Raw genomic sequence first — 121,896 nt, 5'->3', positions numbered from 1 at the left:
GAGACAAATCCTCTCATCCCTGAAGGAGTCTCTGGATGCTAAAGCCTCGTCAAATGGACACATAAAGCGGACCATCAAGTGGTCTTTGGATGTTTGTTCGCATTTTAAGAGTGGAGGCCAGAAAAGCTCATTGCAGAGCAAACCTGATGGCTCTGCGTTAAAGGGAGAAAGACGAGGAACAGACCTCTCCGGCGAGAGTCGCGGTACCAGCACTGTAGGGCATGGGTTTGGGAGAGAGCAACTATGGAACCTTCCCCATAGAGTCTTTCTTTGGGAGGGAGGGGGAAAATGAGGACCTGATGCCAGGGGCTTGGGTGGAGAGCAAATGTTTTGAGAGTGATGAGGGCAACGAATGTACAAATGTGCTTGACACAATTGATGTATGTATGGATTGTGATAAGAGTTGTATGAGTCCCTAATAAAATGATTTTTTAAAAAAAGTGGGGGAAAGTGGGAAGATGCCATATTTTAATTCATTTTTTTCTACACTTTAAAAAAATCCCCTCATATTACACTTAACCTTAAATAATACATTGTTTAATGGTATTTTTTAAATATTATATGCCATGTATATAAAAAAGAATGTTTTGAAACCGACTGTGATAGCAATTGTACAATACTGTTCTAGGTGATTGATGGAATGTTATGATAGATGTAAAAGCTCCCAATAAAATATTTTAAAAAGAGTCTTTCTTTTAGTTCCACAAACCTTCATGTACTTTATTACAAGGTAGCCATGTGCATTTAAAAACACAAGACATTAATTCAATATGAACCACAGAACCAGAGTTAACCATTACAATGCTATTTCAATGGTTAGAGTACCAATCTTCAGACTTCAGGCTTTTTACCTTTAAAAAAATTATAGTCTTGGCATATACTTCATATGGCATGCAAAATAACCATACAATCATATTAAGGAGGTTTGTAGAATTGTTACCATAATCAATTTCAGAATATCTTCTTCTCATACTCATTGTTGCTAGCTCCCCGTTCCCCCTATCCTCCCCTTCCGAGCCCTTATCCAGCTACTGGCTCTAGAGGTCGACCTACCCTGGATTTCATATACAGAAATCCATACAAAACACAAACAGGAAGCAAGCAAGCAAATAAACAATATTAGACAAAACAGAAAAGCTTCAATCAAAAATAAAGCAGAAGATATTAAAATGTGAAACAACTTTAAAATGAGTCACAATGGGGATCACGTGACATTTAGCTGAAATGTCCCCAGTAGACAGATCTATAGCAGCATAAAGTAGGTGTGTGGCTGCCAGGGGCTTGGGTCATACAGAATCTGAAAAGTGATGGTGAAGGGGAACAGCTTTCTTTTGAGGATGATTACGGTGCTCTACAAGAGTTTATTTTAATGTTGGCCCAACTTTATGAACATACCCAAACCCCATTGCGTGGCTATCGTACGTGTTACGTCTCACTAAAGCTTTTATTTTGGTTATTTTTAATAACATGGTATTTCGGACTACTAACCCAAAATAATCCCATGGGCATTGAATGGATTCCGACTCATGACCACACTGTAAGACTTCCTAGGGTTTCTGAGACTAAACGTTTACAAGAGTAAGCAGCTTCAGCTTTTCCCTTTGAGGGACTGGTGACTTTAAACTGCCAACCTCGTGTTTAGCCGCCCCAGGCCTGACCTACAATATCACCAGGACTCCCTAAGATTATAGCAGAGGCCAGCAATCTCAACCATAGAATGTGATGGAGTGAATGTAACAGAGATGCTTTGAGAGGAAGCAGAACCAGATGATATGGTTTTCATATAATATCCAAATCACATAGTACTATTACACAGTATGTATCACAGATATTAGGTGACACATGGCTGTAATATATTTTCTATAGTAAGTCCCCTATTTGTATTTTTATTGCTCATTGTTACCAACATATGTATGTAGATTTATATGAAAGACAGAGCTAATATGTGTAAGTATGAACCTTAACTGGAAGTCTGCTACCTATACCCTCCTGATATCATTCTAATGATCAGTTTGGTGAAGCTGGTTTTCTTAGCTCAAGCCATTTATTTTTGGTCATCTCTTCAAATGCCAGTCTTGAGTTCCAGATCACCTTGGTAAATGTCTAATTGGGTCATGCAGAAACTCGACAATAATTAATAACAGGCATTTGACTGTGTGGCTCATAAGAAACCGTGGATCACATTGAGAAGAATGGGTATCACAGAACAGTCACTGTGCTCCTGTGCATCTGTTGCACCTGGCTCCAGAAGCAGGCATGAGAACAGAACAAGGGGACGATGCATGGTTGGGAGTCAAGAAAGATGTGTGACAGAGTTGTGTCCCCTCACCATACTTACTCCATCTGTATGCTGGGCAAGTTATCAGAGGAACTGGACTAGAGAAAGAAGAAGGTGGCATCAGGACTGGAGGAAGGCTCATTCACAACCTGCAGGATGCGGAAATCACAGGGTTGCTTGCTGGAAGTAAGACGGACTTGGCAAACTTGCTGATAAAGGCCAAAAGCTTTACATACGAGTGGCAACTCCGTGTAAAAAAAAAGTCTTCTCCACCAGACCAGTAGACGGATGACACCATGATCAATAGGAAAAAAGATTGAAGTTGTCAATGATTTCATTTTACTTTGATCTACAATTACTGATCCTGGAAGCAGCAGTCAAAAGATCAAAGGGTGTATCGCAGTGAGGGATCTGTTGTGCAAGAACCCTTGTAAGTGTTGCAAAGCAAGGGTGCTACTCTGAAGCCAAAGGTGCGTCTGACCCAGGCCATGGTCTTTCCAATCCCCCATAGACCTGTGAACGTTGGACACTCAATAGGGAAGACTGAAGAAGAACTGACGCCTTTGAATTGTGGTGCCTTTGAGGAATATTGAAAGTAGCACGAACTGCTAGACAAACAAACATACCAAAAAGCCTGTCTTGGGAGAAGTGCAGCCAGAGTGCTCCTTGGCAGCAAAGATGGCAAGACTTTGTCTCACGTGCTTGGGACAAATGGTCAGGAGAGAAGAGTTCTTGGAGAAGGGCATCGTGCTTGGCAATTTAGAAGGTCAGTGGAAAAGACTAGGATCCGTAAGGGTGGCAGTGGCTGCAGCAATGGGCTCAAACATAAGCTTTGTGAAGATGGCACAGCAACAGGGTTGGACATAGGGCTGCTATGAATTGGAACCGAATTGATGGCACCTACAAACAAAATCCATGCCACGGTTCAGGCCTATGCTACCGTGGGGAATGTGGAAAGAGGCAGACCTAGAGAAATATGAAAAGAAGAATTGAGAAGTCACGATGCCAAATTTCTACTCCTGTTTCTGATTTTGCCCCAAGCTGTTACTGTTGACATTGCTAATGTGCTCTCATTGTCTAACCAAACATCAAAGCATTTCGTAAAAGGACAGTAGTGTTTCTTTGTACTACTATAAATATGATTGTATTAGAAATATTCATCAAGCATTGAAACCGCAGACCAAAGTTTGACAAAGACCAAACTTTTTAACAAAAAAACAAACAGAAAATAAACTCTTTGCCTCTGAGTTAACATTTTCCTTCAGCAAGCAAAAGTTTTGATCATGGAAAAGGCAATGAGTGGATATTTTGACAAATGAACCTAAGATTTCGTTCTTTGAGGAAGACGCAGTTGTTGTTTTACTGTGCTCTGTTCCCCTGCTCCAATTCCTGACTCACTGCTGTTGGCACTTGTCGAGGAACAAGTCGGTCAGGAAGCTCCCCACCGCCATGGCATTGAAGGCCACTGGAAAGACACCCGCGGAACCAGAGGTGGCCATTCACCGGATTAGAATGACTCTAACCAGCCACAACGGGACATCCTTGGAGGAAGTGTGTGCTGACTTGATCCGGAAAGTAAAGGGACCAGTTAGGCTGCCTCCCAAGACTCTGAGAATCACAACCAGGAAAACTCCCCGTGGGGAAGGTTCCAAGACCTGGGATCGTTTCCAGATGAGAATCCACAAGCGTCTCAATGACTTGCCCAGTCCATCTGAGATCCTTAAGCAGGTCACTTCCATCAGTATTACGCCTGGAGTAGAGGTGGAAGTCACCATTGCAGATGCTTAAATCAACTATTTTAATACATCTGTTGGTTAAAAAAAAAAGAAAAAGAAAATAAGATTTCTAAGGAATTTTCGGACAAAGAATAAACATTAAGATCGGTTACAGTGACTTTCTTTACTCAATGGGTTTTCTGGGTTTGCACATATGTATAGAAGTTTCGGTGATACCAATGTAGAACTAAATGAGTGTTTATGTTATATTAGCTATAAAGTACTGAAGTTAGCATTCTTTGGGTTGCAAATGATAGAAACTCAAGTGCAGACTGATTGAAGCACAACAAGGAATTGTCAGCCTGTATATAAATACAGGTATTTTAGGGGGAAAATATTTAAATAAATGGCCAAATATGCCTTCTTCAGGAGTTAGAATATTCATTTTTCCTAAGATGTCAATTCTTCCCAAATTCATTGACAGATTCTACACAATCCAATCAAATTCCCAGAAACGTTTCTCTTATAGAAATGGCAAGAATCAGTTCTGCATGTTACTACCTGGTCTTCTATAATCCTGAAAGCAGGAATTCTGCATTCAGAGCTTTTATCATTGTCTCTTCTTTCCCTCCATTTCACTGCCTGATGCCCTCATTGAGTTTCTTGACGTTGAGGAACATCTAAACGCTGGTCTCTCCCAAGTATATATCTTTTGCCTAAACTTCAGAGTTGTATTTACAGCAGTTTTGGTTGGATATGCAAATCATCTCAAATTTAGCATATCAAAATACAATTCCTTACTTGCACCCCCAAACCTGGCCCTTCCCATTTTGTCTCCCCCTCAGTTACTAGTGTGGGGTCCTGGTTTACAACTGCCAGCACCAGCACCATGACAGGCCATAGAAAACCAAAGTCTGGGGCAGGCTTAAGCTCTAATTTCAGATTCCTGGACACTGAAGTAATTCTGTCAGAGAAGGCATCACCTGTCCCAGACTGACCAGTAGGGAGCAGCAACCACCACCCCCAATTGACCAGTCAAGAAAATACGCGTGGAACTACTCGCCAACCACCACTGGACAACGCTGATGCCAGGAGGTTTCTCCAATAAGTTTAAAGAACAGCAACACTGGACTGCCTCCCGTCCCTGGCCCCATAAAAGCTCAGGGAACAAAGAACTCGGGGCTGATTTCCTTCTGGACGCAAGGTCCTGCTGCGCTGGGCAGTGGAGGGAAGGAGGCCCTAGCTCGAGCTAGTCCAAAATTAAAACTCCTTTTGCTGCATTTGCATCTCAACTGGTCGTAATTCTTCCGTGCACCCAAGGCAAGCTCACGTTCCCTTCCCCAATCTAACACTAGAAATGTCATCTGTCTAGTAACACAGATGAGAAACCTTGAAAGTTATTATGTTGTCCTAGTTCTCTCTCCCGCACCCCATTTCCCTGGTCACACTTTCCGTTGCTGCCGCCCCAGTGAAAATCACCACCATCTCTCATCAGGAGAACAGCAGAGCCTCCTAGTTCATCTCCCTGACTGCACTTCTGATCCCTGTCGTCTTTCAGCACGGTAGCCAGAAGGTAGAGGAAGTCCAGACTGCCCCGCACGTTTCCCTTCCCTGACAGCAAGGCCTAAGTTATAGATGGCTTCTGGGGTGTCCTCACTTCTTCCCATCTCTTGGTTTTCCTCTTTCGCTCTTCGTTAGGCACACTCACCTTCCTTCCTGTTTCTTGAACATGTGAGACACGATCAGACTCCAGGTCTCAGCATTTTCTTTTCTCTCGGACTGGAATGCTCTGCCTCCACTTCTAGGCAAAGCTCTCCACCTCGCTCCTCAGAGGCTTTGCTCAAATCTGATGTGCGCCCTGATCCCGACTGAAGATTGTGAGTCACTTCTCATGGCATCCTTGTTCTATTCCCCCACCCCAAGCATTCGCTACCCTCTGATACCCTATTGCTCTTAACGAGTATTTGCCCTTTTATTTAAATGAAGACACTGTGCAGGTGGCCGTGCTTGTGTGCTTCCTCCATTTCTGCATCCTCCACAACGAGAATGGAATCGGGTACACAGCATATGCTCAGGGAATACAGGAACACGTGTGCAAGGTGCTACTTAGCACAATGTTTCTAATACGGAAACACTAAAGACTAGTTGAATGTCCATTATTTTGGCATTAGTTTACTAAGTTCTGTCTATATAACAGAATCCTTAGGAGCAGCAGTTCTTAACCTGTGGGTTGTGACCCCTTTGGGGGTCAAAGAACCCTTTCACAGGGTCGCCTGATTCATAGCAGTAGCAAAATGACAGTGATGAAGTAACAACAAAAACAATTTTGGGGTTGGGGGTCACCACAACCCGAGGAACTGTATGAAAGGGTCTTACGGCATTCAGAAGGTTGAGAACCACTGCTTGAGAGCAAAGTTACCACTTAGATGACTGACATGTGCCTGAACCAAGCCACCATCTTTAAATTTCCTCATATGCATGCAAAAATTGGGAGGAAAAAAACCAGGGCCTAAGAAAACAGGTATATGTGGGCGATGGCGACGATGAAAAGACTGACTCTACTGCGCATCGCTCGGAATACAGCTGTCCAAACTGGATGCTCCTTAGAAGCAAAAATGGTGAGATGTTGGCATGCTCACTTCGGACATGTCATGAGGAAAGACTGGGTTTTGAACTTGAGTCAAAGATGAAATCACAATGAAAATTAAAAAGGATTTCTACGGAATGAAAGCAAAACATAGCATATTACATTTATGGATTGCTGCGAAAACAGTGTTTGGTGGAACAACTATAGCTTTAAACATGTATATTAGTTTTAAAAAGTTCTAAATCATTCATCTAAATTTTGACCTTAAAAAAGAACAAGTTAGGGGGCAGGGCCAGGTGGGTGGGGGGAGCCGTGGCTATGCTGTGTACTTCCCATCCCAGTCTTGGCACCCCTGTCCTTCCAGAAAGGTGCAAGGCGCTGGGAGCCCACAGAGGAGGCTTAATGAGTCCCCTCTCCCCGGTCCTGCCCTGCGACCAGGGAACCCCCAAGCACATGAAGTGAATGCCCCCCGGAGGACGTGGGTTCTGAGCCAGGCAGGAAGGTCTTGAGTTGGAGTCCCAGCCTTGGGTACCCTGCACCTCTGTCGTGGAGACTTGCGAGAGAGTGAACAGAACTCCAACTACACTAATGGGAGTTCCAGCTCGGGGTATGTGTATGGGGGGGGGGCGTAGCTCTGGACCCCAGATAACTCTAGTGCAATGGCAGCCCAAGGCGCCTCAGTATTTCCACCAGTTCTCGCTCCAGCAGCAGCTCAACCATGCTCAGCTACAGTCTGGCTGCTGGCCAACAGGCTCCACTGGCTGCTAGCAGGTCAGCTCCCACCACACCAGCACTGCACTGCAGCAGGCTCCCACCAAGCAGGCCTCCATCATGTGCTCTCCTAGTGCCACCACCCTCACCCAATCCCTTCACCTGGGGAACACCATCTCCCTACCCCCCAACCAGTCCCAGATTCTGATGTATCTGTGGGTGTAGAACGTGCCAGTGATGAACCAACAGGCCTCAGCTCAAGGAACCCAAACGCAAGGCTCAATTCAAAAGGCCATTCCTCCTGTAAGCTCTTCTACCTCTAGCCTTTCCCAGGCCTCTAGCTAGGCCCTTGCTGTGGCTCAGGCTTCCGCTGGGGCCACAGGCCAGTCCCTCAACCTTAGCCCAAGCTGGTGGAGGCAGTGGGAATAGCATCCCAGGATCCATGCGTTCAGGTAGAGGTGGCCAGGTCCCAGGGGGCTTGGGTCAGTTGTCTTCTTTAGGAATGGGTGGTGGGATGTGTCCCGGAAAAGGCACCAGTGTGGTGCAGCCATTGTCTGCAGCCCAAATGATGACTGTGAGTCAGGGCAGCCAGACCAAGGCCGAAGTGCAGCGGCCAAAGAAGGCAGAAACAGAAAGGAGTGGTTGGCAGAATGTGGGCATGAACCTGACATGGACAGCAATGCCTGATCCCAGACAGACCCTCCCTCATTAGCTCAGCCACCTACACCCAGATTCAGCACCATTCACAGATTGAGCCACAGCAGCAGATCCACCTCCAGCAGAAACGGATGGTGATCCAGCAGCAGGTCCAGCACGGGCAGTCCCAGCTACTCCACCTAGCCACTCACCTCCGGTTGGCCCAGCAGCAGCAGCAGCAGCAGCAACACCCGCAAGCCACAACCCTCACTGCTCCTTCAGCCACCACAGGTCCCACCCACTCAGCATGTCCCTCCTCCCCAGTCCCAGCAGTAAGTTCAAACCCTGGGTGGTCAACCCGTACTGCAGTCTTCACCTCTGCCCTTCCCACCTGACCCAACCCCAAGCCACCCATCCCCATTCAACCCCCCGCCCTTAGCACCAATCCAGCCTCCTCAATTAGGGGACTGTTAAAATGTCTGCTACCCATCAAGCATTGCCTCACATCCAAGTGCAAGTTCTAGGCACCCAATTGCCAGGGACAGCCCAGGCACAGGCTTTGGGGTTGGCAGAGCTGGCAGCTGCTGTGCCAACTTCCCGGAAATTGCCAGTTGTCATACCGTCAGCTGGTCAAGGCCATCGGGCTGCCTCACAACTTTCATCCCAGGCTCCTGGTGCACAGCAGGAGTGCTGTCCCACACTGCTCCCTGGGGTGACTCTTGCCTCTGTGGAGGGGACAGCACAGGTTGTAAAGGGCAGTGCAACCCCCTCCTCACCTCCTCACCTGTTGTAGACCAGCTTCCTGCTGCCTTCTACATTCGGTCTGTGCCCCTACCGGGCCAACCCCAGACATTGGCTGTCCAACACAAGGCTGAGTCGAAAGAAGAGAGAGATGTCTCTACATTGGTTTCAATGCTTCCTGCCAAGGCATCTCCAGTAGCAGAGTCCAAAGACCCTACAGAAAGCTGAACTGTTGGCTGGTGTACATGCTAACCTCAACCACAATGGGGTGAAACTAAGGGCGTGCAACAGAGTTGTAAGGGGAGCAAAGCTACAAAGTCCCCGAGGAATACCAAAAGTAGACTTTGGCGCCAGGGTGTAACATTCCACCAGACTCAACTGGAAAACACTCATAAAGTTAAAAAAAGCCAAAAAACAGACCTGGAACTATTTATAGGCTTTTCTTTTCTTTTGTTGTTTTGTTTTGCTTGGTCTTGCTTTTGTGCTCATTACTGTCTCTACATGTCTATCTAGATTAAACAATACAGAGGAGAAAACAAGGTGACCAACGGTTCTGGGGACATGGGAGGGTGGGGAGGGGGTAAAAGGAAAGGGGGTGCCAATAAACCCAGGGACTAGGGAACAGCAAGTGATCTAAATTCAATGCCTAGGAGGGAATGGGATGCCTGCTGGGCCTTGATCAAGGGCAATGTAGCCGAGAGGAATTACTGAATCCCGAATGAAGGCCAAACAAGACAGTAGTACAAGAGGAAAGTAAAAGGAAACAGGAAAGAACTAGGAGGCAAAGGACACTGTGGTCTAAATACAGGCATGTACATATATAAATACATTTATATATAATCATAGGGAAATAAATCTATGTACATATATTTGTTAAGTATAAAGGCAGCAGATGGACATTGAGCTTCCATTCAAGTACTCCTTCTATGCAAGAACAGTTTGTTTTAATAATCCAGCATTCGGTGTTACTCACCTTTCCTGACAAAACTGAAGACAAAATGGGTGCATAAGCAAATATGGTAAAGAAAGTTGATGGTGCCCAATACAAAAGATATAGCGTCTGGGGTCTTGAAGGTAAACAAGCAGCCTTCTAGCTGAGAAGAAACAAATCCCACATGGAAGAAGCACACAAGTCTGTGTGATCATGAGGAATCAATGGTATCATGTATCCGGCATCAAAGACCCAAACCAAAAACGCATATTGATGTGAATGAGGTGCAAAGCAGAGTGGAGACCCAAAGCCCATCTGTAGACAATTGGACATCCCTTATAGAAGGGTCACAAGGAAGAGAGGAGCCAGTCAGGGTGCAGTACAACACCTATGAAACATACAACTTTCCTCTTGTTCTTTAATGCTCCCCCCCCCCCACTATCATGACCCCAATTCTGCCTTACACATCCATCCAGACCATACCATGTACACACATACAGATAAGGGCTGGAAACACAGGGAATCCAGGAGAGATAAACCCCTCAGGACCAATAATAAGAGTAGCCATACCAGGAGGAGACGAGGATGGTGGGGGGAGAAAGGGGGAACCAATCACAATGATCGACATATAGCCCTCTCCCAAGAGGATGGACAACAGAAAAGTGGTTGAAGGGAGACAGTGGTCAGTGTAAGACATGAAAAAAAAAAGATAAATTATCAAGGTTTCATGAGGGAGGTAGCTTGGGGGAGGGGCTCAAGTAGAAAGAAAATGTTTTGAACATGATGGCAACATATGTACAAATGTGCTTGACACATGTGTTTGGGTTGTGATAAGAGCTCCCAATAAAATGATTTAAAAAAAACAATGACTGATGGAGATAACATCTATACTGGCATTTTAAAATCTCCTCAGTATATTGGTATTTTGTAATAGTAAATAAAAAAAAGAAGAACTGATGATAGCAAAGTTTTTCTCCAAAAGATTGTGGATGGAGAGAAGGTAGATATATCATTGTAGTTCAAAATTTCATTTCTCTAATTATCACCTGAGGTTGGGTATCTTATTTGGTCATGTATATTTCTTTTTCAGTGTTGTCTGTTATTTTTTCTGGGCAAATTTTAAAATCTCTTTTTCATAATTTTTTATTTCCTTTAATATACACACGTGTTGCAGACTTCCTCCTGTGCTTGTCTTTGAACTTCATTTATAAGTTCTTTTGCCGTAGAAACCCTTAATATTTTATTTGTTCATATGATCAGACTCTTCTGGATTTTCAAGTTGGGCAAAGATTTTTGCCATCTCTTACCAAATGATTCTGCCACCATTAATTTAAACCGCATGCCCTCTAAGCAACCCCCACCCCCCATTCCCTCCTACCTCTCAAACCAAAACCAAACTCACAGCCAGGTAGTGGATACTGACTCACAGTGACCCAATATGGCAGGTTAGAATTGCCCCTTTGAATGGCTTGCAAATCTTTATCATACAGAAGCCTCCTTTTTCTCCCTGGGAGGGACTGGTGGGTTTAAACTGAGGCCCAACTGGAACCCCACTTTACCACCAGGGCACCTTCGCCTACACTTAGTAACCACGCATAATTTTTGGTTTCTATATATTTGCTTATTTCATATACGTGAGATCATAGCATGTTTGTCCTTTTTACAACCGATTTATTCTGCTTAGCCTAACGGAAAGTTCATTCAGATAATGAATCAGTTCGCTTCATGACGAAAGAATATCCCGTTTGATTTTTCTCCCGATCTTTGGGCTACTGTAAAAAGTGCTGCAGTGTTAGGTCTCTTCGTTTCGTTCTTGCGACGACTTCTGGCTATAAGCCTAGAATTGGGATTTCGGGGTCATAAGGCAGTTCTAGGTTCCACATTTTAAGGAACTGCCCAACTCTGTTCACAGCTATATGGCGTTCCATTTCCCTCCGTTTCAGGTGCTCTGTACCTTCAACATCTGCGGTTTTCTGTGGTCTTGCTCTTTTGATAGTTGCCATTCTAAAGCAGTCATCCCCTCCAGCCACAGGGGAGATGGGAGCGAGGAGTGGGGGAGGGAATGTCAAGTGTTTGAATCAAATGGGATCAGCAAATATTCTGCCTATGGGCTTTACATAATCAGCGGAGGGAGGGAGGCTGAGGGGGAGGGAGAGAGAGAGAAAGAGAGGGATTGATTGATTGATTGATTTCACTTGGGGTCCACTCAGCGTTTTGGTCTTTCTTTGCACCCCTTCTCATTCGGTATAAATCGGTGATTCTCTACAAGTGCAAAGAAGATCTGCTTGAAACGACTATTTATTATTTGTACACTCTTCTGCCAGACTTTTTAGAAAAGGATAACATTTAAAGGAAGAAGTAGCGCTTGCCATGCCCAGGAACACTTCTGGCAGAATCCTAAGATTGGGCCGAGGGCCTAGGACGCAGACGGGATTCCAGGCAGGCACGGATTTTCTGCTCCCACCGCCTGCTCTTTCTGGACCATGGCAGACCCTGCCGGCTCGTTTCCTCCTAGCAGCCGGGGAGCCCCGTCTTTCTCAGGCCCCCTTCCCAGAGGGTAGAATGCAGTTGGGAGCAAAGAGCACTGGCTCATCCCACTTGGCATTTGGTATCATTTTCAGGGACCACACTTTCTTGGCTTTTGGCTTGCTGGTGCCCCCTCAAAACGGGCCCGGGCTTCCCATAGCAGAGGAGGGAACACAGCCCTCTTGTTTTACCAGCGAGCTTCCTAGGACTTTGCTGCTGGGAAGCAGAGAGGCGCCAGGTGTGGGGAATTGACCGCCCACAACCTGAGGTAAGGTTGAAGTGGGCGGCGTGCGCGCGCGCGCCCCTTTCACACTCTTCTCGGTTCTCTCTCCCTGGTTGCCTGCTAGGGCTGCGGCTCTGGCAGGACCTCCTGCACGTGCCAGCGCGGTACAGCTCCCTCGCTCAGCTAATCTCCGGGACCGGATGGCAAGTGAAATGACCTCAGGGACTGAGCCAAGTTGCCCTGGGAGATGTCTGCGGCGCCACCCAGCATCACGTGCTGGCGGACCTCAGTCCTTCAAAGGGAGCTGGGGGCCACCGCTCCGCCCCAGCTTTCTAAGTGCCCCAGGGGGTGGTGGGGGTGGTACCAAGTTGGTGGGGAGGCCCATGGTGCTCTCTGAAGGAGGCGCATTTCGGTTACACTTGCCAGAGCGCACAGACAGACTCTCCAAGTTCCAGGGAACACCTAGGCTACTCTCCCTCCTCCCCGCAGCCGCCACTAGTGAGTGGGCGGCGGTGAGCTGGGCGACCCCTAGGTTCCAGCTGAACGCGCAGAGAGGCACGACCAGGATGGCAGAGGCAGGGGCTCAGGCGGCACCAGAGGCTCAAGTGGAGCCAGGGGCTCAGGCGGCACCAGGGGCTCAAGCGGAGCCAGGGGCGCTGGCGGAACCAGAGGCGCAGGCGGAAAGAGCGGTTCAGGTGGAGCCAAGGATGCAGGGAGAACGAGTGGCGCAGATGGAACGAGGGGCTCAGGCGGAGCCAGCGACTGGGGCTTACCGGAGTCTGCCCACCCCGCCGGCTCGGTCCCCCTCGCGGGTCCCTCTTCTGACGGACCGCCGCCGCCTCCTGCAGCTGGCCCAGGTGGCCCCTCTGCAGGTGAACATGGTGATGGCCCGGCAGCGTATGCGGGTCTCTGAGAAGTACGGGAAGAGCTACCTGTGCCTTCTGCAAAACACCATCTTCGCAGGTAGGTCGCGGCGTGCACAGCTCGGGAAGGACAGGCGGGCTGGAAACCTCAAGCCGGCCGCCGGGCCGCACTGGAAGCGGGAGCGGGAAGGAGAGGGCCCTGCCATTTGGCTGGTTCTCCCCAGGTAAACTTCTACCTGGGCCCGCTGTTCGAGGCTGGAGTGGGAGCAGTGGACCTCGGTCCCTTGCACCTTAGTCGGGGCATTCAAAAAGTGGATGGGAAAATCCTGTGATTTTTTTTTTCCCCACCAACTTTGGAAACCACCTCGTTTGGGTACCTGGGCGGGGGTTGAGCATGCGGAGTTGGGGGCAGGAGGGTGTGCGCATAGAAGGTCTTGGGAGAGAAGTGCTTAGGAGGCCCTGGGAACTCAGGGGAGGAAGTATTCTGAGAACCGGGAGCATCTTGGGGACCTTCAGCTCAGCCTGCACTTTCCAGGCAAGCTGGAGAGGTCCTGCAGTTGGTGGTATTGCCTATTTGTGCCCCATTGCAGTTTGGACTTGTTAGGCGCCACTGGCCTTGGGCTCCTGGTGACCTTGTGTGGTAGGAGAATTGCTCCATAGACTGTCATCTGTATGGGAGCTGCTTCCCTTTCAGAGTGGAATCCCCAACCATAACCCATGTAGGTGTTTTTTTAACCCCTGTAGGGGTTTTTTTTTAACCCATGTAGAGTTTTTTTTTTAACCCATGTAGGTTTGTTTTTTCAACCCATGTAGGTTGTTTTTTGGGTTTTTTTTTGTTTGTTTAACCCATGTCGTCCTGGCATTCCAACTTATACTCCAGTTAAGGTTCACTCAAATGACTCTGTACTTGCGTCTTCCGAAACTTTTTCTACTTGCCTTAGAAATTTGGGAGTGGGGAGCGGGGAGGGAGGGGGAAAAAAGAGGACTTGATGCAAAGGCCTTAAGTGGAGAGCAAATGCTTTGAAAATGATTAGGACAAAGCATGAACGGATGTGCCTTATACAATTGATGTATGTATGTATTGTGATAAGAGTTGTATGAGTCCCTAATAAAATGCTTTTAAAAAAGGACAAAAACAAAACCCCCAAAACAAAAAAAACAAAAGAGATTTGCCCCAAATTGTAGGTGCTACCCCTCGGGTCAGTGACCCATTTGCTGTTGAATAGGTTTTTTTTTTCTTTCTTGGAGTATTCAGAAGCATTGTATTGTTAACAAAATTTTCCCTGTGACTCACTGCCGGTTTAAGAAGCCCCATCCCAGGTTTTCTTTTTTTAATTATTCTATTTGGGGCTCTTACACCTTTTATCACAATCCATCCATCCATTGTGTCAAGTACATTTGTACATTGTTGCCATCATCATTTTCAAAACATTTTCTTTCCACTTGAGCCTTTGGTATCAACTCATTTTTTTCCTTTCTCTCTCCCCCCCCACCTCCCACCACTGCCGCCTTCCTCCTTCATGAACCCTTGATAATTTATAAATTACTATTGTTATATTTTCATGTCTTACACTGTGTGTCACCTCTGCTCTTCCCCGGGTTTTCAACTCAAAACCTTCAAAGCTTTGCAGAAACAAACTGCCCCATTTAGTTCTGGCTTGGCAGTTGCTACGCCATGTCAATCAAAGTTTTGACGAAATACAGACTTGTTGGAAGTTCACGGCAGATGAGGTAGCCACAAGTCCCAAATATGGCTCTTAACCCTGTCAGGGCTGTCCACGCTGGACAATGGAAAGTCCTCTGGTTCTTCTCAGTAACTTCCAGCTCTTCCTGAGAGGTAACCAACATCACCAGAAAACAAGCATGTGTTTTCACAAAAGGTGAATTAGCCAGGCTGAGGAATCTGTGTCCACTGCGGAGCTGTTCCTGGGATTTCTAGAGCTGGGTGAGGATTCCTCTTGGGGTGTTTTCAGGATCTACTGGATGGCAATGAATTTCGTTTGGGGCTGATCTTTGAAGGCTTCTTCCTGTAGGCAGCCCCCCATTGCTTGCTGTGGCGTTACAATCAATGCCTTTCAGCAATGAAAATGACCCCAGCCTGTGGTTTTTATTTTATTTTATTTTTACACTCATCTGTTCCTCAAGAATTTCTGCTCTACTGTCAAGCAGAGTGGTGCTCCCTGAAAATCCTTTCTCCGTGCTGTTCGAACACACACTCCAACGATCACAGCAGGATTGTAAATGTGAAAAAGATTTCACATATTTTAAAACATAGCCAGTGTACAAATGGTTTACATAGTTTTCATCAGGGCAGAGAACTTTCTGGAAAAAAACAACAAACCTCTTTAATCCTGAATATTTATAGATTGTTCACAAGAGGGAATAAGCTGCCATGTATCCAAGTTAATGATTTGGTGTGTGCGTGGGTCCTTGCGGCAGTGGTGACTCAATGGTTAAATTCTGGTTATGCATCAGGCTGCTAACCCCAAGGTCAGCAGTTTGAAACCGCCAGCCACTCCACAGGAGAAAGCTGGGGCTTTCTACTCCCGTAAAGAGTTACAGCCTTGGAACCTCACGGGGGCCCTTCTACTCTGCCCTGGAGAGTAGCAATGAATCAGCATCAACTACCTGGGAGACTTGTACCTGTGAGACTTGTGTTCGATTCCACCACGGCTCCCTGGAACTTAGTGTGTTGTTCTAATGCTAAACAGGTTTCAGCCAAGCTTCCACAGAAAGATGGAGTAGGAAGAAAGGTCAGGTGACCAACAAAGAGGCTGCAAAAGGTACATGGAGAAATTGAAAGAAAAGATTACAGGCTTTTACCACAAACTTTTTGAAGGTCCCTTCGTATTTCTAAAAGCTCAAAGAGAGAATGATGGATGGATCAGTCTGCCAGCAGAGGGCACGGGCGACTCTGCTTCTAGAGTGGGTGGAGGAGGGCATGAATTTTGAGGAATGCGGATCAACTTTCAGAGGAAGAAGGAGTGGGGGTGGATGGGGAGGAGGGCATTTGCACAAAGAGGAAGGGCGTAGCAAGTTTGTGTCTTTTTGTGACTGAAGTATCAAGTAGTATGTGGTGGAGGTGGGTAGAGGAACAAACACTGCCCCTGCAGGTTTCGGGGATGCAGTTCTTCACAGGAGTGGAAAGCCGCCTCTCTCTCCCGAGGAGTGGCTGTGGATCCTGTGGCCAGCAGCTCAATGCATCCGCCTCTACTCCACCAGGGCAAGCAGGGGCCAAACAGCATGACGCTAGCAGGGCTGTTAAAGGTTTTCACTGTCTTTCGGGGAGGGGGACACGGAGGAGCCACAGGAGGAAGCAGAGCTCCTCCTAAGAGGTGCCATTCCCAGGAAATGACCCCTTCCCTCAGGCTCCAAATGGAGTATGAACAAGACCTGTAATGAGAGTGGTGATCGGAGAGGGGAAGGGGAAGGGGGCGGAGAGAGCGGGAACCGATCACAAGGATCTACATCGAATCCCCTCCCAGAGGGACGGACAGCAGAAAAGACATCGGACAGTGTAGGACATGAAAAATGATAATTTATAAACTACCAAGGGAGGGGGAAAATGAGGAGCCGATACCAAGGGCTCAAGTAGAAAGCAAATGCTTGGAGAATGATATCAACAAATGTACAACTGTGCTTGACACAATGGATGGATTGTGATAAGAGTTGTACAAACCTCCAATACAATGATTACAAAAAAAGACAGTGTGGTAGTTAGATGCCACCTAAAGCCAACTGGGCAAAAATGGATGAAAGCCTGGGGACTAAGTCCATTCTGGGGCGGGGGGTGGGGGATCTGGATGGAATAGGAAAGCACTGCAGCCACCAAGAGGGTCCAGAGAGGGTCCACGTGACATGGCTGAGCGACTGACTGTGGGGCCTGAGGGATTGGGGGAAGTGGGGTTGATCCTCGTTTTTTTCGTTGGGAGACTGGATGGAAAAAGCTACCATTAAGGCAGGGAACAGAGCTAAGAGGAGGTTTGAGATTTGATTCAGAGAATTTGATTCCTGAGGAACATTCGGATCAGGAGCTAGGCTACCATATTCTCATCCCTGGTGTGCACTGGACGACTCCTGGCTTGGGAATCATCTTTCCTCCAATCTGCTCATGGATGTGCTAGCTCAGTAATTCAAAAAGCCTTGGGCTGGATTAGTCACACATTTGTTATATACTTACCTTATGAATTTGCCATTAAGTAGATGGCTAAGCCTCCCCCAGCGCCCCCCCCCCACCCGCCACCCTTCACTCTTCCATATCTGGTAATGAAATAAAGAAAGTAAGAAATGCTTTGAATTCCCAGTAGAATAATGCAAACTATACTGGTGCCTGGTCACCTCACAGGGCTCCGCTAAGCCACTGGGAAAACGTTACACAGGAGCCCTGGTGGCATAGTGGTTAAACATTGGGCTGTGATCTGCAAGGTCAGCAGTTTGAAACCACTAGGCACCAAATGGGAGAAAACACGTTACTGTAGACTCTGACTGATTTGATTTTAGCTCCAGAAGATGGGGCAATCACAACAGAAATTCATTCTTCACTGGAGGTGACGGAGCGGATAATCGGGCTACTAACCCGATGGCAGCAGTTCGAAGCCACCAGGCACTCCTCAGGAGAACGAGGAGTCTTTCTGCACCTGTAATCGCAGTTCTGCTCTTTCATGTAGTGCCACTGGGGGTTGGGATCAACTTGATGGCAGTGAGGTTTTGAGGCTGAGCTACCATACTCAGAATGGTTCCATGGAATTGGTTTTTTCTGACTGCAAGTTTAGCATGTTTAGGGATGCATTTCTAAAAATTGAGCAACCCATTTTTTTCTCTGCAAATCTCTAAGCTTTTCAAAAAGAAAATTTTCCATCCTTGCTTGATATCTCAATGTCCTTAGAATGCTCAGTGCCATCGAGAAGCTTCTGACTCATAGGGGCTCGACTGGACTGAGTTGAAGTGCCCTCATAAGCTATCCGAGGCTGTCATCTTTAAGGAAGCAGGCTGCCTCTATCTGCTGTGGAGCAGTTGGTGCGTGTCTCCATTAACCCTTCAGTTAGCCTCCCAAAGCTTATCCCACTGCCACCAGGGCACTGTGTTTGTAACTCACTCACTGTCATCAATCAAGTCCATTCTGACTGATAGCCAGCTTATGGGACAGGGCTGAATTGCCCCTGTGGCATTTGGAGACTGCAGACATTTACCGAGTAGAAAGTCTCATCTTTCTCCTGCAGAGTTGCTGACAGTTTCAAACTGCTGACGTTGGGGTTGGTTAGCAGCCCAACGTCGAAACTACACCACCAGGACTCTTACCTGTGCTTACAGTAATTTGAATGGTTTTAAGGTGCTGTTATCCATCGTTGCCTCAAGGGGGAGCCTAAGCTGTGGAGGGCTCTGGATCCTACAGGATAGGGGCACACGTGGTTCTCACTTGTTAGGTGCAATCCCTGTACTTGCTGATCTTTCCATAGACTCCCTCCATATTAACTGTCTTTTCTTTGTAACTGGTAATGTATCTGTTTCTCCGGGCACAACTTATTTTATCATGCTGCACTTTATCATACTCCCCAGATAGTATGTTTTATACACATTGAAGGGTTGTGGCCAGATGCGTTGAGCACGTTTCTTGGACCCATTTTCCCAACAGCCTTGTGTTCACTTTGTGTCTCCTGGTTCACGTTTTGACCATTCTCACACTATCTCAAATCTGTTCAGAATGCCATCACATACACCATATAAGGGGATACCCACCAAAACACCAGAATTATTTTTTCCAAAGCTATGCATTTATTTATTTTTTTTTTACAAAGCAACCGTAACACCTTCAAAGAACTCTCTATTACACTTAATACATTTGTCAAATCTGCAATTCCAATCTTGGAAACAACTTTCAAACTCATCTGTTTGGATGGCTGACAGCACCTCCCTCGTTGTCTTTTTCTTCACTTCTTCTATGTGAGCAGTTCTCAACCTGTGGGTGGAAACCCCTTTGGGGGTTGAATGACCCTTTGACAGGAGTTGCCAGATTCATAATAGTAGCAAAATTACAATTATGAAATAGCAATGAAAATAATTTTATGGTTGGGGGGGTCACCACAACACGAGGAACTGTATGAAAGGATCTTGGCATTAGGAAGGTTGAGAACTACCCTTCTATGTCATCAATCAAATCACTGTCCTTTCATGTCCCTCTTCATTCACAAAAACAAAAAGAAGTGTCACAGGGTGAGGTCAGGTAAGTCAGATGCGTGGGGCAAGAGAGGCATGCTGGCTTTTTTGGCCAAAACTAGTACACTGAGATGACTGCATGAGCAGGTGCATTGTCGTGGTGGCAAAACCAGTCCCCCAACTGGCAAAATCAGGTTTCTTTTGTCACACACTGTTACAGAATCTTTTCAGAACCTCTAAATCAGTGGTTTTCAACCTTCCAAATGCCATGACCCTTCCTTTAATACAGTTCCTTATGTTTTGGTGACCCCCCCAACCATAAAATTATTTTCATGGCTGTTTCATAACTGTAATTTTGTGACTGTTATGAATCAGGCGACCCCTGTGAAAGGGCCCTTTGACCCTTGGGGGTGACGACACAAAGGTTGAGAAAGGCTTCTCTATATAGAAAGCTTGACCTGGTGGAACAGTTTGACCTGGTGGAATGAACGCCAAATGCACTACAAGTCAACGTTTTCATCTGTTTGGGAATTTGATGGACGTCCAGAATGAGGTTTGTCATCAAGTGACATTTCACCTTTGTTGAAATGAGAAAATCACTTGTACACTTGAGTTTCCCCCATAGCACTGTCCTTGTAAGCTTTGTTCAACAATACAACAGTTTTTGCAGCATTTTCCCTAAGAAGGAAACAAAATTTCACAGCCTCATGCTGTTCCTCGAAATTGGTTATAAAAAAAATGAGGTTTGTGTGAAACTACTTTTATGAAAAACAACAGCGACCAGAGGGAAAGTTCCCAGGTAACGCTACTGGGAGCACTACCTCAGAGCGAGTTGCTCAATGCTCACCTAGTGGGGAAAATGCGTAAAACAAAAGCTCTACACTGCCCAGCACAATTCTGGTTTTTCTTTTTTTTTGGGGGGGGGGGTTGTTGGGTGGGGTGTGTACCCCTTCATGGGCTGCAATCGCATGCCAACCTTACTTATATATGTCTTAGAGGTGTGGGAGTGGGGGAGCGCAAAAATGTGAGTGACTTGCTTTATTCTGGTGGTCTCTCCTGGAAAAAGTAGCTATCGTGTTTCTGCAGAAAACAACTTTATTTGAGTGAGTAATATTGCTGTTTAATGCTCCTTTCTATTAAGGAATAGATGATTTTGTCACTGGGTCAAGAGAATCCCAGATCCATCCAGCCCCATAGAAATCATCCTATTATGTGTTTAGATAAAATTGTGGAGCATCAGATTCATAAGAAGGGGGTTGTGATTAATTCAATGTGGTAATGGGTCTGAAACATTCACTCACTCATGCTACATTTATCTGTCAGATGTAGCTGGAGGTCACAGACAAGAGTCAACAGTATGGACCACAGACTAGAATCTATGGCACGGACCTCCTAGTGGAAGCCTGACAGGAAGCGAATGTGCCATAAGTATGGGAGGCAGTGAGCAATCTTGTGTGAAGAATGAGCCTGGAAAGGAAAGTACAGAATGTTGGAGTGTCGAAGGGGGTACATGATTCTAGTGAGGTGACCATGGAAGGCATCTCCAGGAAGATGACATTGAACAAATGCTTGGAAGAGGCAAGAAAGTGAACCATCAGGGCCATCTGGGGGAAGAGTTCCAGGCAAACAGTAGGTACAAAGCTCCTGAGATGAGTCTGAAGACGTGTTCAAGGGAAAGGAAAGAGACCAGCAGGACCGGGGCAGAGTGAGTGGGTGTGAGAGAGAGGTAACAGGGTTTGAGGCGGACTTTGGCTTTTACTCCTGCATTAGCTGAGAAGCCATTGAAAGCAAAAGAGTGACTTGATTAAAAAAAAGAGTGACTTATGATTGAATAAGATCTGCATGCTGTATGGAGAATAGACTATATCAGGGTCAAGGATGGAAGCCTGAAGACCTATCCAGAGACAATTAGGATGGACGATGGTAGGGAGCAGGGTCAGATTCTTGGTCTGTTTTGAAGGATGTGGAAATGGATCAGATGTGTGGGGCATGAGCGAAAGAGAAGAGTCAAGGATGATTTGACTTTTGTTTTTGGCCTGAGTAGCTGAATGGCAAAGGAGACTTGGCAGCACCAGGATGAAATAGCTTCACTGTTAACTAAAAGGTTGATGGGTTGAACCCATCCAGTGGTTCCCCAGGAGAAAGACCTGGAGATCTGCTCTGCTCTATCCCAAGGGGCTCTTGCGAATTGGTCCATTTGATGCTACCTAACAACAATGAATCAGAAGTGACTCAGGGTCAGTGAGTCATCTGAATGGCACAAAATTGTCATCCAGAGAGACGGGTGCAGGCTTATTACGAGGGCAAATGCTCAGGGTCAGAAATTGTATTTGGAACTCGTTAAATATGATATGTCTATTATATATCCAAGATCTCTAATGGCTCAGTGGTTAAGCACTCATCTGTTAACTGCTAGATCGCCAGTTAGGAAAAAGATGTGTCAGTCTGCTTGCTTAGTATCTGCAGTCATAGGAACCCCTATTGGGCAGTTCTGCTCTGTCCCAGAACGTTCCCAATGAGTCAGAGTTGATGTGATGGCATTTTTAAAAGTGTGATATCTCAGAATTCCTGGGTAGTGCAAATGGTTAATGCACTCAGCTGCTAACCCAAAATTTGGTGATTCAAGTCCATTCAGAGGCACCTTGGAAGAAAGGCCTGGCCATCTACTTCTGAAAAGTCAGCCATCGAAAATGCTAGAGCACAGTGCTACTCTGACACTCATGAGTTGAAATGCCTTGATTATCGGTTTATTAGATGTCCTACTGTAGTTATTGAGTCGACAGTTGCATTTAAGAGTATGGCAATCAAAGAAGATGTTGGAAATAGGGACATACAATTTTCTGAGTAATAATATTTAAAACCCAGAGGAGTGAGAGCAGGTGTAAAAGAGGTCAGTCAGAAAAAACAGTTGTGTCTCAACAGTGAAGACTCCTGATTGATCTGTGGCTCTTCCCCCAAGCAACAATTATTTTTGTACAATCTCAGCAAACTTTTCTTTGCATGTGATTAATAATATTACTCAATAATTTCTGCATCCTGGTGTATCACCTTTCTTTGGAATGAACACTAAAACAGATGCTTCTAGTAGGTTGGTCAGGTGACCACCTATCTTCCAAATTTCTTGGCAAAGATCAGTGAGCATGTCCCGCATCTGAGTGTTGAGGCATTTCAATTGGTGTTCGGTCCATTTCTGCAGTTTGGTCTTTTACCCGTACCTTCAGTTGTATTTCTTCCTGCAGTATCACTGGTCCTGGGTCAGATGCTATCTCCTGAAATGGCTGAACACCAACCAAGGAGCAAAAATCATTCTTGCCACCTTCTTTTGGTGCTTCCTGCTTTCAGTAACCTGTTCATAGAGTCCCCAATATTGCAACGCGAGGCGAGCTGTCTCTCCGTGAGCAGTGCTGAGCATGATTTTCCTCTGTTGATTTTGGCATTCCAGGTCTTTGCATATTCTCATTACAATACTTTACTTTGTCTTTCACGTTGCTTGTTCAGTTCTTCAGTATTGTTCCCATTTGCTTCAGCTACTCTAAAATCACAACTCATGTTCAGAATCACTTCTGAACCCATTTTGGTCTGTCCTTTCTTTCTTGTCTCTCGAAGGACCTTTGCTCTCTTCTCGTGTGATGTGTTTAATGCCACAACTCATCTGGTCTTCAGTCATTAGTGTTCCATGTGTACAATCTATTTTTGAGATGATCTCTAAATCAGGTGGGATATACTCAAGGCCACACTTTGATTTCTGTGAACTTGTTTTGAATTTTTTCATGAATAAATTTGGGGGATTGTAAAACAGTTTAATTTTAGCCTACCAAGGTATTTTAGCAAGTAAATATAGCACCATTTTAACAAATTCAGATTTCTTCTTAAAAGTACATGATTGTGTTAGTCTGGGCAGACTAGAGAAATAAATCCACAGAAACATATGTGTAAGAGAGTTTCATATAAAGGGTAAGTGCACATTAAGAAAGCATTCCAACCCAGTGCTGTCAACGACCCTAAGTCCAACATTATTAGCCCATATGTCCAACACTGTTCTTCCTGAACGAAGGCCACGTTTTCCATCCTTTGTTTCCAACTTTTGCATTTCAATCAACACTAGTAATTTGCAATCCTTTTAATTGGGTGTCTGAAGGTTTCAGACTGAAGAAGTTGGTAGAATGTTCCAGCTTCCTCATCACTTGCTTTAGCAGTTGCTGAGGAAACTGGAACAATGGTTGTCCTGAAGCCCTGTATATTATCATATCACAGACAGCATTGTACTCCAACTAGATATTTTACTTTTTGGGGCAAGGGGATTAAAGAGATCCTTTATGCACAGCATCAGTAGGGTAGCCATAGCATTTGGCTTCTGAAACATTACTATTAATACTCCCTCCTTTATAGAGAACTACATCGTTGCCAGTCATACATTCTGTAATCACCAATAATTATAACTATGTTCTTTATTTTTTTGTTTTAAAACAAAAATTATTTTAGAGAATATATTTATAGTATTCAAATTAAATCAAGCATTTCTTTTTCCCTCGAACCTTCTTCGTACTCTATATTGTCTTCCTCATTCCCAACTTAACAACTCTTTATTTCTGGCCAATGATGTCCCCTCTCTCCGTTTCCTTCTCTTGGTGGTCATCCAAGAATGTCTCTTTCCATGTAGAAACCTTTTCATAACTTTTGATAATAGAGGTCCTTTTGTCCTTGATGATAGTTATCCTTTTGTCCTTGACGAGTTTCTTCATGTCCTCCAGGTTTATGTTGTTATGAGGGGCTTCACACAGTCATCGTTTTCCCCCTGTTTTTCTCCCCTCCTCCCAGTTTCTGGAGAGGCTTTATTATTATGGGGAGGGCACTCAGTCCTTCTTGGCAGCTGCGTTACTCATGGCGGCCCACAGCTTGCTCAGCTATCCCTCTTTTCATCTCAGTGCGGATGTGTGTCCCCACCTGCTTCTGGCTGAACACCTTGAACTCCCGCTTGCCTCTGGAGACCGTGAGCAGGTTCATGGCATGGTGCTCGCAGGGCGCAAAGCTGCCCACCCCCTAGACCACAGTGCACACAAACTGAGGGCGGTGCCCATGACTGTGCCTGGGCTTGCGCACGTTCTTGGCCACCTCTTGGCCCTTGCTGAGGCCCATGGTCATACAGTAGTGCGCAGCCGTCGCTGCCACTCTTCATAGGCTGCTGTCGTGGCCCATCGTTTTTCTTTAGGGATGTGTAGTATTCCATTGCGAGCATAAGCTACATTTTATTTGTCCATTCTGATATGGGCACATAAGTTGATCCTATCTTTTAGTTATCGTGAATCATGTGATGTCTGGAGCCCACTGCCATTAAGTTCATACTGACTCCTGGGTGTGCAGAGGGCCCTTGATCATGAACTTTCACTGTCCCCTAAAATCTCTGGGCATTGTCCAGTGCAGTAGGTGGCACATAGTAGCTGCTCAGCAAATCTGTAGTTTCAGAGAGGGTACATGTAGCATTGAACATATTAGAGAGCACCTATGTCAAGGCGCCTTGTGCTCAGAATCTCTGCAAGTGACACAATCAAAAGGGGGCGACTGATTGGATGGGGATCCTTTTCTCCTCTCTGCAAACCACCAGAAGCTATTTCTAAGCATCTGAGGACTTTAAAGAATTATTCCTATGTGAATTCTGAGCTGCAAGTGAGCTTGTGTATTTTAGAAGTATTAAAGGCAACATTTCAATTTCTGCTAAGGACAGTAAGATGATAGCCTGTTGCTTGGGTGTGCGGAGCCTATGTGTGGAAGGAATTGGCAAACTTCACCCTTTCTCTTAGTTTTCAGTTTATGCCCAGCGGTGTTTGTACAAGGACTCAGTTCTTCGCCAGTGAAGAGCAACTTGAGTTAGGGTGGGTGCTCATCATCTTAAGGTGCCCTGCTGGCCCGCTGGGTTAACCCTTCGGCGTATGCCCACCAGGCGCTCTGAGAAGAGGAGGCTGCCTCCTTCCTTAAACTTGAAGCATGTACAGCCTCTGAAACCATAGATTGGTTCGACGCTGGCTAGTAGGGTCGCTATGAACTGGAAGCAGCTTGGTGGCAGTGGCTTTTGGTTAGATTACTAATTGAGTTGTGGTGGTGAGTCCATTAAGGCATCCGAGGCTGTGACCTTTTTTTTTAAAAAAAAATCATCTTATTGGGGGCTCGTACACCTCTCATCACCATCCATCCATCTATCCATCCATCTGTTTCAAGCACATTTGTACATTTGTTACCATCATCATTTTCAAAATTTTTTCTTTCTACTTGAGCCCTTGGCATCAATAAGCTCATTTCCCCCACTCCTCCACCCTCCCTTCCTCATAAACCCTTGATGATTTATAAATTATTATTTTTTCATGTCTTACACTGATGGATGTCTCCCTTCACCCACCTTTCTTTTGTCTGTCCCCCTGGGATGGGGGTTATATGTAGCTTACTGTGATTGGTTCGCCCTTTCTCTTCCCACCTTCTGTTTTCCCTCCTGGGATCGCTACTCTCATGATTGGTCCTGAGAGGTTTATCTGTCCTGGATTCCCTGTGCTTCCAGCTCTTGTCTGTACCAGTGTACATGCTCTGGCCTAGCCTGATTTGTAAGGTAGAATTGGGGTCACGATGGTGCCGGGGTGGGGGTGCATTGAAGAAGTAGAGGAAAGTTGTATGTTTCATCGGTGCTGTACTGCACCCTGACTGGCTCATCTCTTCCTTGTGAGCCTTCTGTGAGACGATGTCCCAATTGCTACAGATGGGCTTTGGGTCTCCACTCTGCCTTCCCCCTCATTCGTATCATTGTGATTTTTTGTTTTGGGTCTTTGATACCTGGCTGTAATCTTAATGGGAGCACATCAACAGTTATTTTCTCCAATGGAATGGCTGGTGGGTTTGAACTGTTGACCAAACTCACTGCCATGAAGTTGATTCTGACTCATGATGATGCTGTAGGACAGAAGAGAACCATCCCTGTGGGTTTCTGAGACTGGTTCTCTTTCCTGGAATAGAAAGCTTCATCTTTCTCCCTTGGAGCAGCTAGTGGATTGGAACTACTGACCTTGCAGCCTAATTAATAAGTCACTCTACCCAGTCTAGTGCCAAACAATGGTTCCAACAAACTTCGTAGTCAATCGGAATCTGTCTCGCCAACTAGGCGCCCACTGCAGTGTGGCCTTCATTCCACATTGCTGGCCCCAGATTCCTTTTCTCATGCTTTGGAGTCAAAGAATGGGTAGGATTCTCAAGAGGATCACCATACATCAGAATTCAGGCTGAGATCTGTTTGGAAACTCAGAGTCAACTACAAGCCAGAGTGTGTAGCTCAATGTCACAACATTCTCCAAAAGCAGTATTTCTGGTTCTTTTGTTCTCACCACTTCTTTTGCAGCTGCTCCGTGATAACTCTATGCCTTCTGCTTCCGTGCTGGGCTACCTCCTACCAATATGTATCCAACTCATAACTTGATCAGCTCTGAAAGTAGCAACAGTGTCTCTTTCTTAGTCTTTCTTTCTCTCTTGTTTGCGTGGGACGTCCACTTCATGGGCCCACTCTAAGAGATTTTAGGAGAGAAAACATCTACATATTTGGTATACATATATGGTTCTTGATGGGTGTAGGATCTCATCAAATATTAGAAACCAAAAAGAGGATTAGCCACACTGCGTTTACCTCTAAAGTGAGGACGGTGAGACAACTCGTTCATGATCACAAACTCGGGTCTTCGCCCCTCTGAACCCAGAGCCTTCTATTTAACACCCCGAGGCCTCTCTGATTATGTAAATGGGTGACAGCTTCATGGTTTGGGCATCTCCATCCAGACCTTGAATGGTAAGGGATGAATCAAGTTGCACATATTAAAATGTCCAGATCTGCCAGTGGATCCAACTTAAACACATGAGTTTATCTTAATAGAAATACTCCTACTGATCTAAGTCAGGATCAATTTTGCTTTCTGAATTATGGCTTAGAATATTTTTATTTTGAATTCTCTCATTTAAAAGGTGGCACAGATGAACTTCGCCCCGTTTGCAGACTCCTAAGGACAGAGAGCATTGTAGTCCTTTTTGTATGGTCCCTGTTCTTACCCGCCTCTGTTCCTCCATGACTAAAAATACATGAGGCCTCTTTGTGGCTGTAAAGGTGCAGTCTTGTATCCACGGAAACGTGGCATTGAAAGAAGAATTGTTCTTGGCAGTCTGGAGGTGAAGACAGACATAAAATGTCAAGATGCAAGCCTTGAACTGGGACATATCAGGAATCCAATTATGTATGTATGTGATATATAGAAATATATAATATTCCAATTATTCTTAGAAATTGCTTTTTGTGGCCTGCTGAAGTATGTACTTATAATGGCATGAGTGTTAGGAAAATAAATTGGCCAATTTATTGCTTTACATTTGAATGTGTATGCTTGTGTGTGTGTGTGTGTGTGTGTGTGTGTGTGTGTGTGTGATGGCACTCAGTAACAGGTACCCAATTCCCTTTTTCATGTGGGTCCATCAGGACTGACTTTCTTCATTGACCTGGAACACAGTTGGCCTTGATAAATCAGTTCCGTATCGCATGGTTGGAGGAGCCACTAAGAATGGTGGCATCACCAGCAGAGACTAGGTCTTTGAAGGCCTTATGTATGAGAGAGTAGCTTGTAAATAGGGCTTCTGTAAGAGATGGTATCTTAAGCATTAAAACCTACAGTCCAAAATAACCTAGTTTGATGTCCTCCTTTCTCTTAAAAAGTTATCCCTGCTCATAGATCAGAGGAAGAAGTGAACTTTGAATTTTGGCCCTTGTGGAGTTCACTGGTGTTCATCAGAATTGAACATTTTAAGCTAGTACCTAAGATCTGGGACAAATGAAACTGTTGTGTAATGAATACAAGGATGCACTATCATCTCTAATGGTGAAATGAGTTAATGCACCCTGTTTCTTATGCCAGACAGTTTACCTTTAGCCCCTTGTGAGGCAGGTATTATCATGTCCAGTTCAGAGAGAAGGAAATTGAGGCTTGGAAATTGGCCCAGGTTTGAACAGCTAGAAAATACACCCAGGTGGGATTTGAATCCAGGCCAGTCTGATTTAAAAGCCCACGCCCTTTTAAATCAGTCGGACTCTTTTTCCTGATTCAAAGACTACCTAATTTGAGGTTATTTTAAATATCCTTTAGACAAAGCTGGTGGCATAGTGGCCACGAGTTGGGCTGGTAACCACATAGTCAGCACTTTGAAACCACCAGCTGCTCCTTGGGACAAAATTGGCTTTCTACTCCTGTAAAGCGTTACAGTTCAGAAACCCAGAGGGGCTGTTCCACCCAGTCCTATAGGTTGCCTATGAATCAGATCAATAGCAGTGCGGTTTTTTTATACAGGAAAAGATCCTCTTAAACACTGTAATAGAGTAGCAATGCTTTGCAGAATGCAAGGCATTGTTCTTGGCAGTGGAAGATGATCTGCAACAGTGTCTCAACATGAAATCTCAATGTCCCTGAGCCACACATTTCGCTCTTAGCTTTCTGGCTGGTATCTGGTGGTAGATTTTGGAAAGTAGGGCATTGATCCTCCTTAGTCCAGGGCTGTTTTCCCGAATGTGACTTCTGGGCTGTGGCATGGAAAGGAGCCGCGAAGAGAAGGGGACACAGGTCTGTCAGCATCTCAGAGCTCTTCTTGCAAGCAGTGCGTTTCTAGCTATGCTGTAACACGACTGAACTTTCCCCCTTATTGTTATTCGTAGAATTGGAGCTGCCCCTACGAGTGAAGGACATCCCTAATTTCACGATGCAAAATATAGCCTTCTTGTCTGGTAAGCATCCTTCCTCCTATCTTTATTTCCGAGAAATGCATGATGAAATTAAAGTCAGCTTCATCTTTTCTATCTTAACAGCATTTTATATATACTTAAAAATTTGTAACAGTTGGGCAATAAATATCGATGATATAAATGAACTTGTGAGAATGAATGCCTTGTATTTCTAAATGACATATCCTAGGATTCCTCTTTGCTTTCTCATTGTCATTTAAAAGGATTCCTATTTGCTTCCCTGTTGTCATTTAAGAGAGGGTGCATTCAAAGGTTGGTGGAAAAATGGAATGAAAGATAATGGGATTTCCCCACAAAATTTTGGAACATCCTTTGTATAGGAATATAAATAGGTTACACCCTTTCTCCTTTTTCCAGTTATGCCATGAAACATATTATTCTTAAGTTTGATGGAGTAGAAAAATGTGCTAGTAGATTCATTTCTTATATGAAATATGCTAGTCTATTCATTGTTGATATGGAAACGAGTGCTTCTTCCGTGTTGAGAGTAAATGAACTTATCTTAGCCTCTTCAAGCAGTTTAATGATTTCTCCTCAAATAATACCTACATGCTCAGTTTACTTAACAATCAGAAATGATCCTAATTGGACACATCAATCTGGCCACTTCTTTAATGATTATAATTAGTGGTAATTTTGAGCTAGTGGTGACTTAATGAAGGCGGCTTATGTTTTCTAAGGCGTATAAATGGGTGGCATATTGTCCTCAGAAACTTAGCTGTACATGATGTTTACTTGCAGGATTCGGAAACTTTTTACTTCAGCTTATCAGTGTTTTCCAAACGGTGTCCCAGGAGAGACACCTCCAGTGCCCGGCTCCCTCTGTGCAGATGGTTTTTAGTCTGTGGTTTGCTTTGCTGATTCTGAAGTGCTTCTTTGTCTTTTGAAGAATGACTTCATTAATGGCAACCTCCCATTTTGGAATAGAAGTGTATCTTTTGTTTGGTCCTCTCACAAATTTGCTACTTTAGCTGCTCAGTGGTAATAACAGTTTATAGATTAAACCCACCCCAATGCCAATAAGTTTGTTCTAACTCATCTCGACCCACCATAGGGTTTCTGAGCCCTGGTGGCATAATGGATACCCTTTGGGCTATTAAACTCACGATTAGTTGTTCAAAACCACCAGCTGCTCCATGGGAGAAAGATGAAGACTTCTACTCTTTTTAAAAATATATAATTTTATTGGGGGCTCGTACGACTCTTACCACAATCCATACATCTATCCATTGTGTCAAGGCCATTTGTACATTTGTTGCCCTCATTCTCAAAACATTTGCTTTCTACTTGAGCCCTTGGTATCAGCTCCTCATTTTTCCCCTCCCTCCCCACTCCCTATGAACCCTTGACAATTCATAAATTATTAGTATTTTGTCATATCTTACCCTTTCTGACGTCTCCCTTCACCCACTTTTCTACAGAAGACTTGTACCCTTGTAAAGATGGATAGAATCTGAAACTCACAGGGATGATTCTACCCTGTCCTACTGGGTTGCTGTGAGTCAGGATCATTTCGATGGCAGAGGTTTTTTGTTTGTTTTTTAAAACTGTAAATCTTTACAGTACCAAACAGCATCATTTTTCTCCTGCAGAGCAGCTGGTGGGATTGGACCATCGAACTTGAGGTTAACCAGCTGACGCTTAATCCACAGTGCCACCAGGATGATGAATTGACACCATCACCATTTATTAAAAGAGCTTTCTTAATCTTGGATAATATTTTAGTCTCTGAAATCTACTCTGTCTAATATTCACATAGCTACCACCATTTTCTTCAACTGTGTTAGTATGGTCTATCTTACTCTATCCTTTTATTTCTGCAATATTTGTCTCATTGTACTTAAGGCACATTTCCCCCCCTAGGAAGTACTCCTTTATCCAATTTGATATTTTCTTCTTTTTATTTTTGTGGTTAGACCATTAACATTTAATCTACTCATCTTGTTGGGTTTATCTATACCATCTTACTATTTGTTTTCTTTTTTAAAATTACTATTTTCTGTTTGTCCTATTTGTTCTTTATTTCTTTCCCCTCCTTTTATGTCTTTTTTGGATTAAATATTTTAATTATCCTTTTTTATAATTCTCTCTCTCTCTCTCTCTCTCTCTCTCTCTCTCTCTCTCTCTCTCATATGAATATGAGTCCTGGTGGCATCGTGAGTTACACATTGGGCTGCTAGCCACAAAGCCAGTAGTTTGAATCCACCAGCCACTCCTTGGGAGAAGGATGAGGCTCTCTACTCCCATGAAGATTCACAGCCTTGGAAACCCATAGAGACAGTTCTATTGTGCCCTATAGGGTCACTATAAGTCAGCTAATTCAATGGCAGTGAATTTGAAGTATGTATATAATTTCCAAAATGTTTACATGTTTTATTGTTGTTTTTTCCATGACTCGATTAGAGCAGTATCTTTTCCTGCAGGTTTTAGCCTTCATCTTTACATGTTCATCATGGCTCTAAAAGACTGATTGTATCAAGATGGTCCCCTAGCTGTCAAGCCGTCACGCAATTTGACTTTAAGATGGTACTACGAGTCTAGAAACAGTTATTTCTCAGACCTCTTGGTAGTCAAGTTGGGGAGATCAACCATATTCGACCGCATTATAGCCACTCTGACATTGTCATATGACCATATGCATTCCTTTGACTTTTTCTTTCCATTTAGAAGCCACTCTGCCACTCAAAGGCGTTTGTTGCCTTTCAGGTTTCTGTGTACATTATTTTTCTCATGAAATCTCCACTGGCCCCATTCTTCTCGATTAACACCCTCCACAGGTCTAAAGTCCTGTTTCTTGCTTCATTGCCATGTCAGTGACTAATGTGGCCATTTTGTTAAACAACTTCAGGTGGCCGGGGCAAGGACAACGCTTGGATAATTACATTTCCAGAGAACTACAATTTCAGATGTATACCAGAAGATGTAATAGCAAAGGTGCTGATTTACTTGACATCTCTTGCAAGGTAAGCATTTCGTTACATTTCCCCCAACCTTTTGTAGAGCAGAAACTGACTTGAATGAGAAACTAACTTGGTCGTATGGCTGTTATTATTAGAATCAATTAGCAGACCTGCATCAAAATATGGTAAGTAGAATGTAGAAACGGGAGGCTGACAGCTACTTTTGTTTTCTGACAATTCGACTGAGGATTTGAAGGAAAGGCTGGGGATCCAGGAGTGTTTGTCCCTGCGAAGAAAACCATAGGATGAGAGTGGTGGTCACACAGGAAGCCTCACACTTGCTCACACGGAAACCTTATAAGCTACAAGTGGGGGTGGCCAATGTTCCAGTGAGGAGAAAGCACGACAATTGGTCAGTGGAATCAAAGGTTGTTTTAGGATATAACCAAATTAAAAATCATTTCAAACTGGAATACTTGAAATGCGAAAAATCTTAAAGCTACCTTAGAGAGTTCTTTAGGTTGACGAGGAACTTTTAATTTTACTGACCCTTTTAAATATGAAGCACATGAAATTTTACAGAATAACTCATCAGTCTTATATTCAAGAATATATACACCCATGTTTTTCCAACTGGAGATGAATTTTTAAAGGTTTTTTTTTTAAGTTTCTGACCCTAAACTCTAAGCGAGCCTGAATCTGGTGTGATAGAATCGTAGTCTCATGAACAGAAATCAAACCTGAGAACACTCAGGAGAGCACATACATTGAAGCTTGCCTTTTGAAAGCATTTTGACAGTTTTGTTGACATATAATTCACCTGTCATACAATTCTATACTTATTAACATATTACAAACATATTAAAAGAGGTTGTGCAATCATCACTGCAATCAATATTGAACATTTTCTTCTTTCTTGTCCTTGTCATTTGTAGCTCCCCAACTCCCCCTGCCACAACCCCAAGAAACTATTAATCCAGTTCCTGTTTCCATAGATTTTCCTATCATATAAAGAAAACCAAAAAAGAAAGAACAACAGCACCCAACAATAGTAACAAAACAAAACAGAGGAAAACCTCATTTGAAAAGATAACAAACAAAAGACCATAAAAGCTAGAACCAATTAAAAATGAGTCCGGGAAAACAAATGTTAACATGTTACTTTTTACCCTAACTACATCTGTATTAGTCCACTTTCCACTGCACTGTGCCTGGTACCAAGGCTATTTACACCTCTGGTCAATGGTCAGAGGGTATTCAACAGAGGCTTAGTTCAAGTGGGGACCCTGTAATTGGATTTGGGGTTCTCACTGCCATCCAAAGCCTTTTGAAAACTAGGTGCTCACAACTTCAGGTCTAAAACAATTCCCTTCTCTTGTCTTGGATTTTATGATTTTATGTCTTTTTAGGGAAAATAAAAGTCCTGGTGTCCAGTGGACCGAATTCCTTCAAGATGCAGACTAGAGGCAGGAACATATATTCAGCAGTGTTGTCCTGAATTGATGGATCATTGGCTCAGGATGGATTGCCATGTGAACTTAAGTCTGGTATCAAGAAGGACAGGTTTTGTCAATCAGGTTTTCCACATCCAAGGTTGCAATATTTCAGATCCATTTCAGTTGCACATCTGCATTGCATGATCACTTTGCTGGATAAAAACCTGACATTCATGCTGACAAGTACATTGCAACAGTATGGAGAGGACTATGGAAACCAGTAGGTTTTCCATGGTAGCACTTTGTGATAGTTTTCCAAATTCCATTTCAGTTTTTCATCATAGCATCAAATATAAATGAAATAATCATACATACTGGCATACATTAAGAAGTACAGGTAATTATTAAGAAAAAACTTCACACCTCCCCTTATTTTACAGGCAAAATGGATCTGACTCCCGTTTTACCCTCATTCTGGATCGAAGATCAGATACATGGTCTTCTCTCAAATTATCTCTACAGAAAATCGCAGTAAGTACTTGCATTCCATAGGAGTTTCTTCTTTTCATTTTATTTCATATGTGCTGTCTGTGTGGGTACCAAGAAAGATTGCTTGATACTGACAGAGGCAATAAAAGAGATGGGATGAGGAAATGGGAAAGTGGGAGGAAGATGAGGTAGAGGAGATGGAGCTAAGCAACTCTACTCAAAGTAAAACCCTTGGGGAAACAATGGCTAGGTGGTAGTGGAAGTTGTAAGAAGAGTCTCATGGTTTCCTGTGTCTGTTAGAGTTAGGCACGTTTTTATGGGCGCTTTTATTTGTTCAAAATGGAAACCACTTATGGCAACAAATGTACAAATGTGCTTGACACAATGGATGGATGGATGGGTTGTGATAAGAGTTGTACAAGCCCCTAATAAAATGATTTAAAAATGAAAGCAAAGGATTACAGACAACTTTTAAAAATAAGAACATATCCATTGTATATGGAGATGTATAAAGAAGAAGAAGAAATCATCAGCAATCCAACCACTCAGAAATAAACACCTTTAACATATTGAGGTGACTCTTCCTACATTTCCCCCACTGGAGAGAGCACAGGGAAGTGAGTCATCTGAAAAATGAAATATCCACAACTAGAATAGAATCCCAGGCTTCTCAAGACTGAGAGAGAGAACAGTTTTTCTAAAGAAAGCAATACCAGAGATGCAATCTTGCTCATAGCCCAGATGATATTTCATGTTTTAGCATATATGGGATTATATTAGTACATATATTATTATAGAAGTATATAAATATATATTATAAATGTATTGCCTTTGAATTAGTTCTGACTTACAGTAACCCTCTCTTTAGGTTTTATGAGGCTGTATATATTTACAGGAGTAGAAAGCCTCATCTTTCTCCCATGGAGTGGCTAGTGGATTTGAACTGCTGATCTTGCAACTAGCAGCCTAACAGTTAACCTGACAGCACCACTGGATCTCCTCATTACAAATGTAGATATTTAGTAGATCTTTGGTGGTGGTGTGACTACACACTGATCTGTGATCCGCGTGGTTGGCAGTTTGAAACCAATAGCAGCACCTCAGGAGAAAGACTGGGCTTTCCGCTCCTATAAACAGTCTTGGAAACTCACAGGGGGATTGTTGAGAGTCAGCATTGACTCGATGGCATCGAGTTCGGTTCGGATGATATATGGAATATTCAGAACGGGAAAAAAAGCAAGGCCCTCGACAAGATGGATTGAGGCAGTGGCTGCAACGATATGCTTCGATCTAAGTGCCGTTGTGGGGGCGGTGTTTCATTCTGTTGTACAGAGGGTCGTTCTGAGTGGGCACCTGACAAGTATAGAGTGAGAAAGACGAAGCGACCCTTCTACAAAGATTCATGCCCTCTGAAACTCTACATAGCATCACTCGGAGTCAAAATTGACTCTTGGAACAGTGGGTTTGGGGGTGAATATCTAGAACAGGAGCCCAGGTGACACAGTGCTTAAGGGTTCAGCTGGGGAACTGGAAGGCTGCTCATTGGAACTCACCATCTTTCTTCTTTCTTTGATGTTTGAGATGAACTCAGCACTCCAAGTCCATTTCAGTTTTACCCCCCCCCCACCCCCCACCGCCCCACACCACTGCTTATGTCTGAGGGATAAGAAATCTGGAGGGATTTTTTTAAACAACACACTATTTATTTGTATACAGCCCATCTCAAGATGTGAAATCAACATCAGTAGCCTGTTAAGCCGTGCATGTATGTGGTTTTCTTTTTACAAACCCCCCATTCTACTTCCCTCCCGCTGGAGGGTGAACAATGTGGCCAACGGCTTCTGCAAAGATTTCTAGCGTCCTAAACCTGATCGAGCCGTTCTCCCCACCCGATGGATCACGGTGAGCTCGACTTGACTCGCTGTCAGTGGGTTTGGCTTTTGGTGTGTAGTCATGTTATCTGAATTGGAAAGATGAAGGATTATGTGGAATGACCATGTAGCCATTTCCCTCTGTCAGACCAGAGGGTCTGGAAACCAATTCTTTTCTCTCTCTCTTTCTCTTTTTCTTTTGAGAGTTCAGCATTAGCAACCATCTGCAACTTTTTACTTAACCTAAACAGTTTATTGTGAATTAGGCGAAGCTTTACCGAGCAGATCCCCAGTTTTACAATCACCATTTCATACACAGTTTGTTTCAACTCTTCCATTGCAATCCTTTCAATGTAACATCATTTTTCTCAATTTCCCCATTTCCATCCCTCCTTTTCTAACTCTCTGAAAGTTATCCTTGGGCAAATGTTGCCCTTTTCATTTATATACATGTTACATATAAATATATGATTAATAAAATAAAATAAATATGACATATAAATATAATTAATAAAATAAATAAATTATATCTATACACACACTAACACGGGGGTGAGTGCACTTCCAGACCTGAGGGTGAATCAGGGCCACAGTCTCAGGGTTCCCGCCAGTCCATACATGACCAGTAAGCCCGACCTCTTCTGCTTTTGAGTTCTGGTCCACAATTTTCTCCCATGTTATCCAGAACCGGCTGATGCAGTCCTTACCAGAGCAGTTGGCAGGAGTAGCTGGATGCCATGTAGTATCTGAAACTCTTACTTTGTCTCTTGATGAACCGTGGGAGGCCATTTGTCCTCAGAGGAAGTTGGTTGGCACATACCATGTCACACTTGATCTCGTTACAAAGACAGGACAAAACTCTAGGTTGTTTAAACTTCTAAGTCAAGTGTTCTTTTGGGTACACTATCTTGTCCATGAGATTAAAAATATGACCTAGCAGAGGCATGGAAATGAGAGGATCATTCATTTCATACCTAGCATGGGTTTGTCTTCATCTTGGACAAGATTTTTTTTTTCTTTTAAAGCACAGTGGAGCAGAGTTCTATTAGAATCATACAGGTTACCAGGTTACTGAAATCAAAGAGCACAACATAGCTTTGTATATGTGGTGCTTCCAGAATTTTGAGGAACCCTGACGGTATAGGGATTACATCTTACTGCAAGATCAGCAGTTCAAAACCACCAGCCGCTCCATGGGGGGAAGATGGGGCTTTCTACTTCTATAAAGGGTTACAGTCTGAGGAAGTCACAAGGGCAGTTCCTCCCTGTCCAAGAGGGTCACAATGCATCGGCATTGACTCCATGGTGGTGATTTTTTTTTAGTTTTCCAACGGTTTGGGGGAAAATAGAATGAAAAGAGAACAGAAGTTTCCCATGTATTTTTGAAGCCTCTTTTACTTATCCAAAAACATTCGCCTTTCTTAAATAATATTGATTCTCTTCATTTGCTAGCTAAAGTAGGCAGATATTGTGATAATCGTCTTATAGGTGGAAATTAGTCAGCTGTACCTACTTTGTCACGGTTATTTGACATAGCCAAGGAAGGCCCCACAGCTAAGTAATTTTTAAAGCCAAAGCAAGAAAGGAAATTTCATGAATTTCAGATAGTGCTTTTTTCCATTTGCTGTCTTCCATTATTTTCAAATGATTTGTGCATAGAGAAAGAAATTCAATCTTTTAAGAAAAAGGTAACGTCCCTTTGGACTGAATACATCTGCTCTCCATATTCTACTGAACTCCCATCAATGCAGCTACATGAGGGGAAAGCTATTCATCGCATACTGGCCTTGTAGGATCAGTCCTTGGGCTTGGTAAGCAAACCTCCGCCTATGCCAATAATTGATTCTTTTGTACTAAACATAGCACTTGTTACAATAAAACATTTTTATTGCCCAGCTTTCTTCTTTGGGCCAAACACTTGTACTGGTCTGATTTAATTAATTTTCATTGAGTGCTCATTTGGCATATGCCCTCAATTTCTTGTTAGAGTTTTGTTTTTGTTAACCAAGTAGTTGCTTGAAATGGAGGCCATCTTTTCATAAAAGGCAAATAAATGATTAGTTTCATAATCCTATGGATTTGGGGCCAGCAGGGGAGTGAGGACTTGTTTTTCCCTCTCCCCATCCCACCAATGCTCTCCCAGCAGGTAACCGTGAATAAATAACTCAAAGTGCAGGTTTTCTTTATTCTCATAATTCCCTAGGTGTGATGGTGATGGAGAAAATGGGAATCAAGTGCTGAGGATCTTTAACTAGCTATAGGTTGTTTGGGGGTGTGCCTTTTCTTTTTAAAAAGGTTTGCTTCCAAAAAAAAAAAAAGATATGTTTCTGCTTGTGGTATAGTTTCTAACCACACCCAAGAGCACATTGGTGATCTCAACCACATCTAGCTGCTAGGCATCGTTGACAGTATAGCAGTATATGTTGAGTACAAATGAAGATTAAGAGGAGCAGTTGGCACTCAGAGAAGGTTCTTGGTGAAAATTGCCATTGTGGTGTATCCTTTAAAATGTGTGTCTGTGTAATCCTTGTGTAATTCATTTCAAAGACCCGGTAGATTCCCAAATGAAATGTTGTGGTTGGGTGATATTTTGCCACTAAATGTTGTGGTTGGGAGACGGGGTTTGTTGTAACTCATGCCTTTGGGGAGGGATTTTCAGTTGGCATAGAATTCTATCGGCCTTAGAAGGTTGCCATGCTACACTACACTCTTGAGTTTTCCATCAGGAGAGAATTTTACCAATTATCATCTTTGGCAAGGCTCAAAAAGAAAATAATTTAATCATGAAACTCAGACAAGGCAAGTGTAAGACTCCGAAGCTAGAAACCACCCCGATGACCACTAGTCACAGGATTGTGGCACTCCAAGAGCAGCAAACTAGCCAATAGTGGAAAGAAGCTGTGTGCACTCTCGCGCAGATAACGTTGGGCAACGGTCATGTCATGGGTGCTGGGGACAAAGATGTATTCCTTTGTGAAGATTCAGCTAGCTGTACAGTTGTGTATACTTTTCTGTTTAGTCATTTGAAATAAAAAATGGTTAAAATTTTTTAAAAATTATTTTAAAAATGGAGAGGAAAAAAAAAAACCAAATCCAATCCTAAATGGAAATTTAAGTCAGAGACCAGGATGGGGGAGGGGGTAGAGGGGAGGAAAAGAATTTTAAAAACTACCAGGACCACCTTCACAAAGATTCTTTGCATTCCACCTTAAAATTCAAACTGCGCCTCCAAAGAGCTAGCCAGTCCCATCAAGACAGCACAAAGCTCCTGGAGGGGAGTCGATCTTTTCTTAGGACTTGCCGGATCTTCGGGAGCTGTCCAGCACACGCCATCCCTGGCGCTTCCATCAGGCCAAGTAACCAGGGACCGTGTCAACTCTGAATTACCATGAACGCAGGGAAGGATCTGTCAGCTGACTGATCAGGGAGAATAGTGGTGGTATTTTTTTTTTTTTTGCAGTGCTTCCACTGTGATGATGGAAGCAGTTAATGGTAGCTTTTTTGGATAGAGGTTTTTGGCTGCTGTTTTAAGCATCCTACCCAAGAAGCAGCTCATATTTTATCAGTGTTGCCTTGACAGTCGTCAAAGAAGAGTGTAATTGTGTCTAGGCGAGATGGCAGAAGCAAGTCCCCGGAGCGGCAAGATGAGGTTCGGAAGGAAAGCGGTAAGGGCTCTGCCCGGCCCAAATTCCAGTGCACGGATGCTGCGGCTCTGGGGCCATAGCACACAGCCGGCTCCACGGGGCTTCTCGGGACCGGCCGGAGAGGTGGGCTTTGCATGGATTGATGCGTTGATGCGATGACAGGGACCTTGACAAAAGGGAATTTGAAGGAGTCCGGGGGTTGAAATATAATTTCAAAATTGATAGCACCAATAGTCATGCGACTTAATTCAGATGATGGACATTTTGAATCCTTGGGCAAACTAGCTTTAAATCTTGAGTTCAAATAATACCCCACCCAGGAATCAATCCTCTCGTTCACCAGACTCAAGTAGAGTAAGATAACGTGGGCAGGTCTGGAGACATTTTTTTTTATCAGCATAGGAAAAGGCCACATTTCTTGGGAGTTACTGGGCAAGTGAAATTCCAAAACAAACAAAAAACGGCAAGGTTTTGAAATCTTTGTGCTGCAATGCTTCTCCAAACTCAAACTGGAAACATTCAAAATGTTAGCTTATTGGTCACCTTAGTGAGGTGGGGCGGGGTGTGTGAAAGAGGAAAATACAAGTGATAACTTCACAATAGAGGCCAGAATTAAGATTTTCTCCTCTGGTGTGCATTGGGAGCATTCTTCTGATGCAATTTTCCCCTTCACATCCAAATTTCACAATCAATGTGTTAAGGGTATGTGTCTGTAGAGGTATTTTGGAGATAGGGTGACATGGTACTACCTCATGTCGTTTTAAATGCTACCCCCCCCAACCAAAGAAACTTGAAATAGCTTTTTGACATTTGAGATATAATACTTGCTTACTAAAAAATCTAGACAACACAGAAAAGAGTAAAAAAAAAAATCAAGAAGAATTAGTGACATTTTGCATCCAAAGTAAGAGAAGGCAAAAAGCCCAGTAGAAATTTTATTCTAGGAGAATAGTTGTGAACTTTAATGGGTGAGTAAGTAATTTATATGCTAACAAAAACTCTTAGCTCAGAATATTTTTAAAAATTACAGCTGGAACGTGATCTTTTGATGGTTGAGAGAATTATGCCTTCAGCTGGACACGTATTATAAAAGAAAGAACTTCAGACGTTGAACAATTTGGGTGCAGAAGAAACAATTTCCTGTGCAACAGACATTAGCACCTTTGGTATCAAAGGTTGTTTATTTACGCTTTCACAAATGTCTTGATGCTTTATATGTGTAGATGTTTTTTTAGATCTGAGACTACTTTCATGTCTGCTGTTTACACATTAATACATACAGAAATAACTATAGCACATAGGAACCTGTTGAACAGACTGTTGTAGCATACGGCTAGACACAGTTCAGGTGTTAAAGCTAAAGAAGGGGAATGGCCAATGGGCAGAAGGAGCTCTCAGTCTCCCAGAGGAGCGAGGGCAGTTTCAGAAATAACTTTTATGGAAGGACTTCCTGCTGGTGGGGAATGCTTCATGATGGATTACTTAAGTAAGGCCATTGCTCCGGTTATCTTTCCTTGTTGTTGTTGTTATCTTTCTTTGTTGTCATTTTTTCTTAAGAAAAACGAATTGAGGTTTAGGAGAGGAGATGGGTTAATTAGGGTGTGAGGTAGTATCGATGAAGAACACAGCTTTCCCCCAGATCCTGGATGCTTCCTCCCCCCAACTACCATGATCCGAATTCTACCTTGCAGGGCTGGATAGGACAGAGGCTGTACACTGGTACATATGAGGGTTGGAGGTACAGGGAATCCAGGGTGGATGATACCTTCAGGACCAAGGGGGTGAGGGACGATGCTGGGAGAGTGGAGGGTGAGTGGGTTGGAAAGGGGGAACTGATTACAAGGATCCACATGTGACCTCTGCCCTGGGAGAGGGACAGCAGAGAAGGGGGGAAGGGAGACTCCGGATAGGGCAAGATATGACAAAATAACGATGTATAAATTACCAAGGGCATATGAGGGAGGGGGAAATGGGAAGGGAGGGGGGAAAAAAAGAGGACCTGATGCAAGGGGCTTACGTGGAGAGCAAATGCCTTGAGAATGATTGGGGCAGGGAATGTATGAATGTGCTTTATACAATTGATGTATGTATATGCATGGATTGTGGTAAGAGTTGTATGAGTCCCTAATAAAATGTAAAAGAAGAAAAGAGAAAAAAATGATTAGGGCAAAGACTGTACAGATGTGCTTTATACAATTGATGTATGTATATGTATGAACTGTGAAAAGAATTGTATCAGCCCCCAAAAATTGTTAAAATAAATAAATAAATAAATTTTTAAAAAGCAAAAAAAAAAGAAAGAAAGAAAAACGAATTGCCCTGAGTTGACCCCTAGGAGCAGGTACTTAGAGACAAGAGGGACTGAATGAAGCCTGAACACTAGGACAATGGTGGGAAACCAATTTGTTTTTCCTTCTACCTGGACAAGGAATCCCCAGAGTGAAAAATGTGAATTTTGGTTAGCGGTCAATGCCATAGTTTGATCTTGGACAGTCTGAAATCGAGTTGATTCTAGAAGTTATGATAGGCAGCACCTAAAAGAAGGAGGGTGCCGTGGGTGGAAAGTCCAAAGACAGGATGGAGCTGTTTAGGTGGTGGGCTTGTGAGGAAGGTGGCCAAATGGGCAGAGAAGTTGGTGAATGTCGAGACAAACCCCAAGGAAGGAGTGGCTAGTGAGACTGCTGCCCGGAAACATGAGGACTTGGGGCTGGGGAGCGAGGGAGAACTCCGAAGTGACTCATGCCATTGGAAGCTATCCTTTCTAGTTTAGGGTCATGAGCTTATTGTGGAGAGGTGAGTCAGAACTCACCAAGGTCAATCCTAGGCCATCTCAAATTTATGTTCAGTAGATTCTAGGATGTGAAATTGTTTTGACTGGTAGTGTTTGTTCCATTTGGCAGAAGTCAAGGGCATGTCGTGGCTAAATGGCATGTCTGAGTGGGTGGTCAGCTCATGCCGGGTGAAGTACTAGAGGGACTAGGAAAGAATTTGCCCTTCAGAGCCAGATAGACCTGGGTGCAGTCGAACGTTGGGCACCTGCCCCTCACTGTCCTTCAGTGTGTGCATCTGGAAAATGACAATTGTGCCTACTTCGATGCAGTCTTGTGAAGCCTGGCACAGGTGCAGTGGGCTCTGTTAAAGTCCCCCCCCCATTCCAGGAAGACTAGTATGTCATTATTTATTGTATGCAATAAAACGGATGCTGTCTAAAGCAACTGCCATCGAGTAGAACTGTGTGCCATCGGGGTTTCCATGGTTCAGTTCTCAGAAGTAGATTGCCAGACCTTTCTTCTGAGGTGCCTCAGCGGACAGGAGCCTCCATCCTTTCAGTGAGCCACACCCATTAACGGTTTGCCCTACCCAGGGGCTCCTCTGTGTTGTAGCAAACCTTCAAATACCATTTGCAGCCTGAGTGAAAGACTCCGAGCTTATCAATACCCATTTTCAATGCGTTGGCCTGCTGTGGACATTAGGGCTTCACAATTTGTTCCTTTCATTGCACATGTTCTGATCTGTGCGCAATAGATTGCGTGTTTGGAGCAGTGATTTCCCATCTTCCTTTTCTACAGGTTTCCTTCCCTGGGAACTTGCACTTGATCTTGGTTCTACGGCCCAACGGTTTTCTTCAACGAACGGTCACTGGCATTGGCTTTCGATTCCACCAGGATGATTTCATGATGAAATTGCCAGTAAGAGTTCATTATTGAAATGCTTGGTCCCTTTGGTTCCCACGAAAACCCTGTACTGTGCTGTTGATATTTTTGCATGTGCTCACGTAAGCATGTAAATGGGAAAAAAATGTGTCCCCCAAGGAATATAAATTTGAAATGCCTGGAGGACATCTGCTTCTACTGTAGCAATAGGTTTCACCTTGTGGGGAACAATCCTAGAGGAATCCATTCATTTCTAAAAGCATACACATGCGTATCATTGCACGTTTTATATTCATGTGTGCATATATGTCTGTGTATATATGGATGTGTGTATGTACTCATATATCTCCCAAGAGATATTTTTTTTAGTAAACTCGAACGTGTTTGATGTATTTGAACTTAGGTCCTGAACTAGTTCAGAGGAACATGTTTGTTTGTTTTAACAGACATCTTTATGCATTTTGAGAGTTAGGAATACAGTGCTTCAACAGTGGGGCACTCTGAGCAAAACCCAGCCCTGTCTGATCAGTTCTAACACTGCAGAATGTCCTTTTACATTAGTGTGGGCATCGCATTCTTGCAGGAGCCTATCCACTAATGATGCAAACTTTGAGAAGGACAATTAGGCGTTTGGGTTTCTATGGAGATAAATTTTGCTTCATAGAGCCATGGTTTGGTAAGTGAAATAGAAATGGTTATTATCTGAAGACAGAAATGCGTACTGGGATGTGGGAGATGCACAGGAGGCAAGCGTTCCAACCATTTCTGAAAGATCTTTTTTTCTCTTTTTTTTTCTGCTGAATATATTCTAAAGTACAATGTACGGGTGGATGGAGGGATGCTGCGAGGGACAGTTAACAGTATCTTTCTTGCTTATTTATATAGGTTGTTGTGCTGAGCTCAGTTAGTGGTTTGCTGAAATACATTGATCGCAAGCAATTAACCCCTGAGTTAGGGGGCACCATGCAGTACAACCACAGAGAGTGGATCATCTTCAGAAATGTATGTTGCTTTTGCCCTTCCTGGAGAGCCTTTTCCTTCCTATTAGCCTTGCAATTGAGTTGGAGAATTTTTTTTCCTCTATGCAAAATGAAACCAAACCAGGCTTCTGGGGCTGTGACTTTTCAAATGCGCAGATCATGCACACCTTGGTTTTGTTCCACAGGAAATCCCTTGAAAGGAAGAGTCAGTGACGATTGAAGTGGAAGTTGAGGGCTAGGGTGCCCAGATGTCTCAAACCCTCTTGGGGCCCCTTAGTAACCCAAGTTCTGAGGAAGTTGGGCTCCAATTCTGACACTGTTGGTTTTTACCTGAATGGCCTTGGACAAGATAGATAGCTTCTCAAGTCTTAGTTTTCTCAAATCTAAAATAGGACTAAGAAGGCCTTACCTCTTAGGATGCCTGGGAAAAGGAAACGTGACCACAAATGGACAATGTTTGGCAAAGGCCTGCCCTTAGGAGCGCAGTGAGGAGGAAGAACATGAGCTGTGGAGACATCTCTTTCGGTTTTGTCCTCTCCCGGTGTCAAGACATTGATGCTGCTGGCTGCATTAACAGAAATGCGCCCCTCCCCCATCCAGCTGCCTCCATCAGATGCTTTTCATGTTTGTGCCACATCAGAATGTCAGTCTGCATCTTGTCTGTCGTCCCCTTAGATTTGTGCCCTGCAGCAAATGCCCCTCTCTAAATGCCCACCCCTACCTCCTCTCCCATGAACCTCAGGATATCCACCATGTTTGAGGAAGCAAAAAGGAAACTAGGGTTAATAGAAATTCCTCCGTGTCTCCCCCTGCATGTGCACCCTGCATGTGCACCCCGGCACGTGCCATACCTTAGTTGTGCTTTTAGATGGCGTTTAGGAAGCCCTTAGTGTCATCATTCCCATGGTGCTTTGAGGCCATCACATTTGGAGCAAAGAGTTCTTCTAGTCTAGACATTTACAGAGAGGGGAAGGCCAGGTACCTCATAGGCATGAAGATGTGGAATAGAATCTTGACTTTGAATGCCACCCGAGAGATGAAGCCCCGTTGCAGGCATTCATGATGTTTGTTTAAATCAGGGTTCTTTCTGATCCCTAAGCCCCTCGTTCAACATTACTATTTATTCCCAGGAATGGTTACTGTACACACTTAGTAGCGTCTGGTCTTAATAAAAGAGCTGTGCTCGTGTAAGGGTGAAGTTCTCAGCTGCTCATTAAAAGCTTGCTGGTTCAAACCCACCCAGTAGCTTCATGGAAGCAAGACCTAGCAATCTGTTTTCAGAAAGCTTACTTTAGGAACCCCCCCCCCCCCCCCAATGGACCAGTTCTATGTCACTTGGGGTCGCCATGGGTCAGAACTGACTCCACAGCACCCGACAGCAACAGCCGCCACTAGTCTCTAATCACCTATACAGCTGCATGGTATACAGAAAGCAGCTATGGTATTTGAACTTGGCTCTTCTTCCTGAAAGCCATCGATTTGGGAACACAAGAAACAAAACTTTGCCTGCCATTACAGGGCAATAGAGCCTTGGCGACCAGGATTCCCACTCTACAGTACTGCAAACCAATTGTTCGGGACTCGCTATTCCCTGTACCTTTAGGACAGCACCTTGTTTGGAAGGCCCAGGCTTGTTGATAAATGAGAACACACCGATATACAGTGGTGTTGATGTTCTCACCTCTCTTCAGAATAAAGTTGTTATAAGGCACCAATTGCACAGCTTCATAGAAGAAGGAAAGCACTGTGTTTCTTAAGAGCATATAATGGAGGACTCATGTTCATCCGCGTCCACAAACTCAGTCCAGAGTTTTAGCTAAAAGGCACTCGGGAAAGACTCTAACCCTCACTGTAGTTTCTCCGAGACTTAGATGCAAAGTGAATGTTGACTGCCAAGGGCAATGCCCAAGTTCCTTAGCACAGGAGGGTTGATAGTATGTGTGTTTGTTGTCGTACCTAACTAAAGGAAATGCACTGACTAACCCAGGATTTGATCTGTTGGCATAGTTACCATATAATTCAAATGGTCACCGACTCTTTGCAGGCTATCGAAAATTTTGCCCTCACAGTGAAGGAAATGGCTCAGATGTTACAGTCCTTTGGGACCGAATTGGCGGAAACAGAACTGCCAGATGATATTTCTGGAGTAGAAGAACTTCTTGGCACCCGCGCCGAAAGGTACCACGTCCTGAAGGTAAGTCTGCTGATAGCGGACCTGCAAGTGTGTTCCATGACCTTTTGATACGGAAGCTATTCGAGCATCCATTCCACATTGAGTCCCTTACAGGGAGGAAATACACATTTCTATATTGCAAAGCAAATGATAAAAAAAAAGAAATTGGAATACTTTACAAGAGGAAATTATCCTGGAAAGATTGGGTCCAAATGCCCTCTTTGGCCCTGGTGCATTCTCTTGTGGAGTTGTTTATCTGTGAATAGGGCTTATGGACCCTCTTTTCAAAGCAAGAGTGCAAACCAGGAATCCGACAGGTGTCCTGTTTGGGCCACCATCACAGGTAATGTGGGAAGGGGGGCGGATTTTCGTGGGAAAACCACGAGGCCTCAGCTCTGCCAGAACCTGGCTTTGTGCTCCATTGATTTCCAGTTCTCTTTCCCACAGGATATCCATTCTCATTGTCTGTCTGTCTGTTTGTTTTACAATAGATCAGGGATTGTTCTCTGGTCAGGTCCTGTGGAGAGTGTGGGATTGTGAAGGATTCCGAAGGACGATTGAGCCAAGCAGCGAGCAACTTTTTTTTCCACCTCCTTCAAATGTTAGTGATATGAACAAGCACATCTATAGAGCATTCTTCTCCCTCGTATGACGATAGGCATCCCGAGTGCACTAGGAGGAAATTCAAGTTCTGCGTAGTCGTACCACTTTCACATTAAGAAGCGAGGAAGTGACACTTTAAAACACCATCTGAAAGCAAACTCTGCCTCCCACCAGCTGTGTGATGCTGAGAACTGTGCTTGTGCTCTCTAAGTTTCATTTCCTGACCTTTACAGTGAACTTGGGTCCTGCTCCTTGTTAGGTGCCACTGAGTTGGTTCTGATTCATAGCGGTCCATTGTACAACAGAAGGCAACAGTGCCTGCGTCATCCTAACAACTGTTCTTAAATTTGAGTCCCTTGTTGAAGCCACTGTGTCAGTCCATCTCATTGAGGGCCTTACTCTTGTTGCTGCCCTTCCACTCTCCCAAGCATGAGGTCCTTCTCCAGGGACTGGTCTCTCCTGAGTACATGTCTGAAGTATGTGAGACAAGGTGTTTCCCAGAACACCCTATGGAGCAGACCTACATGAGGTTGCCATGAGTCAGAACCAATACCAAGGCAACAACTAGTTTGGTTTGTTTGTATCCAGAGAGAAGTTGATGGTGCTGATGCTGCAGGCACACCTTGTAGGGCTGTAAAGATGAAATGAAGTACACGCTGTAGGTACAACAATGCTTCGTACGTCATTGGTGCTTCACAAATATGAACTCTTCATGTCCTTACTCATGTGTTATCTATCCTAGAACCTTTTTCCTGAAAAGCATTTTTGTTGGGGTGGTCAGGTGCCAATCACGTTGGCCCAACTCATGGTGACTCCATGCACAACAGAAGGACACACTTGCCGGCCCCATGCCCTCCTCACAATGGTTGGTCTTCGAGTCCATCGTCACAGCCGTTGCACTACCCCATCTCACTGAGGGCCTCCCTCTTTTTCACTGACCTACTTTACACCGAGTATGACGTCGGTCTCCAGGGACTGGTCCCTCATGGTGAAGTGCAAGGTCGGTACTTCAAGCCCAATAGCCGCTCTGTGGGAGAAAGATGCCTGCGCCAGTGACGAGCTGTTCTGGGAGAAACCACGGAGGCCGCTTTTCTCTGGCCTGCAGAGGTGCCAGGAATGGGAATGGCCTTGATGGTGGCTGGTTCCGTTTGGATTTCATTTCTACAGTGTGCCAGTCTTTATTGTGCCCCCGCTGCTTGAATTTCAAACGTTATCTGAGGAAAAGCGAAGAGACGACAAGTTTCACTTGGCGTGAGAAGACACGCTATGCATGAAACAGTGACGGTGCAACACCCGTCTCAGCATGGGGGTCTCCTTGGCGAACCTCACAAGCTTTGGACTCTGTGGTGCCTGGGGTCTTACCTCATTTTTTCAGACAGTTCGAAGACCAAAGGCCATTCTAGAATGTGTGCTCCTTTTCCGTATGCCATAGGTGTGGGCTTCCTTCTCTTTAATGCAGTGAGGTTCGATTTCTAATGTCCGGTGCTTCCTCTCGTGTATTTGTACAGAATGAAATCACAGCCGTGACCAATGAAGGGACAATTTTGCTGACCAATCTCGAAGAACCTGGCCCACAAGAAGTTGTCAGAAGACTTGAACATCGCCATCAAACAGGTGGCGAATGGCAAACCATTAAAAAGTGAGTGCTCTCAGTTTGATTCCGGGAGCTATCTTTAATGATTCCAAAGGGGAATGATCCATTCTTGCTGCAGTGTGTGTGTGATGTGTGAACATTATTTGGACATCTGGGATTCGAAGACTCCTTTGCTGAGTTGTGTTCTGCGGAGAAAGTTTTGTTTGGAAAGAGAAGGGGCGGAAGGGAGACTCCGGATAGGGCAAGATATGACAAAATAACAATGTATAAATTATCAAGGGCTCATGAGGCAGGGGGGGAGCGGGGAGGGAGGGGGTAAAAAAAGAGGACCTGATGCAAAGGGCTTAAGTGGAGAGCAAATGCTTTGAAAATGATTAGGGCAAAGATTGTACGGACGTGCTTTATACAATTGATGTATGTATATGTATGGATTGTGATAAGAGTTGTATGAGCCCCTAATAAAATGTTTAATTAAAAAAAAAGAAAGTTTTGTTTGGGGAAGAGGGTTTCTGGGAATGATGCAGTGGGGGGGGGGTGTCCACCTGAACAAGTATTACAGGCTTTGACTTGAGCTATAATTCTGCATAGATAGAGGTGTGTTTACCCACCTATGACACAAATAATTTTTACAAGATGTCCTTTGACTCATGTCGTATTTGTTGTTAAGGTTGCTGACTCAGGTGCATGACATGGAAACTGCCTTTGATGGCTTTTGGGAAAAACACAAACAAAAAATGGAGCAGTACCTTCAACTTTGGAAGTTTGAACAGGATTTCCAAAAGGTAAGGTGAAACGAAACATCTATCAGGAAGTCATGTATCCAGATTGTATTGTTTTCTGATCCATTGAGAATGAACTGTACACGATGGCCCCTAAATACATCAGAATCTCTAAGAATAGGGACTTTTTAAAACATAACCACAGTGCATTTCTCATATTTAAACCTTGTAACATTGATGCACAAAAATAATTATCCACCATCAGTATTCCAATTTAGTGAATTGATTAAGTTAATGGGCTTTAGAACATTTCCCCCCAACAGTTTTATTGGCATGTAGTGTACATATCATACAATTTAATAGTTCAATTGTTCAGTCATATCAAAGAGAACTGTACAATCATTGCCACAAACATTTTAGAATACCCCCCAACCATGGTTAGATTGAATTTAAAATGAGTTATGCAATCACAATCTATTCTAGTGCTTTTGTTATTTATTCCTGAAAAAACACTTCTTTTTCCTCTAGTACAGAAACCAGTCTGGTGGCTCTGTCACACTGCTAATCCCAAGGTCAGCAGTTCAGACTCCCAAAGCTGCTCTGTGGGAGAAAGATGCGGTTGTCCGCTCCTGTGAAGGCTTGCAGTAGTGGTCCTCAGCCTTCCTCATGCTGCCACCTTTTCACACAGGTCCTCATGTGGTGACCCCAACCATAACATTATTTCCATTGCGACATCATCACTGTCATTTTGCGACTATCATGAATCGTCATCTAAATATCTGATGGGATGTGTTTTAATTGCTGCAAACTGAACATAAGTAAACATAATTAAAGCATAGTGATAAACCACAAGACAATATGTGATTATATATTGTGAAATATTTATGTGTTTTCCGATGGTCTTAGGCGACCCTTGTGAAAGGATGGTTCAACCACCAAAGGGGTCGCAACCCACAAGTTGAGAGCCGCTGGCTTTTAGCCTTGGAAAGCCAGGTAGGCTCCCTGGGAGTCAGAATTGATTGGATGGCAGGGGGGTCAGATGTTTTGTTTTCTGTTTGGGGACAGGACCCAGTCTAGGTTTTTGGCCTGGAACATTTCTACAGTCTCTCTCTGTCTCTGTCTCTGTCTCTCTCTCTACTATTGACAGCATTGAAGAATAGAGTCCTTTTTCAGACCCAGTTGTTTTCATGTTGGGCTTGTCTGACATCTTCTCGTGGGCAGGCTTAGTGTGTGTGTGAACAGCTAGAATCAATGTGCACATCTCAGCTTGTGTTCATTTGGTTCTACATGGTCGGTGTTGAATTGGATGACCCAGGCAAGCATAATTGAATAATAGAGCTTCTCCTTTTTTTTCCCCCTTGGGACTAATAGGTCATACAAATATCTTGTTCCACATAAAATGTCTCCCCCCCCCATAAATCCTTTCCTATAATAATGGTAAGCTGCTAATGTTCCAAGTCAGGAATGCCTTCATCACTTGACACCAGTCATTGTACAGTAAACAGGAGTCTTCTTTGCTCCTAATGTATTTATTAATCTGCTTGTTGGATTCATGGATTTGGAGTTGTTTATAACTCCTTCCTGTTTGCCACCATTTTGGTGTTTCAAACTGGCTATTGCGCCCTAATGATATGTCCCAGCATTCTTTTTGTTTCTATCCTTTTATCACTCTTTAACTTAGTGGCATAAAGAGATGTTCCAAATTCATCTTGAACCTGCTGTGCTTCAGCATTGGACTCAGCCACTGCAAGAAACAGCATGGCAGGCCGTACCTGACCTCCCCTGGCTGCCCTATTGCTCCCAGACAGGGGTCCAACAGGTCTCCCCATCTTTATCCTTCATTGTCTATTTTCTGACACCAGTTGTTCCTCCCACAACATTCTATTTCCATGCTGGGTGTGATAATTCTTGTGAGGGCCGCAGAGACTTCAAAGACAATGGTCACAATTCGCGAGGGTTTTCTGGGGGGAGTTAAGAGGTCACCAAAAGTTAGGATCAGGAAACAGTCCAGATAAAGCCCTTGCTTCCCAGAAACTTCTCTCCTCATTCAGCTCCAGTTTTCAACCTCTTAGCCACGTGATGCTGTGGCCTTTGACTCTGTGGATCAGGAATCTTGCTTGTTGTTCTGTCTCACAGTAGTTCCATAGTCTGGGGTCAGGTGAGAAGAAGGTACCCCGTAGTTTCAGTGCAGTGCCTCTGAATCTCTGTGCCACAGTCTCGGTTTTGTGCCTTCAGTCTTGGTGGCCTGTAGCTTGTCAGAGATTTCTGTGTTCTTCGAATGGGGACAATCTCTGTGTCTGAGATGACCCTACTTTTCCTGGGCTGCCCTTCTGCGTTGCCTCACCGAGGGTTGCGTTTGACATTTCAAGAGTACCCCCAACATTTCCTTCTTTGTGGTCAACAAGCATTAGCATTTTTCATATTCATGAAAATATGGGAACGCTTGACTGGCTTTAATGGAGGTGTGGGAAACAAAGGATATGACTTGGTTCAAATGCTCTACTGGATTAATCCTGTCCCCATTAGCATAGCAGTAAACTTCCTCTAATATGAGATTCTAGCCACAGACATAGAGCCCTGAATGATAAGTATGTCACAGAAAGAATTAGGGCTAGAAGAGCCTTATTAATCAATTACATCTCTGCCATCTTTTGGAGGACTGATGTCTCTTCCTGGGCAGTGATATTAAAGATCTGGGTACCAGGTGTGCTCATTGTTCTTGGAGGGGCTTCTGAGCCTGTTCCCTACAGAGCTGGGGAGTATAGGTGCGTGTACACACACACATAGTTTCATGCATTAGGGAGCTTCAAAAAAGTTAATAGAACATAGAATGAAGAGATCAGGAAAAATTTTCATGAACTTTTTGAGGCATGTCAACATATACATGCATGTCCACATTGATATTTCAGAAATTATGAGTTCACAGGTTAAATTTGAACATGTGGTATCTGTTAATGTGAATAAAATACCTGGTTGTTTTTTCACCAATTTCTTCATGACAGCTTTCTTTTTTAAAATAGCATTTTGTATAAAACATAAGTATAAAAGGAAAACCCTTAACACTTTCATTAATTGTTTTTAAAACTATCTATTTCCTACTTAGCTCATAAACGAAATCGAACTGCTCTTAAACCAACAAGCAGAGCTCGGTGATGTATCGGGGAACATAGCTCAAATAAGACAAAAAATGAGAATGTTGGACAGTTTGGAAGAAAAATCTCAGGTGAGATTACTTCAGAGATGTTTACCATATTGATGCAAAGTGACAGCCATGTTGGGATGGGATGAAGTAGTATAAAGCTTGACGATTGATTGGTCACAGGAACATGCTATACAATCGGCACAAGAATACCAGTCTGCATTCTAAGTTCTGTTCAATGCAGGCCAGGGCTGATATGGCAGCTGTATCCTGTAATTATAGCAAAAGGCCTCTGAGACGTTCAAGTTCACCTATGTGAACATGGACACAATTGATTTTGAGGAAGATTGGAAAATGTTCATGAAGAACTCTATTTGGTCCTCGGTAATGCTCATCATGAACACATTAGAAAACCAACGAACAGCCCCTTCCTTAGATATCCTGCATATGGTTAATGCAGTTGAACTGAACACAGACTCTAGCAGATTAGACTTACTAGCTATGTGACTTGACTCGCTGTGTAACCTAGGCAGAAGCAATGGGCTAAGCCTCACTTTCCTCTTCTCGGCATTGGCGATCGAATCTTAGAGAACAATTGCGATAGTTCATCTAGAGGATGTTTCTAATGCACTTAGCGCTGTACATGGGACATAGTAAGTACTCCAAAGAGGCGGCTGCCTCAAGATTTTTTTTATTGTTTCTCTTTTATTTCATAATCATAAACGTAACCCTGCTTTCCAGCTGGACTCGGGGAATAAGGAAAGTAGGAAACCCGAAGAACTGGAGTGAGAGCACAGGATTACACGACACTGCAAGCACATGGGGAATGGAAGGGTGATTTCCCAAGCTACACAAGGAAGGGTCTGGTGCTTAAGATAAAACAGAAAATCCAGATCAAATGTAATTAGAGTTGTCCACAGTCAACAATGGTGATCTTCTTGCTGGTCTTGCCATTCTTGGAACCACAACGCTCCTTGGCTTCCACAAATGTTCATGCCTTCTTTCACCCGACCGAAGACCACGTGCTTGCCATCCAACCATTCAGTCTTAGTGGTGCAGACAAAATACTGGGAACCGTTCGTAGTGGGCCCAGCATTTGACATAGACAGGATGCCAGGACCTGTGTGCTTCAGGATGAAGTTCTCATCCGCACATTTCTCTCTATAGATGGACTTGCCACCAGTGCCGTTTTGGCGTGTGAAGTCACCACCCTGGCACACAAACCCTGGAGTGCTTCTGTGAAAGCAGGAACCTTTATAACCCAAACATTTCTTCTCAGTGCTCAGAGTGCGGAAGTTTTCTGCTGTCTCTGGGACTTTGTCTGCAAACAGCTCAAAAAAGACACAGCTGAGGGGCTCGCCGTCGACGGCTATGTCAAAAAACACAAGAGGGTTGGCCATGGCTGGACACAACAGGACCAGACAAGACTACAGATTCAGGCGGCAGTGTCTGCAAAGCGGCCTTTTAGAAAAAAGAAGAAGAATCCATTAATAGCTTTTAAGGCTGCAAATGCATTTTTAACTCAATTATTTATCTTCCTCCCTCCCGATCATCATGACCCCAATCCTACCTTGCCTTGTGGACCTGGTTATACCAGAGGATGCACAGCGGTGTAGTGGGGATCTGGAGGCACAGGGAATCTAGGACAGACGAACCCCTCAACACCAGTGGTGGGAGTGGCGACACCAGGAGGGAAGGGGGTGTAGAAAGGGAGAACCGATCTCGGAGATCTATGTGTGACCTCCTCTCTGGGAGATTGGCAAGGGGGAGGCGGGTGAGGGGAGATGCCGGGGAGTGTAAGATAAGATATAATAATTATTTATAAACTATCAAGGGACCAGGGTGGGATCGGGGAGTGAGGGGGACGGGGGGAAAAAAAGGGAAACCGAGCTGATTCCAGGAACCCAAGTGGTAGGTGAATTATGAGAATGACGAGTACAGCGAATGTATAAGGGTGCTTTGCTCAATTGATGTATGTACAGACTGTGATAAGAGCCTTATGAGCCCCAATAAAAAGATTAAAATAAATAAATAAAAATAAAATATACTTGAACCAAAAAAAAACACGAAAAAAAAGAAATTTATTCCTCAGATATTACACTTACATGCATATATTATTATGTACATATATGTGTGTGAATATATTTATGGGCATATATATTTGTATATATGTGCACATATATTGTATACATGTATATATACATACACACATATGTAAAAGGTGGCTGTCACTATTCCTGCTTGTCTGTAAGGTTAGATTCAGGACTTTAATACGTAAATACTCTAGCTTCTAGCTTTGCTTCCCTGGCTTGTATGGGAGAACAATGTCTGGCTTTGGTATTTTCAGCAAACAAATCACTTTCTGAATCACCAGAATCTAAGAGCATAAGTTGAGAGGCAGCAGCGGCAGTGACCAGTTCTGGAATTATCCTTGTAGATCTCTGTGATTGTGGGACAATGTACATAGCCTCAGGGGATGGCAAAAAGGGAAAGCCAACTACCCTGTAGACATGGGGGCTTTCATGTCAAGTTGGTTTTCCCACCAGCTAGCTAGACTGCGCACGTTTTCCTTCTGGGCTTCCACTTCCATGACGATGTTCCTTTGACAAGCATCTCCTCAGTTCTTACCGGGTTTCAAGGAGCCCGGCGGCGCAGTGGGTTAAGCATTGGGCTACTGGGCAATTGGGTTAAGTGGGCACTTGCAGGCCACCAGCCACTGTGGGGGAGAAAGGTGAGGCTGTTGAGTCCCATGAAGACTTACAGTCTCAGAAACTCAAGGGAGAAGCTCTACTTGGTCTGTTGAGGATCATTTCGCTTCAGAATGGCCTGGATAGCCTTGGGTTTGTTTTTAATTTGGACCATATTTCAGACCCGGTGCAGGAGAAGCAGTAGTTCACAGGGTAGAGGCAAAGCGGCTCAGAGTCCATTTGACTTGGAAGCCCTGCGATGTTCACCGCCAGCATGTACAAGTAGGCAGATGACCACGGCACCGAGGAGGTTTCTGAGACCAGGGTGATGGGGCTACGCTAGCCTTTGGTTCGAGGCAGTAAAACCTCTGAGAGCTCGAACTTGGGTAAGGTGGAAATTTGGCCGAGAAAGAGAGCACCCTTAATTTCCCTGTCTGGAGAGCGATGGCCAGGAGGAAGACTGTAGCGCAGCGTCAAAAGGCTTTTCCATTGAGTTCCAGCTTTCCCAGGATCCATGGAATGTGCAGTTGTCTTCTCGGTCCACACAAACCCAGAGAAAGAAAGCTCACCTCCTTCCTGGGTGGGATGGTTCACTGACTTAAGCCGAGACGCTTGAGGTGGCGTTCCCGCTGGAGCTCATTGTTACTGCTTAGAACAATGTGACATCAACTCGGCACGTGACCCTCTATCACTCTCCCTTCTCTCTCTGCCCCCTCCCCTCCACGTGATCACGTGGTCATCATTTTTCTTCTCTTTTACAACTCAGAATCTGCTCTCGAAGACCCGGTTTGTGATATTACATGGACACAGGCTGGCCTCCAACCACCACTACGCCCTGGACTTGATCTGCCAGCGGTGCAATGAACTGCGCTACCTCACGGATATATTGGGGAATGAGATCAAAGCAAAGCAACTGCGGCTCAGCAAGGTCTTCAAGATGCACAAGCTCCTGCAGCAGGTAGTCTCGCGGACAGTGAAGGGCCCGCCTGGAGACATGTGTGTCTCGGCGTCTCCTGGCCTGGCACTCAAGACCCACTCGTGGTATCCCGGTCAGCTCCCCAGAGGTTGGGGCGGGGGTGGGGTGGGGGTGGGGTGGGGGAGAGGGTCAGGGTCTGGTGGAGTTTGGGAATGGAGCTGGTCAAGAGGCCTGAAGAACTGAGCTTGATGAGGATCCTGGTAGCTGCCTGCCCAGGTCGCCCGCAGCACTACTGGCTTCAGGACTGGGTGAATCCGGGTCTCTGTTCTGAGTATTGGAATGACATGAGCGCTTCCTGTCTACTATTTCAAAGTCACGGGGGGATATTTGGCTGAGCCAGGAAACACTGAGTACATGTAATGGGATAGCTACGAGCATGTCAACAGTGACTGTCAGAGATAGTGCTCCCTGACCCAGCCTTTCACGAGTCGGTAATGAATTGAACGGTCTCCCCCGCCGGGATGGTGTCTGCAGTGTGATGGGGGAGTGTCACTTAACACAGGCCAGAGCGGATCATACCGCTTGTCATGTAGACACATCTCCTGTTCGGCCCAGCAAGCTCTTCTGGTCTTTGGCATGCATTCAGCACGTATGCCACACTTGATATCTGCCGAGGGGTTTCCTATTGCATTCGCATTATGGCTTTGGGGGAAAGCCCACGTAGCCAAAGTAGCCAGGTTGAGAGAATGATCAGATCCGGAAGCAGAAGGAAGTCCTTGCCATGAAATGAAGGCCCTGGGTCCCAGCCTTGGCCGTGCCTTCAAAAGACCAGTCCAGAACAACTGGATCAGGTGTCTTCATTTGGGGGGAAAAAGCTCAGAATGGGCTTCTGAGTCACAGACATCGGGGCTGATAGCTGCTCTCTTCCTGGATGAACGCATTTCCGGTTTCTTCATAATGAGTGTGTGTTCCCCCAATGTTGCCCCCAGGCTCGGCAGTGCTGTGATGAAGGAGAAAGCCTTATTGTTAATCATGAAATCGATAACTTGCAATCAAAAGAAGACGCCGAGAAAGCACTTCAAGACATCGAGAATTTTATGGACATGTCTCTGCCTTTTATAAATTATGATACAGAAAGACTGCAGTATGAATTTGACACCATTCTGTCGCCTGAACTCAAGGTAGGACGGTTAAACAACACAGCAACTTAAATTCTCATTGTCATCATATGGGGACACGTTACATTACTTCCCAGCTAATCCTCCCACAAAGTGCAATTACCTAGGTCTCTGAAGGGTGAAGAATCATCGTGGTGCCCCTGTGAAGCAGCAGAGAGCCCAGAGGGTGCTCTTTTTTGCTAGAAAAAGAACAGTGTCCATTTGGAGCACTGGCTTCACGGTCTTTATTTTTTTTCACCTACAGGGAGCTCTCAGATATGTTTTCTTATGCTTCCTTGGAGAAAGCCCCAAAGCAGCCTTAGGAGAACGCTACGCTTGTGTCAAGACCACTCTCCCCCCAAACATCTTGCCTTTAGGCTGCTGTGGCCACTCTCGCTCCCTGGGTACAAACATGCAGCTCTCTCTCAGTCTGAGAAGGAGGAATCAGGACCTTCTTGGTGAGGCAGTGGGGCAGGACTGAGAGCTCTAGGTGATGGCAATCCTGCCCCTCCTTGAGGTGCCATGAAAGACTGCCTCTCTACCGCTTCTTTTATTTGCTGCTACCACACGCAGTTGACTGTAAGGTTGGGGAGGTATCCCTGATGACTTGCAGCTACTAGGTGATGCCCCAGAAACACAAAGCATGGCGGCGGTCCAGACCAAGCCACTCTCTCAGAGGCAACTTAGCTTAACTCTAGCTGCCTCACACAAGCTAGGAGGGACACGCACACGGGTATGTCATCTATGTGTGGCTCTGAGGAGTGTGTTCCACCATGAAGAACTTCAAAGAGAGCGTCTTTTTCCCCCTCTGTTTATTTTTGGGTGTGTGTGAACTAGGTGAAGGTTTACAGAACAAGTCAATTTTCCATTCAATAATCTATAACATTTAGTTTTTTGTTCTTAACTGCAATCCCCGTAATGTAACACTACTTTCCCCATTTCCTGTATTTCCTGTTTGCCTTCTTCCTCCTTTCCTACCTCTTCTGAAGGCTGCCATTGGGCAAATGTTTCCCTGTCGATCTCAAACTCAACAAACAAGCAAACAAAAACAACCCAAATCACTGCCATCGACTGGATTTCGAATCATAGCAACCCTATGAGGACAGAGTAGAACTGCCCCAGTGGGTTTCTGAAAGTGTAACTCCCTACCGGAGGAGAAAGTCTCCTGTCTCCCTCAGAGTGACTGGTGGCTTTGAACTGCAGACTTGGTGGTTATCAGTCCAACTCGTAACCACTACACCACCAAGGCTCCATCGTACGGGGCTGAGTATTCTAAGGATTGTGCATCTCCCTAGTGTTATTGTTCCCTCTATAGACTTGTCTACTGTTTGGCTGAAAACTGAGCAACAAGGGTGAGTTCAGTGTCAGTGATCTTACTCAACCTGTAAGTCTCGGATTTGGTATGATTTTGAATTTTATTCCATATTTTGCTCTCATTCTGTCGAGGACCTTCTAAGTTGGTCCCGTTCAGAGAATGTAGGAGAGGTAGCCCGGCACCGTCCAGTTGTTCGGATGTCAGGACTGAGGAGACTGGTGTTGGTGTGATCATTTAGTCCACTGTGTCTCGAACTTTCATCATTCTTCTCTCCTTGAGAGGCCAACAGTTGTGTTTTAAGTGACTGCTTACACGTTTTTAAGCATCCTACTTGCTTTGTGACCTATGTTATGCTGATTGACCTTGGTGTCCCCCAGGAGTACAATCCTGAGCCCACAGACCCAGTGATTGATTCCATCAAGATGTTTGGCTTTGCCTATATTTTTATTACTTTGTACCCTAAGCGCTCCACCATGTTCAAGGATCTTTTGCAGCGAATGTAACACATGTGTGTAAGTGTCCTATGCAGAGTCAATCTACTGTGATGGTGCTATTTGTTTTATTGCTTTCATAACTTGGCGGCTTTGTCACATCAAAAACAAAGAGTAAAATGTCTTCTCTTCTAGCCATTATCTCTTCCAGCCATTGACAGGTGGAGCAGTGGTTACAGTGACCAGTTTCATCACTGAAGGAGGCACTTCCTGTCCAAGTTATTTTGGTTGAGATAATCACCTCTGCGTTTATAACCATGTGAAGAGAATGTATTAGTCTGTTTTGCTCCACTTTAAAAAATTCTTCCAGTTATATTTGAAACTCAGAACTAATTTTTTGACAGTCTTAGAACTCTGAAAGGATGTACAATGACCTCAATTCAGAAAATGTTTCCTGGAATCCTTGCAGATTCAAGTGCAGTCCATACAGCTGAAGCTGGCAAGCATTCGAAGTGCAATTGAGAGCCAGCAGGCTGGTTTCAGGAACCTGGAAGATACGTGCATGGGACCATTGCAACTCGTGGTACCTGGGACAGACCATGTGATCAAATCCACAGGACCATTTTTACCCCCAAAATATGGTAACGTATCTTACACTCATCTTCACTTTCTTTTCCTTTCCTGTTATTTTTTTACTGTGTTTATGTTGATGTCCATGCTGAATTGGTTCTCCAACTGTGACAGATTGAAAATGTATTGGAGCATCTTTAATGATGCTTCCATTAGATCGCATAAGGCAGGAGTTGTGGTTGATAACACAGTACGGCCAGACAACATAATAATAAACGCATGTAGGATAGGTGCACCCAAATTTCAGGACTGAGTATTCTAGCCTTAAAAAGCAATAGATGGAGAGCAAATGCTTTGAGAGTGATGAGGGCAAAGAATGTACGGTTGTGCTTTATACAATTGATGTATGTATATGCATGGATTGTGATAAGAGTTGTATGAGCCCCTAATAAAATGTTAAAAAAAAAAAAGAAAACCCTAACACAGTGACAGAAGTGGGCAGTCCTTGCTCTGTCTCCTGGAACGCTTACAGGGTCTTCAAACCTACACCCCTTTTCTGGAATTCACCATGAACCCCTCAGGCAGCATTTGTTTAAATCAGAAGTGATTAAAGTTTTCCTGTAAAGAGCCTGAGAATAAATGCTTTTCAGGTCAAAAACAAAACAAAACAAAAAAATAAATAGAAAAAACTTTCCAGTCTTTAAAAATATTAAAAACCAAACTAACATTTGTCTTCATCAGGTGGAAGAAAGTGTATGAAACTGCTACACATACACACACTCACTGAATAACTCATTGCATGTTTTTTAAGCTTCTGGTGAGTGAGGGCTTCAATGATAGAACAAAATGCATTTTCTAAGCGGATGCGGGAAAACAGTAATTTTATTGACAGTTAACTTTTGCAGATCCCATTTTCTCGTGTTAACCTGTAGATCTGTGTTTACCATGCAATGCCCATTTCCTTTCTAAATCTTAAGGAAAAAAATGAAGTCCTCCCAATGGAGTTGAACTCCTCTGGAATCCTGATGACTCGATTTTTTCCAGGAGCTGCCTTAGGCTGTTTTGTGGGTCTCTGAGATGAAAATCATTTGTTCTTTGGAGCTCTGTTTAGACCATGGGGCTAATTCCAGTTTAAATTCAGTCTCCATAATATCTCGAGTAGAATCAGGGATTTTTTTTTTAGTTCAAGGATCGTTTGTTGGCCCTTAGGAGTGTTTTCCAGTCCAGTGTGTGGGGGCACCACGCCCTGGCCCCATAGTCCACTTTCAGCATTCCCTGGGGACCTTGCCACTCCATTCCCTTGCTGTTCCGCTGCACTCCCCCAGTGATTTGCCTCGGTGTGGTGGGATCAGGTCAGGTGCAATTCCCACACTGTGTCTCTGGTGCTGTCCCCTGCAGGGCTATGGGTCAGCGAGGAATCAGGGACTTTGATGTAGAGCAATTTTCTTGAGCCAGGTCTAAAGTATGATAAAATATACTCATAACGCAATAAGATTTTTTTAAAAAGAGGTGATGGAAGCAGCCAGCGAGACTAAGAAAAGAAAAACTTTATAATGAATATTTATTACATGTGAAAATATCCTAAGTGAAACTATAGAACATAGCTTTGATGAATAACATCAACTAGGAAGATACCCCCTACCCCAAAAGGCAAAAGAACAAAAATAAGCAATAAGTGGATAAAGCCCATTCTCTATGAACGTAAAATTGAATAGGTTGATACCAAAAAGCATCAAAAAAACTAAGATTTGAGGATCAGACAGACTTCAGTTAGGTTTAGATATTTGGTTCTGTCTGCTGGTAGTATGACCTTTGGCAATTCATTTAACCTTTCGGAGCATTAGTTTCCTTGTCTGTAAAATGGAAATGGTACTGTGTACTTGTTTCAAAGTGTTGTGAAGATAAACATGAAAACATAGACTACAAAATGGTCCTCAGTGGAACTGTTCCTTCTCTCTGGGGGACACTTCCTGCGTCTTAATTGTTCTGTAACAGGTGAATTCCAGGGTAGAGTCCTTTAGTTTGACCCTTTCAGGTAAGGAGCAGGGTTTCTAGGACCCTGGCCAAGACCCATTGAAGCCATTCATCGTTGAAAGCACATGGTGGGTTTTTGCTCTCATCTTCGTTCATTCTCATGTTTGTATTTAATGACATTTCTTTCTGCAGTGGGAATTGGATATTCTTTCTTTCAAGCATGTAAACTTTTTTCAAAAGGTACTTTATTAGATTATTTTAAGCCAATGCGTTGTCTGAGTCCTTGCATATGTGAAAAAACCAGTTTGACACCTAAAAACAGCGGAAATGCAGCCCCTAATTTGCCTGCAAGGAGCTGTTTCCTTTTTGTCAGAAGGACCCATCCATCTGTTATTCCCTCTCAATATGAATCTGACCTTGAAAAGTTACCACCAAAAAAGGAAACGAGGCTTCTAAATTCAACATCTTTCACAGAATGGCCATTGGAGGGGGGAAAGGCAATGCTAAAGTGAATCAAACGTGCTTTTATCTCAGTGATTTCCTTGTTGTCCATCTAAAACTATCTGTTGGGCGTAGCTTAGAGTGACTTCAGTCCAGTGTATACAGGAGGGAGAAGGCAGCTAACTCCCTAAAGAAATGACAGAGGTGGATGACGCTTTTATCCACCATCATTTGTGAATGAAAGCAAAGCACTATTTATTCACCAAACTTTGTTCTTGTGACCTCCATTGCTCTGTGAGTTCTGGGGACTATTAAGAGTCAGTTCCAAACAGTCCCTTAAGACTTTGAAATTACTAAGCAGTGCATCAAAGATTGGGTCAAATGAGAACAAGTTTGCATTTATTTGTGACCCAAGCCAGTCAAACTGTTTTTCAAGCTTTGTTTGGTTTGTCTTTGCGTCACACCCCACACCTAGCATGGTGTCTGGCATCTAGCAGGATTTACTAACAACGTGCTGAATTAACTAACATTTAATACAGTTGAAGAAGGACATTACCAGTGAGAGGAGATGTGTAAATGTATTTCGAATTCAAACATCTGTGGCTCAGTTCTTCTGAAGCTCCAGACCTGAGGCGGTGGTTTAGTGACTTGAAGTTCTCATGAACAACTAAGGCTCACCATGGTCCTGTTGAACCCCTTCCACCTCCCCTGCAAATCTTCTCTTCTTCCTGTACTCTGCAAGCCCTGGCTGGTACTGTGATTGACCAGTTCTCCAAGCTTATCATCTTGCGTTCGCTCACTCATGCTCCACCTTTAATCAGGACAAAAACCCTTGGGGTCACCTTGGTGACACCTAGTACAAGTTGAAATGCCTCTCAAATCTTATCCCCCTCTCCATCTTCAGTGCTAACTCCCCTAGCCCCAGCAGCTAAGTGCACCTGTTGCTTATAATAGCTGCAATCGTCTACTTGGCTCCCAACACTCCCTCTTCCAATGCCCTTAGTGCCTTCCTCAGTGTTGGGACTCTCCTCCACATCCTCCTGTTTTCTCTGGGACACTACTCTTCCCTTTCTCCTTCCTTTCCACCTGGGTAACCCCTCCTCTTGGCCACTTTTCTCAGATAAGATTTTTTCTCCTTACCGCTGCTGCTCCCCAGTTCTGGTAGGCATTCATGATAACAAATCCGCATGCATTTTGTCTGCGATTTAAGGCCTCTTCTGTCTTCTTTTGCTAGTCTGTAAGCTCTGGAAGGACAGGGACTGTGCGCTATTCATCGTTAAAGTGCCAGCATCTAGCACAGAGCTTTGCATAAGCTCATAACTTTGTATATATTCACATTGTTCAATGAATATATATGTTTGTGTTATGTATGTATATATATATATCCCTTGCTTTTCAGAAGAGGAAAACATGGTTCTCATAAGTTGTACATACATCTTGTGTGCGTCTCTCTTAATGTATATACAAAGAGTCAAGTTAATGACTGCTCCCTAATATAATTTTATAAACAAGTTCTGGATCTCTGCTTATCAGATCTCTTTCCACCACGTGTCTGTCAGTTTGTCCTACTGTGCTCATTTGTTTGTTGCTGTTACGTGGGAAGCTATGTCCCTTGTACTTCAAATACTACCAGCAAGATCACTCGCAGTGGGCAGGTTTAAGTGGAGCTTCCAGACATAGACTTCTGAAAGAAAGTGGATGTTGGAAGTCTGAATTCAGGGCATCAAATCCAGGCAAAAAGTGGTGGAGGTGGTAGTGTTGGTGGCTGGTGGTTGTTGTTGTTGTTGTTGGTGGTGGTGTGTGCGTACTGTGGAGGAAAGGTCTCCTCTCTTTTCAGCTGCGTGAGTGCATATGTGCGCACAGCATGCCTGTGTGCGCGCGCTGTGGTGAAGAGTTCTCATCTCTTTTCAGCTGCCGTTCCTGTGTTCTGTGGAAATCCCCATGTTGCCTGGTGTCTGTCTTCCCAGGCTTTCACTTCATTGCTTCTTCACCTAACCTGCTCTTTTTAGATTTCCAAAGGGGATTGGTTTTAAGACACACACCCCACTGAAATGGCCTCCTCGTTAGCATAAAAAAGAACACCTTTATTTCTAAATGGGTGGTTGCCCAACCTATATTTAGCAGGACACAAACCAAATCCATAACAATCAAGTTAATGAATAAGTTCACATCTGATGAAATGCTTGTGTGGGGGGAGGTAGCTCCCCCCCCCCCAGCTTGAACACATAAGCGAATAGGATGATGAATAATACTAATTTTAGTGCTTAGCTGAGGAGGATGTTTGAGGAGTGAGTGAATGACCAAACGAATGCAAACTAGAATCAGGCTCCAAAAGAAGTGGCGCATGTGGATAAATCTAACCAGTCTTTGTTCTCTATGGTCTGCTTTTAAATATACTAATATCAACTAGCTGCAGATACTAATAAATATCTCTGTAATTATTTACTAGCAACTGCTCTGGTGGCATAGCGGTTATGCATTGGGCTGCTAACTGCAAGTCATTAATTCATTCAAAAGCACTATCCTTGGGAGAAGGGCGTGGCTTTTTATTCCCATAAGGATTTTCAGCCTTGGAAACCCACCAGGGAAGTTCTACCTTGCCCTATAGGGTTTCTATGAGTCAGAAGCAACTTGATGGCGGGGATTTTTGTTTTGTTTGGGGTTTTGAGTTTAATTATTTCCTCTAGACATGTATGTGTGGTCATTACACGTGCTGACTTTAATTCTGGTTCCATTGCTTTCGTTGTCCACATTGTTCTAGCAGGGAAGCCTTGGAGAAAAAATCAGAGCAATTTGAAAGTAAGTATGATTCATTAATCCTAAATTGATCTTACTGGTGTAGTTGTGGAATCAGCATGAGGGCTTACACCATAGTCTTTATTCACAAAGTCAATGTCCTGCGTTGGAAAGCCAGTTAATTCTGAAAGTGAAAAGGCTACTGTGTAATCCTGAGTGCTCTATCAGACAATAATCTGGGAGGGTCCACTGGGCTTTTAATTGGTTGATTTGTGGAAGTATATTGCCAGGCCCTTTTCCTAGTGTGCTTCAGTCCAGAAGCTCCACTGAGACCTAGCTTCCGTGGGTGACCCTGTTGGTAATGAAGTACCAATGGCGGTGTTTCCAAGCACCATTGCAATATAGATAGAAGGCAGCACAGTTCGATTAACGGACGGAGAGTTGATGTGTCTACAAAGTTAGGATCCTCAAGAAAACTTCCGTTGACTTAAATTTACGTGAAAAGAAATATATCTCTATAGATGTGACTTTAGCTTTTCATTGTTTCAGATGGAAGTGGTGCAGGACAAGCAAGAGAAGACTGCGCCTAGTCAACCCCCCACTTTGGAGCATGACAACACCTTTGAAATTCTGCAGAAGTATTTATTAACTTGCATGCATACACACATACGCCCATGGGAGCTCTGGCACAGCGGTCCACAAGAATGGGTTTGGAACCCGATTCACAGACAGGGGTGCTACTGAGCGTGGTGTCCACAGACCTGTGGTTAGGCCTGACCAAGCTGTTCTTGGTTATACTGCTCGAGTCGAAAGTAACCAGGCTTTGACAGAATTTCAGTCTCCTCTTTAGCAAACGTGGTCAAAATGAATGGAACCTAGAACCACAAAGATAAACAATATAATTTTAATAGATATTCGCAATAACGGTTCACTTTTATCACATGGTACTAAGATTGTAGACATGTGACTATTTAACATTTAAGTGGATGTTACAGAGTTGTGAGTAAGTAGCTGATATTTGGGGGACAGTTTTATGGATATATAAGGCCCCTTCAACCCGTTTGTGGAAAAATTCCATGATCTTTTTCCATAAACTTTTTTGAAGTCCTCTCATACACGTGTTTGTATAGACATAATTGTATGTGTATACATATGAATATATATTCAAATATTTAAATGCTTAAAATATCTGATATATACATTTTGTGTGTATTCCAAAACTATTAAATGTTAATTGCTCAAAAGAGAACAGATAAATCTACATTTGAATATATATAAATAGTCTAAAAAGTTAAATGCTTAAACATGTTTTAAAAATTATTTTAAGAGGCCAAAATTATAAGTTAAGTTTACTGGGTTATTTATATTGGAGAATGATGCAATGAAATTTAAATATGCCAAATGAAAATCCCATGGAGAGAGGGTATATTTTATATTTCTGAGACAGGGAACAAAATTCTATCAGAAACTTACACATTCTCTCTACTTGGGCAGACCAGAAAAATGAATCTACTTGAACAATGTCAGGGCAAGGGAAAAAAGGTGCTTATGTGCTATCGTTTTGTTTTTTTTTTTGAGCGTGGGAACTATAGCTCAGAAATTGTGCTGCCCCTGCCCGCCCCCAGCTTCACGAATATGTCTTGTGAGTTTTTAGTATATTGATTACTGAGTTTTGTGAATTAGAACCCAGGAAATTCATTTCCCATTTTGATGATAAAACCACCAGGATGACTTGACATTTCCTATATGTTTATACCTCAGACAATTCAGAATAATTCTTGTGGACAATTAGCAATAACGAGGCAATCTAACAACTGATCAATAAATCATCTTTCTCTGTATCCTAGCCATGTCCTAAATGAACTGATCCAGTCAGAGAGAGTGTACGTTCGAGAGCTGTTTACGGCTTTGCTGGTAAGTAATTCCAGTGTGTGGTCCCAGCCTTTCCTGCCCCGCTCCTTCGAAGGGGCTTGGGGCCATCTTCTGCTGCTGTTTATTCCTTTGAGTATTGGACAATCACGGCGTGCATTCCCCACTCTTCAATAGTGAGACGGGGTGACCCAGAATTTATTTTATGTTTAAAAAAGCTATTCTCTGAGAGAGGCGGAAGATTGGGATAACCTTTTCCAGGTGGTGCCGTAAATAACTGACGACTGGGGGTTGGGATGCACCTTTGGTCTGGAAACAGCCACAACACTTCCCCCGAGCTTAAGGAACAGTCCACATAGCCCGTGCTAAATTTTTTTCACAGTTGGTTTCTATATTTTCTTTCCCTACACTACAGGCTACCCTGAAGGCCAATGGCCTGTCACTTTACTAGCAAATCTGTACTTTTTTTTTCTCCTGCCTTTAAAGGAAAACAAGTGGTTGGCTTTGGGAATTAGGGTCTCTCAATGTGAAAAAGGACCAAAGGCTTCCTCCCCCAAACCTCTATTTGGTGTGTTGTACCTATGACACCTTTGGTGGCCAACCTAGAAGTTAGTGTAAATATGTGTGGAAAATTAACACCTGCTTTATTTTGTGCAGGGCTACAGAGCAGAGATGGATAATCCAGGTATGTATGCTCTCATGCCAGCTCTCCTGAGAAAAAACAAGGATGTTCTCTTTGGAAATATGGCAGAGATCTACGCGTTCCACAAGGAGTACGTAATTGCCGAATTGAATATGTGGCTATGCTAGTTTACAACTTGAGTGGCCTATTTCTTATGCTGTGCATATAATGACGGCATCTTCTTGTCTCTGAAATTTTGACAGGATTTTCATGAGCAGCCTGGATCATTGCCAGAACGCACCAGAGCACGTGGGACGCTGTTTCCTAGAGAGGGTGAGTTAAAGGAGTCTTCCACTTGGGCTGCCCTTGCAATGCAAAGAAGGCCCCTGATCGAGCTACCAGTCAGCAGGCATTTTAGGGGTTAGGAAATGATGCTGCTCGGCCACACTCAACTCTTGTCGAGCCTTCCTTGATGGCATAAGGGCCGGGTCACAACTTGGTAATATGGTTGTTGTTGTTTTTTAACCACAGAAGAAGGAATTTCAGATGTATGCCAAATATTGTCTGAATAAGCCCAGATCGGAGAAAATTTGGAAGAAGTGTTCCGAATGTGCCTTTTTCCAGGTATACTTAGTCCAGTTTTGGCTGTACTTCCTGTATGTGATTTACGTATGCATAGAGCGCACAGAGGAACCCTACTCTCCCCATCACATGCGTGCCTGCACGGACATATGTTTGCTGTTCCCCAGAAATAACTGCCTTGAGCTCTGTCTTTTCATATGTCCTGTTTCCAAATAACATGCTCATAGTTGATTCTTCAGTTTGCTTCATTTTCATGACAGTGTCAATTAACTCCCCGCCCCCCTCCTATGGCTGACTACCATCTAAGTCTCTTTCCACTGCTCCCTTCCTCCAAATCTATCAATCTCATCATGTTATTATTTTGGTTATTGATTATCAGGATTAAATGATTAAGACTGTATGAATCCTATTCTCAGACAAATCCTGTGGCGTGATTGATTTTCCTTCCCTTTTTGTTGTTCTTCAAATTGCCTCTTTAATCACTTAATTTTCTGCATGTTGCTGTTAGGTGCCATGGAATCCGCTCCACTGCATAGTGACCCTCAGCACTCAGTACTCACACACTCACCTCACTCACTCACGTACCCACATCACTCACCACACCCACTCACCTCACTCACTCACCTACCTCACCTACCTCACCTCACTCAATCACCTCACTCACCCACCTCACTCACTCACCTCAGTCACTCACCTACCTCAGTAACCTAACTCACGCACCTACCTCACTCACCCACCTCACTTACTCACCTCACTCACTCACCACACTCACTCACCACACTCACTCACCTCACTCACCTCACACACTCACCTAACTCACTCACACACCCACATCACTCACCACACCCACTCACCTCACTCACTCACCTACCTCACTCACCACCTCACTCACCTCACTTACTCACCTCACTCACTCACCTCATTCACTCACCTACCTCAATAACCTAACTCACTCACCTACCTCACACACCCACCTCACTCACCCACCTCACTCACCTCAATTACTCACCTCACTCACCTCACTTACCTTATTCAGTCACCTACTCACTCACCTCACTCACTGACCTCACCCAACTCACTCACTCACCTTACTCACTCACCTCACTCACTCAACTCACTCACCTCACTCCCTCACCTCACTCACCCACCTCACTCACCTCACTCTCACCTCTCTCTCACCTCACTCACTTCACTCACTCACCTCACTCACCTTACTCACCTCACTCACCTCACCTCACTCTCTGACTCACTCACTCACTCACATCACTCACCCACCTGACTCACTCACCTCACTCACTCACCTCACTACTCACCTCACTCACCTCAATCACTCACCTCACTCACTCACCCACCTCACTCACCTGACTCACTCACCTCACTCAGGTCACTCACTCACCTAACTCACCTCATTCACCTCACTCATCACACCCACCTCACTCTCTCACCTCACTCACCTCACTCTCACCTCACTCCCCTCACTCACTCACCTCACTCAACTCACTCACCTCACTCACTCATGTCACTCCCCTCACTCACTCACCTCACTCACTTCACTCACCTCACTCTCACCTCACTCACCTCACTCACTCACCTCACTCACTCATCTCACTCTCACCTCACTCACCTCACGCACTCACCTCACTCACTCACCTCACTCACCTCACTCACTAACCTCACTCACCTCACTACTCACTTCACTCACCTCACGCATCTCACTCACTCACCTTATTTCCTCACCTCACTCACTCACCTCAGTCACTTCACTCTCACCTCACTCACTCACCACACTCACTCACCTCACTCATCTTATTCCCTCACCTCACTCACCTCACTCACTCACCTCACTCACCACACTCACCTCACTCACCTCACTGACTCACCTCACCTCACTCTCTCACCTGACTCACTCACTCACATCACTCACCCACCTGACTCACTCACCTCACTCACTCACATCACTCACTCACCTCACCCACCTGACTCACTCACCTCACTCACTCACCTCACTCACTCACCTCACTCACTCACCTCACCCACCTGACTCACTCACCTCACTCACTCACATCACTCACTCACCTCACTCACCCACCTCACTCACCTCACTCACTTACCTCACTCATCTCACTCACTTACCTCACTCACTCAACTCACTCACATCACTCACCTCACTCACCTCACTCACTCACCTCACTCATCACACTCACCTCACTCACTCACCCACCTCACTCACCTCACTCTCTCACCTCACTCACTCACCTGACTCACTCACCTCAGTCACTCACCTCACTAATCACCTCACTCACCTTATTCACTCACCTCACTCACTCAACTCACTCAGCTACTCACCTTACTCCCTCACCTCACTCACCCACCTCACTCACCTCACCCACTCACCTCACTCACTCACTAACCTCACTCACCTCACTACTCACCTCACTCACCTCACTCATCTCACTCCCTCACCTTATTTCCTCACCTCACTCACTCACCTCAATCACTTCACTCTCACGTCACTCACTCACCTCACTCACCTCACTCATCTTACTCCCTCACCTCACTCACTCACCTCACTCACTCACCTCACTCACTCATCACACTCACCTCACTCACCTCACTGACTCACCTCACCTCACTCTCTCACCTGACTCACTCACTCACATCACTCACCCACCTGACTCACTCACCTCACTCACTCACATCACTCACTCACCTCACTCACTCACCCACCTCACTCACCTCACTCACTTACCTCACTCATCTCACTCACTCAACTCACTCACATCACTCACCTCACTCACCTTACTCACTCACCTCACTCATCTCACTCACCTCACTCACCTCACCCACTCACCTAACTCACTCATCTCACTCACTCATCTCACTCACCTCACTCACTCACCCACCTCACTCACCTCACTCTCACCTCACTCACCCACCTCACTCACCTCACCCACTCACCTCACTCATCTCACCTCACTCACTCACCCACCTCACTCACCTCACTCTCACCTCACTCACCTCACTCTCATCTCACTGACCTCACTCACCCCACTTCACTCACCTCACTCACTCACCTCACTTCACTCACCTTACCTCACCCACCTTACCTCACTCACTCACCTCACTCACCTCACTCTCACCTCACTCTCTCACCTCAATCACTCACATTACTCACCTACTCACCTCACTCACCTCACTCTCTCACCTCACTCACTCACCACACTCACTCACATTACTCAACTCACTCACCTCACTCACTCTCCTCACTCACCTTACTCCCTCACCTCACTCTCTCACCTCACTCACCTACCTCACTCACTCACCTCACTCACTCACCTCACTCACCTACCTACTCACCTCACTTCACTCACCTCATTCACTTCACTCACTCACCTCACTCACCTCACTCACCTCACTACTCACCTTACTCACCTCACTCACCCACCTCACTCACCCACCTCACTCACCCACCTTACTTCCTCACCTCACTCACTCACTTCACTCTCACCTCACTCTCTCACCTCACTCACTTACCACACTCACTCACATTACTCACCTACTCACCTCACTCACCTTACTCCCTCACCTCACTCACTCGCTTCACTCACTCACAACACTCACTAACCACACTCACCTCACTCACTCACCTCACTCACCTTACTCCCTCACCTCACTCCCCCACCCCACTGACTCACTCACCTCACCCTCACCTCACTCTCTCACCTTACTCCCTCACCTCACTCCCCCACCCCACTCACTCACTCACTCACCTCACCCTCACCTCACTCTCTCACCTCAGTCACCTACCTCACTCACCTCACTCACTCACTCACCTCACTCACTCACTCACCTCACTCACCTTAATTCGGTACCTCACCTCACTCACCCAACTACTCACCTCACTCACTCACTTCACTCACCTCACTCGCTCACCCACCTCACTCCCCCACCCCACTCACTCACTCACCTCACCCTCACCTCACTCTCTCACCTTACTCCCTCACCTCACTCCCCCACCCCACTCACTCACTCACTCACCTCACCCTCACCTCACTCTCTCACCTCAGTCACCTACCTCACTCACCTGACTCTTACCTCACTCATCTCACTCTCACCACACTCACCTCACTCACCCCACTTCACTCACCTCACTCACTCACCTCACTTCACTCACCTCACTCACCTCACTCAGTCACCTCACTCACCTCACTCACCCCACTTCACTCACCTCACTCACCCACCCCACTCACCTCACTCTCACCTCACTCACTCACCACACTCACTCACATTACTCACCTACTCACCTCACTCACCTCACTCACTCACCTCACTCACCTTACTCCCTCACCTCACTCACTCACATCACCCACCTCACTCTCTCACCTCACTCACTCACCTGACTCACTCACCTCACTCACTCACCTCACTAATCACCTCACTCACCTTACTCCCTCACCTCACTCACCTCACCCACTCATCTCACTCACCTCACTCACTCATCTCACTCACCTCACTCGCTCACCCACCTCACTCACCTCACCCACTCACCTCACTCACCTCACTCACTCATCTCACTCACCTCACTCACTCACCCACCTCACTCACCTCACTCTTACCTCACTCACCTCACTCTCACCTCACTCACCTCACTCACCCCACTTCACTCACCTCACTTACTCACCTCACTCACCTCACCTCACCTCACTCACCTCACTCACCCACCTTACTTCCTCACCTCACTCTCACCTCACTCACTCACTTCACTCTCACCTCACTCACTCACCACACTCACTCACATTACTCACCTACTCACCTTACTCCCTCACCTCACTACCAGACCGCACACACTCACTCACCTCACCCTCACCTCACTCTCTCACCTCACTCACCTACCTCACTCACTCACCTCACTCACCTTAATTCAGTACCTCACCTCACTCACCCACCTACTCACTCACCTCACTCGCTCACCTCACTAACTCACCTCATTCACCTCACTCACTCACCTCACTCATCTCACCCACCTCACTCACCTCACCCACTCACCTCACTCATTCATCTCACTCACCTCACTTACTCACCCACCTCACTCACTCTCACCTCACTCACCTCACTTACCTCCCTCCCTCACCTTACCTCACTAACTCACCTCACTCACCCACCTCACTCACCCACCTTACTTCCTCACCACACTCTCACCTCACTCACTCACTTCACTCTCACATCACTCTCTCACCTCACTCACTTACCACACTCACTCACATTACTCACCTACTCACCTCACTCACCTTACTCCCTCATCTCACTCACTCGCTTCACTCACTCACTCACAACACTCACTCACCACACTCACCTCACTCACCTTACTCCCTCACCTCACTCCCCCACCGCACTCACTCACTCACTCACCTCACTCACTCACTCACCTCACTCACCTTAATTCGGTACCTCACCTCACTCATCCAACTACTCACCTCACTCACTCACTTCACTCACCTCACTCGATCACCTCACTCACTCATCTCACTCACCTCATTCACTCACCCACCTCACTCACCTGACTCTCACCTCACTCACCTCACTCACCCCACTTCACTCACCTCACTCATTCACCTAATTTCACTCACCTCACTCACCTCACTCAGTCACTTCACTCACCTCACTCACCTCCCTCTCACCTCACTCACTCACCTCACTCACTCACATTACTCACCTCACTCACTTCACTCACTCACCTCACTCATCTTACTCCCTCACCTCACTCACTCACCTCACCTACCTCACTCTCTCACCTCACTCACTCACCTGACTCACTCACCTCAGTCACTCACTTCACTAATCTCCTCACTCACCTTACTCACTCACCTCACTCACTCAACTCACTCACCTCACTCGCTCACCCACCTCACTCACCTCACCCACTCACCTCACTCACTCATCTCACTCACCTCACTCACTCACCCACCTCACTCACCTCACTCTTACCTATCTCGCCTCACTCACCTCACTCACCCCACTTCACTCACCTCACTCACTCACCTCACTCACTCACCTCACCTAACTCACCTCACTCACCCACCTCACTCACCCACCTTACTTCCTCACTTCACTCTCACCTCAGTCACTCACCACACTCACTCACATTACTCACCTACTCACCTCACTCACCTTACTCCCTCACTCCCAGACCGCACACACTCACTCACCTCACCCTCACCTCACTCTCTCACCTCACTCACCTACCTCACTCACTCACCTCACTAACTCACCTTACTCACCTCACTCACTCACCTCACTCACTCATCTCACTCACTCACCTCACCTCACTCACGTCACTCACCCACCTCACTCACCTCACTTCACTCACTTTACTCACTTCCCTCACTCACCTCACTCACTCACCCACCTCGCCCACCTCACTCACTCACCTTACTCACCTCACTCACTCACCTCACTCACTCACCTCACTCGCTCACCCACCTCACTCACCCCACCCACTCACCTCACTCACGTCACTCACTCATCTCACTCACCTCACTCACTCATCCACCTCACTCACCTCACTCTTGCCTCACTCACCTCACTCTCACCTCACTCACCTCACTCACCCCAGTTCACTCACCACACTCACCTCACTCACTCACCTCACTCACCTTACTCCCTCACCTCACTCCCCCACCGCACTCACTCACTCACCTTACTCCCTCACCTCACTCCCCCACCGCACTCACTCACTCACCTCACCCTCACCTCACTCTCTCACCTTAGTCACCTACCTCACTCACTCACCTCATTCATTCACCTCACTCACCTTAATTCGGTACCTCACCTCACTCACCCACCTACTCACTCACCTCACTCAATTAACTCACCTCACTCGCTCACCTCACTCACTCACCTCACTCGCTCACCTCACTCACTCACCTCACTCGCTCACCCACCTCACTCACCTCACCCACTCACCTCACTCACCTCACTCACCTCACTCACTCATCTCACTCACCTCACTCAATCACCCACCTCACTCTTACCTCACTCACCTCACTCTCACCTCACTCACCCCACTTCACTCACCACACTCACCTCACTCACCTTACTCCCTCACCTCACTCCCCCACAGCACTCACTCACTCACCTCACCCTCAACTCACTCTCTCACCTCACTCACTCACCTCACTCACCTTAATTCGGTACCTCACCTCACTCATCCACCTACTCACTCACTCACTTAACTCACCTCACTCGCTCACCTCACTCACTCACCTCACTCGCTCACCCACCTCACTCACCTCACCCACTCACCTCACCCACTCACCTCACTCACTCACCTTACTCGCTCACCTCACTCGCTCACCCACCTCACTCACCTCACCCACTCACCTCACTCACCTTACTCCCTCACCTCACTCCCCCACCACACTCACTCACTCACCTCACCCTCACCTCACTCTCTCACCTCACTCACCCACCTACTCACTCACCTCACTCACCTTACTCACCTCACTCACCTCACTCTCACCTCACTCTCTCACCTCAATCACTCACATTACTCACCTACTGACCTCTCTCACCTTACTCACCTTACTCCCTCACCACACTCACTCACCTCACTCCCTCACCTCACTCACTCACCTCACCCTCACCTCACTCTCTCACCTCACTCACCCACCTCACTTCACTCACCTCACTTCACTCACTTCACTCACTCACCTCACTCACTCACTCACCTCACCCACCTCACTCACCTCACTACTCACCTCACTCACTACTCACCTCACTTACCTCACTCACCTCACTACTCACCTCACTCACCTCACTCCCTCACCTCACTCACCCACCTCACTCACCCACCTTACTTCCTCACCTCACTCTCACCTCACTCACTCACTTCACTCTCACCTCACTCTCTCACCTCACTCACTTACCACACTCACTCACATTACTCACCTACTCACCTTACTCCCTCACATCACTCACTCGCTTCACTCACTCACTCACCACACTCACTCACCACACTCACCTCACTCACCTTACTCCCTCACCTCACTCCCCCACCGCACTCACTCACTCACCTCACCCTCACCTCACTCTTTCACCTCAGTCACCTACCTCACTCACTCACCTCACTCACTCACTCACCTCACTCACCTTAATTCGGTACCTCACTTCACTCACCCAACTACTCACCTCACTCACCCAACTACTCACCTCACTCACTCACTTCACTCACCTCACTCGCTCACCTCACTCACTCACCTCACTCACCCACCTCACTCACCTGACTCTTACCTCACTCACCTCACTCATCCCACTTCACTCACCTCACTCACTCCCCTCACTTCACTCACCTCACTCACCTCACTCACCTCACTCAGTCACCTCACTCACCTCACTCACCCACTCCACTCACCTCACTCTCAACTCACTCACATTACTCACCTACTCACCTCACTCACCTCACTCACTCACCTCACTCACCTCACTCTCTCACCTCACTCACTCACCTCAGTCATTCACCTCACTAATCACCTCACTCACCTTACTCACTCACCTCACTCACTCAACTCACTCACCTCACTCACTTACTCCCTTACCTCACTCACCTCACCCACTCACCTCACTCACCTCACTCACTCATCTCACTCACCTCACTCGCTCACCCACCTCACTCACCTCACCCACTCACCTCACTCACTCATCTCACTCACCTCACTCACTCACCCACCTCTCTTACCTCACTCACCTCACTCTCACCTCACTCACCTCACTCACCTCACTTCACTCACCTCACTCACCTCACTCACTCACCTCACCTCACTCACCTCACTCACCTCACTCACCTCACCTCACTCACCTCACTCACCCACCTTACTTCCTCACCTCACTCTCACCTCACTCACTCACTTCACTCTCACCTCACTCACTCACCACACTCACTCACATTACTCACCTACTCACCTCACTTACCTCACCTCACTCTCTCACCTCACTCACCTACCTCACTCACCTCACTCACCTTAATTCAGTACCTCACCTCACTCACCCACCTACTCACTCACCTCACTCACTTCACTCACCTCAGTCGCTCACATCACTAACTCACCTCACTCACCTCACTTGCTCACCTCACTCGCTCACCTCACTCATCTCACCTACCTCACTGACCTCACCCACTCACCTCACTCACCTCACTCACTCATCTCACTCACCTCACTTACTCACCTCACTCTCACCTCACTCACCTCACTCACCCCACTTCACTCCCCCCACTTCACTCACCTCACTCACTCACCTCACTTCACTCACCTCACTCACCCCACTTCACTCCCCCCACTTCACTCACCTCACTCACTCACCTCACTTCACTCACCTCACTCACCTCACTCACTCACCTCACACACTCACCTCACTCACCTCACTCACCTCCCTCACTCACCTTACCTCATTCACTCACCTCACTCACCTTACTCACCTCATTCACCTCACTCTCACCTCACTCTCTCACCTCACTCACTCACCTCACTCACCTCACTCACTCACTCACCTACCTCACCTCAATCACCTCAATCAATCACCTCACTCACTCACCTCACTCATTTACCCCACCTTACTCACCTCACCCACCTCACTCTCTCACCTCAATCACTCACCTGACTCACTCACCTGACTCACTCACCTCACTACTCATCTCACTCATCTTACTCACTCACCTCACTCCCTCAACTCACTCACCTCACTCCCCTCACTCACTCCCCTCACTCCCTCACCTCACTCACCCACCTCACTCACCTCACTCTCACCTCACTCACTCACCACACTCACTCACATTACTCACCTACTCACCTCACTCACCTCACTCACTCACCTCACTCACCTTACTCCCTCACCTCACTCTCTCACCTCACTCACCTACCTCACTCACTCACCTTACTTACTCACCTCACTCACCTCACTTCACTCACCTCACTCACTTCACTCACTCACCTCACTCACTCACCTCACTCACCTCACACACTCACCTCACTCACCTCACACACTCACCTCACTCATCTCACTCACCTCACTCACTCACCTCACTCACTTCACTCACTCACTCACCTCACTCACTCACCCACCTCACTCACCTCACTCATTTACCTCACTCACCTCACTTACCTCACTCAGTCACCTACTCACTCACCTCACTCACCTCACCCACCTCACTCACATTACTCACCTACTCATCTCAGTTACCCCACTCACCTCACTCACCTTACTCCCTCACCACACTCACTCACCTCACTCACCTTACTCCCTCACCTCCCTCCCTTATCTCACTCACTCACCTCACTCACTCACCTCACCTCACTCACTCACCTCACTCACCTTACTCCCTCACTTCCCTCCCTCACCTCCCACCCTCACCTCCCTCCCTCACCTCACTCACCTACCTCACTCACTCACTCACCTCACTCACTCACCTCCCTAACCTCACTCACTCACCTCACTCACCTCACTCACTCACCACATTCACTCACCACACTCACCTCACTCACTCACCTCACTCACCTTACTCCCTCACCTCCCTCCCTCACCTCACTCACTCACCTCACTCACTCACCTCACTCACCCACCTACTCACTCACCTCACTCACCTCACTTACCTCACTCACCTCACTCACTCACAGCACTCACTTCACTCACTCACAGCACTCACCTCACTCTCTCACCTCACTCACTCACCTCACTCACCTCACTCTCTCACCTCACTCACTCACCTCAGTCATTCACCTCACTAATCACCTCACTCACCTTACTCACTCACCTCACTCACTCACCTCACTCACTCACTCACTACCATGGAGTCCATTCTGCCTCATTAGGACCCTCTCAGAAAGGGTAGAATTGCCTCTTTCGGTTTCTGAATCTTTATATGGTTATGGAAGCAGACAGTTTCATCGTTCTCCCCCAGAGCAGCTGTTCACTTTGAACCACTGAGTGTGAGGTTAGCAGCTCTGTGCATAGCTATCCATAACTTGTGCTGTAGAACACAAACACTACCTCTTCCCCCACCAAATTGTTGCCATGTCCGTGCCCATTATCACAACCAGGGTGTCAATCAATCATGCACAGGGTCTTGCTCTTTGTCAGTGAACCTCTAACCTTTCCAGTCCCTGGTAAAGGACATCTTGCTTGGTATAGAATTCCAGGAAAGAATTGCTCTTCTGCTATTGACTATCTATCGTCCAGTGTTGCTTTTGAGAAATCTGACCCCAGCTTTGATATTTGTTCCTTTTTGACTGACTTTTTCTCTGCTTTTCTTCTCTCTGAAAGCTGATGGGAGCATTTTGTTATTCGCAGGCTTCTGAAACTTCACAGAGTACCTTGACATGGGCACTGGTGTTTTTTTCAGTCAATGTGCAGTGCTTCTGGTGATGTCTTTTGGTTGTAGAGCTTCTTGTCCAAATAGACTTGGTTACTTATTTGATTTTCTGTAGTTCCTCTCTTTCTGGAATTTCTGTTATGTGCATGTTGGATATCCTGGGTTGATATTCTAATTGTGTTTTCTGTATTTTACAGCTCTTTCTTTGTCATTTCTGAGAGACTTCCCATTTACCTTCCAATATTTTTATTGTGCGTTTCATTTCTGCCAGTATACTTCACACATTTGAAGAGTCTCACTCATGCTGTTGGTCTCGGAACGGTCTTTCTAATAGTATCTTCTCATGAAGGCCATGTTTTCACTTGTTTATATGAGGATTAAAAGGATACCTTTTTCTTTAAAGATAAAATTTCTCCTCCCTCTATAGTGTCTTGTAACTTTTTATATTTTAGTTTGCTTTGACTTAAAAACTTTTTTTAAAGGTTGGTGATTCATCCCTGACCACTTACATTAGGTGTAACCCACCCACAACCTAACCCCCAGACATTGAGTGGATTCTGACACTTTGTGATCCTATAGGACAGAGTAGAATTTCCCTTTTGGATTTCTGAGGCTCTGTATCTTTATGGGAGCAGAAGGCCTCTCTTTCTCCATCAGAGATTCTGGTGGGTTCGAACTGCTGACCTTGGAGTTAACTCTCCAATGTGTATGTAACCCACTATGACAGCAGATATAAATTAAAAAACAAACAAAATAAATCATTGCTTTTGAATGGATTCCAACTCAGGTTAGAACGACACCTGTGGATTTCCATGCCCGTAACTCTTTACTGAAGTAGAAAGCCTCATCTTTCTCTCTACCAGGTATCGGCATTACAAATTGACTAGAAATTCTGGGTGAATGGTGATTTGGTTGAACATAGTCCTCGTTGTAGGATGATTTGCTCAAGCAGATTCCTTGGGGGAAGATCTCCAGAACCAGTCTTCTGTTATAGGCTCGTCAGTTTCCCCAGTTGGTCACCTACTTCATAAGGGAGTCTGGCTGAATGTATATTTGTATGGAAAATGCCTTTATCACTTTGCTATCTTTAAACATAAGTTGATGACTTATTCATATTTGAATTAGATTGTATATGATATTTTACCCATATTCAGCAGAAGAGCCTGAGTCTTTCCAGAGGTATAAACCCGCATCTCTTTGTGTTCTACATATGTACATGCATGAACATTTCTTTCTAATCGGCCCCATCTTTCCCTAAATCTGAACTCAGCAATGTCCCCAGGACATAGCACCACGGTTCTTTCATTTATTGTGGCAGTGAGCTAATCATCTTGGTGAAATAGAACACTAGCTGAGGTGACTGTGTTTTTTTTTTTGCGATATTTACAAAATTAAACAACACTGTTGTCAAATCCAGTCTTGCTTACTTAGTGCAAGCTATTTTTTCTTAGGAGCCTTGGTCTATGGACCTGTTTTATTTTATACCTTTAGAAAGCATATCAGAGGACTTTTTAAAAAAAATCATGTCCATCTATATTTGGCCAGTCCTTGCTTTCTCACTTTTTACGCTTCCTGCCTTAATGTGAATGCCTACATGGTCAATTCTTTTGCCTTCTTACCGTTGGGATTTCCTGCTTTCCAAACCCATGAAGTAATATTGATTGTAGATTTTATTCTCATAGTCTCGGTGCCACAGAAAATGTGTCCGTTTTCTTTGAGCTGTAAGAGATACTCATGCGACGAGGCTCATTGTTCAACACTTGCCACCCTCACAGGAACGGGCCTTAATGGAAACGCAGTGATAATTCTCTCTTTATCACAGGAATGTCAAAAGAAATTACAACACAGACTTGGGCTGGACTCCTACTTACTCAAGCCAGTGCAACGAATCACTAAATATCAGTTGCTGCTGAAGGTAATTACATCACGCATTCCGTTCAGTCTTCCCTTACTTCTTTGGGGGCGATAGAAGCTGTGAAGAAGGGCCCCACTGCCTAGGAAGCAGTAGAAGCAGGAAGCCTCGATAAGGAGGAAGTCTGCGTTTCCTAATAGGATCCATCCGATGTGCTATGGTACAAGCACTGTAGCTGCCAAGTTGCGACTAGAATGGATCATTTTAACCATTCAATTCTCCAAAGAGGCTAGAGTTGATTTATGTAGGAGATTTCACTGGAGAACCTTTAATATTGCTGAGAGAAAAAAGACCAACATTTCTTAGAGCTTTGGGGCAGAGCTTCATATGGACCTTCTCTCTGAAAAAGGAAAAGTACAATTCTGGGTGATCGACTGGTTGTCAGCTTAGAACTGTGTTCCATAGGGTGGATTTAAATGGCTGGTTTGGGGGAAGTAGATCACCAGGTCTTTCTTGCCAGGCACTTTTGGATGGGCTCAATCAGCAATGTTTCAGTTATCAGTTGAACACATTAACCATTTGCACAGTCATATGTATAATTCCTTTTAAAACAAATCCCTAGTGTGTCCTAATACTCTTTTTTCCCCCAGTTCAAAAGCATTGAATGCCCTTCGCTTTATATTGTTTTGTCACTTTTGCTTCTCCAATTTCCACATTGATTTTAGATACAGTATTAATGTAACAAAGAACACATAAGTGAAATTACAGGAAATCCTTGGGTTACCTACAACTTGGAGTTACATCATCTCCTGCAAAGCCAATTATATTAAACGTGGGTGGGGGTACATGTAGTGTTTTGTAGTAACAAATGGATAGTACTTCGAGGGCTACATTGGGACATGCATCAAAACTTATTATTTTATTGTATTGTTAAAGATGTTTCAGTATGCCTGGAAGTGCTGTGAAAAACTCTTTATGTATAGATGTGTACACTATAAAGGTACACTGAGACACACATGTGCCTAACTTGATGTTGAATATGAACCATACATAATTGTTCCCACTTATGTGCAAATTTGACTTGAAGACTCAAGACCAGAACTTGTTCATAATGCAGGGACTTACGTACTCAAAAAAAGTGATGTTATCTTTGAGTTCTTCATTGAATGTATATGAGGCAAAAATTAATTATTTTAATCCAGTTATTAATAACCACCTAATATGACATCCATCCCTGGTTTCCAATGACAGGATCTATTAAAATATAGCAAAGACTGTGAAGGGACTGAGCAATTAAAGGAAGCGCTGGACTCAATGCTGGAATTACTGAAGTCAGTGAATGACTCCATGCATCAGATAGCAGTAACCGGATATGACGTATGTAAATCCTCTGAGTTGTTGGGATTTGGGGTGGGGAAACCTGTCAACATCCCCTTCCCCCTCCTGGAACCGGTGAGAAAGAAGGTGCTGGGAGAGCCGACCGAATGGGGCTATTATGCTAATGCCAAGTGGAGAATTGGTTTCTGACCCTGATAGATTTGCAATGTTCCCATTGTCCCCAGTGCCTGTGCTGGAGTCTAGACCTGGGGACTTCTGCCTGAAGGCATGTTTGGGTCTGTTCCGGAGACAGACCATCCTCCAATGCTGTTTTTTTCCTTCCTACAGTTTTATTGGCATATAATTCATATGGCATAGTGATTAGTAAATACATGAAACAACAACAAAGGGAATTATAAGAAAATCTATAAATGAAATTAATTCAGTACAGAAAAAATATATGAAATAGAGAAGTCCATAGACAAATGAGTGGGTTTGGAGCTCTTACTTAATTCTCACCCTATTTCATGAATATTTAGTTCTTTTTTTTTTTTTACTCATTTTATTGGGGGCTCGTACAACTCTTAATCACAATTCGTACATACATCCATTGTGTGTCAAGCACATTTGTACATTTGTTGCCATCATCATTTTCAAAACATTTGCTTTCTACTTGAGCCCTTGGTATCAGCTCCTCATTTGTTCCCCTCCTTCCCCATTCCCACTGCCCTCATGAATGCTTGATAATGTATAAAGTATTATTATTTTGTCATATCTTACACTGTTCGACATCTCCCTTCACCCACTTTTCTGTGTCCATCCATCAGGGAGGAGGTTATATGTAGATCCTTGTAATCGGTTCCCCCTTTCTACTCCACCTTCCCTCCACCCTCCCAGTGTCACCACTCTCACCACTGGTGCTGAAGGGATCATCCGCCCTGGATTCCCTGTGTTTCCAGTTCCGATCTGTACCAGTGTACATCCTCTGCTCTATCCAGATTTGTCAGGTAGAATTGGGATGGCTGTTTTGTCTAGTCTAGCATCTCTTTTCCCTGCCATCGAGTGGATTCTGACTCATAGCGCCCCTACAGGACAGGATAGGACTGCCCCGTGAGTTTCTGAGACAGGAACTCTTTAGGGAACCAGCAAGCCTCACCTGTTTTGAAGGGAGCCGCTGGTTGTTTCAAACTGCAGAACCTTGAGGTTAGCAGCCCAACATATAACCTCTAGTCCATGCAGGCTTCCCCCAGTCCAGCATATAGAAGAGGAAGAAAAGGATCAAATCTTCAGAGGTGGTGGCCTTTTTAACAGATTACCTCCACCCACAGCGGGTGTGGTGGTGGGGGGAAGTTTGGACTGCCATCTGACATCCACCAATCAGAATTGAGAAAGAGGTGGAGCATGTTACTCCAGCGGACAGACTTCTCACAAGAAGGCCAAAAGCAAGGGAGATGGAGTTTCTCCTATATCCACCCCCCACACAGTGATTTCATACATTTGTAACACATAGTGTGTTTGAAATGAAAAAGTCTTAGTAATTGAAGTTGTTGAGATGCTACCGTTTATGCTTCGGGGTTTTAATGGCTCCAGTGCGACACTACAATGCAGATGTCAGAGAGCTGAGTGAAGCGCTGCCTGGTCTAATGACTCCTGATTTCTGTTGCAGGGAAATTTGAACGACCTGGGCAAGATGATCATGCAAGGCCCATTTAGTGTCTGGATGGGACACCGGAAAGGGGCTACCAAAATGAAGGATTTGGCTCGATTTAAGCCAATGCAGCGTGTCCTTTTCTTGTATGAGAAAGGCATCCTTTTTTGTAAGAAGCGCATGGAAGGCGGAGAAGGCTCTGAGAGACTTCCATCTTACAGTTTTAAAAAATATTTGGATGTGAGTTCATTTGAGTGATGTCATATAATAGTGTTGTGTGTGCGTGTGTGTGGATACATATGGAGGCTTCAAACTTGGATGGAAACATGGAATGAAAAGATACTGGAATTTTTCCATGAGCTGCTTGCTGCCCGCCTCGGATATCCCGTGTGTATATGTGTATATGTTTGTGGTGTGGGGTTATATTCACCACACACAGGGTTGAAGTACTTTTCCATCCAAGAGAGGATTTTTCTCCTTTAGCCACACATCCCGTCCTTTAGAAGACATCGAACGCTAATCTAGAAAGGAGGTAAAGCAGCGATTGCCAGCTTGTAAGGAGAGAGTGAATGAATGAGCTAGGGAGCCAGTTGAAGGCTTGAGTGTTCCCATCCTTTTTTCCCTCACTCTGTCCCCAAGGCAGGCTGCCAGGGTCCTAGCTGAGCCCCAGGGATCTCTGTTGGCACACTCTTAATCCACCACCAGTGAGACTGGGTGGCCTTCCAGGGCTTGACAGGCAGGAGTGCTCATGGTGCAGGAGAGAAAAAGAGGAAAAGTTTGTTTTTCCTTGTCATCAGTTCAAATGGATAACGGGAGGGCAGGAGGAAGGGATACCAACAAGCAGGTGGGAATACACTGACAGGAAGCGGAAGCACTTCAGGCCCCTTCTGTAGAGCCATCCCCAGAGCAACTGGTTTTAATGAAGAGGATGAGATAATTTCTCCTGAAATAGCCAAAATAAAATAAAAAGAAAACAACAACAAAAGAAAATCTCTCTGCCATTGAGTGAATTCCATCTCATAGCAACCCTGTAGAACTAGGTTGAACTGCCCCTGTGGATTCCCAAGACTGTCATTCTCCTGTGAAGCAGCTGGTGGTTTTGAACAGCTGACCTTTAGGATAGCAGCCCACCACAGAGTCTCTAGGGCTCTTGAGATAGGCATGGGGCATTTCTGCTAAGGCAGCACTGGATCTGCAAGCCCTGCCTAGGAATCACTCTATGGATTTAGGGACCCAAAGCTCTTCCTCCTGGGCCCCTGTCTTAGGGTCAGGTCCTTGAGCCACTCCTACATCTACCCCCCCCCACCCCCCACAGCTTCTCTCAAACTCTGTTTTCAAAATGCCCCTTTGCTCCTTTGTGATGAGCAGTCTACCCCTAGGCCAGACATCTCCAGGGGACATTTAGGTCTCTGATAAACATTCCTGGAGAACAATGGATTCGCAATCTATGCCTCTTTCTTGGGAAAGGTACTTTATCTTTCTTTGTTGAATGTAGGCATACTTTAGTGAAATCCACTTGATGCAGTTTTATTTGTGGGGTGGCCATTGTGGATGCTGAATGTAGGCTTTCTGGTTGGTATGGATTTTTCATGGATCTTTAGTTTATCACAGTGATGGGCACAGCCAGAAAATGTTTCCAGATAACATTATATTTAAGAGGGCCTGGTATGAAGGAATGAAGTCAGAAGACTACAAATGACAAAGATCACCATAGAAACAGGGCTGGGACAGGCGTGAGAAATATTTGACTAGAAAATAGTTGGACTGGCTGACTTGCTAGATACAGGCAAGAAGTAATCTATGATATTTGAAAGAAGATAATCTGTCCAATTGGTCTTAAGGATATGAGGCTTTATTGTCCCACAATAATGCCTCATATCTTTAAAAGAAAAAAGAAAAGTCATCAGCGACGCCAGCAAGGTTTTAGACCAGGATTGCTGGGGAAGGAAACTGTTGATGCCACTAAGGCCAATGGAAATTCCGTTGGTGGCACAATGGGTTATGCTTTGAGCTACTAACCAAACGGTCAGCAGTTAGAAACCACCAGCTACTTCTCAGGAGAAAAATGAGGCTTTCTACTTCCACAGGAGCAGTTCTACCTTGTCGTATAGGGTCACTCTGAGTTGGGATTGACTTTGTGGCAATAAGATTGGTATGGTTTTTTTTGGGTGGCGTATGTGGTTATGTGTTGGACTGCTACCTGCATGGTCAGCAGTTCGGACCCACCACCCATCTTTGGGAGAAAGGTGAGGCTGTCTCTTCCCGTGAAGGGGTAAAGCCTCAGGAACTCTGCCCAATAGGTTTGCTATGAGTTGGGAATCAAGTTGAAGGCAGTAGATAATAGTTTAGGATATGGATGAACTATATTTAAAGTTGACTAAAGAAAAGTTTTGTAGTCACAGTTAAAATTAGATGGAGAGATGGGACTTTTTCCCATTTCCTCTGTTCATACATTACCTTCTTCTCTTTTCAAATAAACAAACACGCATGCAGATGGTGCTCTGTGCCACGGAGTGTTCTGAGTGCTTACAAATACCATTATGAACTCATTTACTGATCATAGCAACTTTCCGTGAATGAAACACTGCTATTATTATTCCCATTGTAACCATGGTGGAAAATGAAGCACAACGAGGTCAGTAACTCACTCAAAGTCACATTGCTGGTAAGTGGTGGGCTGTACTTCTATCGAGGGAATAAATTGGAATATTAACCAGCTTGTTAAATAATTATTAAAATAGCCATTTCATGTAATTTAGGTATGACTTTTCACAAACAGCCCACACCATCACGGTGAGTTCTAGTCATAGCAACCCTGCTAGGACAGGATAGAGCCCTGTCGGCATAGTGACCTACGCATTGAACTGCTAACCGCAAGGTCAGTAGTTTGAGCTCACCAGTCACTTTGCTGTAAAAAGATGAGGCTGTTTGCTTCTTTTCCCGTGGAGTGGCTGGTGGTTTAAAACTGGTGACCTTGCCGTATCAGCCCAACACGTAGCCACGACGCCATCAAGGCTCCTTGGGGTTAATGCTAGGGGGCTTTTAAAAGTTCATGGAAAAATTCCATTCACTTTTCCATTTTCCCACTCACTTTCTGAAGCCTCCTCACACCACATTGTTCACTGATAGCAGAAATCAACCTTGCACGAAAGACTTGCATGTGCCGAATCATAGCACTGGAAGAAGCATGGCATGAGTGTGGTGACAACATTTAAATATTCTTGTAAATGATTGCACTTGTTATTTTCTACTCACGGACGACAAAATGCCTATTTTTTGCCCAAGCGAGCAATTCAGTTTCACATAGACGATGCTGAAGTGCATGTAGTATAATTTCATGCTCAAAAGAAAACACTCAAGAAAATACTCACTCCTGTGTTGCAGATAAATGAAGTTGGAATCACGGAGTACGTTAAAGGAGATGGCCGCAAGTTTGAACTCTGGGGCAGTGGAAAGGAAGACGTTTACATTCTCCAGGTTGGACATTGACTGTTTATTCCAGATGCCATAACCTGCTTTACGATTCAGAAGTGTCAACTGGCAAACATATTTTGATATCTGTTTACAATGCTCAGTGTTTCTTTTGTTTCATACTGTACTTGATGGCTGCAATCCATAAAAAGATGGTTGCGTGGTTTGGGTTCATTTCTGCTATTTTCTTTGTTAAACCTCAAATGCTTGTTATACCATTTGGGATACTATTTTAGGAACCTTTCACTCTATCACCTGTCACTCAACGGCTTCTGTAAATAGGTTGCCTTTCCAACCACAGTAGCGCTTACGCTATTTTGCCAAAATGAAACATGAAAGGATTTACTTTTTTAAAAACAATATCATATAACTCAATAGTTCCATCATATTAAGAAGGGTTGTGCCATCCTCGCCACAGTCAACATTTTCTTCCTTGTACCCATCGCTGTTGCCTCCCCATTTCTCCCCCACTCCTTCCATGCCACCAGGGATGTAGTGATCCTATTGCTGTCTTCCTAGATCCACCCATCCTGACTTCTTTATACAGAAAGGGGTACAAAACAAAGACAAAACCCATAAAAGGACCCAGCAACAATGACCAAATAAAACAGAAAAACCTTAATCACAAAGAAAGCAGAGACTAATAAAAAACTAGAATCAAATCAAAATGCGTTCAAAGGGAGTTCTAATGTTAAGATTTACACTTTTAACAAACTTTCATGAGGGGCAAACAACAAAAGCCCCAAGCAAAGTGAAAGTATGTTTTACCTGTGCTCAGTGTTGTTACTTCCTTCTTTGTGGGCCATTTCCAAATGGATTGGGCTACACTTCACCTACTCTACTGATTTGCTGCTTTGGGATGTTAAGTTTCAAAGGATTATAAAGGGAAACTAAGGTTCTAGGTAGTCGAGCATGTTTCCTTGGTTTTAATGGAGGTTGTTGCATGATAAACATCCTCCTTTTAAAATGTCACCTGTACTCTTTTTAAATTGGCAGGCTCCAAACATGGACGTGAAGATGGGATGGCTAAAAGAAATAAGAAACATTTTGTTGGACCAACAGGAATTCTTCGCAGGTAAATGTAAGCATGAATTATTCAGAACCAGAAGTACAGTGCGAGAGCACATTGGTTCAGATTTTGTGGCCAACTATAGAGAATGGAGCTGATAGTCCCAGGCCATCCTTGGGATCAGCTCCTTACTGGATCATTACGGTTTTCAGTGGAATTTGTAAGTCAGAACTGATGCAGCTGGTTCTTATTCGCCTGGTTATAAACAAGCAATAACACCCAAACTCAGTGCCATCAAATGGATTCTGTAGTGAGTGACAGTCGCAGAAACCCATAGGGGTAGGTGTACCTGAAATACAAGGAAAAGAAGCACGGGGACATTGCTAACCTCAGTGTGAGGTGTTGGGCTGCTAACTGCAAGGCGGCCACTCAAACCCACAGAGCGCTCTGAGGAAGAGAGATGGAGCTGTCTGCTCCTTTCCAGACGGACAGGCTTGGGAATTCCGCATCAGAACACGGCGAATCAGAACAGGTTTAGTGCACAGACTCAACATCTTTCCAGTGATGTAAAGGCAGCATGTGCAGCAAGTGAAGGTGATTACGGTGAAGTATTTGTTGTAAATAAGCTTGATTAAATTGTTTCAAATTTAGATACCATTAAAGGGCAAATAAGAGTTGCCCATAAGCCATAGAGTCACAACCTGAGAACTGCCTGTACTTCGTTACAATTTATAAGGAGAGAATTTGGTAAATTAATCAAGATTCAGGCTGCTGTTTAAAACCATTTGGGAGAATGAACACAAGCTTGATTGAAAAGTCATTGAGAAGCAGGTCAATGCAGATGCAGTCAATTGACTGTGTTATTTGCAACTTCTTGCCATAAGGCAGCTCTGCTTATGCTTGCCAGGCATCATGGCTTGGTAAACTCAGATCTAGTTCTAAACATGCATTTCTTGACTAATGTGGCTTCAGCCTTTGCCGAACCCAAATTCAGACTGGTCTCTCTCAGGTTATTTCAGGTCAGTGCAGGTTATCTTGAATTCTTGAATGGGAATGGTGTATTAAGGCATTAGCTTTCAAGGAAGTAAGAAGACTAACTTTTGACTGATACATAATACGTTCTGTTATATTTTACAGTTAAAAAACGGGAGCAACAGAATCAGATGGCAGGCCAGGGGCTGCTTTCCCTTAAGCAGAATGAGTAAGTGAGTTTTCCCTAAGGAGAAAAATGTTCTCAATCTTTGGTTTTCTGTAGCTGACATGAAACAATATAATTGAAGTATCTCTGACAAACTCTACCCACCATTTTAGCAGTAATCCATCCAATTCTATAAACGCATAATTTTGTCAGTTCTAGCCTTATCCTTGCTGTCTAATAGTCCCTAACAGCTACCCTTTTGTTCATGCAATAGTTGGAGCTGGCTTTTAAACTTGGTTCTTACAATACCCTGAGGGATTAGGGGGAGAGCGGGGTATTGCATATGGAGTAAAGGTGGCTATAATTATGGCTTTCTCCTATTTTTGGTCACTTCCCATCTGAATGGAGAAGCAGAATTCTAAGAATATGCAAACAGGGTCGATGAAGCCCTGGCTGTCTGCAGTGTCACTGGCTCGGTTGTGTGGTCCTTTGATAGAGACCTGTTGCGGCTGAGTTGGACTTTTTCCTGTCTTGGGGAGTATGGACATGATGATCCGCAGAGGGAACTGTCCCTGGACAAAACCACGAAGTCTCTAAACCAGCTCTGCAGCTAGTTTAGAGATGGGGGTCTTTGTAGTCTGCCTCTGTTGTGGTTAGCTCGTGTTGAATGGTCAGCAACTCCTGGAGGGCTGGTGGTGTAATCGTAGATGTTAGGCTGTTGACAGCAAGGTCAGTGTGTTGGTCCCGGTTGACTAGAGAAACAAATTCATAGACACCCATATATGTATAAGAAAGAGCTTTATCTATAAGAGCAATTGAAGATTGTGAAAACATGACAGCCCAGTCCAGATCAAGTCCATAAATCCGATATTAGCCCATATGTCCGATACCAAATACCAATCTTTAAAGTTCTCTTCAGACAACATATGCAATGACGCTGAATGCAGAAAGATCACTGGCCAGTGGGTAGAAAGTTGTGGATCCTGTGGCAGTAGCGGCGTCTCAGCACTGGCAGGGGTCTCTTCATGTGGCTCCTTCAGGTCTAGGGCTCTAGCAAAGCTCCATGTGTCTTGTTAGCAAGCATATCTTGCAGGGAGTGAGCCTGTGTCCTGCCTCCAGTGAACTGTTTATCTCCTTAGCGCCTCCAAATGAGGTCATCAAGCTGCAACCTGATTGACAGGCAAACCTCCACTCCTTCACTCTTAAGTCTCAAATTGGCACCAGATGATGTAACTACCACAGTCAGCAATTCAAAACCACCTGCAGCTCTTTGGGAGAAATGCAAAGCTTTCTACTCCCATAAAGAGTTCCAGTCTTGGAAACCCACGGGGATAGGGTGGGGGAGGGGGGAGGAGTTCTACCCCATTTTTAGGGTTGCTACAAATCAGAATGGACTCGATGGCAGGGAGGTTTGGTTGTTTTGTTTGTCATAGTGGTTCCATGCACAAAGAAATGCTGCCCAGTCCTGCCCATCCCTATGATGTCTTATAAATCAGACTCGTAGGATGTCTTTGGCAGATTCTCAGAAGTAGATCAGCAGGCCTTTCTTCTTGGTCTGAAAGTTCTGCTGAAACCTGGTTAGTATCATAACAACAGTCAAGCCTCCACTGTCAGATAGAGGCTGCATATGAGGTGCATTGGCCAGGAGGACCCCAGATCGCTTACGTGGAAGGTGAGAATTCTACTGACCGCCACTGCCTCCTCCATTCTGTCTCCGGGCATTCTAAAAGGGGAGTTTCCACTGGGACCTTTAGCTTCAGAAAGAGTCCCCACGCGGGTCCCCAAATCCTGGCCCAGAAATGGGCTGCTGTGGCATGTGCATGGCTGCAGGAATTCCGGAATGGCTTCCTAGAAACCCTAGTTTTGTTTTCAGTGCATGTCTCCTTTAAGAAGGGGGGAAAGGGAGACGCTAGATAGGGCAAGATATGACAAAATAACAATCTATAAATTATCAAGGGCTCATGAGGGAGGGGGGAGGGGGGAGGAAGGGAAAAAAAGAGGACCTGATGCAGAGGGCTTAAGTGGAGAGCAAATGCTTTGAAAATGATTAGGGCAAAGAACGTATGGATGTGCTTTATACAATTGATGTATGTATATGTATGGATTGTGATGAGTTGTATGAGCCCCTAATAAAATGTAAAAAAAATTCCAAAAAATGTTTGTTGCTTCATCTGGTGTCTTGGGTTGTTGTTTTGTTCCATTGTGTTAATTCCAACTCACAACCACACTACAGAACAGAGTAGAATGACCCCATGAGGTTTCTTAGGTCACGTCTTTTGCCTTCTGAGTGGTTGGTGAGTTTGAACTGCCAGCCTTTTGGTTGGGAGCTGAGCACTATGCTACTGAGGATCCTTTTAAAAATCATATGTGTAAAGACTTTAGATTTGATGTGGTGATTGACTTAGTAATAGCTGACACAGGTACAACAATATGAATTTGTTTAAGGTTTCATCCTCATTTACACACATTTTACCTAATCCAGCACTAAAGTTAATCTGTAGAACAAGGAGAATTTTACACAACGTAACTTCCTTAGATGTTGATGTTAGGTGCCATATAGTTCATTCCCACTCATAGCAACCGTATGGACAATTAGTGAAATGCTGCCTGATCCTCCTCCATCCCAATCATTGCTGTGCTTGAGCCCATTGTTGCAGTCACTGAGTCAGTCCATCTTGTTGAAAGTTTTCCTCTTTTTCATTGGTCTTAACCAAACAGTGGTGTTTTTCTCCAGGAACCAGTCCATCCTAATAACATGTTCAAAGTTTGTGAGGCAAAGTCTCATTCTCCTTACTTCTAAGAGCATTGGATTTCTTCCAAGGTTGACTAGAAAAACAAATTCATAGACACCCATATGTGTATAAGAAAGAGCTTTATATAAAGAGTAATTGCACATTAAGAAAACATCCCAGCCCAGTCCAGATCAAGTCCATAAGTCCAATATTAGCCCATATGTCCATTATCAATCAAAGTCCTATTCAGTCTCAGGAAATGCATGCAATGACACCAAATACAGGAAGATCACAGGCCAGTGAGTGGGAAGTCTTGTGAATCCAGTGGTGGTGTAAGCATCTCAGTGCTGGCAGCAGTGTCCAAGTGGCTCCTCCAGCTCAGGGCACTAGCGTAACTCCATGTGTCCTGTCAGCTGCAATGTCTCCCAGGGAGTGAGCCTGTGTCCCACCTAAAGCGAGCTTTTAACTCCTTAGTGCCTCCAAATGAGGTCATCAAGCTGCCACCTGATTGACAGACTAAACTCCACCCCTTCCCTCTTAATCCTCTCAAATTGACAAACGATTATGTAACTGCCACAACAGACTTGTTTGTTCTTCTGGCACGTTGTAGTCTATTTAACATTCTTCACCAAAAATGTAATTCAAGTGCAATAATTATCCTTTGGCCAGCTTTCACATGCATGTGACGTGAAAGAAAATACCTTGGCTTTGGTCAGGCACATCCTAGTCCTCAAAGTGACATCTTTGATTTATAACACTTTTAAGAATTCTTTGGCGCCAGATTTGCCCGATGTGATAACATTGTTTGATTTCTTAAATATTTCTTCATTGGCATTGATTGTGTATACAAGTAAAATGTAATTGTTGACAACTTTGATATTTTCACTAATTATCATGATGTTGCTTATTGGTCCACTTGTAATGATTTTTGTCTGTAATCCATACTGAATGACTGTAGTCTTTGAGCTTCATCAATGAGTGCCTCAAGTCATCTCTTTCTTTCAGTAAGCAAGGTCTTGGCATCTGTACTTCACAGGATGTTGATTATTCCTCCAATCGTGATATTAACTTCTTTTTCAAATCGTATACTTTTGGGGGGTTGTTTGTCCAACATTCTTGTTCTGTTTAAGCAACTGCCTCTCAATACATGTACCGGTTCTACATGAGTTCAGTGACGTGTTCTGAAATAACCATTCTTTACAATGTTATCCATAGTTTGGGAAGATCCACACAATCAAATGCCTTTGAATAATCACAGAAACACTGGTAAACATTTTTTCTTAGATTTTCTTCTTTCAGCCAACCTCCATCTGCCATCACAATGATAGCCCTCCTCCCACAACCTGTTCTGAATCCATCATGCAGTTCTACTGTTTCCTTTTTATGTACTGCTGGAAATTCTTTTAAATTGTCTTCAGTTTAAAAAATTGTGGTTTATATTAAGGATATGCTTCAATATTTGACCAGGCCACTGTCTCTCAAATTTCTTAACATAGAAGAGTGAGTCCTTCCAACGTTGCATTTGTTGCTTGAAACATCTGTGGGTATTTTGTCAATTCTTGGAGACTTACTTTTCACCAACAATTTTAGTACAGCTTGGACTTCTTTATTTAGTACCATCATTTCTTGATCACATGCTACCCAATTCTTTCTGCCACAATGACTCTGTGTATTCCTTCCATCTGCTTTCGATGCTTCTTGTATTGTTCAATAATTTTCCCTTAGAATCAGTAATTCAGATAGAGACTTGAGGGTGTTTCCCTTCAATTGCTTCAGCTTAAGGAATGCTGAATGGGTCTTCTCCTTTCGCTCTCTACCTCCGCCAGGGTTTTGCACATGTCATTATGATAGTGTACTTTATCTCTTTCAGTTGCCCTTTGAAATCTTTGGTTCAGCTTTGTCCCTTATTATTTCCTCCTTTTGCTTTAGCCACTCTATATTCAAGAGCAGCTTTCTGGGTTCCTTTTGATATCCATTTTGGCCTTTTTTCCCTTTATGATTTAGTAGATAGATTTTTTTCCCCCATTGACCATTAAAGAGGACCTTTTGGCTAGGATGTTAGAGTTTATACTTTTTTTGCATTATGAACTATAATCACATGGACTTAAATAGGATATCAATTCTATTTGAATGGATTCTCAAGGCGTGTTCATAAGACATGGCATTCCTTGGTGAAAGAAATATCATTTTAACTTTCTTATTCAGTTTAGACTGTACCACAGCTTCCTTTATTTCCCTATTTGCTATTTCAGAAAGCAAAAAGGAAGTTCTGGAATCACCGAAGCGACTGCATCCATACATGTCGGTGCTGCGGCCGCGGAGACCAATGAAGGAATTATGCCAGTTCAGGCCGAAGCAAGCAGAGGTATGTACACTGCTCATCCACAGCTAAGCATCATGGCTGTGCCCACTTTCATCTACCAGTATTAATTTGGAAAATCTGCCTATGGTTTTGTATGAGACAAAATGACGCCCACCCATTTCTAAAAGGCGTTTATAACTTACGGTACATGTGCAAGCCATTCTGTTGGCCAATGTAGAGCCATAGTCATCTAAGCGGCATCCCTGGAACCCATCAGCATGGTCTGTTAGGCAAATTCTCCAGCTTAATTCTAGACCGTTGGAATCAGAAACTCAGGCAATGCTGAGGCAAACTCAAGTTTGAGCCCTTGCTGTGGGCGATACAGAGATGAATAAAACACATACAAGAAGGAGATGTGGTGGCACAGTGGTTAAGTGCTCTGCTATGAACTGAAAAGCTAGTCCTTTGAACCCCCAGCTGTTCCATGTGAAAAAGATGTGGCAATCTGCTTCCATCAAGATGGACAGCCTTGGAAACCCTCTGGGGCCATTCTTGTCTGTCCACTAGGGTCACTAGGAGTTTGAATCAACTCAATGGCAATGGGTTTGGTTTTAATTTAGGAGTGATTCCAAAGAGTGCTTATGTCACTTGCCATGCATTTAATGAATCCAGAACAGTCACTAGTAGCTGGACAACTTGTTTTTTTTTTTCCTTTGGCAAATTGTGCCATTCAGAGTGATTGATTTCAAACACTTTAATTCAACAAATAATACAACACAATCTACTGGTACTTGTGCAAAAATCTGGGTAGACAGTCTAATTAATGCACACTCAGCGGCCATTCCCATAAAGCCAGGCTGTGTGAAAGGCAATTCCACAGGCAATGAAAATGAAAAGTGTCAGGTGCTGTGATAGCCGGGTCACAGAAACAAGTCTGGGAACAAGTGCATGCACACACGACCCTGAGAAATGCCTAACATAGGTAGCCTGTGAACCTCAACACTTAAAACGAGGGCCCTTATGTGGAAGATGTCCCCATTAGTTAAGGAGAAACAAGTAATGACAAGCATGCGCAATTTTCAGGTCAACATCCCAAGGTCACAGTGCTTGAATCCTCTGCGTTCTCAGGAGAGAGTCAAATATGTTTTTGGCTTCATTTTACATATGAGCAAAGCAAGCCAAGGAACGTTAAGGTGACTTTCAGCAGGCTGTGTGAACCATGTAGTGTGTCCAGGATGAGATTCTGTTCCTTCTCCCCTTCATTTGATTGCTTAATCCCAATCAGTGAAATAAGCCATGGCCATCAAATCAATCCTGACATATAGGGATCTGAGAGGACAGAGTAAATAAAACTGCTCACTCAGGTTTCTGAAGCTGGATATCATTATGGGAGCAGACAGTTTCATTTTTCCCCTGTGAGTTCAAGTAGCTGATCTTGACATTACCAACATTACCAGCCCAATTTGTCATCCATTGCCCCTAATCAATTTCACACACACACACACACACACACACACACACACACACTTAAAAAAAGTTTATGAAGAGGAAAGATAATGGAATTTTCCCATGAATTTTTAAGCTCCTTCATATTTAAATTAAGTACCTCCTGCAGATAAGGGCCTTAGGAAGTGTATAAAGATGTGTGTATAATTCAGCATCTCTGCACAGTATGAAATGTAAATCAAGTAAAAAATCAGTATAATATGAGGCAGAATGTAGTATGCGTGTGATGAGGAAAACCCATAAGGATGTACTAGAAAGACTCTTTGGAAGAGAGAAGGTTCTGATAGAAGGACAAATAGGATCTAAACTAATCACCTCACTTATTTTTTTTCTTAACAGCTTTCCCACCAACACCCATTTTTAAACAATTAAAAAAATAAAGCAAGTGATAATCCAGGCCCTTTCTGAACTGTCAGCCATTGGAAAACGGGAGATCTCACTATTCAGAGAAAGAAACCCTTATTGGGCCACTGCCATCTCCAGCCTGGATTATTACATAGTTCGTCTGTTCTCCTTGCAGTCATTCAGCACCATGCTATCACTGTGATTCGCTATTTCTTTTCTTCCAGTTTGCACAGGGATGCCATCCTCCGCAGAAACCTCTGAAGGACCCCAGCAGTGGTCGAGGGAAATGTTCTATTCTGCTTATACAGAATATGGAGAAGACAGGCCCCAGATGATTAGTAGTTGCACAGTTAAACTAAAGTCCTTGAGGCAGGCTTACTGATATAATAGGGCGCATGTAAGAGCAAAGTGCTTCATATTCTTGACGTGTCATTAGCTACATTTCATGGCCAAAGAGTTTGAAACCAGTGTCATTTCTAATACATCGCTACATCGCTAAGGATTTCTCTTTTTAAGTAGAACCTGTTTCCATCGCCCACGAAGTCCTCACTGATTTGATGAGATGCATAATGAACAGTTCTAAGTCACTGCAAATGGACCTCTTTGATTTTACCTGGGGTTTCACCACTGCCTTCTTCATCTAGCTAGGCCAATGAGATAAGAATCTGAGAACCCCGAAGCTATAGCTGTACTTAAACAAACAAAATCCATTTTGATTCCAGGTTGGAAACCATAAGACACCAGCAATGTTATACAGGAAACATGATTTTGAGAACATGGCGGGGACATGTATCTTAACAGCCTCTCCGAGAATGTACTCGTGATGCTATGCCTCAGCAAGGCCTTGTCAAACTTCAAGAGATTGTTTTAGGGCGAAAGGAAGTAGGTTCTCAGAGGTGAGTTAGAACTGATGGGGGATAAGTCCCCACGGAAGCCATCAGTTTAGAGAGTGGGAAGGCTCCTTCCTAGGCTGCCTCCTCCGGAGGATTCAATTTGACAGAAAGGAGTGATGGCGTAGAAATCATAAAGCTGCAGAATCTGAACTCTGGAATGCTTTCTTCCAAAAATAACAACTCATGCTTTCTTCTAATAGTGATCATAGGATACTTTTCTTTAGTTGCTACAGTTTAGCAAGTGATTTCACCTTGACTTTCCACCCTGATAAATGTGAGAAGGAGCAGACTTTATTATCTCCCATATACAGAGGAGGAAACGGAGGCTCAGTGCTGGTATGGTATTTGCCCAGAGTTCATTGTATTGAAGGGCACTTCTCAGATTTTTCAATCCCATAAATCCTTTACATTCTGGAAAATAATTGAGATCCCCTCAAATCTAACCAAATTGTTGTATAGAAATTGTTACTTGCTGACTACATTTTTCACTGAAAACACTCAAAAAAACCCCAAATCATTGCCATCAAATAGATTCTGACTCATAGCAACCCTATTGGGCAGGGTAGAATTGCCCCGATGGGTTTCTGAGACAGTAAGTAACTCCTTACAGGAACAGAAAGTCTCATCTTTCTCCCTTGGTTTTGAACTCCTGGCCTCCTTACTTGAATCACAATACATTATTATTAGAACATTTATTGAGAACCCCAAAGAGCTTTGGATTACATGGGTTGCATCAATTGATACCATATCACATACTTATATATTGAAGCTGATTCTTTCTTTTAAATATGTCAATTGACATAAATAATGTTCCTATTTAAAAACTACCCTTTTCAAAAAAGAGTCTCCACGAGAAGAACATTGTTATTTCTTTTGCAAAGCTCTATGATATCTGCCTTAAAGGAGCGAGTTGGATTCTAATATCAGCTTTTGCAATTTTCTCTTGGCATATTGTATGTCACGCAGCCTCTAGAAAATTCCACTGTAAGCTCGTCAGAAAGATTGAGAAAGGCAAATGATGTCTTAATATAGGTTTTATCTTAGGAAAGTTTGAAAGTGTTTTAGCAACACTGAAGGATGTGCCTCCTACACTTTGTGAGAACTGCTGGTCTAGACGACTGAAAACAACTTGGATTTCCTGAATTACTTTCACACACAGATGAGAGAGGTGAGGGTGGTTGTTGATGTGTGAGCAAAACATTGGAGGAAGCCAGATGAAATTTCAGTATTTGCTCTTGATGATGACCTACTCAGAGAATATTCAGAAGTCATTTAATTTTAGGTAAGATTTTTTCACCCTTAGCTATAGTTTTAGAAAGCGAAGTAAATATGCAAAACGGGTAAATGCTTTAATCCTAGGTGATGGGACAAGTTTTTTTAAAGGCTGTTAGCCTCACTCCTCCCTAATTTGTAGTCCTAAAAAAAAAACTTTAAAAAAGAGACATTCAGTGCATTCCATACCAAAAAGAAAGAAAAAACAGTGGGGAGATCTGTCATTGGTACTTCAAGTTCTCAAGTGAACAGTTTAGAAGCGATGGGTGTCCCTTCCCTTTGTTGAGGCGGATGTGGGAGCTGTCTCTCCTTCCTGGATGGAATGACTGTGTTAAAGAACAAGCCGTCTTTGCTACCTACCCCCCAGTGTACTGGAGCACAAATACTGCTCAAAAGATGATCGGGGTGTTGGTCGCAGGTTAATTTCCAAGGAACATTCAAAGAATCTGCAACATGTGATTGTTGCTTTTCACAATTTAAAAATTTTAATTGTACTCATTTAATAATTGTGTATTCCCTGTGTTGGAGATTTTGCTGGAAAATGTCTTGTTTCAGATTTGAAAAGTATTACCTATTTTCCCCTCAACCTACATGGTAACTAAACGCAATGTGTGCCTTGAATTATTTCGCTTATTACATATTTAAGTTAAAATGAGAGATGTAGAACTATTGAGAATAAGTAAAGCACAATATGCTTTTAGTGCTCTTCTTCTATGGGCCTTGGAGCTTTTGTGCCCTTTATTTTCATCTGTGCATACCAATGCCGAGCCCGGGAGACCATTTTGAGGGATTCGTGTGTCTTTGCTCAGGGCATTTGCCTTCTGTCTGTGCCAAGAATAATTGTTCATTAGAGTCATTTGTTAATAACAGTATTTTCAAAAGCATGATTTCCATGCTTATTTTTTGAATTTATGCTTCACTCAGTCATGTGACTATATTGCTGTATTCTATTATGTTCTGTACCCTTCGTGCTATCATTCTGTTCTCAAATAAAAAGTAATTTGGTAGGCAAACTCAGTACCTGGTCTGTTTGTCCTTCCCTGTCACACCTCGCTACTCCATATTGGTTGGCTCTTGCAAAATTGCTCCAGTTACCACATGAATCCGGAAAGTAAAGTGCAAAATCTTTAGGTCACAAAGCATGCACGTGGTTGTGCAGTGGGGTTTGCAATATAATGTCTCCAGACAACTGTCCAGTCTCCCGGAAAAGTTGAAACCCTGGCAGATTACAGGAAGAGTGCCTCAGAAGACATCCTAATAGAAGTAGAGATGCCATCTGGCTTCTCTCTGAGAATGCTGGGGGTCAGGTAAGTATGGTCCCCGTGCCTGTGATGGTGTCCAGCTGGCACACATGGCTGTCAATGGAAGCTTGGTTCCTCAAGAAGCAGACACATCAGATTTCTTTGCAGTGCTGGCCCCCATTTTCATTGCCTGAGCCATGCCTTGTATAGCTCACTAGACAGTGTGTTCATCTTCGGCCAGTGAAAGAGGCTTTTGAAGATTGAAATGCACTGACACTGCATTTTCTTTTGTGGCTTACCTTTGAATTAGATGGTCCAGTGGATACGTTGGGGCTGCATAATGACTGCAGATCACATTCCATTTAGTTCTCTAAGTCATTAATTTATCAAATATTGAAGGATGACTATGCCAGACCCTATACTTTGCTATGTGACGTTCTCCTATTTATATTAGTTCAGCTATTGACTTCACACTCAACATTTTATCCATATGCATTTGATTTTATATAGCACCGGATATAAAGATGATTCTGCAGAACCTTGGTTTTTTTAGAATTGATTTTATTGGGGGCTTTACACCATCCATCCATCCATTCTGTCAAGCACATTTAAAAAAAAGCATTTTAGTGGTGGCTCGTACAAAGCGTATCCACACATACATCCCTTGTGCCAGGCACATTTGTACATTTGTTGCCATCATCCTCAAAACATCTGCTTTCCACTCTACCCCTATCAGCTTCTCATTTTCACCCTCTCTCCCTGTTTTCCCCTCCCTCATGAACCCTTGATAATTTACAAGTTATTATTTTGTCATCTTACACTGTCCAGCATCTCCCTTCATCCACTTTTCTGTTGACTGACCTCCAGAGAGGAGGTTATATGTAGATCCTTGTAATTGGTTCCCCCTATCTACCCCACCTTCCCTCCACCCTCCCGATATCACCATTCTCACCACTGGACCTGAGGGGTTCATCTGTCCTGTATTCCCTGTGTTTCCAGTTCTCATCTGTGCCAGTGTACATCCTCCAGTCCAGCTGGATTTGTAAGGTGGAATTGGGATCATGATAGTTGTGTGGGGGGGAGCATTTAAGAACTCGAGGAAAGTTGTATATTTCATCATTGTTACACTTCGCGCTGACTGACTCGTCTCCTCCCTGAGACCCTTCTGTAATAGGACATCCAGTTGCCCACAAATGGCCTTTGGATCCTCACTCTGCACGCCCCCATTCACAATGATGTGAGTTTTGTTCCTTGGTGCTTGATACCCGATCCCTTCAACACCTCGTGATCACACAGGCAGGTGTACTTCATCCATGTGGGCTTTGCCTTTGATGCTTCTGTGCTAGATGGCCGCTTGTTTACCCTTAAGTCCTTAAGACTTCAGGCACTATATGTGTCAAGCATATTTATGCATATGTTGTCATCATTTTCAAAACATTGTCTCTTTCTACTTAAGCTCTTCATATCAGCTCCTCATTGTTCTCCTTTCCCCACCCTCCCTCCCTCACGAGCCTTTGATAATTTATAAATTCCCCACCCCTAAGTCTTACTCCAACTGCTGTCTCCCTGCACCCACTTTTCTGTTGTCCACCACCCTAGGAAGGGGTTATATGTAGATCATTGTGATCGATTCCCCTTTCTCCCCCAACCTTCCCCTCCCCCTCCTGGCAAACAGTGTCTATGTATGAAAGAACCTAGAGCAGGAAGGAAGTACTGTTTGGAAGAGTGACTAAATAAAGCTCCTTTACAGAATTTGAAATGGAAATTATTCAGTTTTCCTTTTGTCGACAACTTCAGCTGAAATGCTACCTTCTCTGTGCACCCACATCTTAAATGTGTACACATACTATAGAATATACACGCTATACTTCTATAGAGCATGTGAAATATATAAAAATGAATAATGGATTCTTAAAGTAGTAACTAGTTTTACTAGTGATCAAAGTCTCTTGTCAAGGAATTCCAGACCAGTGTCATGAATATCTGAGTACATGAAAGTGCGTTGTCAAAGTTTGACTTGCAATCTGTGTTTGCTTTTGATTATTGTCACCATGGTTGTCTACTAAACCATGTATTATTTAGATTGGTGAGAAATCTAAACAAAAGAAAAGGTCTGATTCAAAGGAAGAGGTTACGGATTTTCATTGGTGACTGAGTTTCGGGTTATGAAAGTGGTAGATATAATATGTACAATTTATATACTGTTTGCTTAAAGACTAAGAAATGGAAAGCGTCATCAAATATTAAATTGACATGGGCTAAAAACCTCACTTCTGCACCTAAAAATAACTTGAAGTGTATTATGTAGTTCAATTTTAGTTTTTTTTCTTATAATAGTTGTAAATTCATGAATAAAGGCGTAGAAACATGTAAAACATTCCCCTAAAGAGTTGGTAGGCTTGAACGTATTTCAGATAACCGTAATGTCCTAAGAGAGCCCTACAAATTAAATACTGAAGTTAGGCTTTTAAGATACCAGCATTACTGTTCAAGAATATGTTTCACGTCATTTTAGGAACATGTTACTTCCTGATGGCAAGGTCCTGCTATACACACACAAACGTGTGTGTGCACAAGACTTATGTGAAGGCAGTATTAAGTGACACTTAGGTATCTATGGAAGGGCAACATAGAATCTTAAATTGTTCACAAATAGGATTATCATTGTATATACATAATTCTTCAGAATTCCAGGATTAACTCACTCAATTGAATATTTCTTTTATAATCTGAAACAAAATCTAAGTGAAAGAGATAAATACTGGATCACAAGAGCCACTTTTTGTTTGTTGGGTTGAATGATCTATATCTGGGTCACCTTTCAACGATTTCCTGTACTAATTGTGTAAGAAAATACTTGAAATCTTTAGAAAAGTGATCATCAGAACATGATATCCCATCAACCGTATCTCATTCACATTTTTAAAAACTCTCTACTCTGAAACCAAACTCACTGCTGACAAGTGGATGCCGACTCACAGCAACCTTATAGGACAGGGTAGAAGGGCCTCGGTGAGTTTCTGAGACTGACTACAGGAGGAGAGAGCGTCAGCTTTCTCCCACAGAGCTGCCTGGTGGTTTTGGACTCATTATTGGTCGACCAACAGGTAACAACTACACCCCCAGGGCTCGAATATGGATTTTAAAAAAGTATATTGGGAACTTTCACCAACAGAGACCATATGCTGGGACATAAAGCCAATTTTAATAAATGTTAGAACATGGGAATCATATAAAGTCTCAGTGATATCATAGTATAAGCTAACGATCTTTAAATATTTAGTTCATTAAGCAGCACACTTCTAAATAACATGGGACTATGGAAAAAGTCCAAGAGAAATTTCAAAAATATTTTACATTTACAGAAAGTTAATACATTATATCAGGATTGTGGATGTAGTTAGAAAGCTGCTTGGAGAGAAGATAATACCTGTAAAAACAAGTAATAGAAAAGAAGCATTTTAAATAGCCTTATTTACGTCCCTGCCTTTAGAATCTAGGACAATAAAACCAAAGTAAACTGATGAGGTTAAAGGAAGGAGATAATAAATTAATGGCATGCAAATGCATATATTTGAAGTGCAACAATTAGAAAAGCAGTTCTTGGAATATTATAAAATGTATAAGTTCTTATAAGACTTTCAAAGAAAAAAGGGAATTGTTCATAATATTGCATTATCAGCCATGTAACATCTAAGTTCTAGAATGGTTCTCTGTTTTATTTGTGCTATTGATCATCTATGGGTTTCCTTTTTTAAAAAATCTATCAGTTTTCATAAACACCTGCTTCCATAATCTGCGCAAAGAACTGGTTTTTAGTCTTAAATTTTTCATTAAAAATTGTATTTCTATTTTTATTCTTATTTCCTTGGATTTTACTTTATTTGGAATTGTTCTTTTTTAAGGTTAAAATTTAAGTACATGATTTAAACTTTTCTCTTTACTAATATAAATGTTTAAAGCTATAAATGTTCAGGCAAACAGTGCTTTAGCTACAATCCATAAATTTTAATGTATTGTATTTTACTTTCATTCCATAGAAATCTCTTAAAATTTTCATTGTGATTTCATCTTCGACTCTTGACATGTAAATCTTTCCTCATGACATGTCCGAAGTGAGCATGCCAACATCTCACCATTTTCCTTGTAAGGAGCATTCTGTGTGGACAGCTGTATTCCGAGTGACTTCTCCTCAGCACCATAGTTCAAATATATCCATTTTCTCATGCCTTATTTTCTTTCCTTCCAATTTTTGCACGCTTATGAAGAAATTTAAAGATCGTGGCTTGATTCATTCAGGCACATGTTAGTCATCTAAGTAACTTTGCTCTCAAGCAGGGGTTCTCAACCTTCCTAATGTTGCGACTCTTTCATACAGTACCTCATGTTGGGGTGACCCCTCCAAACATGAAATTATTTTCGTTGCTACTTCATAACTGTAATTTTGCTGTTGTTATGAATCCAGCAACCCCTGTGAAAGGGTCATTCGATCCCCAAAGGGTCGTGAGTGCTGCTTAGGGAGAGAACCGCTGGTCAGGGAAGGGAAGCCATGGGAGCATTCTGTTTGTGCAGGGCAGTCTGGACTTCCTCTACCTTCTGGCTACCGTGCAGGGATCAGAAGTGCAGCCAGGGGGATGAACTAGGAGGCTCTGCTGTTCTCCAGATGAGAGATGGTGGTGATTTGCACCGGGGCGGCAGCAATGGAAAGTGTGACCAGGGAAATGGGGTGCAGGAGAGAACTAGGACGACATAATAACTTTCAAGGTTTCTCATCTGTGTCACTAGACAGATGACATTCCTAGTAACGGAGGTGGAGGCAAACTGGGAAGGGCAGGTTTGGGGGAATTTTATTTTTGATATCCTAAATTTGGGATGGTTTACATATGCAACTAGGAAGTGTAGGAGACTTGGACGGGCGTGACCTGCCACTGGACATGGCTGCCTTGACCGGGTCTTTGGGGCCCCTGTGTGGCCTCGCTGCTAGGTCAACGGCACTACAGGGGTGTGGAGGGGGGGGCAGGTTGCTCTAGCCTTGGACACGGCTGGGGACCCCGGATGCCTGGGGCCTGCCCACTCTGTAGCCACGCGCGGGAACGACCTCCAGCTACCCCTGGTCTATTCCAGATCCGTCTGTGGTAATAGACAAATCACAACGTCTTTTCATTTGTTCTGTGAATGATTAAAATGTATCAAAGATTAGATTATCTCCGCTCTTATTACTCTTACAATACTTTGGCAATAATTCCTTTAATATCATTAAATTGTCTATTTGATGTTCACCAAAAAATGTGTTGTAAACACAAATCTGAAGTTTAGGCAAGAGATACATACTTGGGGGACAACAGCATTTAGAGGTTCCTCAAAGTCATGAGATTTGATGAAGTCACCAGGCAGTGAAATGTAGGTAGAGAACAGACAACGAGAAAGCTCTGAGCCCTGGAGAATTCCTGCTTTCAGGGTTATGGCAAATGCGGAGGAATCACCTGGAAACCCAGATAGTAGCATGTGAAACTGATCTTTCCAATCTCTACAAGAGAAGCGTTTCTGGGAATGTGATTGGATTGTGTTGAATCTGTCATTGAATTTTGGAAGAATTGACATCTTAGCAAAACTGAGTATTCTAACTCATGAAGGAGGCATATTTCTCAATTAATTTTATTAATTTATCCCCCAAATCTTCCTGGCTTTCAGTTACAGGTACATCTTTTGTAATTTTTGCCAACCTCATCCCCCAAGATCTCATATTTTCTGATGCTTTTTTAAAAAATTGCAGTGTTTTCACTTTCAATTTTCCATTTGTATTGCTAATACATGATTTTAAAGTGGTTTTTGCATGTTGACCTTGTATCATTCAAGTTTGCTAAATTCAATGTTTAGTTTTAGACACTATGCTAGACTAATGGATATTTCAAGATAGACGTTAATGTAGTTAAGAATAAAGATAGTTTTACGTCCTCTAAGATAAATGTCCTTTGCTTTTGTTTGTTTGTTTGTTTCCACTGATTACACCGCAGAGAGGGAACTTGGGGTGCCCTCCTTTCATAGGTGGTAGTTGTTTCCATGCAGACAGTAAGCACAGCTTCTGGAAGGTGCATAGATGCTCCTTCTGGCCTACCCTGGTAAAGCCCACCCCAGAGTACTTCATCTACATCATCCCCATCCCATCAAAAGTGAGACTAGGATACTGAATGCATCAAGTCCATTCACTGGCATCCAGGGAACCTTGTCAGTCTGGATAACTGAACAGAGCTGGACGTTGGGGGAAAAGCAGTAGGATGGAAGAGTGAATTGTCTTCCAGAAACACGAAGGAAACTTGTCAGAGGGGATGGTGAGGATTCTTATTTCCACAGAAATGTCAATATGACCATATCCACTTGGAAGGATTTTAGGGATATATATATTGGGGGTATATATATTTTTCCCTGGGAAGAAAAATATCAAATTATTTAGGAACATCCAAAACGCTCAACAATAGCGGAGGCTGGAAAAAGACAGAATGGACCATTGAATCGGGGAGGCTGTGGGACCCCGTTTCGGGAAACACCCGATCCCTGCCATGATCAGTAGTTTAACCAAAACGGGAAGACGAGCAAGGGCGCCAAGTCAGTTCGGGAAGGCGCCGGAAGGGGCATTAGGGAAGGATGCGTTTCTCCAACTAGACCATCTTGGTCTTCGAGCACCCTTCTCCCCCCACAGAGGTGTCCCATGCTGCTTTCTGATGTTAAAACCTTTGTAGGTACTATTGGCTGAGGGGAAACTCCCTGTTGAAAATGAAAGCCGCTATTGGCTGAGGGAAAACGTCAATCATAGCTGGAGGGCGTGGCTCTCCATTGTTCAAGGGCGGGGCTTGTGCAGAAAGCTCCAGAGCCCCAGGTAGACACCTCAGAGGCTTAGCGATGGCTGAAGAGCAGGGTCCGCGATGGAGGAGCCCACCGCGGGCTCCGAGCGATCCGAAAGCACAGCGCACAAGAGCAGACTGAGGAGAAGGACGCGTTTCAGCCCGAGTCACAAAGAGTGAGGAGGTACGATGGCGAGATCCCCGACTCTCCACTCTTCCCCGCCGCCAGGTAGCCGAAGACAGCGAGCCAGAAGAGGACTCCGCTGCATCCGTCAACGAGCAGTGGGCGGCGAGTAATTGCAGAGGAGGTCCGGCGAGAACAGCTGCGGCCACTGAAAAACGGTCACTTTTGTAGGGACAGCGTATGACACCAGAAGGCACACCCATTGCGACGGTGGTGAAAGCAAAACCACGGTGTGCATATGTGTGGGTGTGTGTATTTTCTGACCGTGTGGAGGGAGGGAAGGAAGAGTGGGGGTGTGAGGAGAGAGGGAGAGGGGGTCCTGCAGGGCTCGCCCGCCCCTTAGTGCGGAGGAAACGGCACTTGGCTCAGAGTCCTTCAGCCCACAGCCCATCCGAGGAGATGGGAGACCCCTGTCCCCATTCAAGGGCCGGGCAGCTGCTGCTGCTTGAGCTTCTGGAAGAAGCTTTCACCAAACTCGTGCAAGTGCCCATCATAATGGCACAGGAGGAGATGGTCAGGGCAGGAAGCCTGTAAAGAGCCCCTTGGTGCCCAACTTGGCCGGGATCCTCCAGGACAGCAGTAGCAGTCAGGTGGAGTCGACTTGTGGTGGTCGCACTCCCAGAGACTTCACCGTGTCCAGTGCGATTGTCCTGGGCTGAGTCTTCACCACGTCGAAGCGCAGGGCCAGAGTGGCTGCCACCATCCCAGAGATGCCGCCAGCCACAAAGCCTTGGTCCATGGATGGATAGTTGGCTTTTTGGCCTTAGCCCACGCAACCATGCAACCAGCTCTTATCAGCTCAGAGTTGAACTAAATGAGGACTAAGAAGGGCATGTCTAGCAGAGCATGTCCAGTGGGCCCCCATCCCAGGCACAGAGGGAGTGCCAGCCACCGGGAGCCACCGGGTGCCCAATTCTGGAGTGGACACCTGTTGCTCCTGTAGCTTTGCCCTCACCAGCTCCAGGGGCTGACCACAATAAGTTGAACATATTTGCATTGGTCAATGTATGAGACCTTTATTCTTTTATATATATATTATAGATATATATGTATATGTACATCTCCAACTTAAACAATGGTTCCTCCATTGTTTTCCTTTCCAAAATTGTACCAGCCATTGTAAGCCTTGTCACTTTCATATAAATTTTGAAATAAACTTATCCATGTCTATAAAAATAATACTTGCTGAGATTTTGATAGACAGTGCTTTAAATCTTTAGTTTATGTTTTTGGGGGGATTGACATCTTTACTATGCTGAGTCTTCTAATTCATAAGCATGGCATATCTCCATTCATTTAGGACTTCAATTTCTTCATTTAGGATTCTGATTTTTTACATCAGCATATTATGTTTCCTATTCGTGTTCTGATTTATAACTCTCCTTTTCCTTGCAGCAATTGTAAATCATACTGTGCATTTAATTTTGATTTCCACATATTTGTTGCTGCTACATAGATATGTGATAGATTTTTGCATGTTTGTCTGTGGCTCTTGTATCTTGAAAGTTGGCTGAATCCACTTGCCGCGTTAATTCTAGCTTTATTTTTAGATCCCTTGTGATTTTCTATGTAGACAATCATATCATCTATGAATAGGGACAGTTTTATAAGAGGGCTTAAAAATGTTCATGGGAAATCCAAATAAAAGGTCATGGAAATTTTCCACCAACTTTTATTTCATTTATTTATTACTAATCATTTTATAGTGAGCTCTTCCAGACAGCATAACATTCCGTAGTTCAATCACAGCAATCCATATTGTACAATTGCTACCAAAATCAGATTCAAAACATTTTCTTTTTTCTTGAGCTCTTTGATATCAGCTCCCCTTTATTCCCTCCCTCACCTGGGAACCATTTTATATATATGCTGTATCTCACATGATCCAATATATCCATTTACATACACTTTTGTTGTTCACTACCCTTGGGTGGGATTATACAGTCATCAGTGTTATCAACTCCCTGTTCTCCCTTTTCCTGTACTCTCAGGGAATCGTTACTCTTGTTCCTCTTTCAGAAGAGTCATGTATCTTGGCTTTCATGCGTCAAATGATCTTTATGCAAAATAACATACACAGGTCTACCAAGATAAATGAGGTAAAACAAAGACCATAAAGAACTAGAGGAAAATTATGTGTTTCATCAGTGCTATACTGTACCCTGGATATATCATTCCTTCTATGTGGCCTTTCTGTGAGGGACTGTCTAATTATCTTACAATTGGGTTTTGGGTCTCCACTTTGTCTGCATTCCTTCACATCAATTTGATTGCTTGTTTTTGAACTTCTGATATCTTTTCCTGTCGACACCTCATGATCACACAGGCTGGTGTACTTCTTCCATGTTGGCTTTGTTGCTCCCCTGCTAGATGACTGCTCATTTAACCTCAAGCCCTTAAGGCCACAGATGCTTTATTTTTTAATAGCTGGGCACCATCAGCTATCCTCAACACATTTGCTTATGCACCCATTTTGTCTTCAGCATTCATGCTGGGAAGGTTAGTACCATACATTGCCACATTATTAAACCAAACATTCTTGAACTGAGGTAAAACTTAAGTACAGATCCAAAGTCCATCTGTTTCCTTGTTGTATTTACTTATATATAATGTATAAACAAGTGTGTGTGTGTGTATATATCCCCAAAAAACCTGGATGTGATATGAGGGGGATAGTGCATTTGGAGTTCCTTTCATCAGGTCAGACTGTAAATCAAGTTTTCTATTCAGAACCTTCTGAATAGATTGTGTAACAGTGGGAGTTAAAGTTTATTGTGCCAACCTGGCCAATAAACACTTGTGGTGTTAATTGAAGGGTGGTGAGATAAATGGCTCAGTGAGCCATGGCTTTCCAGTTCTCGGGTCTCTTGCTTTGATGGTCAGACCAGGGTGTAGCGGTCTTAGCCAGTTCCCTGCTTCAGCTGGCATGGCTCACTTCCTGCAAAACATCCCTGATGAAAAGACACATGGACATACCCTGAGTGCTGGAACAGCTGTGTGGAGACCCTACCAGTACTGAGATGCTTACAAATTTACTGACTCTGCTTTCCTCTTCAGTTGTCATCATTGCATGTGTTTTGTGAGATGGAGGAGGACTTTGTGGATTGGTGTCAGACAAATTGGCTAATGTTGGACTTGTGGGCTTGGGCAGCACTGGGTTTGGATGTTTTCTTGATGTGCACTTGCCCTTTATATAAAACTCTCTCTTTTTTTTCATATTTGAAAAATCAGACTTTATTTGAGTCAATTTCACACATTTCTCCTTATTAACAGATAGGGAGTTAAAGCACACTACCTTCTCTCCAGAATTTTAAGAGTTTATTCTCCTTTTCCAACATAAGGTTACTCATTCAGTGACATCGAGTTGATTCTATCAGAACTTATGATAATCTAGATCAGCGGTCCTCAAACTTTTTAAACAGGGGCCAGTTCTCTGTCCCTTTAGCCGTTGGGAGGTCCAGACTATAGTTAAAAAAAAAAAAAACTATGAACAAATTCCTAAGCACACTGCACATATCTTATTTTGAAGCAAAAAAACAAACGAGGCAAAAACACCCGACAAGCCGGATAATGTCCTCAGCAGACCGCATGTGGCCCATGGGCCATAGTTTGAGGACCCCTGCTCTGGATCAATTTCCTTTGTAGGATTAACAATCTCAAGAATCTTCCACTCTACTTCTTGATACTTCTCTAGACTTTTTGTTTTAAAAAATGTATAATGTATCCATTAGGAGTAAGTTTGGCTGTACCAGAGTGACTGAACCAAGAGAAGTCTCTTTCTCTCCCACACAAAAGGCGGCGAGGTCAGCGGTGGCAAGGCACTCTCTCCCTCAGCAGCAGCAGCAGCACTCACAGGATTGGCATGACGTCCACACTCACAGGACCCAGGAAGCTTTGTCAGATCTACTCTGGCACCGGGCTCACTTAACTGTGTAGTTTACAGAGCAAGAGATGCAGTCTGATGCACAGTAGCATCAAGCTTTTCAGCCAGAAGAATCTTCACTCTACTCCCAATCCCATTGTACCTGGGATCACCCACCATTAGCTGTGACTCCATGGTAGCCAAAAACACAAGTTTATGGTAATTTATGGTATTTGTAATTAAAAACTAATATACTTACCTTAGTAAAACAACCAAATTTAAAGGATTCATCAGAGATGAGTCTAGGATTAATTTAGCCAGTTTGGAGTTTGGTTTTTAATTCAATTCATGCTTGGTCTTGGAATGACTGCTATATTAGGTTTTGCTATCAGTAGAAAGCCAACAAAAAGAATAAAATAGATGGAACCTACAGTTGTAAAAACTACCAAGTTCAAGATAAGCGGTATTAGGAGGAACATTTCATCGAGGAGTGGCTTCCAACGCACCATCTTGAGAATCCATAAAAACAAAACCTTCTGTATCAAAAGAAGGCATCTCGATAAGAGGACTCGAATCCTCTATATCTAAGTGCAGTGGTTTCTCCTGTTCGTAACTCAGATCTGAATTATCTTTCATTTGAATATCTTGCTCCTTCAACTCTAGAGATTTGTGTGGAGCTGAAGCAACCATGTCTTCGTCTTCATGTAGAAAGCTACAAATCATGCTGGGTCTATTGGAGGAATCACCATCACTGATACGCAGCCATTCCACACCACCTATGTTTTCTTCTCCTTCCTTTTTTTCTGTCAGAAGAGTTCTCGTCATGTTGAGCTTCTTCATTGTATGGCATTTGTATTTTAACATTGTTTTATTATTGCCTTCGGCATCCACATGTTCCTCCCCATCTTCTTCAAATATAACACAGGTCCCAAGAGTGTCTTCATACTCCCCAGCAAAGACATAATTGTCCACCTGCATGATAGGCTTCTCAGTGTCAATCCCCAAAATCTTGCATTTATTTTCACATTTTGAGAGAAAGTCTGAATCAATAATTCCTGACAATTCCACCAAAACCAACTGCTCTTCCTCCTCTTCCCACTCCTCGCAGTCCCAACTCTCCGCCGCCGCCATGATCGCGCCGCCGCGGAGGTGCGTCCCCCTCCCTTAAAACTCTCTCTTATAAAAATGAATTTCTGTAGATTTGTTTCTTTAAAGTACCCAGACTAACACAAAGTGTGATAAAAGAGGCCTGATGTGTGGCAGACAGGGAACTGGTTATGCCACCACGACAATGCACCTGCTCAAGCAGCCATCTCACTGCACCAGTTTTGAGCATAAAACAAAATGCCATCTGACTCACCTGACCTTGCTCCGTGTGACCTCTTTTTGTTTCCTCCAACACAGAGGGGCATGTAAGGACAGTGATTTGACAATGTAGAAGAGGCGAAGAAAAAAACAAGGGAGATGTTGTCAGTCATCTAAATAGATGAGTTTGAAAAAGTTTTTCAAAAATGGAATCACAGATTTGGCAATGTATTAAGTTCAATATAGAGGACTTTGAAGGTGATAAGGGTGTTTTATAAAAAAAAATTAAAATCATGCGTAGTAGAGAGGCATAAGAAAACCCAGAAAGGCCCTTGATGAGATGGGTTGACACAGTGCCTACAACAATGGCTCAAGCGGAGGAACGGTGGTGAGGACGGGGCAGGACCGGGCCGGGTTTTGTGCTGTTGTACACAGGGTCACTATGAGCCAGAACCAACTTGAGGGCACTTAACAATAACACAGGTTTCCTGCAGCTGTAAATCTTAATGGGAGCAGACAGTTTAATTTTTCTCCTTAGAGTGACTGGAGGGTTTGAACTGCTGAACTTTCATGTTTTGAATTGTTAACTTGCCATGCAAATCCAGGAAGGAATCTTTGTATTTTTCCTTTATTTTTTCAGTATCAGTAGTAGTGTTTAATGTATGTTGAACAAAAGATGTTATTTTGCTTTTGATTGGTGTATCTACTTCTTTTCAATATATTAGCCTATTAATAAATAACAAGAAATTCTAACAAAAAATTAAATACATAGTTTTGGAGGAAAAACTGTTATTTTTGGGGGGATATCCCATCATATAGCTATACATACCTACATACCTATATACATACATACATCTATATTTCTTCCTTCTTCTTTCCTCTTTTTCTTTTTTCCCCCTCTTGCCCCACTATCATGTCGCCCTTCAGTAATTGCTCTCAGATACAATTTGATTGATCAAACATTACCAGAAAAGCTATATCCTGCTCACCATCATTTTTAGAACCCTTATTATTCCCCTGTCCCTGTCATTACTGGCTCACCGCTCAACTTCCCTCACCCCCCTGTTCCCCTGGAATCATCAGTCCTGTCGCTGTCTCCTTGGGATCACCTATCCTGCCTATCTTGTATACACACACACACACGCACACACACACACACACACACACGGAAAGACCATGCAAATAGTCCCAAGTCTAACATGGTTCCTGACTCAGAGCAGATGACTATCTCTCTGCTACATTGCAAGAAGGACATGTTATAGCCCATCGGTCCAGTCCCCTTTATTTCAAGGTTCTGTATCCCAGGACTCGCTTACCTAACAGCACATACACCCGTTTAGTCTTCAGTATTCGTGTCTGGAACGTGCACATCCTAAAGGACCCCATTGCTATTCCTGCAGTCAGGGCTGGCATGGTCTAGAGCCCCATCCCTATCCACCTTTAGATTTTCACTGTGGCCCCCTGGTGAGTAAACCCTAGCCAGTTCAGATGAAGTGCCAAGTGCCCCGACCCCCTCCACTCAGAAGTCCATAATAGGGATTCCTCGTGGGTTTTGTGGCTTCTCCCATTGCACTCCCCTCATGTTTTGCCCTCATGTGGGCAGATAAGATCTGCTGCACTCCCTGAACTGTATCTTCAGTGCTGTCCTTTGTAGTGCTGTCATCTAGGGAGGGGATGTCATGTCTTTGGCTGAGACTGGCCCTGCAGGTCCTCTCTGTGAAAGAGCTGCTCTGTGTAGAAAGGTTGGCCTCTAGGCTTGGCCCACCTGAATGGGGTCTACTCTCCCTTTCCTGTGGAGACATACACAATACCCTCCCCTTGAGACCCTAAGCACTTTAACAAAATATTATCTGACAGAATTCATCAATATAGAAAATGGATAATCGATTATGACTACCTTGATTTACATCAAGAATGCAGTATTTAACCCTTAAAAATAAATGGAATTCACTATGCAATGAATAGGGAAATTATAGAATTTTGTACTTAGAAAATAAACCTAGTGTCACTGAGAAATAATTTGAAAATCATAACTCATTCATTCTAAAAATTCTCTGTCAACTGGGAATAAATGGGAATTTCCTCAATCTGATTATGCTATGAAAAACCACAGCTAGCATGCTACTGAATATTGAGACATTGGAAGCTTTCTCTTAAGATTGGAAACAAGTAAGTCAAGGATATAATTTGTGCCATTTCTGTTAAATAACCTACTAGAAATTGTAGCCAGTGTCATAATGTAAGCAACATAAAAGGCATGGCTATTTGAAAGAGATAGCACTGCCATAATTAGCAGATGCCATTGTGTATGGACAAACCCATATAAAAGTACACATCATGACACCATGAGAACTAATGAATAGTGTGTTCTGATAATACAGAATTGGACAAATGAAATAAAAAACATTTATAATAGCAATAGAAGACATAAAATGCATAGGAATAACCTAGCAACAGAAATGCAAGACCTCAATAGTAATCAAAGTCAAAGAGGATTTTAATAAACAAGGAAATGTTTATCATACTTACTGATTGGGAATCTCAGTATGGTTAAACCTATTATTCCCATGTTCACTGAGATTCCATGCAAACAAAATAAAAATCTCAACAGTGTTTTAAAAATGTATATGCATAGTATCTACAACAATAACAAAAGAAGATTCTTGAAACTTTGTAGGACTTTTTTGTATACCTTTTTAATACCTTTTTTGTATACCTTTTTCAGACCTACAATAAAATTGCATTGATCAGTATAATGCGACTTGTGTGTCAGTTTAAACAAATGGATATCAGAAATAGACCCAGATTTGTATGCTTAATTAATTTTCAAACAGGGTACCAGCTAAATTGAATGGGGGAAAGGATATAGTTTTAAGAAACGATGCTCTTAAACAAAGTAATGCCACTGGATTCTATACGTGAAGAATTTTGAAGTGGTTTATAATTTATTATTTATTTAACACACATGTGAAATGGTGCTGGAACAATTGGGTATCCATATGGGAGGAAAATGAATCTCCACTTCAACACCTCACCCAACACTTCCAAATTAATTTGAGTTGGAGCCTGTTGGAGCTTATGCTGATGCAGCCAGAGCCCTGGAGCGGTGGAGCCCCTTGAAGACCTATACTAGCGCCACTGGATCCATAAGACTTCTCACCCACTGGCCTGTAACCTTCCTGCATTCAGCGTCATTGCATGTGTTTCATGAGTCTGAAGAGAACTTTATGGATTGGTATCAGACATATGGGCTAATATGGAACTAATGGACTTGATCTGGACTGAGCTGGGATGTTTTCTCAATATTCAATTGCTCTTGTATATAAAACTTTTTCTTATATATATCTGAGTGTCTATGAACTTGTTTCTCTAGTCTACCCAGACTAACATGCAATATTTTCATGACTTTAGTTAGTTGTATATTGAACACAAAAAGACTATTCATAAATAGAAAGCATCAAAGACAAAGAAACCTTATATATGCTGAATTGAACAATTTAAAGTTTATTGAATAGAATAAAATATAAGCAATATTTTGAAAATTTTATACAGCCAAATAGCTTTATGAATCAATGTATTTCTCCCGATGCACTTATTCCATGTGTACACATTGGAGAGTTAAGGCTGAGACTCAATATGACCAACTGTGTGCCAACTGCTTTATAAAGTACTTAAAGTACTCGAGAGAGAGAAGAAAACAGGAACCACGTAAAATATGTGCACGACTTGCTGTTTACCTAAGTGTGAAGTATAAAGTAGTGTTACTGCAGCATTTAAGCAAAAAATATGAAATAATAGAGGCAAGAACTAACAGTGCAATGTGTGCGGTAAAAAAAATAATGTGTTCTTTTTAAGGCTCTAGTTACTCAAAAGTGAAACCACCCTCTCACTTCTAGGCTGTGGATTTTTTTGATGGAAGTAAACTTCAGCTCACACTTTGGTTGGTGAGTTTGAACCACCCACCTTTTAGTTAGCAGCCGAGCACTATAACCGTTGTGCTACTGGGGGTCCTTTCCACCCTCTCACTTCCATGTGGTCCACTCAACATTAAGAAAGCCCAAAGTTGATTGCCCGCAACTGTTATATTCATCCTTTTAAATATAGATCCGATGTCCTGATACTTAATTTAGGACAAAGGTAATTACGTTAATATGTAGTTAACTGTAATGCAAAACATTAAAAATGGCATATTTGATTAGTTTCAACTTGAAATCCTCTTACTCCTGTTTATTCACTGGTAGGTAGAAGTGGACAATACTAGCACCTTTTGAAGCAACAACAACAATAGTTTAAGTCAACTTAGGCCTGTGCTGCTTTTTCAGGCAGCAAAAGGCATACTATATATTTATTAATATGCATATACTTTAATTGGGCGAAAGTCACATTAACCCTGTCTAGTCACTTTTATTTTCAACTGCCAGTGCCCTTTTTTGATATCCATATATATTTTTGCAGCACTATCAGGAAAGTTGAAGTCTTGAAAGTGGGTCTGTCTCAGTCTTTTAGGTACTTATTCCCCTCTTGTCAGTTTGGTATGCAACTACATACAAGGCAAAGGTCTTGGTGCTCCCTTACATAAGATATGTATTCTTTTACAGTGTCATGTACCTATGACTTAAAATGAAACAACAAATTAATACTCAATGATAGGTTCTTGTTGAATGCTACAATATGATGGAACTTGAATTGAAATCTACCCTTGTATTACATTGCACAGAACAAAATAATATTTTGTGACCTATTAAAATTCATTGTAATATGTGTATATTGGTAGACTACTCTGGTAGTTACATAATCCGGTGTCAATTTGTGAAGGCTAGGAGTCTAGCCTGTCAATCAAGTTGCAGCTTGATGACCTCATTTGGAGGCACCACGGAGATATAGCTCATTGGAGGCCAGACACACTCACTCCCTGTGAGACATTCCTGTTGGCAAGCCACATGGAGCTATGCGGATGCAGCCAGAGCCCTGGAGCCACATGGACACCCACGCCATGGCTGAGGTGCTTCTACCAACTGAACGGGGCTGTTTTCTCAATATTCAATTGCTCTTGTATATAAAGCTCTTTCTTACACACACATAAGTGACTATGAATTTGTTTCTCTAGTTCAGTGGGACTAGCACCATTAGGAAATTCTAAGTGACCAGATAGACACCTCTCAAGAGCATGTAGGCTTTTTCACATGCTGGCTTTTTGTCTGAGCTAGAGTATCTTATTTGCAATCCGGGAAACCGAAAGTAGCCTTCTCTCTGCTATTTACGTATTTTAACATGTGTGATAGTTTCCCCATACACCCAGCATCATTCATACAATATTTATGAAATCTAGTTGTAGTGCATGTGAATTGTTTATTTCATTTCGCTTTCACTTTGATAAAAACAGGTGCCTTTACTATGATAGAGAATGACAACCTTCATAATATGTAACAGAAGCCATAAACTAGAATTTCCGGTGACTCGTAAGCGCTTCCACAGTGAGTGTGTGAATACCAAGCAGACCACATTTTGGGCCAGAACATTTTCTTCCTGCTTGCATTGACACTCCTTGGATTAATGCGCTGGAATGGCAGTTTCCCTAGAGTGATAGGAGAAACATCTATGCCAGTCCCCGCTGCCCATGACATACACTGAGTTTCCTGAGGTCTGATATGGACTTCAGCACTCAGTTTCTCTCAGTCTTAGAAGAGGACAAGTTCACACCATTCATTCCCCCCCCCCAGGGGAAAATGCAGTGTTATTCTGGTTTTAGTTAAAAAAATTTTTCAGGACTTTCATTCAGATTCCACAGAAAACTTGATATCAATTCTTTTACATGTTTATGGGTTTACATGTTTGCAGGTAAACTTCCCCTGTCATTTGGGGAGTTACTTTTCATCCAAAGAGAGGAAAGCAAATCAGATTTTAAACTCCTGTGTTAATCAATGCCCTTTCCTGGTATGTCACCTCGGACTTAGCGTTCATCGGTAGCTTGCTTATTAGTTACATGGGACGGTAATGGACCACAGCCATAAAGTCCTTGCTTTTAAATTTTGGGTTGAAATCGTGCAGAAGGATATGTTTTGCTGTTTGGAAACTTCACATGGTTAGAGTTGTCTCACTCAGAAAAGTGCCAAAGCGAAAAGTACTGTAGGGAGTATGTGTTCACGTGTACATTGCATACATTGCACTCAGGACACAAGTGCCTTTGCTTGAAGTTAAATGTTTATATTTGTGCTGGAGATGTGCCTGTAACCAGGCTCTATTTCTCAGAGTATTGACTTAATTTGGCATTTTCCAGGAAAAACTGGTAAAGCTTTTCTTGGGTGAATATGATGTTTCTCCTTAGGGGTTTTCTTGGATAAGAATTGGAAGGATGACCTTCTTTTCCATAGTTAAGCACTATATTCGCTTGTTTGAAAGCACAGGGCCTGTTGCTTGCAGGCAGTGTGGAACTGATACGTGGGTTATTCTGTCTTATGGAACAAGAGAGTCCATGTTCTAAATTTCTGCTTTTTGAATCAGAGACGCAGAGTTGTACAATGAAGTGGCACACTAGGTACATATTCTACTATGATTACTTTTACAAGGAAATCATAGAGCACAGTAATTATATAATATGCAACTAATTTATCTTTTAAATAGGCTTGCATATTAAACACTGATTTTATTGATTCAGATACCTGAAAGTGGTGACTTTTAAATGCCCAATTACTGGAATTGATGATAGTTGGTTGATAATTCACTCATTCAAATGTACATATATTTTATGTAATTTAATGCTTTCACAACAAAATTGTGATTTAAAAATGTCTCTTGTGTACTCATCCTGTAGTTCGAAGACAGAATTAGAAAATAAAAATGTTAAATATTGATGTCCTTCTGCAAAGAAAATATTTTAATAGCATGGTATTAATCAAGGAATTTTAATCATGAAAGACAATCTGAGTTCTGCAGATTCAGACATACACTGTCTTGCTTTCAGTGTTTCAATCCCTGTACAATGAATACTATATTTGTATATGTTTACTAGTATAACTGCATGGGATTATTTTCATTAAGTTATAAATGTGTGTCACTATAAAACATAACACAGTTTTCCATTAAGTCTTAAAATTTTAATTATACAGTAAATGTACTTTTAATGTAAATATACTGTGTAAATTCCACATTAAAAATGTCAAACCTTAATTTTATTTATCTATATTTTTCACCATAGTATCAATTATACCTTGAAAACTTCTTTGATCTCACCTATTGATGATACTTAAGAGGCACCAACCATAAATATATTGGACTAACATTTACCCTTTAACCTTGTTTGATAATTCTATCTCTTGATAGGTAGACAGACAGACAGACAGATATATCTAACCAGGGTTGGGGTAAGTTGTTCTGCTCAAAATGTTTCTATAGGTAAAAGTATAAAGTTTGGCCTATATTTTGTCCTATATAAAAAAAGTTAACTCAAGATGGATCAGTGAGATTGAGATGAGGGAGCTTCTAAAATTAGTAAAAAAAATTATCTTTAATGTTCTCTACCATAAAAGAATGGCTCCAAAGTGAACCAGAGATAAAGCATAGATACATGAAGGGATTTGGGGCTTGTACTTCATTCTAGCCCAATCTAAGCACAATTCTTTCTTATGTCAAGGCCCTGTCTGCTTGATGTTCAACTTCTTGAAGAGATCCCTGAAAATACAGGTGCTATAGCAAAGTGTGGTGAAGACGATGCCTATCAGAAAGAAGGCTTGTCTTCAAACAGCAGCTCTCGAAGGGAGGACTCATCTAAGTCCACATGGTGGAAGCTCACCAACCTGTGTGATCCAAGGATTGTAAATAATATAACTCAAATCTAAAAGAGGGAATGGTATCAGAGCTTAAATTGTGAACACCTGTTTTGCAGAAGACCGTGGATGACCGTGAAAGCCCCAATCCATTTGCGGGATCTACACATGGATTCAGCCTCTGATGAATCCCCTCTGATCATCTTTGAGGATGTGAATAGCCCTGTTATCAGAAAGCATTATAAAAGCAATTATGGAAGATATAGCAAGGTCAAAATGTAATATATTTTCATCTCCCTGTTCATTTTAGAGCTGTGTCAGTTAAAAAAAATGAAGTTAACTGTGTCAGTTAAGAACAAGTGAAAGGGCAGTACACATGGGTTAAGTCCCTGGTGAATTTCCTCTCACTATGGACCAGGCTGTGGTGACTGATTTTAGCATGGCTTCTGAGTATATATTGTTTCCATGCTCACACTCTTCTTTCCTCCAGATGGGAAGAGACTGATTTGTACTGTAGATGGCTGCCCATACGTTTTCAAAATCCCAGTTGCTACTCACCAAAGTAGGGTGTAGCAGAGACAATTGACTTTGGCGTTCCCCGAGATGAGGGTCCAGTGACTCATTCCCTTAGGATGTTTGATGACGTCTGAGAAGTCTTCATAACTATGTGCCCTGTAAGCCCCACCCCACTCATGGATATATTTGTAGCAAGATAAATACACATATACAAATATCTTCTGTCAGGGCAAGCTTACATGCACTTGTGGGTATATTCCCTCTCTTCCGTCTGGCTCATTCAACAAGTATGTCTAGTACATAGATCACCACTGTTTCTTATTTGGGTATATCGCAGTATTCTTAATTGGGGCTCCTTAATTTTAGAGTTGAGCCTTCTCCCCTACCCGCCTCCAGTTACCTTGGAGTTTATTTGAACTAAGAGAAAAAGGTCATAATGTTTTCATGAAAATCCATACTCGTTTCTTTAAAAAAAATGATGACAAATTGGAGAGATTAGGTATGCTGTCCTTAAGATCCATACAAAACACCAACGTTTGGGGTTGTATGTAATTAGGGAAATATCTCAAACACTTTTCAATAGCCAGTGCATAGAGGCATGCCTTAGGTGGGCATAGGAAAGCAGTTTAGAAAAGGAAAAACAACAACAATGAAAGCACACAAAAATTACCCAATGTCTTTAAAATCACTAAGCACGAATAGCAACAGTGAAATTCACAAACTGATTTGACACAACTTCTATCCAGTACCTTGACCTAAATCAAAGAGCAAAAATTAAGACTCTCTTCCTCTCTTTTTGGAAAACAACTGCTTGGTAAACTTGACCTACTCTCCCCCAACCCTCCTCCACCCATCCTGGAGTGGCCTTTTACATTTCGTATTTAAAGAGGGCATGTTTGGCACTTTTATACTTATGCCGACAGTGCTACTGTATCTTGGGATCTCAGGAAGACTCGCATGCTTCACAGCTGATACAGCACGGGCTGGAGCTCCGTCTGAGCCAGCCTCCCATTCCTCCAGTGTATGTTGTGCATCAATGTGTGTAACCTCCTTCGTATTGGTCTCCAATACCAATTCCCCCCCATCACCATTTCTGCAAGAATTTTGTGAACCTTATCTACATGGAAAATTGAATCACATTCTTGGACATTTTCAAAACACTGTCTAATGTTTCCTCAAATACTTGAATCAGGTCTACAATGTCAAGCTCGCTTTCTGAAGAATCCACACAGAAGACAATATAATGTCATGTAATGTCTCTGTATCAATTTGCTGATAGGTCCTCCTATTAATGTAGGACGGGTAGAATTCAGAGAGCTGTCATTTCCCATGATTGTTGAAAGGAGGGTCTTCTTGATCCGGGCTGGGATGTCTTGATCAGGGCTGGGCTGGGCAGACTGGGTGGGCGCTAGCTTCCAGGGCTGAAGGTGGGCACTTGAGCTTAACCTTCGGGATCTTGCTGGCATTCCTTCCCTACCGCCCCGCTCTAGAGTTGAGTTTTTTTTTTCCAATGTAAGCCAAGAAGAAAGGAGGCTTTGAGCTATAGGGTTGCACTAAAGCATAAAATATGTAAATCATGAGACCCCTTTATAGTGATAAAGTCAGTACATTAGCTACTTCATGGCTATTGATCTGGAGAAGCAATATTTAACAGTGTTACTGAAAGTTT

The 121,896-nt window shown here is 43.7% G+C and overlaps 2 protein-coding genes and 2 pseudogenes across 2 annotated transcripts; 3 read left to right on the top strand and 1 right to left on the bottom strand.

The window, feature by feature from the left end:
* The first annotated feature begins 3,727 nt into the window (after positions 1 to 3,727).
* LOC142433811 (small ribosomal subunit protein uS10-like) lies at positions 3,728 to 4,066 on the top strand. Its single transcript, XM_075538488.1, has one exon. It carries the CDS (start codon positions 3,728 to 3,730, stop codon positions 4,064 to 4,066), a length of 339 nt encoding a protein of 112 aa, XP_075394603.1.
* A 1,973-nt stretch (positions 4,067 to 6,039) lies between these two features.
* Positions 6,040 to 8,896, top strand: LOC142433810 (polyhomeotic-like protein 1 pseudogene; annotated as a pseudogene).
* Positions 8,897 to 29,126: 20,230 nt separating this feature from the next.
* On the top strand, positions 29,127 to 96,734 carry MCF2 (MCF.2 cell line derived transforming sequence). The gene is given in 28 exon segments (XM_075538487.1): positions 29,127 to 29,151; positions 32,018 to 32,132; positions 33,946 to 34,036; positions 43,079 to 43,198; positions 44,048 to 44,164; positions 46,187 to 46,336; positions 48,427 to 48,557; positions 49,180 to 49,294; positions 52,335 to 52,454; positions 55,824 to 56,015; positions 56,963 to 57,154; positions 59,346 to 59,517; positions 61,613 to 61,660; positions 64,623 to 64,660; positions 65,147 to 65,235; positions 66,445 to 66,511; positions 67,124 to 67,239; positions 67,352 to 67,421; positions 67,620 to 67,712; positions 80,855 to 80,947; positions 82,136 to 82,261; positions 83,868 to 84,089; positions 86,504 to 86,518; positions 87,234 to 87,326; positions 88,317 to 88,395; positions 89,467 to 89,530; positions 94,452 to 94,564; positions 96,577 to 96,734. Coding segments are annotated over 28 exon segments (3,024 nt in total).
* A 14,202-nt stretch (positions 96,735 to 110,936) lies between these two features.
* LOC142433132 (general transcription factor 3C polypeptide 6 pseudogene) lies at positions 110,937 to 111,791 on the bottom strand (annotated as a pseudogene).
* Positions 111,792 to 121,896: the final 10,105 nt, after the last annotated feature.

The sequence above is a fragment of the Tenrec ecaudatus genome, chromosome X (genome assembly GCF_050624435.1).
Source record: "Tenrec ecaudatus isolate mTenEca1 chromosome X, mTenEca1.hap1, whole genome shotgun sequence".
NCBI lineage: Eukaryota > Metazoa > Chordata > Mammalia > Afrosoricida > Tenrecidae > Tenrec > Tenrec ecaudatus.
The sequence above is the reverse complement of the archived record's forward strand: the minus strand, read 5'-3'. Positions and strand labels throughout refer to the sequence as shown.

What these genes read in the sequence shown, in the direction of transcription:
- LOC142433811 (XM_075538488.1), top strand. Translation starts at nt 3,728, where the DNA reads ATGGCATTGAAGGCCACTGGAAAGACACCCGCGGAACCAGAGGTGGCC.